The 141,913-nt window shown below is 53.2% G+C and overlaps 3 protein-coding genes across 3 annotated transcripts; all 3 read left to right on the forward strand.

Annotated features, from left to right (window-relative positions):
• Positions 1-2,148: 2,148 nt before the first annotated feature.
• On the forward strand, positions 2,149-44,552 carry LOC137561460 (uncharacterized HIT-like protein Synpcc7942_1390). Its single transcript, XM_068272757.1, has 6 exons — positions 2,149-2,395; positions 33,785-33,915; positions 34,720-34,848; positions 34,926-35,030; positions 43,014-43,086; positions 44,391-44,552. Coding segments are annotated over exons 1-6 (531 nt in total). The 5' UTR covers positions 2,149-2,394; the 3' UTR covers positions 44,483-44,552.
• Positions 44,553-44,985: 433 nt separating this feature from the next.
• Positions 44,986-58,364, forward strand: LOC137544672 (uncharacterized HIT-like protein Synpcc7942_1390). Its single transcript, XM_068265772.1, has 6 exons — positions 44,986-45,006; positions 47,548-47,727; positions 48,532-48,660; positions 48,738-48,842; positions 56,826-56,898; positions 58,203-58,364. The coding sequence occupies exons 1-6, from the start codon at positions 44,986-44,988 to the stop codon at positions 58,292-58,294; spliced, it is 600 nt and encodes a 199-aa protein (XP_068121873.1). The 3' UTR covers positions 58,295-58,364.
• Positions 58,365-70,982: 12,618 nt separating this feature from the next.
• On the forward strand, positions 70,983-108,350 carry LOC137532643 (long-chain-fatty-acid--CoA ligase ACSBG2-like). Its single transcript, XM_068253390.1, has 13 exons — positions 70,983-71,006; positions 79,709-79,754; positions 85,862-87,045; positions 87,636-87,904; positions 88,717-88,805; positions 97,613-97,733; positions 98,130-98,210; positions 102,064-102,207; positions 102,304-102,468; positions 103,298-103,461; positions 105,204-105,437; positions 106,942-107,162; positions 108,199-108,350. Exons 2-13 carry the CDS (start codon positions 79,714-79,716, stop codon positions 108,264-108,266), a joined length of 2,781 nt encoding a protein of 926 aa, XP_068109491.1. The 5' UTR covers positions 70,983-71,006; positions 79,709-79,713; the 3' UTR covers positions 108,267-108,350.
• Positions 108,351-141,913: the final 33,563 nt, after the last annotated feature.

The following is a 141,913-nucleotide window of genomic DNA, read 5'->3' on the forward strand; positions in this document are numbered from 1 at the left end:
GAGGCGTGGTTATGGGTGTGACAGGGCGGGGTTATGATGCTGGAGAGCAGCAGTGTGATCTTCATCACTGGTTAGGGGTGTGGCGGAGGCGGGGTTAGGGGTGTGACGGGGCGGGGTTATGATACTGGAGAGCAGCAGTGTGATCTTCATCACTGGTGAGGGGGTGTGACGGAGGCGGGGTTAGGGGTGGGGCGGGGTTATGATGCTGGAGAGCAGCAGTGTGATCTTCATCACTGGTGAGGGGGTGTGGCGGAGGCGTGGTTAGGGGTGTGACAGGGCGGGCTCATGATGCTGGAGAGCAGCAGTGTGATCTTCATCACTGGTGAGGGGGTGTGGCGGAGGCGTGGTTAGGGGTGTGACGGGGCGGGGTTATGATGCTGGAGAGCAGCAGTGTGATCTTCATCACTGGTGAGGGGGTGTGGCGGAGGCGTGGTTAGGGGTGTGACAGGGCGGGGTTATGATGCTGGAGAGCAGCAGTGTGATCTTCATCACTGGTGAGGGGGTGTGACGGGGCGGGGTTAGGGGTGTGACGGGGCGGGCTCATGATGCTGGAGAGCAGCAGTGTGATCTTCACTGGGGAGGGGGTGTGGCGGAGGCGTGGTTAGGGGTGTGACAGGGCGGGGTTATGATGCTGGAGAGCAGCAGTGTGATCTTCATCACTGGTTAGGGGTGTGGCGGAGGCGGGGTTAGGGGTGTGACGGGGCGGGGTTATGATACTGGAGAGCAGCAGTGTGATCTTCATCACTGGTGAGGGGGTGTGGCGGGGTTAGGGGTGGGGCGGGGTTATGATGCTGGAGAGCAGCAGTGTGATCTTCATCACTGGTGAGGGGGTGTGGCGGAGGCGTGGTTAGGGGTGTGACGGGGCGGGGTTATGATGCTGGAGAGCAGCAGTGTGATCTTCATCACTGGTGAGGGGGTGTGGCGGAGGCGTGGTTAGGGGTGTGACAGGGCGGGGTTATGATGCTGGAGAGCAGCAGTGTGATCTTCATCACTGGTGAGGGGGTGTGGCGGAGGCGTGGTTAGGGGTGTGACGGGGCGGGGTTATGATACTGGAGAGCAGCAGTGTGATCTTCATCACTGGTAAGGGGGTGTGGCGGAGGCGGGGTTAGGGGTGGGGCGGGGTTATGATGCTGGAGAGCAGCAGTGTGATCTTCATCACTGGTGAGGGGGTGTGGCGGAGGCGTGGTTAGGGGTGTGACGGGGCGGGGTTATGATACTGGAGAGCAGCAGTGTGATCTTCATCACTGGTGAGGGGGTGTGGCGGAGGCGGGGTTAGGGGTGGGGCGGGGTTATGATGCTGGAGAGCAGCAGTGTGATCTTCATCACTGGTGAGGGGGTGTGGCGGAGGCGTGGTTAGGGGTGTGACGGGGCGGGGTTATGATGCTGGAGAGCAGCAGTGTGATCTTCATCACTGGTGAGGGGGTGTGGTGGAGACGGGGTTAGGGGTGTGACAGGGCGGGGTTATGATGCTGGAGAGCAGCAGTGTGATCTTCATCACTGGTGAGGGGGTGTGGCGGAGGCGTGGTTAGGGGTGTGACAGGGCGGGGTTATGATGCTGGAGAGCAGCAGTGTGATCTTCTTCACTGGTGAGGGGGTGTGGGGGAGGCGGGGTTAGGGGTGTGACGGGGCGGGCTCATGATGCTGGAGAGCAGCAGTGTGATCTTCACTGGTGAGGGGGTGTGGCGGAGGCGGGGTTAGGGGTGGAGCGGGGTTATGATGCTGGAGAGCAGCAGTGTGATCTTCATCACTGGTGAGGGGGTGTGGCGGAGGCGGGGTTAGGGGTGTGACGGGGCGGGGTTATGATGCTGGAGAGCAGCAGTGTGATCTTCACTGGTGAGGGGGTGTGGCGGAGGCGTGGTTAGGGGTGTGACGGGGCGGGGTCATGATGCTGGAGAGCAGCAGTGTGATCTTCATCACTGGGGAGGGGGTGTGGCGGAGGCGGGGTTAGGGGTGTGGCGGGGTTATGATGCTGGAGAGCAGCTGCTGAGGGGTGTGGCGGAGGCGGGGTCACACTACGGTTGCATCAACCGCCAGATCTGCACTACAGCATCTCATGTACATAATGATATGCAATCCCCGCCCCTGGCTGTGTGCCCCTATATGGTAATAGCTGCGCCGCCATTTATACTGACACGCCCGCACGTCACGTGATCCCGCGCGTCACACACAAGGCTCCGCTCTGTACGCAGCTCGGCTGGGGGTGTGTCCCGACTGACAGCACCGCCTCACCAGCGGGGGCGGAGTCACGTCCTCTCCTCCGCTGTGTTCCCGGAAGTGCCGGCGCCGCCATGTTGGATGAGGGCAGAGCTGCTGCGGTTACTGGGGAGAGCAGTCTGCGTGTCTGGCACTGTGACGTAGGCAGGAGGCGGGCCCGGAAGTGCTGAAGTCTGTCTCAGTAAGTTTGTATATCATGACATTCTGCTCTTCTATCTGTGACATCACTAGCCTCTTCTGATGAGGTCACTGTCCAAACCCCACATCCTCTTACATCACTTCCTCCTGCCATGACCAGGCAGCATATGTCAGGGGGCTGTGCAAGCGTCATATGTCAGTGATCACTGCATGCGTCATATGTCAGGGGGCTGTGCAAGCGTCATATGTCAGTGATCAGTGCATGCGTCATATGTCAGGGGGCGGTGCAAGCGTCATATGTCAGTGATCACTGCATGCACCATATGTCAGGGGGCGGTGCAAGCGTCATATGTCAGTGATCACTGCATGCGTCATATGTCAGGGGGCGGTGCAAGCGTCATATGTCAGTGATCACTGCATGCGTCATATGTCAGGGGGCTGTGCAAGCGTCATATGTCAGTGATCACTGCATGCACCATATGTCAGGGGGCGGTGCAAGCGTCATATGTCAGTGATCAGTGCATGCACCATATGTCAGGGGGCGGTGCAAGCGTCATATGTCAGTGATCACTGCATGCACCATATGTCAGGGGGCTGTGCAAGCGTCATATGTCAGTGATCAGTGCATGCACCATATGTCAGGGGGCGGTGCAAGCGTCATATGTCAGTGATCAGTGCATGCACCATATGTCAGGGGGCGGTGCAAGCGTCATATGTCAGTGATCAGTGCATGCACCATATGTCAGGGGGCGGTGCAAGCGTCATATGTCAGTGATCAGTGCATGCACCATATGTCAGGGGGCTGTGCAAGCGTCATATGTCAGTGATCAGTGCATGCACCATATGTCAGGGGGCGGTGCAAGCGTCATATGTCAGTGATCAGTGCATGCACCATATGTCAGGGGGCGGTGCAAGCGTCATATGTCAGTGATCACTGCATGCACCATATGTCAGGGGGCTGTGCAAGCGTCATATGTCAGTGATCAGTGCATGCACCATATGTCAGGGGGCGGTGCAAGCGTCATATGTCAGTGATCAGTGCATGCACCATATGTCAGGGGGCGGTGCAAGCGTCATATGTCAGTGATCAGTGCATGCACCATATGTCAGGGGGCGGTGCAAGCGTCATATGTCAGTGATCACTGCATGCACCATATGTCAGGGGGCTGTGCAAGCGTAATATGTCAGTGATCACTGCATGCACCATATGTCAGGGGGCTGTGCAAGCGTCATATGTCAGTGATCACTGCATGCGTCATATGTCAGGGGGCGGTGCAAGCGTCATATGTCAGTGATCAGTGCATGCACCATATGTCAGGGGGCGGTGCAAGCGTCATATGTCAGTGATCACTGCATGCACCATATGTCAGGGGGCTGTGCAAGCGTAATATGTCAGTGATCAGTGCATGCACCATATGTCAGGGGGCGGTGCAAGCGTCATATGTCAGTGATCACTGCATGCACCATATGTCAGGGGGCGGTGCAAGCGTCATATGTCAGTGATCACTGCATGCACCATATGTCAGGGGGCTGTGCAAGCGTCATATGTCAGTGATCAGTGCATGCACCATATGTCAGGGGGCGGTGCAAGCGTCATATGTCAGTGATCAGTGCATGCACCATATGTCAGGGGGCGGTGCAAGCGTCATATGTCAGTGATCAGTGCATGCACCATATGTCAGGGGGCGGTGCAAGCGTCATATGTCAGTGATCAGTGCATGCACCATATGTCAGGGGGCTGTGCAAGCGTCATATGTCAGTGATCAGTGCATGCACCATATGTCAGGGGGCGGTGCAAGCGTCATATGTCAGTGATCAGTGCATGCACCATATGTCAGGGGGCGGTGCAAGCGTCATATGTCAGTGATCACTGCATGCACCATATGTCAGGGGGCTGTGCAAGCGTCATATGTCAGTGATCAGTGCATGCACCATATGTCAGGGGGCGGTGCAAGCGTCATATGTCAGTGATCAGTGCATGCACCATATGTCAGGGGGCGGTGCAAGCGTCATATGTCAGTGATCAGTGCATGCACCATATGTCAGGGGGCGGTGCAAGCGTCATATGTCAGTGATCACTGCATGCACCATATGTCAGGGGGCTGTGCAAGCGTAATATGTCAGTGATCACTGCATGCACCATATGTCAGGGGGCTGTGCAAGCGTCATATGTCAGTGATCACTGCATGCACCATATGTCAGGGGGCTGTGCAAGCGTCATATGTCAGTGATCAGTGCATGCACCATATGTCAGGGGGCGGTGCAAGCGTCATATGTCAGTGATCAGTGCATGCACCATATGTCAGGGGGCGGTGCAAGCGTCATATGTCAGTGATCACTGCATGCACCATATGTCAGGGGGCGGTGCAAGCGTCATATGTCAGTGATCACTGCATGCGTCATATGTCAGGGGGCTGTGCAAGCGTCATATGTCAGTGATCAGTGCATGCACCATATGTCAGGGGGCGGTGCAAGCGTCATATGTCAGTGATCACTGCATGCACCATATGTCAGGGGGCGGTGCAAGCGTCATATGTCAGTGATCACTGCATGCGTCATATGTCAGGGGGCTGTGCAAGCGTCATATGTCAGTGATCACTGCATGCGTCATATGTCAGGGGGCTGTGCAAGCGTCATATGTCAGTGATCACTGCATGCACCATATGTCAGGGGGCGGTGCAAGCGTCATATGTCAGTGATCACTGCATGCGTCATATGTCAGGGGGCTGTGCAAGCGTCATATGTCAGTGATCACTGCATGCAGCATATGTCAGGGGGCGGTGCAAGCGTCATATGTCAGTGATCACTGCATGCACCATATGTCAGGGGGCTGTGCAAGCGTCATATGTCAGTGATCACTGCATGCGTCATATGTCAGGGGGCTGTGCAAGCGTAATATGTCAGTGATCACTGCATGCACCATATGTCAGGGGGCGGTGCAAGCGTAATATGTCAGTGATCAGTGCATGCACCATATGTCAGGGGGCGGTGCAAGCGTCATATGTCAGTGATCACTGCATGCACCATATGTCAGGGGGCTGTGCAAGCGTCATATGTCAGTGATCAGTGCATGCACCATATGTCAGGGGGCGGTGCAAGCGTCATATGTCAGGGGGCTGTGCAAGCGTAATATGTCAGTGATCACTGCATGCACCATATGTCAGGGGGCGGTGCAAGCGTCATATGTCAGTGATCACTGCATGCGTCATATGTCAGGGGGCTGTGCAAGCGTAATATGTCAGTGATCACTGCATGCACCATATGTCAGGGGGCTGTGCAAGCGTAATATGTCAGTGATCACTGCATGCACCATATGTCAGGGGGCTGTGCAAGCGTAATATGTCAGTGATCAGTGCATGCACCATATGTCAGGGGGCGGTGCAAGCGTCATATGTCAGTGATCACTGCATGCACCATATGTCAGGGGGCTGTGCAAGCGTCATATGTCAGTGATCACTGCATGCGTCATATGTCAGGGGGCTGTGCAAGCGTAATATGTCAGTGATCAGTGCATGCACCATATGTCAGGGGGCGGTGCAAGCGTAATATGTCAGTGATCAGTGCATGCACCATATGTCAGGGGGCGGTGCAAGCATCATATGTCAGTGATCACTGCATGCAGCATATGTCAGGGGGCTGTGCAAGCGTCATATGTCAGTGATCACTGCATGCGTCATATGTCAGGGGGCGGTGCAAGCGTAATATGTCAGTGATCAGTGCATGCACCATATGTCAGGGGGCGGTGCAAGCGTCATATGTCAGTGATCACTGCATGCGTCATATGTCAGGGGGCTGTGCAAGCGTAATATGTCAGTGATCACTGCATGCACCATATGTCAGGGGGCTGTGCAAGCGTCATATGTCAGTGATCACTGCATGCACCATATGTCAGGGGGCTGTGCAAGCGTCATATGTCAGTGATCACTGCATGCGTCATATGTCAGGGGGCTGTGCAAGCGTAATATGTCAGTGATCAGTGCATGCACCATATGTCAGGGGGCGGTGCAAGCGTCATATGTCAGTGATCACTGCATGCACCATATGTCAGGGGGCTGTGCAAGCGTCATATGTCAGTGATCACTGCATGCGTCATATGTCAGGGGGCTGTGCAAGCGTAATATGTCAGTGATCAGTGCATGCACCATATGTCAGGGGGCGGTGCAAGCGTAATATGTCAGTGATCAGTGCATGCACCATATGTCAGGGGGCGGTGCAAGCATCATATGTCAGTGATCACTGCATGCAGCATATGTCAGGGGGCTGTGCAAGCGTCATATGTCAGTGATCACTGCATGCGTCATATGTCAGGGGGCGGTGCAAGCGTAATATGTCAGTGATCAGTGCATGCACCATATGTCAGGGGGCGGTGCAAGCGTCATATGTCAGTGATCACTGCATGCAGCATATGTCAGGGGGCGGTGCAAGCGTCATATGTCAGGGGGCGGTGCATGCGCCATATGTCAGGGGGCGGTGCAAGCATCATATGTCAGTGATCACTGCATGCAGCATATGTCAGGGGGCGGTGCAAGCGTCATATGTCAGTGATCAGTGCATGCACCATATGTCAGGGGGCGGTGCAAGCGTCATATGTCAGTGATCACTGCATGCAGCATATGTCAGGGGGCGGTGCAAGCGTCATATGTCAGTGATCACTGCATGCACCATATGTCAGGGGGCGGTGCAAGCATCATATGTCAGTGATCACTGCATGCAGCATATGTCAGGGGGCTGTGCAAGCGTCATATGTCAGTGATCACTGCATGCGTCATATGTCAGGGGGCAGTGCAAGCGTCATATGTCAGTGATCAGTGCATGCACCATATGTCAGGGGGCGGTGCAAGCGTCATATGTCAGTGATCACTGCATGCAGCATATGTCAGGGGGCGGTGCAAGCGTCATATGTCAGTGATCACTGCATGCACCATATGTCAGGGGGCGGTGCAAGCATCATATGTCAGTGATCACTGCATGCAGCATATGTCAGGGGGCGGTGCAAGCATCATATGTCAGTGATCACTGCATGCGTCATATGTCAGGGGGCGGTGCAAGCGTCATATGTCAGTGATCACTGCATGCAGCATATGTCAGGGGGCGGTGCAAGCGTCATATGTCAGTGATCAGTGCATGCACCATATGTCAGGGGGCGGTGCAAGCGTCATATGTCAGTGATCACTGCATGCAGCATATGTCAGGGGGCGGTGCAAGCATCATATGTCAGTGATCACTGCATGCGTCATATGTCAGGGGGCGGTGCAAGCGTAATATGTCAGTGATCAGTGCATGCACCATATGTCAGGGGGCGGTGCAAGCGTCATATGTCAGTGATCACTGCATGCAGCATATGTCAGGGGGCGGTGCAAGCATCATATGTCAGTGATCACTGCATGCGTCATATGTCAGGGGGCGGTGCAAGCGTCATATGTCAGTGATCACTGCATGCAGCATATGTCAGGGGGCGGTGCAAGCGTCATATGTCAGTGATCAGTGCATGCACCATATGTCAGGGGGCGGTGCAAGCGTCATATGTCAGTGATCACTGCATGCAGCATATGTCAGGGGGCGGTGCAAGCATCATATGTCAGTGATCACTGCATGCGTCATATGTCAGGGGGCGGTGCAAGCGTAATATGTCAGTGATCAGTGCATGCACCATATGTCAGGGGGCGGTGCAAGCGTCATATGTCAGTGATCACTGCATGCACCATATGTCAGGGGGCTGTGCAAGCATCATATGTCAGTGATCAGTGCATGCGTCATATGTCAGGGGGCGGTGCAAGCATCATATGTCAGTGATCACTGCATGCGTCATATGTCAGGGGGCGGTGCAAGCGTCATATGTCAGTGATCACTGCATGCGTCATATGTCAGGGGGCGGTGCAAGCGTAATATGTCAGTGATCACTGCATGCACCATATGTCAGGGGGCTGTGCAAGCGTCATATGTCAGTGATCACTGCATGCACCATATGTCAGGGGGCTGTGCAAGCGTCATATGTCAGTGATCACTGCATGCGTCATATGTCAGGGGGCGGTGCAAGCGTCATATGTCAGTGATCACTGCATGCACCATATGTCAGGGGGCTGTGCAAGCATCATATGTTAGTGATTACTGCATGCGTCATATGTCAGGGGGCGGTGCAAGCGTAATATGTCAGTGATCACTGCATGCACCATATGTCAGGGGGCGGTGCAAGCATCATATGTCAGTGATCACTGCATGCGTCATATGTCAGGGGGCTGTGCAAGCATCATATGTCAGTGATCACTGCATGCGTCATATGTCAGGGGGCGGTGCAAGCGTCATATGTCAGTGATCACTGCATGCGCCATATGTCAGGGGGCGGTGCAAGCGTCATATGTCAGTGATCACTGCATGCGTCATATGTCAGGGGGCGGTGCAAGCGTCATATGTCAGTGATCACTGCATGCACCATATGTCAGGGGGCGGTGCAAGCGTCATATGTCAGTGATCACTGCATGCACCATATGTCAGGGGGCGGTGCAAGCATCATATGTCAGTGATCACTGCATGCACCATATGTCAGGGGGCGGTGCAAGCGTCATATGTCAGTGATCACTGCATGCGTCATATGTCAGGGGGCGGTGCAAGCGTCATATGTCAGTGATCACTGCATGCACCATATGTCAGGGGGCGGTGCAAGCGTCATATGTCAGTGATCACTGCATGCACCATATGTCAGGGGGCGGTGCAAGCGTCATATGTCAGTGATCACTGCATGCGTCATATGTCAGGGGGCGGTGCAAGCATCATATGTCAGTGATCACTGCATGCACCATATGTCAGGGGGCGGTGCAAGCGTCATATGTCAGTGATCACTGCATGCGTCATATGTCAGGGGGCGGTGCAAGCATCATATGTCAGTGATCACTGCATGCGTCATATGTCAGGGGGCGGTGCAAGCGTAATATGTCAGTGATCAGTGCATGCACCATATGTCAGGGGGCGGTGCAAGCATCATATGTCAGTGATCACTGCATGCGTCATATGTCAGGGGGCTGTGCAAGCATCATATGTCAGTGATCACTGCATGCGTCATATGTCAGGGGGCGGTGCAAGCGTAATATGTCAGTGATCAGTGCATGTGCCATATGTCAGGGGGCGGTGCAAGCGTCATATGTCAGTGATCACTGCATGCGTCATATGTCAGGGGGCGGTGCAAGCGTCATATGTCAGTGATCACTGCATGCACCATATGTCGGGGGGCGGTGCAAGCATCATATGTCAGTGATCACTGCATGCACCATATGTCAGGGGGCGGTGCAAGCGTCATATGTCAGTGATCACTGCATGCGTCATATGTCAGGGGGCGGTGCAAGCGTCATATGTCAGTGATCACTGCATGCACCATATGTCAGGGGGCTGTGCAAGCGTAATATGTCAGTGATCACTGCATGCACCATATGTCAGGGGGCGGTGCAAGCGTCATATGTCAGGGGGCGGTGCAAGCGTCATATGTCAGTGATCACTGCATGCGTCATATGTCAGGGGGCGGTGCAAGCGTCATATGTCAGTGATCACTGCATGCACCATATGTCAGGGGGCTGTGCAAGCGTAATATGTCAGTGATCACTGCATGCACCATATGTCAGGGGGCGGTGCAAGCGTCATATGTCAGTGATCACTGCATGCACCATATGTCAGGGGGCTGTGCAAGCGTCATATGTCAGTGATCACTGCATGCACCATATGTCAGGGGGCGGTGCAAGCGTAATATGTCAGTGATCACTGCATGCACCATATGTCAGGGGGCGGTGCAAGCATCATATGTCAGTGATCACTGCATGCGTCATATGTCAGGGGGCTGTGCAAGCATCATATGTCAGTGATCACTGCATGCGTCATATGTCAGGGGGCTGTGCAAGCATCATATGTCAGTGATCACTGCATGCGTCATATGTCAAGGGGCGGTGCAAGCGTAATATGTCAGTGATCAGTGCATGTGCCATATGTCAGGGGGCGGTGCAAGCGTCATATGTCATTGATCACTGCATGCGTCATATGTCAGGGGGCGGTGCAAGCGTCATATGTCAGTGATCACTGCATGCACCATATGTCAGGGGGCGGTGCAAGCATCATATGTCAGTGATCACTGCATGCACCATATGTCAGGGGGCGGTGCAAGCGTCATATGTCAGTGATCACTGCATGCGTCATATGTCAGGGGGCGGTGCAAGCGTCATATGTCAGTGATCACTGCATGCACCATATGTCAGGGGGCTGTGCAAGCGTAATATGTCAGTGATCACTGCATGCACCATATGTCAGGGGGCGGTGCAAGCGTCATATGTCAGTGATCACTGCATGCACCATATGTCAGGGGGCTGTGCAAGCGTCATATGTCAGTGATCACTGCATGCACCATATGTCAGGGGGCGGTGCAAGCGTAATATGTCAGTGATCACTGCATGCACCATATGTCAGGGGGCTGTGCAAGCGTCATATGTCAGTGATCACTGCATGCACCATATGTCAGGGGGCGGTGCAAGCGTCATATGTCAGTGATCACTGCATGCGTCATATGTCAGGGGGCGGTGCAAGCGTCATATGTCAGTGATCACTGCGTGCACCATATGTCAGGGGGCGGTGCAAGCGTCATATGTCAGTGATCACTGCATGCACCATATGTCAGGGGGCGGTGCAAGCGTCATATGTCAGTGATCACTGCATGCACCATATGTCAGGGGGCGGTGCAAGCGTCATATGTCAGTGATCACTGCATGCACCATATGTCAGGGGGCGGTGCAAGCGTAATATGTCAGTGATCAGTGCATGCACCATATGTCAGGGGGCGGTGCAAGCGTCATATGTCAGTGATCACTGCATGCACCATATGTCAGGGGGCGGTGCAAGCGTCATATGTCAGTGATCACTGCATGCACCATATGTCAGGGGGCGGTGCAAGCGTAATATGTCAGTGATCACTGCATGCACCATATGTCAGGGGGCGGTGCAAGCATCATATGTCAGTGATCACTGCATGCACCATATGTCAGGGGGCGGTGCAAGCGTCATATGTCAGTGATCACTGCATGCGTCATATGTCAGGGGGCTGTGCAAGCGTCATATGTCAGTGATCACTGCATGCACCATATGTCAGGGGGCGGTGCAAGCGTAATATGTCAGTGATCAGTGCATGCACCATATGTCAGGGGGCGGTGCAAGCGTCATATGTCAGTGATCACTGCATGCACCATATGTCAGGGGGCGGTGCAAGCATCATATGTCAGTGATCACTGCATGCGTCATATGTCAGGGGGCGGTGCAAGCGTCATATGTCAGTGATCACTGCATGCACCATATGTCAGGGGGCGGTGCAAGCATCATATGTCAGTGATCACTGCATGCACCATATGTCAGGGGGCGGTGCAAGCGTCATATGTCAGTGATCACTGCATGCGTCATATGTCAGGGGGCTGTGCAAGCGTCATATGTCAGTGATCACTGCATGCACCATATGTCAGGGGGCGGTGCAAGCGTCATATGTCAGTGATCACTGCATGCGTCATATGTCAGGGGGCGGTGCAAGCGTCATATGTCAGTGATCACTGCATGCACCATATGTCAGGGGGCGGTGCAAGCGTCATATGTCAGTGATCACTGCATGCGTCATATGTCAGGGGGCGGTGCAAGCGTCATATGTCAGTGATCACTGCATGCACCATATGTCAGGGGGCTGTGCAAGCGTAATATGTCAGTGATCAGTGCATGCACCATATTTTAGGGGGCTGTGCAAGCGTCATATGTCAGTGATCACTGCATGCGTCATATGTCAGGGGGCTGTGCAAGCGTCATATGTCAGTGATCACTGCATGCACCATATGTCAGGGGGCGGTGCAAGCGTCATATGTCAGTGATCACTGCATGCACCATATGTCAGGGGGCTGTGCAAGCGTCATATGTCAGTGATCACTGCATGCACCATATGTCAGGGGGCGGTGCAAGCATCATATGTCAGTGATCACTGCATGCACCATATGTCAGGGGGCGGTGCAAGCGTCATATGTCAGTGATCACTGCATGCACCATATGTCAGGGGGCTGTGCAAGCGTCATATGTCAGTGATCACTGCATGCGTCATATGTCAGGGGGCTGTGCAAGCGTCATATGTCAGTGATCACTGCATGCACCATATGTCAGGGGGCGCTGCAAGCGTCATATGTCAGTGATCACTGCATGCGTCATATGTCAGGGGGCTGTGCAAGCGTAATATGTCAGTGATCAGTGCATGCACCATATGTCAGGGGGCGGTGCAAGCGTCATATGTCAGTGATCACTGCATGCACCATATGTCAGGGGGCGGTGCAAGCGTCATATGTCAGTGATCACTGCATGCGTCATATGTCAGGGGGCTGTGCAAGCGTCATATGTCAGTGATCACTGCATGCACCATATGTCAGGGGGCGGTGCAAGCATCATATGTCAGTGATCACTGCATGCACCATATGTCAGGGGGCTGTGCAAGCGTCATATGTCAGTGATCACTGCATGCACCATATGTCAGGGGGCTGTGCAAGCGTCATATGTCAGTGATCACTGCATGCGTCATATGTCAGGGGGCTGTGCAAGCGTCATATGTCAGTGATCAGTGCATGCACCATATGTCAGGGGGCGGTGCAAGCGTCATATGTCAGTGATCACTGCATGCACCATATGTCAGGGGGCGGTGCAAGCGTCATATGTCAGTGATCACTGCATGCGTCATATGTCAGGGGGCTGTGCAAGCGTAATATGTCAGTGATCAGTGCATGCACCATATGTCAGGGGGCGGTGCAAGCGTCATATGTCAGTGATCACTGCATGCACCATATGTCAGGGGGCTGTGCAAGCGTCATATGTCAGTGATCACTGCATGCGTCATATGTCAGGGGGCTGTGCAAGCGTAATATGTCAGTGATCAGTGCATGCACCATATGTCAGGGGGCTGTGCAAGCGTCATATGTCAGTGATCACTGCATGTGTCATATGTCAGGGGGCTGTGCAAGCGTCATATGTCAGTGATCACTGCATGCACCATATGTCAGGGGGCTGTGCAAGCGTCATATGTCAGTGATCACTGCATGCGTCATATGTCAGGGGGCTGTGCAAGCGTCATATGTCAGTGATCAGTGCATGCACCATATGTCAGGGGGCGGTGCAAGCGTCATATGTCAGTGATCACTGCATGCACCATATGTCAGGGGGCGGTGCAAGCGTCATATGTCAGTGATCACTGCATGCGTCATATGTCAGGGGGCTGTGCAAGCGTCATATGTCAGTGATCACTGCATGCACCATATGTCAGGGGGCGGTGCAAGCATCATATGTCAGTGATCACTGCATGCACCATATGTCAGGGGGCTGTGCAAGCGTCATATGTCAGTGATCACTGCATGCACCATATGTCAGGGGGCGGTGCAAGCGTCATATGTCAGTGATCACTGCATGCGTCATATGTCAGGGGGCTGTGCAAGCGTAATATGTCAGTGATCAGTGCATACACCATATGTCAGGGGGCGGTGCAAGCGTCATATGTCAGTGATCACTGCATGCACCATATGTCAGGGGGCGGTGCAAGCGTCATATGTCAGTGATCACTGCATGCGTCATATGTCAGGGGGCTGTGCAAGCGTCATATGTCAGTGATCACTGCATGCACCATATGTCAGGGGGCGGTGCAAGCGTCATATGTCAGTGATCACTGCATGCGTCATATGTCAGGGGGCTGTGCAAGCGTAATATGTCAGTGATCAGTGCATGCACCATATGTCAGGGGGCGGTGCAAGCGTCATATGTCAGTGATCACTGCATGCACCATATGTCAGGGGGCGGTGCAAGCGTCATATGTCAGTGATCACTGCATGCGTCATATGTCAGGGGGCTGTGCAAGCGTCATATGTCAGTGATCACTGCATGCACCATATGTCAGGGGGCGGTGCAAGCATCATATGTCAGTGATCACTGCATGCACCATATGTCAGGGGGCTGTGCAAGCGTCATATGTCAGTGATCACTGCATGCACCATATGTCAGGGGGCGGTGCAAGCGTCATATGTCAGTGATCACTGCATGCGTCATATGTCAGGGGGCTGTGCAAGCGTAATATGTCAGTGATCAGTGCATGCACCATATGTCAGGGGGCGGTGCAAGCGTCATATGTCAGTGATCACTGCATGCACCATATGTCAGGGGGCGGTGCAAGCGTCATATGTCAGTGATCACTGCATGCGTCATATGTCAGGGGGCTGTGCAAGCGTCATATGTCAGTGATCACTGCATGCGTCATATGTCAGGGGGCGGTGCAAGCGTCATATGTCAGTGATCACTGCATGCGTCATATGTCAGGGGGCTGTGCAAGCGTAATATGTCAGTGATCACTGCATGCACCATATGTCAGGGGCGGTGCAAGCGTCATATGTCAGTGATCACTGCATGCACCATATGTCAGGGGGCGGTGCAAGCATCATATGTCAGTGATCACTGCATGCACCATATGTCAGGGGGCGGTGCAAGCGTCATATGTCAGTGATCACTGCATGCGTCATATGTCAGGGGGCTGTGCAAGCGTAATATGTCAGTGATCAGTGCATGCACCATATGTCAGGGGGCGGTGCAAGCGTCATATGTCAGTGATCAGTGCATGCACCATATGTCAGGGGGCGGTGCAAGCGTCATATGTCAGTGATCACTGCATGTGTCATATGTCAGGGGGCAGTGCAAGCGTCATATGTCAGTGATCACTGCATGCGTCATATGTCAGGGGGCGGTGCAAGCGTCATATGTCAGTGATCACTGCATGCGTCATATGTCAGGGGGCTGTGCAAGCGTAATATGTCAGTGATCAGTGCATGCACCATATGTCAGGGGGCGGTGCAAGCGTCATATGTCAGTGATCACTGCATGCGTCATATGTCAGGGGGCTGTGCAAGCGTCATATGTCAGTGATCACTGCATGCGTCATATGTCAGGGGGCGGTGCAAGCGTCATATGTCAGTGATCACTGCATGCACCATATGTCAGGGGGCGGTGCAAGCATCATATGTCAGTGATCACTGCATGCGTCATATGTCAGGGGGCTGTGCAAGCGTAATATGTCAGTGATCAGTGCATGCGTCATATGTCAGGGGGCGGTGCAAGCGTCATATGTCAGTGATCACTGCATGCACCATATGTCAGGGGGCGGTGCAAGCATCATATGTCAGTGATCACTGCATGCACCATATGTCAGGGGGCTGTGCAAGCGTCATATGTCAGTGATCACTGCATGCACCATATGTCAGGGGGCGGTGCAAGCGTCATATGTCAGTGATCACTGCATGCGTCATATGTCAGGGGGCGGTGCAAGCATCATATGTCAGTGATCACTGCATGCGTCATATGTCAGGGGGCTGTGCAAGCGTAATATGTCAGTGATCAGTGCATGCACCATATGTCAGGGGGCGGTGCAAGCGTCATATGTCAGTGATCACTGCATGCACCATATGTCAGGGGGCGGTGCAAGCGTCATATGTCAGTGATCACTGCATGCGTCATATGTCAGGGGGCTGTGCAAGCGTCATATGTCAGTGATCACTGCATGCACCATATGTCAGGGGGCGGTGCAAGCATCATATGTCAGTGATCACTGCATGCACCATATGTCAGGGGGCGGTGCAAGCGTCATATGTCAGTGATCAGTGCATGCGTCATATGTCAGGGGGCGGTGCAAGCGTCATATGTCAGTGATCACTGCATGCGTCATATGTCAGGGGGCGGTGCAAGCGTCATATGTCAGTGATCAGTACATGTGCCATATGTCAGGGGGCGGTGCATGCACCATATGTCAGTGATCATATGTCAGTGATTGGTGCATGCATCATATGTCAGGGGGCGGTGCAAGCATCATATGTCAGTGATCAGTGCATGCACCATATGTCAGGGGGCGGTGCAGGCGTCATATGTCAGTGATTGGTGCATGCGTCATATGTCAGTGATCACTGCATGCGTCATATGTCAGGGGGCTGTGCAAGCGTAATATGTCAGTGATCAGTGCATGCACCATATGTCAGGGGGCTGTGCAAGCGTCATATGTCAGTGATCACTGCATGTGTCATATGTCAGGGGGCTGTGCAAGCGTCATATGTCAGTGATCACTGCATGCACCATATGTCAGGGGGCTGTGCAAGCGTCATATGTCAGTGATCACTGCATGCGTCATATGTCAGGGGGCTGTGCAAGCGTCATATGTCAGTGATCACTGCATGCACCATATGTCAGGGGGCGGTGCAAGCATCATATGTCAGTGATCACTGCATGCACCATATGTCAGGGGGCTGTGCAAGCGTCATATGTCAGTGATCACTGCATGCACCATATGTCAGGGGGCTGTGCAAGCGTCATATGTCAGTGATCACTGCATGCGTCATATGTCAGGGGGCTGTGCAAGCGTCATATGTCAGTGATCAGTGCATGCACCATATGTCAGGGGGCGGTGCAAGCGTCATATGTCAGTGATCACTGCATGCACCATATGTCAGGGGGCGGTGCAAGCGTCATATGTCAGTGATCACTGCATGCGTCATATGTCAGGGGGCTGTGCAAGCGTAATATGTCAGTGATCAGTGCATGCACCATATGTCAGGGGGCGGTGCAAGCGTCATATGTCAGTGATCACTGCATGCACCATATGTCAGGGGGCTGTGCAAGCGTCATATGTCAGTGATCACTGCATGCGTCATATGTCAGGGGGCTGTGCAAGCGTAATATGTCAGTGATCAGTGCATGCACCATATGTCAGGGGGCTGTGCAAGCGTCATATGTCAGTGATCACTGCATGTGTCATATGTCAGGGGGCTGTGCAAGCGTCATATGTCAGTGATCACTGCATGCACCATATGTCAGGGGGCTGTGCAAGCGTCATATGTCAGTGATCACTGCATGCGTCATATGTCAGGGGGCTGTGCAAGCGTCATATGTCAGTGATCAGTGCATGCACCATATGTCAGGGGGCGGTGCAAGCGTCATATGTCAGTGATCACTGCATGCACCATATGTCAGGGGGCGGTGCAAGCGTCATATGTCAGTGATCACTGCATGCGTCATATGTCAGGGGGCTGTGCAAGCGTCATATGTCAGTGATCACTGCATGCACCATATGTCAGGGGGCGGTGCAAGCATCATATGTCAGTGATCACTGCATGCACCATATGTCAGGGGGCTGTGCAAGCGTCATATGTCAGTGATCACTGCATGCACCATATGTCAGGGGGCGGTGCAAGCGTCATATGTCAGTGATCACTGCATGCGTCATATGTCAGGGGGCTGTGCAAGCGTAATATGTCAGTGATCAGTGCATACACCATATGTCAGGGGGCGGTGCAAGCGTCATATGTCAGTGATCACTGCATGCACCATATGTCAGGGGGCGGTGCAAGCGTCATATGTCAGTGATCACTGCATGCGTCATATGTCAGGGGGCTGTGCAAGCGTCATATGTCAGTGATCACTGCATGCACCATATGTCAGGGGGCGGTGCAAGCGTCATATGTCAGTGATCACTGCATGCGTCATATGTCAGGGGGCTGTGCAAGCGTAATATGTCAGTGATCAGTGCATGCACCATATGTCAGGGGGCGGTGCAAGCGTCATATGTCAGTGATCACTGCATGCACCATATGTCAGGGGGCGGTGCAAGCGTCATATGTCAGTGATCACTGCATGCGTCATATGTCAGGGGGCTGTGCAAGCGTCATATGTCAGTGATCACTGCATGCACCATATGTCAGGGGGCGGTGCAAGCATCATATGTCAGTGATCACTGCATGCACCATATGTCAGGGGGCTGTGCAAGCGTCATATGTCAGTGATCACTGCATGCACCATATGTCAGGGGGCGGTGCAAGCGTCATATGTCAGTGATCACTGCATGCGTCATATGTCAGGGGGCTGTGCAAGCGTAATATGTCAGTGATCAGTGCATGCACCATATGTCAGGGGGCGGTGCAAGCGTCATATGTCAGTGATCACTGCATGCACCATATGTCAGGGGGCGGTGCAAGCGTCATATGTCAGTGATCACTGCATGCGTCATATGTCAGGGGGCTGTGCAAGCGTCATATGTCAGTGATCACTGCATGCGTCATATGTCAGGGGGCGGTGCAAGCGTCATATGTCAGTGATCACTGCATGCGTCATATGTCAGGGGGCTGTGCAAGCGTAATATGTCAGTGATCACTGCATGCACCATATGTCAGGGGCGGTGCAAGCGTCATATGTCAGTGATCACTGCATGCACCATATGTCAGGGGGCGGTGCAAGCATCATATGTCAGTGATCACTGCATGCACCATATGTCAGGGGGCGGTGCAAGCGTCATATGTCAGTGATCACTGCATGCGTCATATGTCAGGGGGCTGTGCAAGCGTAATATGTCAGTGATCAGTGCATGCACCATATGTCAGGGGGCGGTGCAAGCGTCATATGTCAGTGATCAGTGCATGCACCATATGTCAGGGGGCGGTGCAAGCGTCATATGTCAGTGATCACTGCATGTGTCATATGTCAGGGGGCAGTGCAAGCGTCATATGTCAGTGATCACTGCATGCGTCATATGTCAGGGGGCGGTGCAAGCGTCATATGTCAGTGATCACTGCATGCGTCATATGTCAGGGGGCTGTGCAAGCGTAATATGTCAGTGATCAGTGCATGCACCATATGTCAGGGGGCGGTGCAAGCGTCATATGTCAGTGATCACTGCATGCGTCATATGTCAGGGGGCTGTGCAAGCGTCATATGTCAGTGATCACTGCATGCGTCATATGTCAGGGGGCGGTGCAAGCGTCATATGTCAGTGATCACTGCATGCACCATATGTCAGGGGGCGGTGCAAGCATCATATGTCAGTGATCACTGCATGCGTCATATGTCAGGGGGCTGTGCAAGCGTAATATGTCAGTGATCAGTGCATGCGTCATATGTCAGGGGGCGGTGCAAGCGTCATATGTCAGTGATCACTGCATGCACCATATGTCAGGGGGCGGTGCAAGCATCATATGTCAGTGATCACTGCATGCACCATATGTCAGGGGGCTGTGCAAGCGTCATATGTCAGTGATCACTGCATGCACCATATGTCAGGGGGCGGTGCAAGCGTCATATGTCAGTGATCACTGCATGCGTCATATGTCAGGGGGCGGTGCAAGCATCATATGTCAGTGATCACTGCATGCGTCATATGTCAGGGGGCTGTGCAAGCGTAATATGTCAGTGATCAGTGCATGCACCATATGTCAGGGGGCGGTGCAAGCGTCATATGTCAGTGATCACTGCATGCACCATATGTCAGGGGGCGGTGCAAGCGTCATATGTCAGTGATCACTGCATGCGTCATATGTCAGGGGGCTGTGCAAGCGTCATATGTCAGTGATCACTGCATGCACCATATGTCAGGGGGCGGTGCAAGCATCATATGTCAGTGATCACTGCATGCACCATATGTCAGGGGGCGGTGCAAGCGTCATATGTCAGTGATCAGTGCATGCGTCATATGTCAGGGGGCGGTGCAAGCGTCATATGTCAGTGATCACTGCATGCGTCATATGTCAGGGGGCGGTGCAAGCGTCATATGTCAGTGATCAGTACATGTGCCATATGTCAGGGGGCGGTGCATGCACCATATGTCAGTGATCATATGTCAGTGATTGGTGCATGCATCATATGTCAGGGGGCGGTGCAAGCATCATATGTCAGTGATCAGTGCATGCACCATATGTCAGGGGGCGGTGCAGGCGTCATATGTCAGTGATTGGTGCATGCGTCATATGTCAGTGATCACTGCATGCGTCATATGTCAGGGGGCTGTGCAAGCGTAATATGTCAGTGATCAGTGCATGCACCATATGTCAGGGGGCTGTGCAAGCGTCATATGTCAGTGATCACTGCATGTGTCATATGTCAGGGGGCTGTGCAAGCGTCATATGTCAGTGATCACTGCATGCACCATATGTCAGGGGGCTGTGCAAGCGTCATATGTCAGTGATCACTGCATGCGTCATATGTCAGGGGGCTGTGCAAGCGTCATATGTCAGTGATCAGTGCATGCACCATATGTCAGGGGGCGGTGCAAGCGTCATATGTCAGTGATCACTGCATGCACCATATGTCAGGGGGCGGTGCAAGCGTCATATGTCAGTGATCACTGCATGCGTCATATGTCAGGGGGCTGTGCAAGCGTCATATGTCAGTGATCACTGCATGCACCATATGTCAGGGGGCGGTGCAAGCATCATATGTCAGTGATCACTGCATGCACCATATGTCAGGGGGCTGTGCAAGCGTCATATGTCAGTGATCACTGCATGCACCATATGTCAGGGGGCGGTGCAAGCGTCATATGTCAGTGATCACTGCATGCGTCATATGTCAGGGGGCTGTGCAAGCGTAATATGTCAGTGATCAGTGCATACACCATATGTCAGGGGGCGGTGCAAGCGTCATATGTCAGTGATCACTGCATGCACCATATGTCAGGGGGCGGTGCAAGCGTCATATGTCAGTGATCACTGCATGCGTCATATGTCAGGGGGCTGTGCAAGCGTCATATGTCAGTGATCACTGCATGCACCATATGTCAGGGGGCGGTGCAAGCGTCATATGTCAGTGATCACTGCATGCGTCATATGTCAGGGGGCTGTGCAAGCATAATATGTCAGTGATCAGTGCATGCACCATATGTCAGGGGGCGGTGCAAGCGTCATATGTCAGTGATCACTGCATGCACCATATGTCAGGGGGCGGTGCAAGCGTCATATGTCAGTGATCACTGCATGCGTCATATGTCAGGGGGCTGTGCAAGCGTCATATGTCAGTGATCACTGCATGCACCATATGTCAGGGGGCGGTGCAAGCATCATATGTCAGTGATCACTGCATGCACCATATGTCAGGGGGCTGTGCAAGCGTCATATGTCAGTGATCACTGCATGCACCATATGTCAGGGGGCGGTGCAAGCGTCATATGTCAGTGATCACTGCATGCGTCATATGTCAGGGGGCTGTGCAAGCGTAATATGTCAGTGATCAGTGCATGCACCATATGTCAGGGGGCGGTGCAAGCGTCATATGTCAGTGATCACTGCATGCACCATATGTCAGGGGGCGGTGCAAGCGTCATATGTCAGTGATCACTGCATGCGTCATATGTCAGGGGGCTGTGCAAGCGTCATATGTCAGTGATCACTGCATGCGTCATATGTCAGGGGGCGGTGCAAGCGTCATATGTCAGTGATCACTGCATGCGTCATATGTCAGGGGGCTGTGCAAGCGTAATATGTCAGTGATCACTGCATGCACCATATGTCAGGGGCGGTGCAAGCGTCATATGTCAGTGATCACTGCATGCACCATATGTCAGGGGGCGGTGCAAGCATCATATGTCAGTGATCACTGCATGCACCATATGTCAGGGGGCGGTGCAAGCGTCATATGTCAGTGATCACTGCATGCGTCATATGTCAGGGGGCTGTGCAAGCGTAATATGTCAGTGATCAGTGCATGCACCATATGTCAGGGGGCGGTGCAAGCGTCATATGTCAGTGATCAGTGCATGCACCATATGTCAGGGGGCGGTGCAAGCGTCATATGTCAGTGATCACTGCATGTGTCATATGTCAGGGGGCAGTGCAAGCGTCATATGTCAGTGATCACTGCATGCGTCATATGTCAGGGGGCGGTGCAAGCGTCATATGTCAGTGATCACTGCATGCGTCATATGTCAGGGGGCTGTGCAAGCGTAATATGTCAGTGATCAGTGCATGCACCATATGTCAGGGGGCGGTGCAAGCGTCATATGTCAGTGATCACTGCATGCGTCATATGTCAGGGGGCTGTGCAAGCGTCATATGTCAGTGATCACTGCATGCGTCATATGTCAGGGGGCGGTGCAAGCGTCATATGTCAGTGATCACTGCATGCACCATATGTCAGGGGGCGGTGCAAGCATCATATGTCAGTGATCACTGCATGCGTCATATGTCAGGGGGCTGTGCAAGCGTAATATGTCAGTGATCAGTGCATGCACCATATGTCAGGGGGCGGTGCAAGCGTCATATGTCAGTGATCACTGCATGCACCATATGTCAGGGGGCGGTGCAAGCATCATATGTCAGTGATCACTGCATGCACCATATGTCAGGGGGCTGTGCAAGCGTCATATGTCAGTGATCACTGCATGCACCATATGTCAGGGGGCGGTGCAAGCGTCATATGTCAGTGATCACTGCATGCGTCATATGTCAGGGGGCTGTGCAAGCGTAATATGTCAGTGATCAGTGCATGCACCATATGTCAGGGGGCGGTGCAAGCGTCATATGTCAGTGATCACTGCATGCACCATATGTCAGGGGGCGGTGCAAGCGTCATATGTCAGTGATCACTGCATGCGTCATATGTCAGGGGGCGGTGCAAGCGTCATATGTCAGTGATCACTGCATGCGTCATATGTCAGGGGGCGGTGCAAGCGTCATATGTCAGTGATCACTGCATGCGTCATATGTCAGGGGGCGGTGCAAGCGTCATATGTCAGTGATCACTGCATGCGTCATATGTCAGGGGGCTGTGCAAGCGTAATATGTCAGTGATCAGTGCATGCACCATATGTCAGGGGGCGGTGCAAGCGTCATATGTCAGTGATCACTGCATGCGTCATATGTCAGGGGGCTGTGCAAGCGTCATATGTCAGTGATCACTGCATGCGTCATATGTCAGGGGGCGGTGCAAGCGTCATATGTCAGTGATCACTGCATGCACCATATGTCAGGGGGCGGTGCAAGCATCATATGTCAGTGATCACTGCATGCGTCATATGTCAGGGGGCTGTGCAAGCGTAATATGTCAGTGATCAGTGCATGCACCATATGTCAGGGGGCGGTGCAAGCGTCATATGTCAGTGATCACTGCATGCACCATATGTCAGGGGGCGGTGCAAGCGTCATATGTCAGTGATCACTGCATGCGTCATATGTCAGGGGGCTGTGCAAGCGTCATATGTCAGTGATCACTGCATGCACCATATGTCAGGGGGCGGTGCAAGCATCATATGTCAGTGATCACTGCATGCACCATATGTCAGGGGGCGGTGCAAGCGTCATATGTCAGTGATCAGTGCATGCGTCATATGTCAGGGGGCGGTGCAAGCGTCATATGTCAGTGATCACTGCATGCGTCATATGTCAGGGGGCGGTGCAAGCGTCATATGTCAGTGATCAGTACATGTGCCATATGTCAGGGGGCGGTGCATGCACCATATGTCAGTGATCATATGTCAGTGATTGGTGCATGCATCATATGTCAGGGGGCGGTGCAAGCATCATATGTCAGTGATCAGTGCATGCACCATATGTCAGGGGGCGGTGCAGGCGTCATATGTCAGTGATTGGTGCATGCGTCATATGTCAGTGATCGGTGCAAGCGTCATATGTCAGTGATCAGTGCATGCACCATATGTCAGGGGGCTGTGCAAGCGTAATATGTCAGTGATCACTGCATGCACCATATGTCAGGGGGCGGTGCAAGCATCATATGTCAGTGATCACTGCATGCACCATATGTCAGGGGGCGGTGCAAGCGTCATATGTCAGTGATCACTGCATGCGTCATATGTCAGGGGGCGGTGCAAGCGTCATATGTCAGTGATCACTGCATGCGTCATATGTCAGGGGGCGGTGCAAGCGTCATATGTCAGTGATCACTGCATGCGTCATATGTCAGGGGGCGGTGCAAGCGTCATATGTCAGTGATCACTGCATGCACCATATGTCAGGGGGCGGTGCAAGCATCATATGTCAGTGATCACTGCATGCACCATATGTCAGGGGGCGGTGCAAGCGTCATATGTCAGTGATCACTGCATGCGTCATATGTCAGGGAGCGGTGCAAGCGTCATATGTCAGTGATCACTGCATGCGTCATATGTCAGGGGGCTGTGCAAGCGTAATATGTCAGTGATCACTGCATGCACCATATGTCAGGGGGCGGTGCAAGCATCATATGTCAGTGATCACTGCATGCACCATATGTCAGGGGGCGGTGCAAGCGTCATATGTCAGTGATCACTGCATGCGTCATATGTCAGGGGGCGGTGCAAGCGTCATATGTCAGTGATCACTGCATGCGTCATATGTCAGGGGGCGGTGCAAGCGTCATATGTCAGTGATCACTGCATGCACCATATGTCAGGGGGCGGTGCATGTGCCATATGTCAGTGATTGGTGCATGCGTCATCAGTCGGGGCGGTGCAAGCGTCATATGTCAGTGATTGGTGCATGCGTCATATGTCAGGGGGCGGTGCATGCGCCATATGTCAGTGATCATATGTCAGTGATCATTTGTCAGTGATTGGTGCATGCATCATATGTCAGTGATCAGTGCATGCGCCATATGTCAGTGATCATATGTCAGTGATCGGTGCATGCGCCATATGTCAGGGGGCGGTGCAAGAGTCTTATATCAGTGATCAGTGCATGCACCATATTTCAGTGGGCGGTGCATGTGCCATATGTCAGGGGGCGGTGCAAGCGTCATATGTCAGGGGGCGGTGCATGCGCCATATGTCAGGGGGCGGTGCAAGCGTCATATGTCAGTGATCAGTGCATGCACCATATGTCAGGGGGCGGTGCAAGCGTCATATGTCAGGGGGCGGTGCATGCCCATATGTCAAGGGGCGGTGCAAGCGTCATATGTCAGTGCATGCGCCATATGTCAGTGATCATATGTCAGTGATTGGTGCATGCATCATATGTCAGTGATCAGTGCATGCACCATATTTCAGGGGGCGGTGCAAGCGTCATATGTCAGAGGGCGGTGCATGCGCCATATGTCAGTGATCAGTGCATGCGCCATATGTCAGGGGGCGGTGCATGCGCCATATGTCAGTGATCAGTGCATGCGCCATATGTCAGTGATCAGTGCATGCGCCATATGTCAGTGATCATATGTCAGTGATCAGTGCATGCGCCATATGTCAGGGGGCGGTGCATGCGCCATATGTCAGTGATCAGTGCATGCACCATATGTCAGGGGGCGGTGCAAGCGTCATATGTCAGTGATCAGTGCATGCGCCATATGTCAGGGGGCGGTGCAAGCGTCATATGTCAGGGGGCGGTGCAAGCGCCATATGTCAGTGATTGGTGCATGCGTCATATGTCAGGGGGCGGTGCAAGCGTCATATGTCAGTGATTGGTGCATGCGTCATATGTCAGGGGGCGGTGCATGCGCCATATGTCAGGGGGCGGTGAAAGTGTCATATGTCAGTGATTAGTGCATGCACCATATGTCAGGGGGCGGTGCAAGCGTCATATGTCAGTGGGCAGTGCATGCGTCATATGTCAGGGGGCGGTGCAAGCGTCATATGTCAGTGATCAGTGCATGCGTCATATGTCAGGGGGCGGTGCAAGCGCCATATGTCAGTGATCAGTGCATGCGCCATATGTCAGTGTGTGGTGTATGCGCCATATGTCAGTGATCAGTGCATGCGCCATATGTCAGTGGGCGGTGCATGTGCCATATGTCAGTGATCGGTGCAAGCGTCATATGTCACTGATCATATGTCAGTGATCAGTGCATGCGCCATATGTCAGGGGGCGGTGCATGCACCATATGTCAGGGGGGCGGTGCATGCGTCATATGTCAGTGATCAGTGCATGCGCCATATGTCAGGGGGAGGTGCAAGCGTCATATGTCAGTGAACAGTGCATGTGCCATATGTCAGTGATCAGTGCATGCACCATATGTCAGGGGGCGGTGCAAGCGTCACATGTCAGTGATCAGTGCATGCACCATATGTCAGTGATCAGTGCATGCACTATTTGTCACGGGGCAGTGCATGCGTCACATGTCAGTGATTATATGTCTGTGATCAGTGCATGCGCCATATGTCAGGGGGCGGTGCATGCGTCATATGTCAATGATCAGTGCATGCGCCATATGTCAGGGGGCGGTGCATGCGCCATATGTCAGTGATCAGTGCATGCGCCATTTGTCACGGGGCGGTGCATGCGTCATATGTCAGGGGGCGGTGCATGCGCCATATGTCAGTGATCGGTGCAAGCGTCATATGTCAGTGATCATGTCAGTGATCGGTGCATGCGCCATATGTCAGGGGTCGGTGCATGCGCCATATGTCAGGGGTCGGTGCATGCGCCATATGTCAGGGGTCGGTGCATGCGCCACATGTCAGTGATCATATGTCAGTGATCGGTGCATGCGCCATATGTCGGGGCGGTGCAAGCGTCACATGTGAGTGATCGGTGCATGCGTCATATGTCAGTGATCGGTGCATGCGCCATATGTCAGTGATCGGTGCATGCGCCATATGTCGGGGCGGTGCAAGCGTCATATGTCAGTGATCGGTGCATGCGTCATATGTCAGTGATCATGTCAGTGATCGGTGCATGCGCCATATGTCAGTGATCATGTCAGTGATCGGTGCATGCGCCATATGTCAGTGGTCAGTGCATGCGCCATATGTCAGGGGTCGGTGCATGCGCCATATGTCAGTGATCAGTGCATGCGTCATATGTCAGTGATCATGTCAGTGATCGGTGCATGCGCCATATGTCAGGGGTCGGTGCATGCGCCATATGTCAGTGATCGGTGCAAGCGTCATATGTCAGTGATCATGTCAGTGATCGGTGCATGCGCCATATGTCAGTGGTCAGTGCATGCGCCATATGTCAGGGGTCGGTGCATGCGCCATATGTCAGTGATCAGTGCATGCGTCATATGTCCGTGATCGGTGCATGCGCCATATGTCAGGGCAGTGCAAGCGTCATATGTCAGTGATCAGTGCATGCGTCATATGTCAGTGATCGGTGCATGCGCCATATGTCAGTGATTAGTGCATGCGTCATATGTCCGTGATCGGTGCATGCGCCATATGTCGGGGCAGTGCAAGCGTCATATGTCAGTGATCAGTGCATGCGTCATATGTCAGTGATCATGTCAGTGATCGGTGCATGCACCATATGTCAGGGGTCGGTGCATGCGCCATATGTCAGGGGTCGGTGCATGCACCATATGTCAGTGATCGGTGCAAGCGTCATATGTCAGTGATCATGTCAGTGATCGGTGCATGCGCCATATGTCAGTGGTCAGTGCATGCGCCATATGTCAGGGGGTCAGTGCATGCGCCATATGTCAGGGGTCAGTGCATGCGCCATATGTCAGGGGTCAGTGCATGCGCCATATGTCAGGGGTCGGTGCATGCGCCATATGTCAGTGATCATATGTCAGTGATCGGTGCATGCGCCATATGTCAGGGGGCGGTGCATGCGCCATATGTCAGGGGGCGGTGCATGCGTCATATGTCAGGGGGCGGTGCATGCGCCATATGTCAGTGATCATGTCAGTGATCGGTGCGTGCGCCATATGTCAGTGATCGGTGCAAGCGTCATATGTCAGTGATCATGTCAGTGATCGGTGCATGCGCCATATGTCAGGGGTCGGTGCATGCGCCATATGTCAGTGATCATGTGTCAGTGGTCAGTGCATGCGCCATATGTCAGGGGGCGGTGCATGCACCATATGTCAGGGGCCGTGCATGCATCATATGTCAGGGGGCGGTGCATGCGCCATATGTCAGTGATCGGTGCAAGCGTCATATGTCAGTGATCATGTCAGTGATCGGTGCATGCGCCATATGTCAGTGATCGGTGCATGCGTCATATGTCAGTGATCAGTGCATGCGCCATATGTCAGTGGTCAGTGCATGCGCCATATGTCAGTGATCAGTGCATGCGCCATATGTCAGTGATCGGTGCATGCGTCATATGTCAGTGATCAGTGCATGCGCCATATGTCAGTGATCGGTGCAAGCGTCATATGTCACTGATCATATGTCAGTGGTCGGTGCAAGCGTCATATGTCAGTGATCAGTGCATGTGCCATATGTCAGTGATCAGTGCATGTGCCATATGTCAGTGATCGTGCAAGCGCCATATGTCAGTGATCGTGCAAGCGCCATATGTCAGTGATCAGTGCATGCGTCCTATGTCAGTGGGCTGAGCATGTGTCTTATGTCAGTGGGATGAGCATGCGTCATATGTCAGTGGGCTTTGCAGGCGTCATATGTCAGTGATCGGTGCACGCGTCATATGTCAGTGGGCGGTGCACGCGTCATATGTCAGTGGGCGGTGCACGCGTCATATGTCAGTGGGCGGTGCACGCGTCATATGTCAGTGATCAGTGCACGGATCATATGTCAGTGGGCGGTGCATGCGTCATATGTCAGTGGGCGGAGCATGCGTCATATGGCAGTGGGCGGTACACGCGTCATATGTCAGTGGGCAGTGCGCGCGTCATGTCAGTGGGGGGAGCACGCGTCATATGTCAGTGGGTGGTGCATGCGTCATGTAAGTGGGTGGTGCACGCGTCATATGTCAGTGGGTGGAGCACGCGTCATATGTCATTGGGTGGAGCACGCGTCATATGTTAGTGGGCGGTGCATGCGCCATATGTCAGAGGGCAGTGCATGCGTCTTATGTCAGAGGGCGGTGCATGCGTCTTATGTCAGAGGGCGGTGCATGCGTCTTATGTCAGGGGGCGGTGCATACGTCTTATGTCAGGGGGCGGTGCATGCGTCATATGTCATGCGTCATATGATCTTCTAGTGATGCCTGAGCTGGGGGGTGTAGTAAGTGCTCTGTGCTCAGCATGTCATGTCTGATTTTCTCTCTTCTAGTGATGTCTGGGCTGGGGGTGTGGCGGGTGCTCTGCAGTAATGTCTGATTTTCTCTCTTCTAGTGATACCTGGGCTGGGAGTGTGGCAGGTGCTCTGTGCACGGCATGTAATGTCTGATTTTCTCTCTTCTAGTGATGCCTGGGCTGGGGGTGTGGCGGGTGCTCTGTGCTCGGCATGTAATGTCTGGTCTCTCTTCTAGTGATGCCTAGGCTGGAGGTGTGGCGGGTGCTCTGTGCTCGGCATGTCATGTCTGATTTTCTCTCTTCTAGTGATGCCTGAGCTGGGGGTGTGGCGGGTGCTCTGTGCTCAGCATGTAATGCCTGATTTTCTCTCTTCTAGTGATGCCTGGGGTGGGGGTGTGGTATGTGCTCTGTGCTCGGCATGTCATGTCTGATCTTCTCTCTTCTAGTGATGCCTGAGCTGGGGGAGTGGCGGGTGCCCTGTGCTCAGCATGTAATGCCTGATTTTCTCTCTTCTAGTGATGCCTGGGCTGGGGGTGTGGCGGATGCTCTGTGCTCGGCATGTAATGTCTGATCTCCTAGTGATGCCTGGGCTGGGGGTGTGGCTGGTGCTCTGTGCTCGGCATGTAACGTCTGATCTCTCTTCTAGTGATGCCTGGGCTGGGGGTGTGGCGGGTGCTCTGTACCTCTGCAGTAATGTCTGATCTCTCTTCTAGTGATGCCTGGGCTGGGACTGTGGCGGGTGCTCTGTGCTCGGCATGTAATGTCTGATTTTTTTCTCTTCTAGTGATGCCTGGGGGGTGTAGTAGGTGCTCTGTGCTCGGCATGTCATGTCTGATTTTCTCTCTTCTAGTGATGCCTGGGCTGGGGTGTGGCAGGTGCTCTGTGCTCGGCATGTCATGTCTGATCTTCTCTCTTCTAGTGATGCCTGGGTTGGGGGTGTGGCAGGTGCTCTGTGCTCGGCATGTCATGTCTGATCTTCTCTCTTCTAGTGATGCATGGGCTGGGGGTGTGGCTGATGCTCTGTGCTCGGCATGTAATGTCTGATCTCTCTTCTAGTGCTGCCTAGGCTGGGGGTGTGGCGGGTGCTCTGTGCTCTGCAGTAATGTCTGATCTCTCTTCTAGTGATGCCTGGGCTGGGTCTGTGGCGGGTGCTCTGTGCTCGGCATGTAATGTCTGATTTTCTCTCTTCTAGTGATGCCTGGGCTGGGGGTGTAGTAGGTGCTCTGTGCTCGGCATGTCATGTCTGATTTTCTCTCTTCTAGTGATGCCTGAGCTGGGGGTGTGGCGGGTGCTCTGTGCTCAGCATGTAATGTCTGATTTTCTCTCTTCTAGTGATGCCTGGGCTGGGGTTGTGGTATGTGCTCTGTGCTCGGCATGTCATGTCTGATCTTCTCTCTTCTAGTGATGCCTGGGCTGGGGGTGTGGCGGGTGCTCTGTGCTCGGCATGTAATTTTTGATCTCTCTTCTAGTGATGCCTGGGCTGGGGGTGTGGCGGGTGCTCTGTGTTCAGCATGTAATGCCTGATTTTCTCTCTTCTAGTGATGCCTGGGCTGGGGTTGTGGTATGTGCTCTGTGCTCGGCATGTCATGTCTGATCTTCTCTCTTCTAGTGATGCCTGGGCTGGGGTTGTGGTATGTGCTCTGTGCTCGGCATGTCATGTCTGATCTTCTCTCTTCTAGTGATGCCTGGGCTGTGGCTGTGGCGGATGCTCTGTGCTCGGCATGTCATGTCTGATCTTCTCTCTTCTAGTGATGCCTGTGCTGGGGGTGTGGCAGGTGCTCTGTGCTCGGCATGTAATGTCTGATCTCTCTTCTAGTGATGCCTGGGCTGGGGGTGTGGCGGGTGCTCTGTAGCAGTGATGCTCGAGTATACCCAAATTCGGATTCACCCGGTTTGAATGGACTCAAATTCAATTCATTCAGATCTGGGTCAGGGGAAAATTTGTCCGTGATTGCGAATTCAGGATTCAAAACCTGCCGAATTTAAGGGTTAATTGCAAAGCCCCTTTAAATGCCAGAATCACCAAATTTGCAGGTTATGTTAAGAAGAAAAGTGGGAGCAAGGGGAATTTTTTTTTTTCAAAAAGACCTTTTACTTTTTGAGAAAATCGATTTTAAAAGTTCAAATATACATTTAAATGCCGGTCAATGACAGATTGTGGGAAATATTTCCCAGCAGTTAATAGCAAAGGCCCCTTACATCCTAGCAACACCAAATTTGCAGAATATGTTAAAAAGATAGTGGGAAACAATATTTAAAAAAAAATTAAAAAAATTTATTTTGGGGGAATGTTCTGAGTGTGGGAAATCTGAAAAAAAAAATGACGTGGGGTCCCCCCTCCCGAGACCTCTGTAACCCCTTGTCCCCCATGTAGGCTGGGATAGCCAGAATGCGAAGCCCCGGTCGACTGGGGCTTCGCACCCTGAGCTATACCAGCCCGCATGTCCATGGTATGGGGGGGGGGGGGAGGGGCGGCCAAGGCGGTCTGTGCTCTTCAGGGGTGTGGAGGGAGGAGTCATGTCACAGGTGCTCTGCAGTAATGTCTGATTCTCTCTCTTCTAGGCGTGGCTGGGCTGGGGGTGTGGCGAATGCTCTGTGCTCGGCATGTAATGTCTGATCCTCTCTTCTAGTGATGCTTGGGCTGGGGGTGTGGCGGGTGCTCTGTGCTCTACATGTAATGTTTGATCTCTCTTCTAGTGATGCCTGGGCTGGGGGTGTGGCAGGTGCTCTGTGCTCGGCATGTAATGTTTGATCTCTCTTCTAGTGATGCCTGGGCTGGGGTTGTGGCGGGTGCTCTGTGCTCTGCATCTGATCTTCTATCTTCTAGTGATGCATGGGCTGGGGCTGTGGCGGTTGCTCTGTGCTCTGCATGTAATGTCTGATCCTCTCTCTTCTAGTGATACCTGGGCTGGGTGTGTGGCGGGTGCTCTGTGCTCTGCAGTAATGTCTGATCTCTCTTCTACTGATGCCTGGGCGGGGGTGTGGCAGGTGCTCTGTGCTCGGCATGTCATGTCTGATCTTCTCTCTTCTAGTGATGCCGTGGCTGTGGCGGGTGCTCTGTGCTCGGCATATAATGTCTGATCTTCTCTCTTCTAGTGATGCCTGGGCTAGGGGTGTGGCGGGTGCTCTGTGCTCAGCATGTAATGTCTGATTTTCTCTCTTCTAGTGATGCCTGGGCTGGGGGTGTGGCAGGTGCTCTGTGCTCGGCATTTAATGTCTGATTTTCTCTCTTCTAGTGATGCCTGGACTGGGGGTGTGGCGGTTGCACTGTGCTCGGCATGTCATGTCTGATTTTCTCTCTTCTAGTGATGCCTGGGCTGGGGATGTGGCGGGTGCTCTGTGCTCGGCATGTCATGTCTGATCTTCTCTCTTCTAATGATGCCTGGGCTGGGGGTGTGGCGGGTGCTTTGTGCTCTGCAGTAATGTCTGATCTTCTCTCTTCTAGTGATGCCTGGGCTGGGGGTGTGGCGGGTGCTCTGTGCTCGGCATGTAACGTCTGATTTTCTCTCTTCTAGTGATGCCTGGGCTGGGGGTGTGGCGGGTGCTCTGTGCTCGGCATGTAATGTCTGATCTTCTCTCTTCTAGTGATGCCTGGGCTGGGGGTGTAGCGGGTGCTCTGTGCTCGGCACGTCATGTCTAAACTTCTCTCTTCTAGTGATGCCTGGGCTGGGCTGTGGTGGGTGCTCTGTGCTCGGCACATCATGTGTAGACTTCTCTTTTCTAGTGATGCCTGGGCTGGGCTGTGGCGGGTGCTCTGTGCTCGGCACATCATGTGTAGACTTCTCTTTTCTAGTGATGCTGGGGCTGTGGCGGGTGCTCTGTGCTCGGCATGTAATGTCTGATCTTCTCTTTTCTAGTGATGCCTGGACTGGGGCTGTGGCGGGTGCTCTGTGCTCGGCATGTAATGTCTGATCTTCTCTCTTCTAGTGATGCCTGGGCTGGGAGTGTGGCAGGTGCTCTGTGTTTGGCATGTAATGTCTGATCTTCTCTCTTCTAGTGATGCCTGGGCTGGGGGTGTGGCGGGTGCTCTGTGCTCGGCATGTAATGTCTGATCTTCTCTCTTCTAGTGATGCCTGGGCTGGGGGTGTGGCGGGTGCTCTGTGCTCGGCGTGTAATGTCTGATCTTCTCTATTCTAGTGATGCCTGGGCTGGGAGTGTGGCAGGTGCTCTGTGCTCGGCATGTAATGTCTGATCTTCTCTCTTCTAGTGATGCCTGGGCTGGGGGTGTGGCGCGTGCTGTACGCCGGCATGTAATGTCTGATCTTCTCTCTTCTAGTGATGCCTGGGCTGGGGGTGTGGCGGGTGCTTTGTGCTCTGCAGTAATGTCTGATCTTCTCTCTTCTAGTGATGCCTGGGCTGGGGGTGTGGCGGGTGCTCTGTGCTCGGCACGTCATGTCTAGACTTCTCTCTTCTAGTGATGCCTGGGCTGGGGGTGTGGCGGGTGCTCTGTGCTCGGCACGTCATGTCTAGACTTCTCTCTTCTAGTGATGCTGGGGCTGTGGCGGGTGCTCTGTGCTCGGCATGTAATGTCTGATCTTCTCTCTTCTAGTGATGCCTGGGCTGGGGGTGTGGCGGGTGCTCTGTGCTCGGCGTGTAATGTCTGATCTTCTCTCTTCTAGTGATGCCTGGGCTGGGGGTGTGGTGGGTGCTCTGTGCTCGGCGTGTAATGTCTGATCTTCTCTCTTCTAGTGATGCCTGGGCTGGGGGTGTGGTGGGTGCTCTGTGCTCGGCGTGTAATGTCTGATCTTCTCTCTTCTAGTGATGCCTGGGCTGGGGGTGTGGCGGGTGCTGTACGCCGGCCTGGCCGTAAGATATGCTGGAACATTTCGCTCTTCTCTGGCACTTGCAGACACCTGGGGTCACCATCGGACGGGCCGTCAGCAGCCACAGGTGAGATCATCCATAGAGATCACTGAATACATGGAGGCCACACACTTCTCTCTACTATTCCCACCATTCTGTGGCCACACCCACTTCCCACTGATCGCCTGCTCAGGAAACACAGCTTAGCCAATCAGCAGCTTTGTGACTGCACTGCCATGCAGGTACACACTAAACTCAAGCCCTCCCCCATCAACCCCATAACCCCTCCCCATCAACTTCATAACCCCTCCCCATCAACCCCATTACCTCTCCCACATCAACCCCATAGCCCCTCCCCATCAACCCCATAGCCCCTCCCCATCAACCCCATAGCCCCTCCCCATCAACCCCATAACCCCCCCAATCAACCCCATAACCCCCCCCATCAACCCCATAACCCCTCCCACATAAACCCCATAACCCCTCCCCATCAACCTCATAACCCCTCGCCATCAACTCCATAACCCCTCCCACATCAACCCCATAACCCCTCCCACATCAACCCCATAACCCCTCCCCATCAACTTCATAGCCCCTCCCCATCAACCCCATTACCCCTCCCACATCAACCCCATAACCCCTCCCCATCAACCCTATTACCTCTCCCACATATACCCTATAATCCCTTCCAATCAACTTCATAACCCCTCCCCCATCAACCCCATAACCCCTCCCATTGCAACTGCACAATCCCTACCTCATCCAACCAATAACTCCTGAGACACACACATATACTGTATACATGATTTAGTCTAGGACTGGTGGTGAGGCACCACTTCTAGTGTGATACAGACTCACTGCCTCCTGATTGGCTGTCTTCTCTCTCCCCAGCGGCCATATTGTGCCAGTGATGAGGTCCAGAAAGCACAGCAGGCGGCTGCTCAGGGGACGTCTGACACCATTTTCTCCCGTATCCTAGACAAATCCCTCCCAGCTGACATCATCTATGAGGACAAGCAGGTAACAGAGAGGATCATGGGAGTCCCTCCCCCGCAGAACAGGTTCCACCGAGTAACCGCCTCTTGTCTCTCTTGCAGTGTATGGCTTTCCGAGATGTGTCCCCGCAGGCTCCCATCCATTTCCTGGTCATTCCTAAAATCCCAATTCCTAGAATAAGTCAGGTGTCAGCAGATGACACTCAGGTAAGTGTCCAGAATCCGCTGCTCATGTTTGCCGTTCAACTGAGGGCCTTCCATCTACGGAGAAAAGGGGCTGAGTGCTGGCTGGTGACTTCCCATACAATACAATCGTCTTCACGTTCCTGTAGATCTGCCAGGTCTGCTCATTTTTAAACGTTGCGATAAACTGGTTGTCATATTACTATTTATTGCTAGGCGTGGAGGGGAGGAGTCATGTCACAGGTGCTCTGCAGTAATGTCTGATCCTCTCTCTTCTAGGCGTGGCTGGGCTGGGGGTGTGGCAGGTGGTCTGTGCTCTGCAGGGGTGTGGAGGAGAGGAGTCATGTCACTGGTGCTCTGCAGTAATGTCTGATCCTCTCTCTTCTAGGCGTGGCTGGGCTGGGGGGGTGGCAGGCGGTCTGTGCTCTGCAGGGGTGGGGAGAGGAGGAGTCATGTCACAGGTGCTCTGCAGTAATGTATGATCCTCTCTCTTCTAGGCATTGCTGGGCTGGGGGTGTGGCAGGTGGTCTGTGCTCTGCAGGGGTGGGGAGAGGAGGAGTCATGTCACAGGTGCTCTGCAGTAATGTATGATCCTCTCTCTTCTAGGCATTGCTGGGCTGGGGGTGTGGCAGGTGGTCTGTGCTCTGCAGGGATGTGGAGGGCAGGAGTCATGTCACAGGTGCTCTGCAATAATGTCTGATCCTCTCTCTTCCAGGCATGGCTGAGCTGGGGGTGTGGCAGGTGGTCTGTGCTCTGCAGGGGTGTGGAGGAGAGGAGTCATGTCACAGGTGCTCTTCAGTAATGTCTGATCCTCTCTCTTCTAGGTATGGCTGGGCTGGGGGTGTGGCAGGTGGTCTGTGCTCTCCAGGGGTGTGGAGGAGAGGAGTCATGTCACAGGTGTTCTGCAGTAATGTCTGATTCTCTTTCTTCTAGGCGTGGCTGGGCTGGGGGTGTGGCAGGTGGTCTGTGCTCTGCAGGGGTGTGGAGGGGAGGAGTCATGTCACAGGTGCTCTGCAGTATTGTCTGATCCTCCCTCTTGTAGGTGTGGCTGGGCTGGGGGTGTGGCAGGTGGTCTGTGCTTTGCATGGGGTGGGGAGAGGAGGATTCATGTCACAGGAGCTCTGCAGTTATGTCTGATCCTCTCTCTTCTAGGCGTGGCTGGGCTGGGGGTGTGGCAGGTGGTCTGTACTCTGAAGGGGTGGGGAGAGGAGGAATCATGTCACAGGTGCTCTGCAGTAATGTCTGATCCTCTCTCTTGTAGGTGTGGCTGGGCTGGGGGGGGGGGGGGTGGCAGGTGGTCTGTGCTCTGCAGGGGTGGGGAGAGGCGGAGTCATGTCACAGGTACTCTGCAGTAATGTCTGATCCTCTCTCTTCTAGGCATGGCTGGGCTGGGGGTGTGGCAGGTGGTCTGTGCTCTGCAGGGGTGGGGAGAGGAGGAGTCATGTCACAGGTGCTCTGCAGTAATGTCTGATCCTCTCTCTTCTAGGCGTGGCTTGGCTGAGGGTGTGGCAGGTGGTCTGTGCTCTGCAGGGGTGTGGAGGGGAGGAGTCATGTCACATGTGCTCTGCAGTAATGTTTGATCCTCTCTCTTCTAGGCGTGGTTGGTCTGGGGGTGTGGCAGGTGGTCTGTGCTCTGCAGGGGTGTGGAGGGGAGGAGTCATGTCACAGGTGCTCTGCAGTAATGTCTGATCCTCTCTCTTCTAGGCGTGGCTTGGCTGAGGGTGTGACAGGTGGTCTGCTCTGCAGGGGTGTGGAGGGGAGGATTCATGTCATAGGTGCTCTGCAGTAATGTCTGATACTCTCTCTTCTAGGTGTGCAGGTGGTCTGTGCTCTGCAGGGGTGTGGAGAGGAGGAGTTATGTCACATGTGCTCTGCAGTAATGTCTGATCCTCTCTCTTCTAGGTGTGGCTGGGCTGGGGGTTTGGCTGGTGGTCTGTGCTCTGCATGGGGTGTGGAGGGGAGGAGTCATGTTGCAGGTGCTCTGCAGTAATGTCTGATCCTCTCTCTTCTAGGCGTGGCTGGGCTGGGGGTGTGGCAGGTGGTCTGTGCTCTGCAGGGGTGGGGAGAGGAGGAGTCATGTCACAGGTGCTCTGCAGTAATGTCTGATCCTTTCTCTTCTAGGCGTGGCTGGGCTGAGGGTGTGGCAGGTGGTCTGTGCTCTGCTGGGGTGGGGAGAGGAGGAGTCATGTCAAAGGTGCTCTGCAGTAATGTCTGATCCTCTCTTCTAGTTGTGGCTGAGCTGGGGGTGTGGCAGGTGGTCTGTGCTCTGCAGGGGTGTGGAGGGGTGGAGTCATGTCACAGGTGCTCTGCAGTAATGTCTGATCATCTCTCTTCTAGGCATGGCTGGGGGTGTGCCAGGTGGTCTGTATCTGCAGGGGTGTGGAGGGGAGGAGTCATGTCACATGTGCTCTGCAGTAATGTTTGATCCTCTCTCTTCTAGGCGTGGCTGGTCTGGGGGTGTGGCAGGTGGTCTGTGCTCTGCAGGGGTGTGGAGGGGAGGAGTCATGTCACAGGTGTTCTGCAGTAATGTGTGATCCTCTCTCTTCTAGGTGTGGCTTGGCTGAGGGTGTGGCAGGTAGTCTGTGCTCTGCAGGGGTGTGGAGAGGAGGAGTTATGTCACATGTGCTCTGCAGTAATGTCTGATCCTCTCTCTTCTAGGTGTGGCTGGGCTGGGGGTGTGGCTGGTGGTCTGTGCTCTGCATGGGGTGTGGAGGGGAGGAGTCATGTTGCAGGTGCTCTGCAGTAATGTCTGATCCCCTCTCTTCTAGGCGTGGCTGGGCTGGGGGTGTGGCAGGTGGTCTTTGCTCTGCAGCGTTGGGGAGAGGAGTAGTCGTGTCGCAGATGCCCTGCAGTAATGTCTGATCTTCTCTCTTCTAGGCATGGCTTTGCTGGGGGTGTGGCAGGTGGTCTGTGCTCTGCAGGGGTGGGGAGAGGAGGAGTCATGTCACAGGTTCTCTGCAGTAATGTCTGATCCTTTCTCTTCTAGGCGTGGCTTGGCTGAGGGTGTGGCAGGTAGTCTGTGCTCTGCTGGGGTGGGGAGAGGAGGAGTCATGTCACAGGTGCTCTGCAGTAATGTCTGATCCTCTCTTCTAGTTGTGGCTGAGCTGGGGGTGTGGCAGGTGGTCTGTGCTCTGCAGGGGTGGGGAGAGGAGGAGTCATGTCACAGGTTCTCTGCAGTAATGTCTGATCCTTTCTCTTCTAGGCGTGGCTTGGCTGAGGGTGTGGCAGGTGGTCTGTGCTCTGCACGGGTGTGGAGGGGAGGCGTCATGTCACAGGAGCTCTGCAGTAATATCTGATCCTCTCTCTTCTAGGCGTGGCTGGGGTGTTGCAGGTGGTCTGTGCTCTGCAGTTATGTCTGATCCTCTCTCTTCTAGGCGTGGCTGGGCTGGGGGTGTGGCAGGTGGTCTGTGCTCTGCAGGGGTGGGGAGAGGAGGAGTCATGTCACAGGTGCTCTGCAGTAATGTCTGATCCTCTCTCTTCTAGGCGTGGCTGGGGTGTGGCAGGTGGTCTGTGCTCTGCATGGGGTGGGGAGAGGAGGAGTCACGTCACAGGTGCTGTGCAGTAATGTCTGATCCTCTCTCTTCTAGGCATGGCTGGGGTGTGGCAGGTGGTCTGTGCTCTGCAGGGGTGTGGAGGGGAGAAGTCATGTCACAGGTGCTCTGCAGTAATGTCTGATCCTCTCTCTTCTAGGCGTGGCTTGGCTGAGGGTGTGACAGGTGGTCTGCTCTGCAGGGGTGTGGAGGGGAGGAGTCATGTCATAGGTGCTCTGCAGTAATGTCTGATCCTCTCTCTTCTAGGTGTGGCTTGGCTGAGGGTTTGGCAGGTGGTCTGTGCTCTGCAGGGGTGTGGAGAGGAGGAGTCATGTCACATGTGCTCTGCAGTAATGTCTGATCCTCTCTCTTCTAGGTGTGGTTGGGCTCTGGGGGTGTGGCTGGTGGTCTGTGCTCTCCATGGGGTGTGGAGGGGAGGAGTCATGTTGCAGGTGCTCTGCAGTAATGTCTGATCCTCTCTCTTCTAGGCGTGGCTGGGCTGGCGGTGTGGCAGGGGGTCTGTGCTCTGCAGGGGTGGGGAGAGGAGTCGTCGTGTCGCAGGTGTTATGCAGTAATGTCTGATCCTCTCTCTTCTAGGCATGGCTTGGCTGGGGGTGTGGCAGGTGGTCTGTGCTCTGCAGGGGTGGGGAGAGGAGGAGTCTGCAGTAATGTCTGATCCTCTCTCTTCTAGGTGTGGCTGGGCTGGGGGTGTGGCAGGTGGACTGTGCTCTGCAGGGGTGGGGAGAAGAGGAGTCATGTCACAGGTTCTCTGCACTAATGTCTGATCCTCTCTCTTCTAGGCGTGGCTGGGCTGGGGGTGTTGCAGGTGGTCTGTGCTCTGCTGGGGTGGGGAGAGGAGGAGTCATGTCACAGGTGCTCTGCAGTAATGTCTGATCCTCTCTTCTAGTTGTGGCTGTGCTGGGGGTGTGGCAGGTGGTCTGTGCTCTTCAGGGGTGTGGAGGGGAGGAGTCATGTCACAGGAGTTCTGCAGTAATGTCTGATCCTCTCTCTTTTAGGCGTGGCTGGGGTGTTGCAGGTGGTCTGTGCTCTGCAGTTATGTCTGATCCTCTCTCTTCTAGGCTTGGCTGGGCTGGGGGTGTTGCAGGTGGTCTGTGCTCTGCAGGGGTGTGGAGAGGAGGAGTCATGTCACAGGTGCTCTGCAGTAATGTCTTATCCTCTCTCTTCTAGGCGTGGCTGTAGTGTGGCAGGTGGTCTGTGCTCTGCATGGGGTGGGGAGAGGAGGAGTCATGTCACAGGTGCTCTGCAGTAATGTCTGATCCTCTCTCTTGTAGGCGTGTCTGGGCTGGGGGTGTGGCAGATGGTCTGTGCTCTGCAGGGGTGTGGAGGGGAGAAGTCATGTCACAGGTGCTCTGCAGTAATGTCTGATCCTCTCTCTTCTAGGTGTGGCTTGGCTGAGGGTTTGGCAGGTGGTCTGTGCTCTGCAGGGGTGTGGAGAGGAGGAGTCATGTCACATGTGCTCTGCAGTAATGTCTGATCCTCTCTCTTCTAGGTGTGGTTGGGCTCTGGGGGTGTGGCTGGTGGTCTGTGCTCTCCATGGGGTGTGGAGGGGAGGAGTCATGTTGCAGGTGCTCTGCAGTAATGTCTGATCCTCTCTCTTCTAGGCGTGGCTGGGCTGGCGGTGTGGCAGGGGGTCTGTGCTCTGCAGGGGTGGGGAGAGGAGTCGTCGTGTCGCAGGTGTTATGCAGTAATGTCTGATCCTCTCTCTTCTAGGCATGGCTTGGCTGGGGGTGTGGCAGGTGGTCTGTGCTCTGCAGGGGTGGGGAGAGGAGGAGTCTGCAGTAATGTCTGATCCTCTCTCTTCTAGGTGTGGCTGGGCTGGGGGTGTGGCAGGTGGACTGTGCTCTGCAGGGGTGGGGAGAAGAGGAGTCATGTCACAGGTTCTCTGCAGTAATGTCTGATCCTCTCTCTTCTAGGCGTGGCTGGGCTGGGGGTGTTGCAGGTGGTCTGTGCTCTGCTGGGGTGGGGAGAGGAGGAGTCATGTCACAGGTGCTCTGCAGTAATGTCTGATCCTCTCTTCTAGTTGTGGCTGTGCTGGGGGTGTGGCAGGTGGTCTGTGCTCTGCAGGGGTGTGGAGGGGAGGAGTCATGTCACAGGAGTTCTGCAGTAATGTCTGATCCTCTCTCTTTTAGGCGTGGCTGGGGTGTTGCAGGTGGTCTGTGCTCTGCAGTTATGTCTGATCCTCTCTCTTCTAGGCTTGGCTGGGCTGGGGGTGTTGCAGGTGGTCTGTGCTCTGCAGGGGTGTGGAGAGGAGGAGTCATGTCACAGGTGCTCTGCAGTAATGTCTTATCCTCTCTCTTCTAGGCGTGGCTGTAGTGTGGCAGGTGGTCTGTGCTCTGCATGGGGTGGGGAGAGGAGGAGTCATGTCACAGGTGCTCTGCAGTAATGTCTGATCCTCTCTCTTGTAGGCGTGTCTGGGCTGGGGGTGTGGCAGAGGGTCTGTGCTCTGCAGGGGTGTGGAGGGGAGGAGTCATGTCACAGGTGCTCTGCAGTAATGTCTGATCCTCTCTCTTCTAGGCGTAGCGGGGATGGGGGTGTGGCAGGTGGTCTGTGCTCTGCATGGGGTGTGGAGGGGAGGAGTCATGTTGCAGCTGCTCTGCTCTGTAGTAATGTCTAATCCTCTCTCTTCTAGGCGTGGCTGGGCTGGGGGTGTGGCATGTGGTCTGTGCTCTGCATGAGGTGTGGAGGGGAGGAGTCATGTCACAGGTGCTCTTCAGTAATGTCCGATCCTCTCTCTTCTAGGCGTGGCTGGGGGTGTGGCAGGTGCTCTGCAGGGGTGTGGAGGGGAGGAGTCGTGTCACCTGTGCTCTCCCCCTGCTAGGCATGCTCTGTGATTGCCCCTCCCCCCTTCCGCTGGGCACGCTCTGTGATTGACAGTGCATTGAGCAGCCTTTGAAGCTTCTAGCTGTTACAGTCTATATTAACAAGCAATTTTACAGAGACACATCGGTCCAATCACCGTTCACATACATTGCCATGATCACTCAAACGATTGCTCTCAATTGCCGTGGTTGCTGAAGATGCACCGGAAATGATCAGTCATCGCTGCAGATTCCCTGATTAGTTTCTGGGCTCAGGAAGGACTTTTGGTGTCATCTGACAGAAAACCCAAAATGCCCCTACACATCCAATCTCATGTTGGACTGCAATCGAAAATTGGAGTGTGATTACTTACGATTCTGCTGTGACATGTGGATGATAGGAGTAGTTGGCGTGGAGGATAGGAGTAGTTGGTGTGGAGGATAGGAGTCGTTAGTGCGAGGTGTGGAGGATGGGAGTAGTTGGTGTGGAGGAAGGAGTAGTTGGCGTGGAGGATAGGAGTAGTTGGCGTGGAGGATAGGAGTAGTTGGCGTGGAGGATGGGAGTAGTTGGCGTGGAGGATGGGAGTAGTTGGTGTGGAGGATAGGAGTCATTGGGGAGGGGAGGATGGGAGTAGTTGGTGTGGAGGATGGGAGTAGTTGGTGTGGAGGATAGGAGTAGTTGGTGTGGAGGATAGGAGTCATTGGGGAGGGGAGGATGGGAGTAGTTGGTGTGGAGGATGGGAGTAGTTGGCGTGGAGGATGGGAGTAGTTGGTGTGGAGGATAGGAGTCATTGGGGAGGGGAGGATGGGAGTAGTTGGTGTGGAGGATGGGAGTAGTTGGCGTGGAGGATAGGAGTAGTTGGCGTGGAGGATAGGAGTAGTTGGCGTGGAGGATGGGAGTAGTTGGCGTGGAGGATGGGAGTAGTTGGTGTGGAGGATGGGAGTAGTTGGTGTGGAGGATAGGAGTAGTTGGCGTGGAGGATAGGAGTAGTTGGCGTGGAGGATGGGAGTAGTTGGCGTGGAGGATGGGAGTAGTTGGTGTGGAGGATAGGAGTCATTGGGGAGGGGAGGATGGGAGTAGTTGGTGTGGAGGATGGGAGTAGTTGGTGTGGAGGATAGGAGTAGTTGGTGTAGAGGATAGGAGTAGTTGGCGTGGAGGATGGGAGTAGTTGGTGTGGAGGATAGGAGTAGTTGGCGTGGAGGATGGGAGTAGTTGGCGTGGAGGATAGGAGTAGTTGGTGTGGAGGATAGGAGTCATTGGGGAGGGGAGGATGGGAGTAGTTGGCATGGAGGACAGGAGTACTTGGTGTGGCGGATAGGAGTCATTGGGGAGGGGAGGATGGGAGTAGTTGGTGTGGAGGATAGGAGTCGTTGGTGCAGGGAGGGGAGGATTGGAGTAGTTGGTGTAGAGGATTGGAGTAGTTGGGGAGGGGAGGATGGGAGTAGTTGGTGTGGAGGATGGGAGTAGTTGGGGAGGGGAGGATGGGAGTAGTTGGTGTGGAGGATAGGAGTAGTTGGTGTGGAGGATGGGAGTAGTTGGTGTGGAGGATGGGAGTAGTTGGTGTGGAGGATAGGAGTAGTCGTTATGGAGGATGGGAGTAGTTGTTATGGAGTGTAGAGCAGAGTTGATAATCAGGATTCTCCTCTTGTCTGCTCAGCTCCTGGGTCACCTCCTGGTCACTGCGAGTATCCTGGCAAAGAAGGAGGGGCTAAAAGACGGCTACCGGATTGGTAAGTGCTATTAATTATATATACCTAAGATAATTTAATATCCCTCAACGCAGCAATAGCAACCCCGTTCCCCAACACCGTACAACATACAGAGGCACAGGGTATATGCAGTACCCCAACCTTCTACAGGTCTAATGGAACTCGCTGTGTGACCTGTATCTGACCACTGGGGGGCAGTACTCAGCTACATAATAATCATGACTGCTTGCCTATAATAGGAGTGCTGAGACAGGTGAGCGGCGATCGCTGCAGACGGAGCGCATCCACTAAGCGGTCACCATGTCCATCCGCTCAGGTGGGAACCGAACAGAAATGTACAGATTTATGTGTGAACCCAGCCACAGAAACACATGCAAAACTGACTGGACACCTTTCTATGTGTGAACCCAAATGTGGCCTCCCCCTCCCCAGATCACCAGTGCGAGGGTTACACCCACCTTTCCTCCAGGGCCCGCGGTGTGTCCATCCCTCCAGGGCCCGCGGTGTGTCCATCCCCTCCAGGGCCCGCGGTGTGTCCATCTCCTCCAGGGCCACTGGTCTGTCCATCCCTCCAGGGCCCGCGGTGTGTCCATCCCCTCCAGGGCCCGCGGTGTGTCCATCCCTCCAGTGCCTGCTGTGTGTCCATCCCCTCCAGGGCCCACGGTATATGTGTCCATCCCCCTCAGGGCCACTGGTCTGTCCATCCCTCCAGGGCCCGCGGTGTGTCCATCCCCTCCAGGGCCCGCGGTGTGTCCATCCCCTCCAGGGCCCGCGGTGTGTCCATCCCCTCCAGGGCCCGCGGTGTGTCCATCCCCTCCAGGGCCCGCGGTGTGTCCATCCGCTCCAGGGCCCGTGGTGTGTCCATCCCCTCCAGGGCCCGCGGTGTGTCCATCCCCTCCAGGGCCCGCGGTGTGTCCATCCGCTCCAGAGCCCGCACTCACCAACCTCCCCATGCCCACGAGTCCTTACATCTCCCACACCAGGGTCACTCCCCCCTCTTCCCCACCCCCCTCCTCTCCCCTCCCCCTAGGGCCATAGGACTGTGTATAGCCCTCATGTACAGTAGTTGGCTGATGGTGTAATGGTTAAGGGCTCTGCCTCTGACGCAGGAGACCAGGGTACGAATCTCGGCTCTGCCTGTTCAGTAAGCCAGCACCTATTCAGTAGGAGACCTTTGGCAAGTCTCCCTTACACTGCTACTGCCAATAGAGCTCCCCCTAGTGGCTGCAGCTCTGGTGCTTTGAGTCCGCAAGGAGAAAAGCGCAATATAAATGTTATTTGTCTTGTCTCATAGCACATTCCTCCTCTCTGCTTGTGTCTTGCAGTGATCAATGATGGCCGGTTGGGCTCACAGTCGGTGTATCACCTCCACATACACGTGATTGGTGGGCGGCAGATGGGCTGGCCTCCAGGATGACCTGAGAATCCCAAGGATGGAGATGTCAGAGACAAATGTGCCAACCAATAAACGTCTTATGGATCCCTCATCTGCCTGAGTGTCTGTGTATGTCCTGATGGGGGAGGGGACTCAATACCAGCCTGAGCGTTATCAGGAGCGTGCACACACACATACATGCTGAGGCCAGGACTGTATATGGAGGCTGCCACATCTATTTCCATCTAATACCAGCCTGAGCGTTATCAGGAGCTTCACACACACATACATGCTGAGGCCAGGACTGTATATGGAGGCCGCCACATCTATTCCCATCTAAGCAATACCAGTTGCCTGGCTATCCTGCCGATCCTCTGTCTCTAATACTATTAGCCATAGCCCCTGAACAAGCATGCAGCAGAACAGCTGTTTCTGGCATTATTGTCAGATCTGACAAGATTAGCTGCATGCTTGTTTCTGGTGTAATCCAGACGCATACATATGAAATCAGCGCGGGAGACTTGGGCGCAGTATACAGTCGGTATATGCTAAATGGAAATAAATTGGTATGACGTGTATATCCATTTATAAAAGAGAGATATTTTATTGATTGCAGAAAATGTCTAAATAACACAAACATTGGTTAAAAACGGGGGCAAGTTGTGGGGCTAAGAGTCGCATACCTGGGCGGTATTAGAGCTCACATACAGCTTCCCATACGCTCCACACGCACTGTACAGACATAAGAATATAGGAATGGGCGGTACCACCTGACTTGATTGCTATATTCATATCGCTTTATATCGCTGGATAGTGTACTGGTGAAAGGCTCTGCCTCTGACACGGGAGACCAGGGTTCGAATCTTGGCTCTGTCTGTTCAGTAAGCCAGCACCTATTCAGTAGGAGACCTTAGGCAAGTCTTTCTAACACTGCTACTGCCTATAGAGAGCCCCCTAGTGGCTGCAGCTCTGGCCTAACCCTGCTACTGCCTATAGAGCTCCCCCTAGTGGCTGCTGCTCTGGCCTAACACTACTACTGCCTATAGAGCGCCCCCTAGTGGCTACAGCACTGGCCTAACACTGCTACTGCCTATAGAGCACCCCCTAGTGGCTGCAGCTCTAGCCTAACACTGCTACTGCCTATAGAGCGCCCCCTAGTGGCTGCAGCTCTAGCCTAACACTGCTACTGCCTATAGAGCGCCCCCTAGTGGCTGCAGCTCTGGCCTAACACTGCTAATGCCTATAGAGCACCTCCTAGTGGCTGCAGCTCTGGCCTAACACTGCTACTGCGTATAGAGCGTCCCCTAGTGGCTGCAGCTCTGGCCTAACACTGCTACTGCCTATAGAGCACCCCCTAGTGGCTGCAGCTCTGGCCTAACACTGCTACTGCCTATAGAGCCCCCCCTAGTGGCTGCAGCTCTGGCCTAACACTGCTACTGCCTATAGAGCACCCCCTAGTGGCTGCAGCTCTGGCCTAACACTGCTACTGCCTATAGAGTGCCCCCTAGTGGCTGCAGCTCTGGCCTAACACTGCTACTGCCTATAGAGTGCCCCCTAGTGGCTGCAGCTCTGGCCTAACACTGCTACTACCTATAGAGCGTGCCCTAGTGGCTGCAGCTCTGGCCTAACACTGCTACTGCTTATAGAGTGCCCCCCAGTGGCTGCAGCTTTGGCCTAACACTGCTACTGCCTATAGAGTGCCCCCTAGTGGCTGCAGCTCTGGCCTAACGCTGCTACTGCCTATAGAGCGCCCCCTAGTGGCTGCAGCTCTGGCCTAACACTGCTACTGCCTATAGAGCGCCCCCTAGTGGCTGCAGCTCTGGCCTAACACTGCTACTGCCTATAGAGCGCCCCCTAGTGGCTGCAGCTCTGGCCTAACACTGCTACTGCCTATAGAGCGCCCCCTAGTGGCTGCAGCTCTGGCCCAGCATTGCTATGCCTATAGAGCACCCCCTAGTGGCTGCAGCTCTGGCCTAACACTGCTACTGCCTATAGAGTGCCCTCTAGTGGCTGCAGCTCTGGCCTAACACTGCTACTACCTATAGAGCCCCCCTAGTGGCTGCAGCTCTGGCCTAACACTGCTACTGCCTATAGAGCGCCCCCTAGTGGCTGCAGCTCTGGCCTAACACTGCTACTGCCTATAGAGCACCCCCTAGTGGCTGCAGCTCTGGCCTAACACTGCTACTGCCTATAGAGCGCCCCCTAGTGGCTGCAGCTCTGGCCTAACACTGCTACTGCCTATAGAGCGCCCCCTAGTGGCTGCAGCTCTGGCCTAACACTGCTACTGCCTATAGAGCACCCCCTAGTGGCTGCAGCTCTGGCCTAACACGGCTACTGCCTATAGAGCGCCCCCTAGTGGCTGCAGCTCTGGCCTAACACTGTTACTGCCTATAGAGAGCCCCCTAGTGGCTGCAGCTCTGGCCTAACACTGCTACTGCCTATAGAGTGCCCTCTAGTGGCTGCAGCTCTGGCCTAACACTACTACTGCCTATAGAGCGCCCCCTAGTGGCTGCAGCTCTGGCCTAACACTGCTACTGCCTATAGAGCGCCCTCTAGTGGCTGCAGCTCTTGCGCTTTGAGTCTGCCAGGAGAAAAGCGCGATATAAATGTTATTTGTCTTGTCTGTTAATTAAATCCCCCAGCCATTAATGAATGTACTGTCCACTTCATAAGCTTCATGGATTTTGCACGTAATATTATTGCACATATAGGTTAGTATTTGCTGATTTTGGCCATCATGCTGTAAGGCCCAGTGCACACCAAAACCCGCTAGCAGATCCGCAAAATTCTAGCAGATTTTGAAAAGATTTTTTTTTTATTTTTATGAGGCGTTTTGCTAGCGTTTGGCGGATTGCTGCTGCGGATTTCAGTGTAGCAGATGTAATATATTGTTACAGTAAAGCTGTTACTGATCAGCTTCTGTAACAAATCCGCCTGGCAAACCTCTCTGATCTGCCATTTTTCACAGCGGTTTGCGTTTTTCCTATACTTAACATTGAGGCAGAAATGCCTCCAATACAAAACAATGCCTCACCCCGGGAGTATGCGTTTCAGCAAAACGCCTCCCGCTCTGGTGTGAACCAGCTCATTGAGATACATTACTCTAGCGTATCCGCAGCAAAAACGCCAGAAAACCCGCTCGGTGTGCTCCAGCCCTTAGTTCTACTTTAAGGAATGCAAGCAGTTGTGGAAGCAAAAATGGAAGCAAAAATGCTGGAACATTTCGCTCTTCTCTGGCACTTGCAGACACCTGGGGTCACCATCGGACGGGCCGTCAGCAGCCACAGGTGAGATCATCCATAGAGATCACTGAATACATGGAGGCCACACACTTCTCTCTACTATTCCCACCATTCTGTGGCCACACCCACTTCCCACTGATCGCCTGCTCAGGAAACACAGCTTAGCCAATCAGCAGCTTTGTGACTGCACTGCCATGCAGGTACACACTAAACTCAAGCCCTCCCCCATCAACCCCATAACCCCTCCCCATCAACTTCATAACCCCTCCCCATCAACCCCATTACCTCTCCCACATCAACCCCATAGCCCCTCCCCATCAACCCCATAGCCCCTCCCCATCAACCCCATAGCCCCTCCCCATCAACCCCATAACCCCCCCAATCAACCCCATAACCCCCCCCATCAACCCCATAACCCCTCCCACATAAACCCCATAACCCCTCCCCATCAACCTCATAACCCCTCGCCATCAACTCCATAACCCCTCCCACATCAACCCCATAACCCCTCCCACATCAACCCCATAACCCCTCCCCATCAACTTCATAGCCCCTCCCCATCAACCCCATTACCCCTCCCACATCAACCCCATAACCCCTCCCCATCAACCCTATTACCTCTCCCACATATACCCTATAATCCCTTCCAATCAACTTCATAACCCCTCCCCCATCAACCCCATAACCCCTCCCATTGCAACTGCACAATCCCTACCTCATCCAACCAATAACTCCTGAGACACACACATATACTGTATACATGATTTAGTCTAGGACTGGTGGTGAGGCACCACTTCTAGTGTGATACAGACTCACTGCCTCCTGATTGGCTGTCTTCTCTCTCCCCAGCGGCCATATTGTGCCAGTGATGAGGTCCAGAAAGCACAGCAGGCGGCTGCTCAGGGGACGTCTGACACCATTTTCTCCCGTATCCTAGACAAATCCCTCCCAGCTGACATCATCTATGAGGACAAGCAGGTAACAGAGAGGATCATGGGAGTCCCTCCCCCGCAGAACAGGTTCCACCGAGTAACCGCCTCTTGTCTCTCTTGCAGTGTATGGCTTTCCGAGATGTGTCCCCGCAGGCTCCCATCCATTTCCTGGTCATTCCTAAAATCCCAATTCCTAGAATAAGTCAGGTGTCAGCAGATGACACTCAGGTAAGTGTCCAGAATCCGCTGCTCATGTTTGCCGTTCAACTGAGGGCCTTCCATCTACGGAGAAAAGGGGCTGAGTGCTGGCTGGTGACTTCCCATACAATACAATCGTCTTCACGTTCCTGTAGATCTGCCAGGTCTGCTCATTTTTAAACGTTGCGATAAACTGGTTGTCATATTACTATTTATTGCTAGGCGTGGAGGGGAGGAGTCATGTCACAGGTGCTCTGCAGTAATGTCTGATCCTCTCTCTTCTAGGCGTGGCTGGGCTGGGGGTGTGGCAGGTGGTCTGTGCTCTGCAGGGGTGTGGAGGAGAGGAGTCATGTCACTGGTGCTCTGCAGTAATGTCTGATCCTCTCTCTTCTAGGCGTGGCTGGGCTGGGGGGGTGGCAGGCGGTCTGTGCTCTGCAGGGGTGGGGAGAGGAGGAGTCATGTCACAGGTGCTCTGCAGTAATGTATGATCCTCTCTCTTCTAGGCATTGCTGGGCTGGGGGTGTGGCAGGTGGTCTGTGCTCTGCAGGGGTGGGGAGAGGAGGAGTCATGTCACAGGTGCTCTGCAGTAATGTATGATCCTCTCTCTTCTAGGCATTGCTGGGCTGGGGGTGTGGCAGGTGGTCTGTGCTCTGCAGGGATGTGGAGGGCAGGAGTCATGTCACAGGTGCTCTGCAATAATGTCTGATCCTCTCTCTTCCAGGCATGGCTGAGCTGGGGGTGTGGCAGGTGGTCTGTGCTCTGCAGGGGTGTGGAGGAGAGGAGTCATGTCACAGGTGCTCTTCAGTAATGTCTGATCCTCTCTCTTCTAGGTATGGCTGGGCTGGGGGTGTGGCAGGTGGTCTGTGCTCTCCAGGGGTGTGGAGGAGAGGAGTCATGTCACAGGTGTTCTGCAGTAATGTCTGATTCTCTTTCTTCTAGGCGTGGCTGGGCTGGGGGTGTGGCAGGTGGTCTGTGCTCTGCAGGGGTGTGGAGGGGAGGAGTCATGTCACAGGTGCTCTGCAGTATTGTCTGATCCTCCCTCTTGTAGGTGTGGCTGGGCTGGGGGTGTGGCAGGTGGTCTGTGCTTTGCATGGGGTGGGGAGAGGAGGATTCATGTCACAGGAGCTCTGCAGTTATGTCTGATCCTCTCTCTTCTAGGCGTGGCTGGGCTGGGGGTGTGGCAGGTGGTCTGTACTCTGAAGGGGTGGGGAGAGGAGGAATCATGTCACAGGTGCTCTGCAGTAATGTCTGATCCTCTCTCTTGTAGGTGTGGCTGGGCTGGGGGGGGGGGGGGTGGCAGGTGGTCTGTGCTCTGCAGGGGTGGGGAGAGGCGGAGTCATGTCACAGGTACTCTGCAGTAATGTCTGATCCTCTCTCTTCTAGGCATGGCTGGGCTGGGGGTGTGGCAGGTGGTCTGTGCTCTGCAGGGGTGGGGAGAGGAGGAGTCATGTCACAGGTGCTCTGCAGTAATGTCTGATCCTCTCTCTTCTAGGCGTGGCTTGGCTGAGGGTGTGGCAGGTGGTCTGTGCTCTGCAGGGGTGTGGAGGGGAGGAGTCATGTCACATGTGCTCTGCAGTAATGTTTGATCCTCTCTCTTCTAGGCGTGGTTGGTCTGGGGGTGTGGCAGGTGGTCTGTGCTCTGCAGGGGTGTGGAGGGGAGGAGTCATGTCACAGGTGCTCTGCAGTAATGTCTGATCCTCTCTCTTCTAGGCGTGGCTTGGCTGAGGGTGTGACAGGTGGTCTGCTCTGCAGGGGTGTGGAGGGGAGGATTCATGTCATAGGTGCTCTGCAGTAATGTCTGATACTCTCTCTTCTAGGTGTGCAGGTGGTCTGTGCTCTGCAGGGGTGTGGAGAGGAGGAGTTATGTCACATGTGCTCTGCAGTAATGTCTGATCCTCTCTCTTCTAGGTGTGGCTGGGCTGGGGGTTTGGCTGGTGGTCTGTGCTCTGCATGGGGTGTGGAGGGGAGGAGTCATGTTGCAGGTGCTCTGCAGTAATGTCTGATCCTCTCTCTTCTAGGCGTGGCTGGGCTGGGGGTGTGGCAGGTGGTCTGTGCTCTGCAGGGGTGGGGAGAGGAGGAGTCATGTCACAGGTGCTCTGCAGTAATGTCTGATCCTTTCTCTTCTAGGCGTGGCTGGGCTGAGGGTGTGGCAGGTGGTCTGTGCTCTGCTGGGGTGGGGAGAGGAGGAGTCATGTCAAAGGTGCTCTGCAGTAATGTCTGATCCTCTCTTCTAGTTGTGGCTGAGCTGGGGGTGTGGCAGGTGGTCTGTGCTCTGCAGGGGTGTGGAGGGGTGGAGTCATGTCACAGGTGCTCTGCAGTAATGTCTGATCATCTCTCTTCTAGGCATGGCTGGGGGTGTGCCAGGTGGTCTGTATCTGCAGGGGTGTGGAGGGGAGGAGTCATGTCACATGTGCTCTGCAGTAATGTTTGATCCTCTCTCTTCTAGGCGTGGCTGGTCTGGGGGTGTGGCAGGTGGTCTGTGCTCTGCAGGGGTGTGGAGGGGAGGAGTCATGTCACAGGTGTTCTGCAGTAATGTGTGATCCTCTCTCTTCTAGGTGTGGCTTGGCTGAGGGTGTGGCAGGTAGTCTGTGCTCTGCAGGGGTGTGGAGAGGAGGAGTTATGTCACATGTGCTCTGCAGTAATGTCTGATCCTCTCTCTTCTAGGTGTGGCTGGGCTGGGGGTGTGGCTGGTGGTCTGTGCTCTGCATGGGGTGTGGAGGGGAGGAGTCATGTTGCAGGTGCTCTGCAGTAATGTCTGATCCCCTCTCTTCTAGGCGTGGCTGGGCTGGGGGTGTGGCAGGTGGTCTTTGCTCTGCAGCGTTGGGGAGAGGAGTAGTCGTGTCGCAGATGCCCTGCAGTAATGTCTGATCTTCTCTCTTCTAGGCATGGCTTTGCTGGGGGTGTGGCAGGTGGTCTGTGCTCTGCAGGGGTGGGGAGAGGAGGAGTCATGTCACAGGTTCTCTGCAGTAATGTCTGATCCTTTCTCTTCTAGGCGTGGCTTGGCTGAGGGTGTGGCAGGTAGTCTGTGCTCTGCTGGGGTGGGGAGAGGAGGAGTCATGTCACAGGTGCTCTGCAGTAATGTCTGATCCTCTCTTCTAGTTGTGGCTGAGCTGGGGGTGTGGCAGGTGGTCTGTGCTCTGCAGGGGTGGGGAGAGGAGGAGTCATGTCACAGGTTCTCTGCAGTAATGTCTGATCCTTTCTCTTCTAGGCGTGGCTTGGCTGAGGGTGTGGCAGGTGGTCTGTGCTCTGCACGGGTGTGGAGGGGAGGCGTCATGTCACAGGAGCTCTGCAGTAATATCTGATCCTCTCTCTTCTAGGCGTGGCTGGGGTGTTGCAGGTGGTCTGTGCTCTGCAGTTATGTCTGATCCTCTCTCTTCTAGGCGTGGCTGGGCTGGGGGTGTGGCAGGTGGTCTGTGCTCTGCAGGGGTGGGGAGAGGAGGAGTCATGTCACAGGTGCTCTGCAGTAATGTCTGATCCTCTCTCTTCTAGGCGTGGCTGGGGTGTGGCAGGTGGTCTGTGCTCTGCATGGGGTGGGGAGAGGAGGAGTCACGTCACAGGTGCTGTGCAGTAATGTCTGATCCTCTCTCTTCTAGGCATGGCTGGGGTGTGGCAGGTGGTCTGTGCTCTGCAGGGGTGTGGAGGGGAGAAGTCATGTCACAGGTGCTCTGCAGTAATGTCTGATCCTCTCTCTTCTAGGCGTGGCTTGGCTGAGGGTGTGACAGGTGGTCTGCTCTGCAGGGGTGTGGAGGGGAGGAGTCATGTCATAGGTGCTCTGCAGTAATGTCTGATCCTCTCTCTTCTAGGTGTGGCTTGGCTGAGGGTTTGGCAGGTGGTCTGTGCTCTGCAGGGGTGTGGAGAGGAGGAGTCATGTCACATGTGCTCTGCAGTAATGTCTGATCCTCTCTCTTCTAGGTGTGGTTGGGCTCTGGGGGTGTGGCTGGTGGTCTGTGCTCTCCATGGGGTGTGGAGGGGAGGAGTCATGTTGCAGGTGCTCTGCAGTAATGTCTGATCCTCTCTCTTCTAGGCGTGGCTGGGCTGGCGGTGTGGCAGGGGGTCTGTGCTCTGCAGGGGTGGGGAGAGGAGTCGTCGTGTCGCAGGTGTTATGCAGTAATGTCTGATCCTCTCTCTTCTAGGCATGGCTTGGCTGGGGGTGTGGCAGGTGGTCTGTGCTCTGCAGGGGTGGGGAGAGGAGGAGTCTGCAGTAATGTCTGATCCTCTCTCTTCTAGGTGTGGCTGGGCTGGGGGTGTGGCAGGTGGACTGTGCTCTGCAGGGGTGGGGAGAAGAGGAGTCATGTCACAGGTTCTCTGCACTAATGTCTGATCCTCTCTCTTCTAGGCGTGGCTGGGCTGGGGGTGTTGCAGGTGGTCTGTGCTCTGCTGGGGTGGGGAGAGGAGGAGTCATGTCACAGGTGCTCTGCAGTAATGTCTGATCCTCTCTTCTAGTTGTGGCTGTGCTGGGGGTGTGGCAGGTGGTCTGTGCTCTTCAGGGGTGTGGAGGGGAGGAGTCATGTCACAGGAGTTCTGCAGTAATGTCTGATCCTCTCTCTTTTAGGCGTGGCTGGGGTGTTGCAGGTGGTCTGTGCTCTGCAGTTATGTCTGATCCTCTCTCTTCTAGGCTTGGCTGGGCTGGGGGTGTTGCAGGTGGTCTGTGCTCTGCAGGGGTGTGGAGAGGAGGAGTCATGTCACAGGTGCTCTGCAGTAATGTCTTATCCTCTCTCTTCTAGGCGTGGCTGTAGTGTGGCAGGTGGTCTGTGCTCTGCATGGGGTGGGGAGAGGAGGAGTCATGTCACAGGTGCTCTGCAGTAATGTCTGATCCTCTCTCTTGTAGGCGTGTCTGGGCTGGGGGTGTGGCAGATGGTCTGTGCTCTGCAGGGGTGTGGAGGGGAGAAGTCATGTCACAGGTGCTCTGCAGTAATGTCTGATCCTCTCTCTTCTAGGTGTGGCTTGGCTGAGGGTTTGGCAGGTGGTCTGTGCTCTGCAGGGGTGTGGAGAGGAGGAGTCATGTCACATGTGCTCTGCAGTAATGTCTGATCCTCTCTCTTCTAGGTGTGGTTGGGCTCTGGGGGTGTGGCTGGTGGTCTGTGCTCTCCATGGGGTGTGGAGGGGAGGAGTCATGTTGCAGGTGCTCTGCAGTAATGTCTGATCCTCTCTCTTCTAGGCGTGGCTGGGCTGGCGGTGTGGCAGGGGGTCTGTGCTCTGCAGGGGTGGGGAGAGGAGTCGTCGTGTCGCAGGTGTTATGCAGTAATGTCTGATCCTCTCTCTTCTAGGCATGGCTTGGCTGGGGGTGTGGCAGGTGGTCTGTGCTCTGCAGGGGTGGGGAGAGGAGGAGTCTGCAGTAATGTCTGATCCTCTCTCTTCTAGGTGTGGCTGGGCTGGGGGTGTGGCAGGTGGACTGTGCTCTGCAGGGGTGGGGAGAAGAGGAGTCATGTCACAGGTTCTCTGCAGTAATGTCTGATCCTCTCTCTTCTAGGCGTGGCTGGGCTGGGGGTGTTGCAGGTGGTCTGTGCTCTGCTGGGGTGGGGAGAGGAGGAGTCATGTCACAGGTGCTCTGCAGTAATGTCTGATCCTCTCTTCTAGTTGTGGCTGTGCTGGGGGTGTGGCAGGTGGTCTGTGCTCTGCAGGGGTGTGGAGGGGAGGAGTCATGTCACAGGAGTTCTGCAGTAATGTCTGATCCTCTCTCTTTTAGGCGTGGCTGGGGTGTTGCAGGTGGTCTGTGCTCTGCAGTTATGTCTGATCCTCTCTCTTCTAGGCTTGGCTGGGCTGGGGGTGTTGCAGGTGGTCTGTGCTCTGCAGGGGTGTGGAGAGGAGGAGTCATGTCACAGGTGCTCTGCAGTAATGTCTTATCCTCTCTCTTCTAGGCGTGGCTGTAGTGTGGCAGGTGGTCTGTGCTCTGCATGGGGTGGGGAGAGGAGGAGTCATGTCACAGGTGCTCTGCAGTAATGTCTGATCCTCTCTCTTGTAGGCGTGTCTGGGCTGGGGGTGTGGCAGAGGGTCTGTGCTCTGCAGGGGTGTGGAGGGGAGGAGTCATGTCACAGGTGCTCTGCAGTAATGTCTGATCCTCTCTCTTCTAGGCGTAGCGGGGATGGGGGTGTGGCAGGTGGTCTGTGCTCTGCATGGGGTGTGGAGGGGAGGAGTCATGTTGCAGCTGCTCTGCTCTGTAGTAATGTCTAATCCTCTCTCTTCTAGGCGTGGCTGGGCTGGGGGTGTGGCATGTGGTCTGTGCTCTGCATGAGGTGTGGAGGGGAGGAGTCATGTCACAGGTGCTCTTCAGTAATGTCCGATCCTCTCTCTTCTAGGCGTGGCTGGGGGTGTGGCAGGTGCTCTGCAGGGGTGTGGAGGGGAGGAGTCGTGTCACCTGTGCTCTCCCCCTGCTAGGCATGCTCTGTGATTGCCCCTCCCCCCTTCCGCTGGGCACGCTCTGTGATTGACAGTGCATTGAGCAGCCTTTGAAGCTTCTAGCTGTTACAGTCTATATTAACAAGCAATTTTACAGAGACACATCGGTCCAATCACCGTTCACATACATTGCCATGATCACTCAAACGATTGCTCTCAATTGCCGTGGTTGCTGAAGATGCACCGGAAATGATCAGTCATCGCTGCAGATTCCCTGATTAGTTTCTGGGCTCAGGAAGGACTTTTGGTGTCATCTGACAGAAAACCCAAAATGCCCCTACACATCCAATCTCATGTTGGACTGCAATCGAAAATTGGAGTGTGATTACTTACGATTCTGCTGTGACATGTGGATGATAGGAGTAGTTGGCGTGGAGGATAGGAGTAGTTGGTGTGGAGGATAGGAGTCGTTAGTGCGAGGTGTGGAGGATGGGAGTAGTTGGTGTGGAGGAAGGAGTAGTTGGCGTGGAGGATAGGAGTAGTTGGCGTGGAGGATAGGAGTAGTTGGCGTGGAGGATGGGAGTAGTTGGCGTGGAGGATGGGAGTAGTTGGTGTGGAGGATAGGAGTCATTGGGGAGGGGAGGATGGGAGTAGTTGGTGTGGAGGATGGGAGTAGTTGGTGTGGAGGATAGGAGTAGTTGGTGTGGAGGATAGGAGTCATTGGGGAGGGGAGGATGGGAGTAGTTGGTGTGGAGGATGGGAGTAGTTGGCGTGGAGGATGGGAGTAGTTGGTGTGGAGGATAGGAGTCATTGGGGAGGGGAGGATGGGAGTAGTTGGTGTGGAGGATGGGAGTAGTTGGCGTGGAGGATAGGAGTAGTTGGCGTGGAGGATAGGAGTAGTTGGCGTGGAGGATGGGAGTAGTTGGCGTGGAGGATGGGAGTAGTTGGTGTGGAGGATGGGAGTAGTTGGTGTGGAGGATAGGAGTAGTTGGCGTGGAGGATAGGAGTAGTTGGCGTGGAGGATGGGAGTAGTTGGCGTGGAGGATGGGAGTAGTTGGTGTGGAGGATAGGAGTCATTGGGGAGGGGAGGATGGGAGTAGTTGGTGTGGAGGATGGGAGTAGTTGGTGTGGAGGATAGGAGTAGTTGGTGTAGAGGATAGGAGTAGTTGGCGTGGAGGATGGGAGTAGTTGGTGTGGAGGATAGGAGTAGTTGGCGTGGAGGATGGGAGTAGTTGGCGTGGAGGATAGGAGTAGTTGGTGTGGAGGATAGGAGTCATTGGGGAGGGGAGGATGGGAGTAGTTGGCATGGAGGACAGGAGTACTTGGTGTGGCGGATAGGAGTCATTGGGGAGGGGAGGATGGGAGTAGTTGGTGTGGAGGATAGGAGTCGTTGGTGCAGGGAGGGGAGGATTGGAGTAGTTGGTGTAGAGGATTGGAGTAGTTGGGGAGGGGAGGATGGGAGTAGTTGGTGTGGAGGATGGGAGTAGTTGGGGAGGGGAGGATGGGAGTAGTTGGTGTGGAGGATAGGAGTAGTTGGTGTGGAGGATGGGAGTAGTTGGTGTGGAGGATGGGAGTAGTTGGTGTGGAGGATAGGAGTAGTCGTTATGGAGGATGGGAGTAGTTGTTATGGAGTGTAGAGCAGAGTTGATAATCAGGATTCTCCTCTTGTCTGCTCAGCTCCTGGGTCACCTCCTGGTCACTGCGAGTATCCTGGCAAAGAAGGAGGGGCTAAAAGACGGCTACCGGATTGGTAAGTGCTATTAATTATATATACCTAAGATAATTTAATATCCCTCAACGCAGCAATAGCAACCCCGTTCCCCAACACCGTACAACATACAGAGGCACAGGGTATATGCAGTACCCCAACCTTCTACAGGTCTAATGGAACTCGCTGTGTGACCTGTATCTGACCACTGGGGGGCAGTACTCAGCTACATAATAATCATGACTGCTTGCCTATAATAGGAGTGCTGAGACAGGTGAGCGGCGATCGCTGCAGACGGAGCGCATCCACTAAGCGGTCACCATGTCCATCCGCTCAGGTGGGAACCGAACAGAAATGTACAGATTTATGTGTGAACCCAGCCACAGAAACACATGCAAAACTGACTGGACACCTTTCTATGTGTGAACCCAAATGTGGCCTCCCCCTCCCCAGATCACCAGTGCGAGGGTTACACCCACCTTTCCTCCAGGGCCCGCGGTGTGTCCATCCCTCCAGGGCCCGCGGTGTGTCCATCCCCTCCAGGGCCCGCGGTGTGTCCATCTCCTCCAGGGCCACTGGTCTGTCCATCCCTCCAGGGCCCGCGGTGTGTCCATCCCCTCCAGGGCCCGCGGTGTGTCCATCCCTCCAGTGCCTGCTGTGTGTCCATCCCCTCCAGGGCCCACGGTATATGTGTCCATCCCCCTCAGGGCCACTGGTCTGTCCATCCCTCCAGGGCCCGCGGTGTGTCCATCCCCTCCAGGGCCCGCGGTGTGTCCATCCCCTCCAGGGCCCGCGGTGTGTCCATCCCCTCCAGGGCCCGCGGTGTGTCCATCCCCTCCAGGGCCCGCGGTGTGTCCATCCGCTCCAGGGCCCGTGGTGTGTCCATCCCCTCCAGGGCCCGCGGTGTGTCCATCCCCTCCAGGGCCCGCGGTGTGTCCATCCGCTCCAGAGCCCGCACTCACCAACCTCCCCATGCCCACGAGTCCTTACATCTCCCACACCAGGGTCACTCCCCCCTCTTCCCCACCCCCCTCCTCTCCCCTCCCCCTAGGGCCATAGGACTGTGTATAGCCCTCATGTACAGTAGTTGGCTGATGGTGTAATGGTTAAGGGCTCTGCCTCTGACGCAGGAGACCAGGGTACGAATCTCGGCTCTGCCTGTTCAGTAAGCCAGCACCTATTCAGTAGGAGACCTTTGGCAAGTCTCCCTTACACTGCTACTGCCAATAGAGCTCCCCCTAGTGGCTGCAGCTCTGGTGCTTTGAGTCCGCAAGGAGAAAAGCGCAATATAAATGTTATTTGTCTTGTCTCATAGCACATTCCTCCTCTCTGCTTGTGTCTTGCAGTGATCAATGATGGCCGGTTGGGCTCACAGTCGGTGTATCACCTCCACATACACGTGATTGGTGGGCGGCAGATGGGCTGGCCTCCAGGATGACCTGAGAATCCCAAGGATGGAGATGTCAGAGACAAATGTGCCAACCAATAAACGTCTTATGGATCCCTCATCTGCCTGAGTGTCTGTGTATGTCCTGATGGGGGAGGGGACTCAATACCAGCCTGAGCGTTATCAGGAGCGTGCACACACACATACATGCTGAGGCCAGGACTGTATATGGAGGCTGCCACATCTATTTCCATCTAATACCAGCCTGAGCGTTATCAGGAGCTTCACACACACATACATGCTGAGGCCAGGACTGTATATGGAGGCCGCCACATCTATTCCCATCTAAGCAATACCAGTTGCCTGGCTATCCTGCCGATCCTCTGTCTCTAATACTATTAGCCATAGCCCCTGAACAAGCATGCAGCAGAACAGCTGTTTCTGGCATTATTGTCAGATCTGACAAGATTAGCTGCATGCTTGTTTCTGGTGTAATCCAGACGCATACATATGAAATCAGCGCGGGAGACTTGGGCGCAGTATACAGTCGGTATATGCTAAATGGAAATAAATTGGTATGACGTGTATATCCATTTATAAAAGAGAGATATTTTATTGATTGCAGAAAATGTCTAAATAACACAAACATTGGTTAAAAACGGGGGCAAGTTGTGGGGCTAAGAGTCGCATACCTGGGCGGTATTAGAGCTCACATACAGCTTCCCATACGCTCCACACGCACTGTACAGACATAAGAATATAGGAATGGGCGGTACCACCTGACTTGATTGCTATATTCATATCGCTTTATATCGCTGGATAGTGTACTGGTGAAAGGCTCTGCCTCTGACACGGGAGACCAGGGTTCGAATCTTGGCTCTGTCTGTTCAGTAAGCCAGCACCTATTCAGTAGGAGACCTTAGGCAAGTCTTTCTAACACTGCTACTGCCTATAGAGAGCCCCCTAGTGGCTGCAGCTCTGGCCTAACCCTGCTACTGCCTATAGAGCTCCCCCTAGTGGCTGCTGCTCTGGCCTAACACTACTACTGCCTATAGAGCGCCCCCTAGTGGCTACAGCACTGGCCTAACACTGCTACTGCCTATAGAGCACCCCCTAGTGGCTGCAGCTCTAGCCTAACACTGCTACTGCCTATAGAGCGCCCCCTAGTGGCTGCAGCTCTAGCCTAACACTGCTACTGCCTATAGAGCGCCCCCTAGTGGCTGCAGCTCTGGCCTAACACTGCTAATGCCTATAGAGCACCTCCTAGTGGCTGCAGCTCTGGCCTAACACTGCTACTGCGTATAGAGCGTCCCCTAGTGGCTGCAGCTCTGGCCTAACACTGCTACTGCCTATAGAGCACCCCCTAGTGGCTGCAGCTCTGGCCTAACACTGCTACTGCCTATAGAGCCCCCCCTAGTGGCTGCAGCTCTGGCCTAACACTGCTACTGCCTATAGAGCACCCCCTAGTGGCTGCAGCTCTGGCCTAACACTGCTACTGCCTATAGAGTGCCCCCTAGTGGCTGCAGCTCTGGCCTAACACTGCTACTGCCTATAGAGTGCCCCCTAGTGGCTGCAGCTCTGGCCTAACACTGCTACTACCTATAGAGCGTGCCCTAGTGGCTGCAGCTCTGGCCTAACACTGCTACTGCTTATAGAGTGCCCCCCAGTGGCTGCAGCTTTGGCCTAACACTGCTACTGCCTATAGAGTGCCCCCTAGTGGCTGCAGCTCTGGCCTAACGCTGCTACTGCCTATAGAGCGCCCCCTAGTGGCTGCAGCTCTGGCCTAACACTGCTACTGCCTATAGAGCGCCCCCTAGTGGCTGCAGCTCTGGCCTAACACTGCTACTGCCTATAGAGCGCCCCCTAGTGGCTGCAGCTCTGGCCTAACACTGCTACTGCCTATAGAGCGCCCCCTAGTGGCTGCAGCTCTGGCCCAGCATTGCTATGCCTATAGAGCACCCCCTAGTGGCTGCAGCTCTGGCCTAACACTGCTACTGCCTATAGAGTGCCCTCTAGTGGCTGCAGCTCTGGCCTAACACTGCTACTACCTATAGAGCCCCCCTAGTGGCTGCAGCTCTGGCCTAACACTGCTACTGCCTATAGAGCGCCCCCTAGTGGCTGCAGCTCTGGCCTAACACTGCTACTGCCTATAGAGCACCCCCTAGTGGCTGCAGCTCTGGCCTAACACTGCTACTGCCTATAGAGCGCCCCCTAGTGGCTGCAGCTCTGGCCTAACACTGCTACTGCCTATAGAGCGCCCCCTAGTGGCTGCAGCTCTGGCCTAACACTGCTACTGCCTATAGAGCACCCCCTAGTGGCTGCAGCTCTGGCCTAACACGGCTACTGCCTATAGAGCGCCCCCTAGTGGCTGCAGCTCTGGCCTAACACTGTTACTGCCTATAGAGAGCCCCCTAGTGGCTGCAGCTCTGGCCTAACACTGCTACTGCCTATAGAGTGCCCTCTAGTGGCTGCAGCTCTGGCCTAACACTACTACTGCCTATAGAGCGCCCCCTAGTGGCTGCAGCTCTGGCCTAACACTGCTACTGCCTATAGAGCGCCCTCTAGTGGCTGCAGCTCTTGCGCTTTGAGTCTGCCAGGAGAAAAGCGCGATATAAATGTTATTTGTCTTGTCTGTTAATTAAATCCCCCAGCCATTAATGAATGTACTGTCCACTTCATAAGCTTCATGGATTTTGCACGTAATATTATTGCACATATAGGTTAGTATTTGCTGATTTTGGCCATCATGCTGTTAGTTCTACTTTAAGGAATGCAAGCAGTTGTGGAAGCAAAAAGCAAGAAAGGATTTGATCTCACCACTATCCCTTATCAGTCTATACATCGGCTGCTCCGGATTTTGCTGTTGTCACATAGGTGACTAAGTCCATAGTTGTTGCTGCGCAGTTTGGTAGGCTGTGCGGTTAGGGGGAGCTGGGTGGACCTGTTGCTGACTGGCGTCCCAGGCCTGCTTCTCGTGAGGTCTCCACGTCTTGGCGTCCCCTTGCACACTCCAGCATCTCCCTTGCCGGCAGTCTCAGGAAAGCAATCCGGAAGTGCGCGTGAGCGGTTTGGTTGCGTGCTTGCCCAGACGCGCTTACGCTCCGCCCACCAAAACACATCAATCCCTCATGAGGAGGGGCTCTGGGCAGTTGAATTCTTTCTGAGGGGTTTATTTCCTGAAGCAGAGGAGTTAAATCAGTTCATATACGATTCGGTGGAGATGATTTTGAATCTTAACTGTTTCATGTTTGATGGAGGATATTACAGGCAGATCAGGGGCACGTCGATGGGGGCTGCGTGTGCACCGGCCTATGCCTGTCTCCACCTGGGGCTTTGGGAGCAGCAGGCGGCGTGTGCACCGGCCTATGCCTGTCTCCACCTGGGGCTTTGGGAGCACCAGGCGGCGTGTGCACCGGCCTATGCCTGTCTCCACCTGGGGCTTTGGGAGCACCAGGTGGTGTACCGAGACGATGGCTACCGGGCACACGCCGCCCTCTGGCTTCGTTACATAGACGACGTGCTCCTGGTCTGGACTGGAACAGAACAAGAGCTAAAAGAGTTCAGGGAGAGACTGAATACATATAATAAAAACATAAGACTAACCTATACAGTAAATTCACATTCTTTGATCTTTTTGGATTTAAAATTAGAGGTTAGTGACGAGAAACTAGTCACTTCCACTTATCGTAAGCCTACTGCAGGTAATAGCCTGCTCCATGCATCCAGCCATCACCCATCGTCACTTATACGGGATACTGTATGGCCAATTCAAACGTCTACGCCGTAATTGCTCCACAGATCAAGCTTTTAGACAAGAAGCCAGAGAGATGTACGATAGATTTCGAAAAAGAGGTTACTCCCATCGAACTCTACGTAGGGCCTTGAAAAAGGCTTGGAATTTAAATAGACAGAGCTTATTGCAAAAAGATGATATTGAGAGACAGAGAAAAGAGGACAATCATCTGAGCTTAATTAGCAGATATGGAGGACATTGGGAGGACTTCCGTAAAATTTGGGAAAAAAATTGGGGTATCTTGACAGCATCACCAGAAATATTGGATATTGTAGGCCCTAGGCCCCTAATGACACCAAAGAGAGCACAAAACTTACGAGACAAATTGGTCCAAAGTGAGTACAAGAGGGATAATTCTACTTGGCTGAATAGACATGTCCCTGATGGCACCTATCAGTGTGCGAAGTGCAAATTATGTCCATATATTGACCGGTCAGAGAAGAAACATTTTAGTGAAGCACAGGGACAAAGCTGTATGACATTAGATCATGTATAAATTGTCAGACTACGAGGGTAGTCTATATGATTGGGTGACCTTGTGGTCTGAAATACATAGGCAAAACTAAGAGGATGATGAAGGATAGAGTCCTAGAGCATTTTAGGCTAACTGAAGAAGTGGACGAGGAGAAAAGTATCTTGCGGTGCATTATGCCGAGTTCCATCGGAGTGACCATGCGGGGACAAAAGTAAAGAGGATCTATAGATTCCATGTATCTAATAGAAGAGGTGACTAGGATGATCTATTATATTGCAGAGAGGCCATGTGGATCTACAAGTTAAACATGCTATATCCGCATGGCCTCAATAGAGAATTAGATCTGCTAATATATATAGAAACACCTCAAAGAATAGGAGCAGCGTCCAATGGGAAAAATACAAATACATATGAGTATTACCCAAAGAAAGAAACCGCATCACCATTGCCACATAGTTACCAGTCCCATTCGAAGATGTGTCCAGACAAATGGATATGGATGGTGTTGAGGAGAGGTAGCGCTGTCAGGAAAGCCTGACATGTTTCGCTGCAACTAGCGGCCTTTTCAAAGGCTGACAGGGCTGTCAGTGACCCCTGAGCCTAATAGGCAGCATTATGATCTGAGCAGATTGTGTAACTGGACTAACTTACGTTCTTTGAAGTCAATGCCATCACCCTATTGATCACTTTTACTGTGACGTTATGATATTCGATAGGACATTATGCAGGCTCTGACGTACCTACGGAGGAGGGACTTGGTCTCTGCATTAGTGAGCCGGAGAAGGGGGAGTGTTACACCGGAGCAGTGCTTTTTGGCGCTGCTAGATTTGGGCGGAGCCATAGACTGTAATGGGAATCAGTCTATAGCGGCGCTCAGTGAGAAACGTCGGCGCTGTCAGAAGGCGGAGCCGAGGTTGCTTAAAAATCACAATAATTCGGCCTCCAGCAATTGCTGGAAGCCAAATTATTTCATTCCCCCAGTATCCATGGCGGCCTGGAGGGGGAATAGTAATTAATACGGCCAGGACTTGTGCAGCAGCAGAATCAGCCATATACCGGCTGTATCCTGCGCCCAAGTCTCCTGGTGCCAATTTTAAATGTAGTCATGTTACGCACCCTGAGAAAATGCCCACGGCGTGAAACACGTATTTTTTGGTGGGCGGAGCTTAAGCGCGTCTGGGCGAGCACGCAACCAAACCGCTCACGCGCACTTCTGGATTACTTTCCTGAGACTGCCGACAAGGGAGACGCTGGAGTGTGCAAAGGGGACGCCAAGACGTGGAGACCTCACGAGAAGCAGGCCTGGGACGCCAGTCAGCAACAGGTCCACCCAGCTCCCCCTAACCGCACAGCCTACCAAACTGCGCAGCAACAACTATGGACTTAGTCACCTATGTGACAACAGCAAAATCCGGAGCAGCCGATGTATAGACTGATAAGGGATAGTGGTGAGATTAAATCCTTTCTTGCTTTTTGCTTCCACAACTGCTTGCATTCCTTAAAGTAGAACTAAGGGCTGGAGCACACCGAGCGGGTTTTCTGGCGTTTTTGCTGCGGATACGCTAGAGTAATGTATCTCAATGAGCTGGTTCACACCAGAGCGGGAGGCGTTTTGCTGAAACGCATACTCCCGGGGTGAGGCATTGTTTTGTATTGGAGGCATTTCTGCCTCAATGTTAAGTATAGGAAAAACGCAAACCGCTGTGAAAAATGGCAGATCAGAGAGGTTTGCCAGGCGGATTTGTTACAGAAGCTGATCAGTAACAGCTTTACTGTAACAATATATTACATCTGCTACACTGAAATCCGCAGCAGCAATCCGCCAAACGCTAGCAAAACGCCTCATAAAAATAAAAAAAAAATCTTTTCAAAATCTGCTAGAATTTTGCGGATCTGCTAGCGGGTTTTGGTGTGCACTGGGCCTTACAGCATGATGGCCAAATCAGCAAATACTAACCTATATGTGCAATAACATTACGTGCAAAATCTATGAAGCTTATGAAGTGGACAGAACATTCATTAATGGCTGGGGGATTTAATCAACAGGCAAATATATAAAGCGATATGAATATAGCAATCAAGTCAGGTGGTACCGCCCATTCCTATATTGTTATGTCTGTACAGTGCGTGTGGAGCGTATGGGAAGTGTGTATGTGAGCTCTAATACCGCCCAGGTATGCGACTCTTGGGCCCCACAACTTGCCCCCGTTTTTAACCAATGTTTGTGTTTTTTAGAAATTTTCTGCAATCAATAAAATATCTCTTTTTTATAAATGGATATACACGTCATACCAATTTATTTCCATTTAGTATTTGCAGTTTGAAAAACTGGTTGTGTATCTGGCTGCATTATTAAACACCTTCTATGAGATGATCAGCATGGTCCTGTACTACAGGTGAATATTTGTAGCTCTATAGATTCATAAAGGGTAGATACCCTATACTTTTTGTCTGTACAGCGGTATATGGCTGATCCTGCTGCTGCACAAGTTCCCGGCTGTGGTAATTACTATTCCCCCTCCAGGCTGACATGGATAGTGGGGGAATGAAATAATTCGGCTTCCAGCGATTGCTGGAGGCCGAATTATTATGTTTTTAAGCAACTTCGACCCGATCTTCTGACGGCGCCGACGTTACTCACAGAGCGCCGCTATAGATGTGATTCCCATTACAGTCTATGGTGGCGCCGGCTGCGCCCAAATATTGCAGCGCTAAAAAGTACTGCTCCGATCCGGACACCACTGCAGCCAAAGGGACCAGCAGACTGGTATTGCTAGGCCTCTTTTCCATGGACTGTTGATAGGCAGTGAAATGCCTTTCAAACTCTCACAAATACTTGCTGCTGCCTGGCAACTGCTCGCTGAGCACACAGTTCAACAGTCCGTGGAAAAGAGGCCTTAAAAGGAAATAAATATGGCAGCCTCCATATCTCTCTTCATTTGTCCTTTAAGGGCCTTTTTCCGCAGGCGGCTGAACTGCACGCTCAGCAAGCAGTTACCAGGCTGCAGAAGTGAGCAGTTCCCAGGCTGCGGCAGTGAGCAGTTCCCAGGCTGCGGCACTGAGCAGTTCCCAGGCTGCGGCACTGAGCAGTTCCCAGGCTGCGGCACTGAGCAGTTCCCAGGCTGCAGCGTGCAGTTGCCAGGCTGCAGCAGTGAGCAGTTACCAAGCAGCAAGCAGTTGTGAGAGTTCAACAATTTTTTTACTGCCTATCAACTGCTTTTGGAAAAGGGCCTTTAGTGATTTTGGTAACCGGATTTGCTATTTTTGATTTTCCCTTTAATTAATAAAATTAGGCCTCTTTTCCACGGACAGTTGATAGGCAGTGAAATGCCACTCAAACGCTCTCAACTGCTCACTGCTGCCTGGCAACTGCTTACCAGGCAGCAGTGAGCATTTGTGAGTTTGATAGGCATTTTTCTGCTCATCAATTGCCCATGGAAAAGAGGCCTAGTAGAGATCATGCAAATATTATGGTAATTATATGCAAATATATGCAGTGTAACGTGTGATTAATCTGTTTTTAAGATGCATAGATTTGCATGTCATTGATCACCTCTCGCACATGCAAAGACATGTAAATTATCCAGAGTTGATGCAGGTGTTTGCAACCTTTGTATGCTAATTTGTGCAGCCTGAACGTTAACCCATTGAATCCCAGGTAAAAAATGAATCGGTCTATTTTCAAGTGACATAGGACTCTATTCTCAAAGACTTCCCGCATGCGGTAAAGTGGCTGGATAGTGTACTGGTTAAGGGCTCTGCCTTTGACATGGGAGACCAGGGTTCGAATCCTGGCTAGGTCAAGTACCTATTCAGTAAGGAGTTCAAGGCAAGACTCCCTAACACTGCAGGGTGGCCTCTTGAGCGCGTCCCAGTGGCTGCAACTCTTGAGCGCTTTGAGTCCAACAGGAGAAAAGCGCTATATAAATGTTCGGATTATTATTATATATTAAAGTACATGCAGGAAGTTTGCGACCAAAATACCGTCAAGTTGAAATTCTCAAAATGTTCCGCATGTTTTTTCCGCATGCGGAAAAAGTGTGGTAAAAGTGCGGGATTCATGCGGAAAAGTTTCCGCAAAAGTTGGTATTTTCCGCAATTAAAAAATCAATTCTCAAAAATGTTCAGGCGCATCATTTCATCATTACCGATTTTTTATCACCTACAAGTAGTAGGTGATATATTCCACATCCCATTGACTTTAATGAAATGTGGAGGCTTAAGGGCTCGTTTCCACTATAGCGAATCCGCATGCGGGCACTGCATGCGGATTCGCATAGTCAATGTAAGTGGATGGCGCTGTTTCCACTTGTGCGGCGGCGGGAGCGTTTTTCGGTGCGGCAGAAATCTGCACAGCAGAGCCGTCAGATTTCACATGCGGGAGGAATGCGGGCGAATCACCGCTAATGCATTTAATAGGGAAATCGCATGCGGCTTTGTCATGCGGATTTCCCCGCGATTTCGCATGGTTTGCTATGGTGCTTTACTCAGGCAGTGACATGGTTAAATTCGCCTGGCTCCTTGCCATACGAAATCGCATGCGAAATCGCGGCTAAATCCGCAGGCGGAAACGCAGCCGCATGCGATTTCTTCTGCGGTGGAATCCAGGCGATTCCGCACCACAACAGTGGAAACGAGCCCTAAGGGCTGTGCTTGCTGGACTTTTTTTTTTTTTTAAACACTTTTTCATGCGACCTTTTTACCGCATGATTCCCGCATGAATAATGGCTGTTTCCGCATCTTTTTTCCCGCATGCGGAAAACATGCGGAAAATATTAGTGAATGTGGAAAAAATGCGGAGTTTACCGCTGGCGGGAATATAGTGGTAAAATTTTGCGGTGTTTTTGCCTGTTAGTGAATAGAGCCCAATGGGCTCTATTCATAAAACTTTCTCCGCAAGTTTACCGCACAAAACAGCGGACTTTCCCGACCATTTAGCAAAGTGGGCATTCATAAAAGCTGTTTCGGCATGAAAATCTACAATCCCCCAGCAGAGCGAGAAATCTCCACCTTGTGCAGTGATTTTCTAGATTTATCTAGAAAAAGTAACAAACTGTCCATTCATAGAGATTAGAGGAAGCGGTATGTGGACAGGAAATACCGCTTCCTCGGATGTAGCGAGAAGCCTGCGGATTACATACAAGTGAATGGGACAGACCTCCCAGAGAGAGCAGTGCACGGAGGGACTCTGCCGGCTTCAGTGTTTCCGCATGCCTTCCGACAGCTTACCGCCAGCCTTCAGCGGGAGATCTCCGCTCTGCTATCCCAGCTGCATGCGGATGGGAAATACCGCTTCCTCGGATGTAGCGAGAAGCCTGCGGATTACATACAAGTGAATGGGACAGACCTCCCAGAGAGAGCAGCGCACGGAGGGACTCTGCCGGCTGAAGTGTTTCCGCATGCCTTCCGACAGCTTACCGCCAGCTTTCAGCGGGAGATCTCCGCTCTGCTATCCCAGCTGCATGCGGACAGGAAATACCGCTTCCTCGGATGTAGCGAGAAGCCTGCAGATTACATACAAGTGAATGGGACAGACCTCCCAGAGAGAGCAGTGCACGGAGGGACTCTGCCGGCTGAAGTGTTTCCGCATGCCTTCCGACAGCTTACCGCCAGCTTTCAGCGGGAGATCTCCGCTCTGCTATCCCAGCTGCATGCGGACAGGAAATACCGCTTCCTCGGATGTAGCGAGAAGCCTGCAGATTACATACAAGTGAATGGGACAGACCTCATAGAGAGAGCAGCGCACGGAGGGACTCTGCCGGCTTCTCCTGTTTCCGCATGCCTTCCGCCAGCTTACCGCCAGCCTTCAGCGGGAGATCTCCGCTCTGCTATCCCAGCTGCATGCGGATGGGAAATACCGCTCCCTCGGATGTAGCGAGAAGCCTGCGGATTACATACAAGTGAATGGGACAGACCTCCCAGAGAGAGTAGCGCACGGAGGGACTCTGCCGGCTTCAGTGTTTCCGCATGCCTTCCAACAGCTTACCGCCAGCCTTCAGCGGGAGATCTCCGCTCTGCTATCCCAGCTGCATGCGGATGGGAAATACCGCTCCCTCGGATGTAGCGAGAAGCCTGCGGATTACATACAAGTGAATGGGACAGACCTCATAGAGAGAGCAGCGCATGGAGGGACTCTGCCGGCTTCTCCTGTTTCCGCATGCCTTCCGCCAGCTTACCGCCAGCCTTCAGCGGGAGATCTCCGCTCTGCGATCGCAGCTGCCAACATTTTTATGAATGCCCACCCAGAAGTCTAAAATACCGATGCAGTATTTTCCCTCCACGAGTTTTTTCACCGCAAATTTTTTATGAATAGAGCCCAATGGGCTCTATTCTCAATCACACATGTGGTAAGGCCTCCTTTCCACGAACTGTTGAGCTGTGTGCTCAGCAAGCAGTTGCCAGGCAGCAGTGAGCAGTTACCAGGCAGCAACGAGCATGTTCCCAGGCAGCAGTGAGCAGCAACGAGCAGTTACCAGGCAGCAGTGAGCAGTTCCCCGACAGCAACGAGCAGTTACCAAGCAGCAGTGAGCAGCAACAAGCAGTTCCCAGGCAGCAGTGAGCAGTTACCAGGCAGCAGTGAGCAGCAACGAGCAGTTACCAGGCAGCAGTGAGCAGTTACCAGGCAGCAACGAGCAGTTCCCAGGCAGCAGTGAGCAGCAACAAGCAGTTCCCAGGCAGCAGTGAGCAGTTCCCAGGCAGCAAAGAGCAATTCCCAGGCAGCAGTGAGCAGTTACCAGGCAGCAACGAGCAGTTCCCAGGCAGCAGTGAGCAGTTACCAGGCAGCAACGAGCAGTTCCCAGGCAGCAACGAGCAGTTCCCAGGCAGCAGTGAGCAGTTCCCAGGCAGCAGTGAGCAGTTCCCAGGCAGCAACGAGCAGTTCCCAGGCAGCAGTGAGCAGTTCCCAGGCAGCAACGAGCAGTTCCCAGGCAGCAACGAGCAGTTCCCAGGCAGCAACGAGCAGTTCCCAGGCAGCAACGAGCAGTTACCAAGCAGCAGTGAGCAGTTCCCAGGCAGCAACGAGCAGTTCCCAGGCAGCAGTGAGCAGTTCCCAGGCAGCAGTGAGCAGTTCCCAGGCAGCAACGAGCAGTTCCCAGGCAGCAACGAGCAGTTACCAGGCAGCAACGAGCAGTTACCAGGCAGCAACGAGCAGTTACCAGGCAGCAACGAGCAGTTACCAAGCAGCAACGAGCAGTTCCCAGGCAGCAACGAGCAGTTCCCAGGCAGCAACGAGCAGTTCCCAGGCAGCAGTGAGCAGCAACAAGCAGTTCCCAGGCAGCAGTGAGCAGTTCCCAGGCAGCAGTGAGCAGTTCCCAGGCAGCAGTGAGCAGTTCCCAGGCAGCAACGAGCAGTTCCCAGGCAGCAACGAGCAGTTACCAGGCAGCAGTGAGCAGTTCCCCGACAGCAACGAGCAGTTACCAGGCAGCAGTGAGCAGTTCCCCGACAGCAACGAGCAGGTCCCCGACAGCAACGAGCAGTTCCCAGACAGCAACGAGCAGTTCCCAGGCAGCAGTGAGCAGTTCCCAGGCAGCAGTGAGCAGTTCCCAGGCAGCAGTGAGCAGTTCCCAGGCAGCAGTGAGCAGTTCCCAGGCAGCAGTGAGCAGTTACCAGGCAGCAACGAGCAGTTACCAGGCAGCAACGAGCAGTTCCCAGGCAGCAACGAGCAGTTCCCAGGCAGCAGTGAGCAGTTACCAGGCAGCAGTGAGCAGTTACCAGGCAGCAGTGAGCAGTTACCAGGCAGCAGTGAGCAGTTACCAGGCAGCAGTGAGAGTTTGAGAGGCATTTCACTGCCTATCAACAGTTCATGGAAAAGAGACCTAAAAATGGTCCGCATGTTTCCCGCACGCGGGAACAATGCGTAAAAAAATTGGGAAACATGCGTAATTACATAGTAAACATGCGGAAACCATACGGGAAAAAAGTGGCATAAGAAAACTTGTCCAAAAAAATAAATGAAAGTCCAGCAACCAGCGCTGACGGCTCCAGACTCCATGTAAGTCAAGGGGAAGGGAAATATATCACCAAGTACTAGTAGGTGATAAAAGATCGGTAGTTACGTCAGAAATAAGGCGCCTCTTTTTTTTGTGAATTCTGATTTTTTTTTTGCGGGAACTACCGACTTTTGCGGAGTTTTACCGCAATTTTTGTGGGTAATGCAGGTTAATGCGTAAAATTTTACGTGTGCGGTACATAATCATGCGTGCAATTTTGTGAATGTCAAGATGGTCTCATTTCAGTCGGAAATTTACCGCAAGTGCATTTCCGCATGTGGAAAATGATTGTGAATAGAGCCCATTGATTTGCATCAACTTGGAATAATTTGCATGCCAATGACCAGCCCTACCAATCAAACCCTGGAGAAGCTGCAGCTGGTTCAGTTCACACCTCACTGATAATCCCACAGAGCTGGTGGGTGGAGACATACCTCTGTATAAGCCCTGCCCAGTGGGTGGAGCTAGCAGTGGGCAGAGGAGAGAAGCTGGGGAACTCACACACAGGTACTGGCTGTAATGTTATAGGGGAAGGGGCGCATGGCTTATGGATTGTCAGCTCCTGGGACTGGCTGACTAGCCTCGTGCAGCGTTCTGGTTCAGCCCCCACTAGTCAGCGGAATTGCAGGAGGTCTATGCATGTAAATCTAATGCAAATGATATGCAGCATGGCTCTGGGCCTTACAAACGTGCAGATTCAGGGTGATGGTTATCGTGTAGCGATGGTCTAGCTCTGCGCTGTGGAACGCTGCGTCTGCCGTCGTCACTGAAAGCTTATTGGCTGAGGAAGTGTGTTTCTCGGCTGGTGATAACGTTGCCTTGCATTGGCAGATATCTGGCTGTGTATGGCCACTGAGAGATTCCTGGAGATCAGGGCAGGGTACCTCCTGTTATAGCACTATCCTCCCTGCAGGGCTGTCCCCAGCATGGGCCTCTGCTGCCTCCACCTGTGTATGATGTGTCTGCGGAGGGGCGATGGTGAGTATTTTCCTGTCTGTCTCAGGGACCCCCCCCCTACACACAGGGCCAGCGCTACCATTAAGGCAAAGGAGGCAGCTGCCCTAGGGCCCCAGAGCTTGTAAGGGGGCCCCCAGTGGCTACAAGAGAAAAAAAAATTTGCAAATTGACCTTATAGTTCCTGAGAAAATCGATTTTAAAGTTTCAAAGGAAAAAAAATAGACATTTAAAAACCAGCCGACTTTAATGGTTAATAGCAAATCCACCTTAAATTCTAGAAACCCTAAATTTGCAGGATATATTAAGGAGATCATTGGGAATAAGAGGAAAAAACAATTTTTCAAAAAGACCTTATAGTTTTTGAGAAAATCGATTTTTAAAATTTCAAAGGAAAAAAGTATACTTTTAAATGCGGTAAATGTCACTTTTAGTAGCTAACCTAACGGTAGTGTAATTTTACATGTATCAAAAGAAAGAGCAATACATTTCCTGTCGGGGTTTCCAGGGGGTCTATACGCAGCCGCAGCGCTTTGGCCAGGGATCGCTATACAGCCGCAATATGGCTGTATGAAGATCCCTGGCATTTTTTCCTATTTTCCCAATTTTTTTATGTTTAGAGTGTGGGAATTTGTTTTTTTTTAATTATTTGGGGTCCCCCCTCCTGAAACTTTTTAACCCCTTGTCCCCCATGCAGGCTGGGGTAGCCAGAATGTGGAGCTCCGACCGACTGGGGCTTCAAACCCTGACTATACCAGCTGCAAAAAGGTCCCTTAATACCAATTTTTGCTCCGGGGTATCGGTTGGGGGGCCCAGGTTTATTTTTGCCCTGGGGCCCCATTGTTGCTTAAACCGGCCCTGCCTACACATCCGCAATCACAGCAGCAATGCTAACGCTTTAGCGGCCTCCCCTCTCAGCCAGGCATTCGGCTCTGTTCACAAAGGGCAGGACTGTAAATCATTTTGGTCAGTAAAATACTGCATTTGTTTTTTAATATATATATACCCTTACCAGCCATCTAGCAGGGCAGCAGACAGGGAACTGTGTGAGTTTAGGGTTTCTGCCCTGTCATCCCTGCTGCAGCCACCAGGGGGAGCTCTTCTGTGCTACAATACAAATATGCACATCTAAAGGGATGCAGACAAGCCTCAAAAAAGTTACCTTCCCTCTGCTCTGTTACAGTGACTGAGCCACTGGAATCCCTGTCACATCCAATCAGTGTGAGAAGCAGGCTGTGTGCCTCTCCCTAAGGCCTCGTTCACATTACACAATAACATTTCTATAGCCCTTTTCTCCCAAAGGACTCAGTGTTGCTGTCCGTATTTCGGGAACGCGCGGGAGGCAGACACGCAAGAACATCAGAAGTGCATAGACTGCCCTGTCTGATGATCACACTGCATGCGTTCCGGACCAGTGCGGTGCGCAAACACGCTGCACACATCTTTTGGCAAAGCGTGCAGCTGACCCATTCATTACCGTGAACAGGAATCCGCCACACAACACATACAAACACGTTGCGTTCCGATCACATGGCCTGGTAAATAATGATGTAAATGAGGCCAGAAGGCTGACTGTCAAATCTACCACACAGAGACAGCATGGAGGATTATCGCTGCCGTGGGCTGGAGAAAAATGCCCAATGCTTTTTCCCAAATGCGGCAATCTTTTGTGAATTGCAATTTCTTGACGTTCCCTGAGGCAGTTACTGCACAAGTCAGTCATTTATCTCACTAGTCGGTGATCTTTTCTCTGCTGTAACAGGTTTAGTGAATTGGCATTTGGCAAGGTGATAAAATCAGCAGTACTGAATGCAGCAATGCTTTGTGAATAGAGCCCAATGTATGGAGTCCTCCTGCTGATCCAACGTGGAGCGTGTAACCAGGGCTGTGGAGCCGGCAGGGAAACCCTCCGCCTCTTGTAATATGTCATCTGATGACCTGTTTCTAAAGGCCAACCCAAAGATGTGATGTCACAGATAGATGTAATAGTGTGAAATCCTCTGTGCTAGTTTCCTCCCATCACTATATGGTAACTGGGAACGGCATACATATGAAATTGGCGCCGGGAGACCTGGGTGCGGGATAGAGCCAGTATACGGCTGATCCTGCTTCTGCACAGGTCCCGCCAGCGGTAATTACTATTCCCCCTCCAGGCCGCCATGAATAGTGGGGGAATGATGTAATTCGGCTTCCAGCGATTGCTGGCGGCCGAATTATTGTTTTTAAGCCACTTCAGCTCTGTCTTCTGACGGCGCCGACGTTACTCACTAAGCGCCGCTATAGATGAGATTCCCATTATAGTCTATGGTGGCGCCAGCTGTGCCCAAATCTAGCTGCGCTGAAAAGCACTGCTCTGCTGGGAACAGCCCCACTTCAATCAGACGGGGAGTCCATCTGGCAAAATGCTTAAAATTCCTCTGTGTGCAAATAAAAGCTACTATGTACAAAATATTGTTCAGATGATGTATAACCCCTGCGTCCCGTTCCCGTGTGTATCCGGGTTCCTCCAGGCGTTGTTGGCAGGAATAGGGGGACACTGGGGCATAGTTTTGGTACTGGGTACGTATCTATATCTATATCCCTATTGAACAGATTCAAAAACCTATATCCCAAGCACTAGACATAGGAATACCCTTGGACCTTATATTTATGTTGTTAGGTAAGGCCTCTTTTCCACAAGCAGTTGAGGGGTAGTGAAATTCCTCTCTCAACTGCTGCCTGGTAACTGCTGCCCGGTAACAGCTCGCTGCTGCCTAGTAACTGCTGCCCGGTAACGGCTCGCTGCTGCCTAGTAACTGCTGCCCGGTAACGGCTCGCTGCTGCCTAGCAACTGCTGCCCGGTAACTGCTCGCTGCTGCCTAGCAACTGCTGCCCGGTAACTGCTCGCTGCTGCCTAGCAACTGCTGCCCGGTAACTGCTCGCTGCTGCCTAGCAACTGCTGCCCGGTAACTGCTCGCTGCTGCCTAGCAACTGCTGCCCGGTAACTGCTCGCTGCTGCCTAGCAACTGCTGCCCGGTAACTGCTCGCTGCTGCCTAGCAACTGCTGCCCGGTAACTGCTCGCTGAGCACACGGTTTAACTGTGTGGAAAAGAGGCGTAAGATGGTCCCTCATGCCCGTAAGTTTGATAGAACTGTAATTAAGACCACTATCGTGAAAATCGTTACATTTGAAATACATGTAAACATATACAGATATGAAGTACATTTTTTTTTCTGGAGTAAAATGAGCCATAAATGACTTTTCTCCTATGTTGCTGCCACTTACAGGAAGTAGAAATCTGACATTGCCGACAGGCTTTGGTCTAGTCTATCTCCTCTTGGGGGATTCTCAGGGTTTTGTTTATTTTCAAAAGCACTTAGTGAATGGCAGGTGAACCATCCAACTGGCAGAGTATGCAGGGAGGGGGCCCTACTACAGTTGTTTTAAATGTATTTTATTATGTGTATTTGTACAATATGCTGGAGTCCACCCCCCCCCCCCCTTCCACCAGGGGTATTCCCCTTTAAATATGTTAGTCACCTGTAGGTGTGGTGGATAGGGGGTGTGGCCTCTAGGTATTTACAACCACCTGTTAAGCTACGAGGAAGGTCCTGGTAGGGTCAGAAACGCGTGAGCTTGCATGCTGTTCTATTTTTGCTATTTTTCTACGATGATTAGAAGACAGGAGCAGAGAAGTGATTGGCGGTTCGGCGCAGCGCCCCCCGCCTGATTGGTGGATGGCTTCAGAAAGCCTCCAGCGTGCAGATACCTCCACCAACTGCTGGTATGATCTGCCTGTGTAGTACTCCAGGCCGGGGCAGAGGAGGTACATTGGAGGACAAAACTGGACATGGGGGAGACCAGGAGGACCACTGGGGACACTGCTGGACATGGGGGGCAGAGGACATACATTGGGGGACAAAACTGGACAGAGGGGGATGGCTCTCTGGGCGCTGCTGCTTCAAAACGCAAGTTTGCATTTAAATGTTAAAACCTTTAATAGCGTTTTACACACTAGCGGCGGCTCCATGCGCCATTTATTCCTGCTGCGATCGCACCCATAGCATTACATTAGCAAGAGCTTCTCAAATCACAACCGCTCAGAAATGGCTAACTGACTGCTAGTGGGTTCCAGGCTGCATTCTCACCAATACAGCCTGGGCCCACTAACGCTGTTTCTGCTTTTCAGCATCTGTAACATTGATGTGTAACTGAAGAGTGGACACAACTATGTCGGTGGGCTCAGGGCCAGAATAACAGGCCTTTCTTGTACCCCCAGTAAGGGCTGTCATAGCATTTCCCTCTCAGAAGTGGTGCTGAAGTCTTTGTTTCCGATGTCGTTGCTGAGCTGCTTGGGACTTGTATGAACCATCTTGGGCCTGGAACCCCCTAGAAAGTGCAAAGCGTTATCGCGATCACTAGCGATTTGTGGCAGCGTTTTGCAGGTGATTTGGGGAGCGATTCCCTGATCCCCAAACAATTCATGAGTGGAAACGCTCCCAAAATGCTGCACGTCCTGCGATTTCCTTCATTGCAGTCGCTCCAGTGGAATCTGTCCCATCCATTTACATTGGTAGAACGTTTAGGGAAACCGCTAGCGATTGAAAGCAATCCCTAAACGCTACAAATAAGCAGTGGCTTTCAGGCCTCACACTGATAGGCATTTGTATTACAACTGTGTGATATTCTGTTTACTGGTCTCATCCAGCATTGCCCAGGTCAGAATGTGTCTATAATGACTGATGCTAATAGTGTTACAGATCATAAACCCGTCCGGCTGTTGTGCAGGGACATTCCGTGACCTGCCCATTACTTCAGCTGTGTGCAGAATTGTGCACAGTTTATACACCTTTAACACAGACCAATCATATCCTTTCGTGGCAGAGTTGGATTGCTCTAATTTCGATATATTTGCATAATTCTGCATTAACTCAAAGTAGTTTGCGTCTCACAGACCATCCTCCTCCTCCGTATTCAAAGGACAACTGAAGTGTGCGGGATATGGAGGCGGCCATATGTATTGCCTGTTACACAATACCAGTTACCTGGCAGCCCTGCTGAACTTTGGCTGCAGTAGTGTCTGAATCTTCTCAGATCTGACAATCAGCGCTGCGTAATATGTTGGCGCTTTATAAATAAATAAAATGTCACACCTGACCTGCCGCATGCTTGTTCAGGGTCAGCAGGATAACCAGGCAACCTGCATTTTTAAAAAAAATGAAATAAATATGGCAGCCTCCTCATACCTCTGGTTACAGTTTGTCCTTTAAAATGCACCCGAAGTGACAGGTATATGAAGGCTGGCATATTTATTTCCTTTTCAGCAATACCAGTTACCTAGCAGTCCTGCTGGGCCTCTGCCTCTAATATACGCTGACCATACGTCCCGACCTTCGGGGGGCGCTGTCCCAGGCTGCATGAGGTCCCGGGAAACGTCCCACTTTTAGCCTCGGGACTCTGGCCACAGTACTGAATGAACTGGCTGCAGCGTCTGATAGACGCCGAGCCAGTTCATTGCCCGCAGCCCCGCTCCAGCAGCCTGCATAGTGTTCAGCAGGCACAGGCAGAGCAGGGCTACGGGAAGATGGCTGACGAAGCCCTGTACTGGAGACTATTTGTGTCTCCAGTACAGGGCTTCAGGCGCCATCTTGCCGTAGCCCTGCTCTGCCTGTCAGCACGGGAGACTGCAGGAGGAGCAAGATGGTCACAGGAGCAGCGCGCCAGAGGCCGGCCAGGAGGGAGAGGAGACTTCTGTCAGGTGAGTAAATGCGCTTTTTTTTTTTTTTTTTTTTTTTCCAGGTGAAATGTGCCAACAATGCGTTTATTTTGTGCTGACATGTTGCCCACAATGCGTGTATTTTGTGCTGACGTTTCTCACATTGCATTTATTTTGTGCTGACATGTTGCCCACAATGCGTGTATTTTGTGCTGACATGTTGCCCATTGCGTGTATTTTGTGCTGACATGTTGCCCACAATGCGTGTATTTTGTGCTGACATGTTGCCCACAATGCGTGTATTTTGTGCTGACATGTTGCCCACAATGCGTGTATTTTGTGCTGACATGTTGCCCCCATTGCGTGTATTTTGTGCTGACATGTTGCCCCCATTGCGTGTATTTTGTGCTGACATGTTGCCCCCATTGCGTGTATTTTGTGCTGACATGTTGCCCCCATTGCGTGTATTTTGTGCTGACATGTTGCCCCCATTGCGTTTATTTTGTTGTCTGGGGTAACTGTTGCTGCATTTATTTAATGGTCATAGTTGGCTGTGTTTGCTGCTTTGGGATTATGGCATACTATTAAATAGCATCATACAGTTTCTGCACACCCATGATGTGAATCCTCGTCTGACCACATCACGGCGTAAACACTGCTTTCTTATGCCTCGCTGTTACATCATTATGTTAGCTCCGCCCATCCTAGGTTAAACTAGGGTGACCATATTTTGATTTCCAAAAAAAGAGGACGATCACAACAGTATGTGGGCGTGGTCATGGGTGGGGCCAAATATACAAGACCTTAGCAGTGTGCAGTACAACTTCGTGGGCATGGAGGGGCGTTTTTTTTTTTATTTTTTCCCCAGACCACATGGTGGTGGAGGACCGGCCGACCACAAAATCAGATTCGCAGAAGATTTCCCCACAAAATGCAATAAAATCACACAGGCAGGTGACAAATGACAATCATGGTGAGAACTCCAGAGAAGACTGTAAAAACAATGCTATGTAAGCACAATGATTTAGTATTCTGGCTGAACTGGATGGCTGTATGTCTTCTGTTCAACCTAAAACTGTAACTGCTGAGAAAAGACAAGTTAAACATGCTGTACTGAACGTTTTGCCATTCATTTGCCCATACTGAAAGCTGGATCTCTCAGTGATTTAACTGAACACTTTGGGGTTAATTTAAGCTAACAAAGGCGTTTATGATGAAGTGCAGGAAAACAGGAGGCTCTGCCAGTCTCTCACACAAGTCAGAAAGCAGCCCTCCTGGAGTCTAGGGACTGTCACAAACTTTTCAACTGTTAACACCTTATCCACACATGCAGTCATTATAGCAATGGGGAGAGACTAAACAGATATTTGCCCACGGACCCTCCAGGTAAGCTCTGCATCATGCTGTGTATATTTACAAGCTTGCCTGCCCTCTATTTGCACTTTTATCAGCTAGCCTAGTGTTTCACATTGCCTTACAACAACAAACCTGAATACACCAGACCTGCCCTAAATCACTGAATGAAAGGTGCCTGGGGGGACATTGCCCCCCTTCCCCCCTGGCCAGTCTGCTCCTGACTCCCACACTGAACAAACCAGCTCTTCTGCAGCTGGGCTCACTCTGTGTTCAGCTCTCTTCACCCGGACATTTCCAAAAACCCGGGAGGACGGCCCGGACAGGTCGTAGAAAGTGGACCTGTCCGGGCAAAAGAGGACGCCTGGTCAGCCTAGGTTAAACGGACAAAAATCTGGTCACTCTAATACTAATAGCTATAGCCCCTGAACAAGCATGCAGCAGATGAGATGTTTGACATTATCAGATCAGACCAGATTAGCTGCATGCTTGTTTCTGGTGATTCAGACACTACTGCCGCCAAATAGATCAGCAGGGCTGCCAGGCAACTGGTATTGTTTAACAGGAAGTAAATATGGCAGCCTCCGTATTCCCCCTCACTTCAGGTGTGCTGTAAAATGTACATCGGGGAAGCTCAGGTTACAGAAGATGCACCTGCCTAGGAGGGAGGTCTGGATGCTATAGAATCCTTACACCTCATCCTCCGGCCCCCCATTGCTGAGTGTGGACCCCATAAGTGGCTCAGTGCTACTGCGCAAGTGCCTGGAGAGGAGTGTGGCCTAAATGTTCTGGTGGGCGGCAGCAAGGAAGACATGGGGCTGTTCTGAAGCATTAAGACTATTCCATTGTTTTCAGTGTGTGTCCCTCACAGAGTTTGGTTCTCTTCCCCCCCCCCCCCCTCCCATTCCCGCGCCAGAGGCTGGTGGCGCCCGCTCCTTGCCCGCGCCAGAGGCTGGTGGCGCCCGCTCCTTGCCCGCGCCAGAGGCTGGTGGCGCCCGCTCCCTGCCCCCCCTTCCCTTCCTAGGTGCAGAGAACTTGTCCCCAGGACGCTCTGTTTATGTACTTGTCCCTGCAGACTTTGTCCCATCACAGGTGACGTGTCTCTATTTGCCATGATTGCTGACAGTGATTCTCACATTAGGAAGTTGTGTGAAATGTCCGGATTATTTTATCTCCTCATTTAACTCCAATAATATTCTTGTGCAGGAAAGATGTCCTCCCAGGAGTCCCCTGAGGGAGATTCAACCGAGAGGTGAGTGCTTGTCCCCTGTACACCGTCCCCTGTGCGGGACACATACACTGCTGCATCCTGTGTGTGACCCTTCCTGTGACAGTGCCTGTCCCCTATACACCGTCCCCTGTGTGGGACACATACACTGCTGCATCCTGTGTGTGACCCTTCCTGTGACAGTGCCTGTCCTCTATACACCGTCCCCTGTGCGGGACACATACACTGCTGCATCCTGTGTGTGACGTCTGACCTGTGACAGTGCCTGTCCCCTATACACCGTCCCCTGTGCGGGACACACCGCTGCATCCTGTGTGTGACAGTGCCTGTCCCCTGTGCGGGACACATACACCGCTGCATCCTGTGTGACCCTTCCTGTGACAGTGCCTGTCCCCTATACACCATCCCCTGTGCGGGACACATACACCGCTGCATCCTGTGTGTGACCCTTCATGTGACAGTGCCTGTCCTCTATACACCGTCCCCTGTGTGGGACACATGCACTGCTGCATCCTGTGTGACGTCTGACCTGTGACAGTGCCTGTCCCCTATACACCGTCCCCTGCGCGGGACACATACACCGCTGCATCCTGTGTGTGTGACGTCTGACCTGTGACAGTGCCTGTCCCCTGTACACCGTCCCCTGTGTGGGACACATACACTGCTGCATCCTGTATGTGTGACCCTTCCTGTGACAGTGCCTGCCCCCTATACACCGTCCCCTGTGCGGGACACATACACTGCTGCATCCTGTGTGTGACCCTTCCTGTGACAGTGCCTGTCCTCTATACACCGTCCCCTGTGCGGGACACATACACTGCTGCATCCTGTGTGTGTGACGTCTGACCTGTGACAGTGCCTGTCCCCTGTACACCGTCCCCTGTGTGGGACACATACACTGCTGCATCCTGTGTGTGTGACGTCTGACCTGTGACAGTGCCTGTCCCCTATACACTGTCCCCTGTGCGGGACACACCGATGCATCCTGTGTGACCCTTCCTGTGACAGTGCCTGTCCCCTATAGACCGTCCCCTGTGTGGGACACATACACTGCTGCTTCCTGTGTGACCCTTCCTGTGATGGTGTCTGTCCCCTATACACCGTCCCCTGTGCGGGACGCCTACACTGCTGCATCCTGTGTGTGACGTCTGACCTGTGACAGTGCCTGTCCCCTATACACCGTCCCCTGTGTGGGACACATACACCGCTGCATCCTGTGTGTGACCCTTCCTGTGACAGTGCCTGTCCCCTATACACCGTCCCCTGTGTGGGACACATGCACTGCTGCATCCTGTGTGTGACCCTTCCTGTAGCAGTGCCTGTCCTCTATACACCGTCCCCTGTGCGGGACACATACACTGCTGCATCCTGTGTGTGACCCTTCCTGTGACAGTGCCTGCCCCCTATACACCGTCCCCTGTGTGGGACACATACACTGCTGCATTCTGTGTGTAACCCTTCCTGTGACAGTGCCTGTCCCCTATACACCGTCCCCTGTGTAGGACACATGCACCGCTGCATCCTGTGTGTGACCCTTCCTGTGACAGTGCCTGTCCCTATAGCCTGTCCCCTGTGTGGGACACATACACTGCTGCATCATGTGTGTGACCCTTCCTGTGACAGTGCCTGTCCCCTATACACCGTCCCCTGTGTGGGACACATACACTGCTGCATCCTGTGTGTGACTCTTCCTGTGACAGTGCCTGTCCCTATAGCCTGTCCCCTGTGTGGGACACATACACTGCTGCATCCTGTGTGTGACCTGTGACCGTGCCTGTCCCCTATACACCGTCCCCTGTGCAGGACACATACACCGCTGCATCCTGTGTGACGTCTCACCTGTGACAGTGCCTGTCCCTTATACACCGTCCCCTGTGTGGGACACATATACCGCTGCATCATGTATGTGACCTTTCCTGTGACAGTGCCTGTCCCCTATACACCGTCCCCTGTGCGGGACACATACACTGCTGCATCCTGTGTGTGACCCTTCCTGTGACAGTGCCTGTCCCCTATACACTGTCCCCTTTGCGGGACACATACACTGCTGCATCCTGTGTGTGACCCTTCCTGTGACAGTGCCTGCCCCCTATACACCGTCCCCTGTGCGGGACACATACACTGCTGCATCCTGTGTGTGACCTTTCCTGTGACAGTGCCTGTCCCCTGTACACTGTCCCGTGTGGGACACATACACTGCTGCATCCTGTGTGTGACGTCTGACCTGTGACAGTGTCTGTCCCCTGTACACCGTCCCCTGTGTGGGACACACACTGCTGCATCCTGTGTGTGACCCTTCCTGTGACAGTGCCTGTCCCCTATAGACCGTCCCCTGTGTGGGACACATACACCGCTGCATCCTGTGTGTGACCCTTCCTGTGACAGTGCCTGTCCCCTATAGACCGTCCCCTGTGTGGGACACATACACCGCTGCATCCTGTGTGTGACCCTTCCTGTGACAGTGCCTGTCCCCTATACACCGTCCCCTGTGTGGGACACACACTGCTGCATCCTGTGTGAGACCCTTCCTGTGACAGTGCCTGTCCCCTATACACCGTCCACTGTGCGGGACACATACACTGCTGCATCCTGTGTGTGACGTCTGACCTGTGACAGTGCCTGTCCCCTATTCACCATCCCCTGTGTGGGACACATACACTGCTGCATCCTGTGTGTGACCCTTCCTGTGACAGTGCCTGTCCCCTATACACCGTCCCCTGTGTGGGACACACACTGCTGCATCCTGTGTGAGACCCTTCCTGTGACAGTGCCTGTCCCCTGTGCGGGACACATACACTGCTGCATCCTGTGTGTGACGTCTGACCTGTGACAGTGCCTGTCCCCTATTCACCATCCCCTGTGTGGGACACATACACTGCTGCATCCTGTGTGTGACCCTTCCTGTGACAGTGCCTGTCCCCTATACACCATCCCCTGTGTGGGACACACACTGCTGCATCCTGTGGGTGTGACGTCTGACCTGTGACAATGCCTGTCCCCTATACACTGTCCCCTGTGTGGGACACATACACTGCTGCATTCTGTGTGTGACGTCTGACCTGTGACAGTGCCTGTCCCCTATACACCATTGCCTGTGTGGGACATACACCGCTGCATCCTGTGTGTGACCCTTCCTGTAACAGTGCCTGTCCCCTATACACCGTCCCCTGTGCGGGACACACACCGATGCATCCTGTGTGTGACCCTTCCTGTAACAGTGCCTGTCCTCTATACACCGTCCCCTGTGTGGGACACATACACTGCTGCATCCTGTGTGTGACCCTTCCTGTGACAGTGCCTGTCCCCTATACACCGTCCCCTGTGCGGGACACATACACTGCTGCATCCTGTGTGTGTGACCCTTCCTGTGACAGTGCCTGTCCCCTATACACCGTCCCCTGTGTGGGACACACACTGCTGCATCCTGTGTGGGTGTGACGTCTGACCTGTGACAATGCCTGCCCCCTATACACTGTCCCCTGTGTGGGACACATACACTGCTGCATCCTGTGTGTGACCCTTCCTGTGACAGTGCCTGTCCCCTGTACACCGTTCCCTGTGTGGGACACATACACTGCTGCATCCTGTGTGTGTGACCCTTCCTGTGACAGTGCCTGTCCCCTATACACCGTCCCCTGTGCGGGACACATACACTGCTGCATCCTGTGTGTGACCCTTCCTGTGACAGTGCCTGTCCCCTATACACCGTCCCCTGTGTGGGACACATGCACCGCTGCATCCTGTGTGTGACCCTTCCTGTGACAGTGCCTGTCCTCTATACACCGTCCCCTGTGCGGGACACATACACTGCTGCATCCTGTGTGTGACCCTTCCTGTGACAGTGCCTGTCCCCTATACACCGTCCCGTGTGGAACACGTACACTGCTGCATCTTCTGTGTGACCCTTCCTGTGACAGTGCTGGTCCCCTATACACCGTCCCCTGTGTGGGACATACACCGCTGCATCCTGTGTGTGACCCTTCCTGTGACAGTGCCTGTACCCTATACCCCGTCCCCTGTGTGGGACACATACACTGCTGCATCCTGTGTGTGTGACCCTTCCTGTGACAGTGCCTGTCCCCTATACACCGTCCCCTGTGTGGGACACATACACTGCTGCATCCTGTGTGTGACGTCTGACCTGTGACAGTGCCTGTCCCCTATACACTGTTGCCTGTGTGGGACATACACCGCTGCATCCTGTGTGTGACCCTTCCTGTGACAGTGCCTGTCCCCTATACACCGTCCCCTGTGCGGGACACATACACTGCTGCATCCTGTGTGTGACCCTTCCTGTGACAGTGCCTGTCCCCTATACACCGTCCCCTGTGCGGGACACATACACTGCTGCATCCTGTGTGTGACCCTTCCTGTGACAGTGCCTGTCCCCTATACACCGTCCCCTGTGTGGGACACATGCACCGCTGCATCCTGTGTGTGACCCTTCCTGTGACAGTGCCTGTCCTCTATACACCGTCCCCTGTGCGGGACACATACACTGCTGCATCCTGTGTGACGTCTGACCTGTGACGGTGCCTGTCCCCTATACACCGTCCCGTGTGGAACACGTACACTGCTGCATCTTCTGTGTGACCCTTCCTGTGACAGTGCTGGTCCCCTATACACCGTCCCCTGTGTGGGACATACACCGCTGCATCCTGTGTGTGACCCTTCCTGTGACAGTGCCTGTACCCTATACCCCGTCCCCTGTGCAGGACACACACCGCTGCATCCTGTGTGTGTTATACAGTATGTGTGTGTCGTCTGTGTACCTTCCTCCCGCTTCCTGGAAGTTTAGTGCTCTGTGCATGGAGTTATAGATTAGAGGCAGAGGATCAGCAGCACAGCCAGGCAATCTGCATTGTTCAAAAGGAAATAAACATGTCAGCCTCTATATTCCTTTCACTCCAGGTTATCTTAGGGTTCCCCTCCTAAATTGGCCCTAGACTGATGCATACACTACACGATACATACATAGACCTATCACTATAAACAGTCAGTGACATGACTATGTACTCTGTAATGTGCTGCAGATGATGTCAGTGCTATATAAATACATAATAATAATATGGTAGGACATTAGACTATGGCTATGGTAGGATTAGATTGTGAGCTCCTCTGAGGACAGTCAGTGACACGACTATGTACTCTGTAATGTGCTGCAGGAGATGTCACTGCTATATAAATACATAATAATAATAATAATATGGTAGGACATTAGACTATGACTATGGTAGGATTAGAGTGTGAGCTCCTCTGAGGACAGTCAGTGACATGACTATGTACTCTGTAATGTGCTGCAGGAGATGTCACTGCTATATAAATACATAATAATAATAATAATAATATGGTAGGACATTAGACTATGACTATGGTAGGATTAGAGTGTGAGCTCCTCTGAGGACAGTCAGTGACATGACTATGTACTCTGTAATGTGCTGCAGGAGATGTCAGTGCTATATAAATACATAATAATAATATGGTAGGACATTAGGCTATGACTATGGTAGGATTAGAGTGTGAGCTCCTCTGAGGACAGTCAGTGACATGACTATGTACTCTGTAAAGTGCTGCAGAAGATGTTGCCACTATATGAATACTAAATAATACATTACTTCTGCACTTGTGCAATGCATGCTCAGTACCACCTTCTCGATGCTTGTCAACTTGGCATACAGAGAAGTGCACACAAGGGGTTGCTCCCCGGGGGAGGTGGGTATTAGTTGCCCACCAGTGGAAGATTGTGTGAGAGTAGAGGGTGAGGTCACATTACCAATGTTTTACTGTATGAATGAAGTGGTAGAATATCGGTAAATCTGATTCTTCTACAGCTATCCTACAAGCCGTGTATGGTGCACTGATGGGTATGTTAGCCTGTTGGTTTACAGGTATGCTGCTTTGTCCTTGTATGCTGGTGTGTTGGAACAGGAGCAGAATGTCCCCTTTTCCAGGTCTGTGTGGGGTCTGGACAGGTCAGAGGGGGACTGGCAGTCATTATCCATGGTTAGATTGCTATATTTCATACCTTGTGACCTTGTCCAAATGCAGGTTCTGTCCCGGGGCCATGGCCTGCCCAGGCAGTGATTTAGGGAATGTTATGCCACGTTACCTTACACTTTGTGTCATTTCAGCTTTGTGGACATCCAAGAATGGGAAAATGGAAAAGAACAGACCACGGAGTCCAGACAGGAGGAAAAGCCCCCCGAGGAGGCCCATGGGGAAGACCTTTCCCAAGCTAGAGGTGACCATGAAGAGCAGGAATCCTGGGAGACCGTACCAGAAAGTGAGAAGGACTACTTGCAGGAAAATGAAGGTTCTCGAGATAACTGGGTGCAATCACCTGGATATGCAGAACATGGCCAAGCCACTGATGATGGAAGAGCAGTCCTCCCTGGAAACCCGGCTAGGAGCCCAGCAAAGGAAGGTCCCCACAGTAACCCGTATGAGGCTACCAGCGAGAAGGGCTCATCTGTGAGTCAACATCCACACTGTCAAGAGGGGGAAACCCAGACCCTCAAGAATGAGTCAAATGATCATGAAAAAACAGGAGAAACCAAGTCAGCCACAGCTGGATCAGAACTAGAGGAAAACGAGAGGAACCAAGAGACCAAAGGTGGACCAGAAATGGACAAACCAGAAAAGAGAAACCAGAAGTCCACAGATAAACCAGAGCATGATGTGCAAGAGGAGAATGAGGGAACCAAGGGGACGACACACGGGTCAGAAGAGAATGAGAGGACGACACACGGGTCAGAAGAGAATGAGAGGACGACACACGGGTCAGAAGAGAATGAGAGGACGACACACGGGTCAGAAGAGAATGAGAGGACGACACACGGGTCAGAAGAGAATGAGAGGACGACACACGGGTCAGAAGAGAATGAGAGGACGACACACGGGTCAGAAGAGAATGAGAGGACGACACACGGGTCAGAAGAGAATGAGAGGACGACACACGGGTCAGAAGAGAATGAGAGGACGACACACGGGTCAGAAGAGAATGAGAGGACGACACACGGGTCAGAAGAGAATGAGAGGACGACACACGGGTCAGAAGAGAATGAGAGGACGACACACGGGTCAGAAGAGAATGAGGGGACCACACACGGGTCAGAACCTAATACACAAGGAAAGTGTGAAAGGACTCCAGATACCATGGATGTAAATGAGGAACAGGACAAGAAGTGTGAAGAACAAGATTATGGGAAGGCTGAGACTCAAAGTCTGCTCCAAACAGATGGGAAAAACCTGAAATCTTGCAAAAAAGTACATCCCAAAGAACATCAAGAGATCCAAGAAAATAGTGCACAACCAGGTGAGTCAAAGCTGGTTATGTGCCAGTCTGAGGGGTTGGAACATGGAGCAAGGGAAGGACTGGGGCCCCCTGCACAGGAAATGCATAGTGTTTCATTGCATTGTAGTATTAACCTAAATCGGTTCAGTGATTGACATGACTATGTACTCTGTAATGTGCTGCAGGAGATGTCAGTGCTATATAAATACATAATAATAATATGGTAGGACATTAGACTATGACTATGGTAGGATTAGAGTGTGAACTCCTCTGAGGACAGTCAGTGACATGACTATGTACTCTGTAATGTGCTGCAGAAGATGTCAGTGCTATATAACTACATAATAATAATAATAATAATATGGTAGGACATTAGACTATGACTATGGTAGGATTAGATTGTGAGCTCCTCTGAGGACAGTCAGTGACATGACTATGTACTCTGTAATGTGCTGCAGGAGATGTCAGTGCTATATAAATACATAATAATAATATGGTAGGACATATGGTATTGGTGAGCTCCTCTGAATATTGTTATACAGCAGTGGAGTCTTGCGGGGACTCTCCTGAGTCTGTAGTCCTCTTATGTCATGCATGTTCCTGTCTTGCAGGGTTGAGGCTGGACTCTGCGTATAGCGGGTGTGTGGCCCCTGCGGACTCTCTGTGGACTGTGCGGAGAGACGGTGCCGTCACACTGAAAATGGAGCGATCCAGTCCTGCTTCCATCCCGCCAGTGACTGTGCCGGAGTTCTTCTCTCGGGCAGTGAGCCGGCATGGTGAGAAGACTGCGCTGTACAGCTGGACCGGTGATGGCTGGACGGGAACCACCTACCTGGAGTACTATAAGCTGTGTGGCATGGTGGCTAGAGGACTCCTCAGGGTGAGACACTCCCTGCTCTCCTTCTCCTCCCTGCTCCCTCTTCACTCCCTGCTCTCTTTCTCCTCCCTGCTCCCTCTTCACTCCCTGCTCTCTTTCTCCTCCCTGCTCCCTCTTCACTCCCTGCTCTCCTTCTCCTCCCTGCTCCCTCTTCACGCCCTGCTCTCCTTCTCCTCCCTGCTCCCTCTTCACGCCCTGCTCTCCTTCTCCTCCCTGCTCCCTCTTCACGCCCTGCTCTCCTTCTCCTCCCTGCTCCCTCTTCACGCCCTGCTGTCCTTCTCCTCCCTGCTCCCTCTTCACGCCCTGCTCTCCTTCTCCTCCCTGCTCCCTCTTCACGCCCTGCTCTCCTTCTCCTCCCTGCTCCCTCTTCACGCCCTGCTGTCCTTCTCCTCCCTGCTCCCTCTTCACGCCCTGCTGTCCTTCTCCTCCCTGCTCCCTCTTCACGCCCTGCTGTCCTTCTCCTCCCTGCTCCCTCTTCACGCCCTGCTGTCCTTCTCCTCCCTGCTCCCTCACCAGGACAGTAAATGTCAATTCTGCTGGAATTTTAAACAAATTATCCAAAGGCCCTTAGAAAAATTCTGCACTTGGGAAATAATGCCATATGCTGAAGTGCTCTTGTCTTGTGTGTTTCCTCCACTGTTTCTAGGACACCCCCCCCCCCCCCCCCCAATGGTATACAGATGTTTATGGGATCGGCAGTGGCAGTGTGGAGATCTGGTGGAAGGCTATGCTGGGCTGCCTGCTCTAGGCCATCTGCTCCTGTCTGACACCTAGGCTTGCTGTATGTGAAGGTGACATTGTGTTCTATATTGCAGTTGGGTCTGGAGCGCTTTGGAGGGGTCCTGATCCTGGGACAGAATTCTCTGGAATGGTTCGTTGCTCTCCTTGGAGCCATTATGGCCGGGTAAGACTCTTCACCACTCATCGGGCCACCTGGTTGGCAATGGGGCAGCTCTTGTCACAAGTGGTCACTCAGCACAAAGTTCCCTTCAGCACAAAACACATTCAGAGTAAAGGGAACTGGGGAAGATGATCCAATGTACAGGAATGTTGTGTAGATAAGAGGCAGATTGCAATGAGGTGGAGACCTCAGACTGCTATTCCTAATGCTGGGAACACACCATACGGGTTTTTGTGGTCAATTCTCCGCCGTCCATTTACCATTCAATTCTCTTATCTTCTGCTCGTTTATCTTACCTTTTTTTTTTTTTTTCCATTCACTTGTATGAGAAATCGAGCGGAAAACAATCGAGCGGAGAATCGGGCATGTCGGAATTTATCTATCGAAGGAATCCATCGCAACGAGTCTACCGCAAAAACAAAACGTGTGTTCCCAGCATGAGACTGTTGTTTGCCAACTGACTAGCCAAATACAATGTATAAAGATCAGACAATGCGGTAGTGTCTCTTCTGAGGACAGAGAGGTCTAGCAGAGATCAGACAATGCGGTAGTGTCTCTTCTGAGGACAGAGAGCTCTAGCATGGATCAGAGATCAGACAATGCGGTAGTGTGTCTCTTCTGAGGACAGAGAGCTCCAGCATGGATCAGAGATCAGACAATGCGGTAGTGTGTCTCTTCTGAGGACAGAGAGCTCTAGCATGGATCAGAGATCAGACAATGCGGTAGTGTCTCTTCTGAGGACAGAGAGCTCTAGCATGGATCAGAGATCAGACAATGCGGTAGTGTCTCTTCTGAGGACAGAGAGCTCTAGCATGGATCAGAGATCAGACAATGCGGTAGTGTGTCTCTTCTGAGGACAGAGAGCTCTAGCATGGATCAGAGATCAGACAATGCGGTAGTGTCTCTCCTGAGGACAGAGAGCTCTAGCATGGATCAGAGATCAGACAATGCGGTAGTGTGTCTCTTCTGAGGACAGAGAGGTCTAGCATGGATCAGAGATCAGACAATGCGGTAGTGTGTCTCTCCTGAGGACAGAGAGGTCTAGGATGGATCAGAGATCGGACAATGCGGTAGTGTGTCTCTTCTGAGGACAGAGAGCTCTAGCATGGATCAGAGATCAGACAATGCGGTAGTGTCTCTTCTGAGGACAGAGAGATCTAGCATGGATCAGAGATCAGACAATGCGGTAGTGTCTCTTCTGAGGACAGAGTTCTAGCATGGATCAGAGATCAGACAATGCGGTAGTGTCTCTTCTGAGGACAGAGAGGTCTAGCATGGATCAGAGATCAGACAATGTGGTAGTCTGTCTTCTGAGGACAGAGAGTTCTAGCATGGATCAGAGATCAGACAATGCGGGAGTGTGTCTCCTCTGAGGACAGAGAGCTCTAGCATGGATCAGAGATCAGACCATGCGGTAGTGTGTCTCTTCTGAGGACAGAGAGTTCTAGCATGGATCAGAGATCAGACAATGCGGTAGTGTGTCTCTTCTGAGGACAGAGAGCTCTAGCATGGATCAGAGATCAGACAATGCGGTAGTGTGTCTCTTCTGAGGACAGAGAGTTCTAGCATGGATCAGAGATCAGACAATGCGGTAGTGTGTCTCTTCTGAGGACAGAGAGCTCTAGCATGGATCAGAGATCAGACAATGCGGTAGTGTGTCTCTTCTGAGGACAGAGAGTCAGACCCGTTTCTAGTGGCCCGTACTCACGGGCTGCAAATGTTGCCTGTCGCCAGCACACGTGAGCGTGTGGGCGACAGGCCGGCGACAGCTTCTCGCCAGGTCCCTCCGCGTACACACGCGGAAGAGGGACCAGCGGCGAGGCGGAAGCTGTCGCCGACGTTCCTCCTCCCCCCGCCGGAAGCTCCATTTGATACAATGGAGGTTGCTGTCGCTAGTCCGCGTACTCACGCGGACTAGCGACAGTTGCGGGGGAGGTGCGGCGGCGACTGTCGCCATGCAATTGAAACTTTCAATCGCATGGCGACATGAGCGGCGGGCGACAGTTCGGGGTGCGCGCGCGTGCGACGGCCCATACTCACGCCGCGTGTTGAGGCGACAAAAGTCCCTCATGAGTATGGGCCATAGGGGCCGTGCAGCCGTGCGGCAGCCCTGAGCGCAGACAGCCAAAGGGCGCTGTGAACTCTCCCTCCCTCTCCCCAGGGGACTGCAAAGTAATTAGTTCAGGGAAGCACTGTATGCAGCTACACTGACTGGCCAGGGGGGAAGGGGGGCAATCTCCCCCCAGGCCGCCTTCCATTCAGTGATTTAGGGCAGGTCTGGTGTCTGGTGTATTTTGGGTTTGTTGTAAGGCAATCAGAGGACAGGCAAGCTGGTAAATATACACAGCATGATGCAGAGCTTTCCTGGAGGGTCCGTGGGCAAACATGTGTCTGGTCTCTCCCCATTGTTATTATGACTGCATGTGTGGATAAGGTGTTATACAAGTTGAAAAGTTTTTGACAGTCCCTAGACTCCAGGAGGGCTGCTTTCTGACTTGTGTGAGGGACTGTCAGGGACAGGAGTCCTATGATAGGCAAGTAGTCTCTGTGTGATGTGCAATACAGATAAGCTCTCTGCTCCATCTCAGGCTATTCTCAATTTCTCTCCACTCCTCTGGGCTAGTGCACGCAAAAATCGCAATAGCAATCGCTAGCAATTTGTGAGTGATTTTTTTTGAAGCGATTTTCAGAGCTATTTTTAATGAATTGCTCCAAAAAATGCTACACACTGCATGTAGCATTTTTTGGAGCAATTCATTAAAAAAAAACGCTCTGAAAATTGCTAGCGATTGCTATTGCGATTTTGGCGTGCACTAGCCCAGAGAGAGGAGGAGTGGAGAGAAATTGAGAATAGCCTGAGATGGAGCAGAGAGCTTATCTGTATTGCACATCACACAGAGGCTACTTGCCTGTAATAGGACTCCTGTCCCTGCCAGTCTCTCACACAAGTCGGAAAGTAGCCCTCCTGGATTCTAGGGACTGTCAAAAACTTTAGCTTGTATAACACCTTATCCACACATGCAGTCATAATAACAATGGGGAGAGACCAGACAGATGTTTGCACATGGACCCTCCAGGCAAGCTCTGCATCATGCTGTGTATATTTACCAGCTTGCCTGTCCTCTGATTGCACTTTTATCAGCTAGCATTGCCTTACAACAAACCCCAATACACCAAACCTACCCTAAATCACTGAATGAAAGGTGGACTGGGGGGAGATTGCCCCCCTGCCCCCCTGGCCAGTCCGCCCCTGAACTATACTGGATACCTATACTGGAGGCACCTACCTGGCTAATCTATACTCGGGGCAATTATACTGGGGCACCTATGCCTGGCTACCTATATTGGGGGGGACCTATAGCCCACTACCTATACTGAGTGCAACTAGACCTAGCTAACCTATACTGCAGCACCTATACCTGGCTCCGGCACGGGGGGGGGGGGCGCAATTTTTACACTCTCACACTGGGTGCATTTTAGCCTAGAAACTGCCCTGCAGAGAGTTCTAGCATGGATCAGAGATCAGACAATGCGGTAGTGTCTCTCCTGAGGACAGAGAGCTCTAGCATGGATCAGAGATCAGATAATGTGGTAGTGTGTCTCTTCTGAGGACAGAGGTCTAGCATGGATCAGAGATCAGACAATGCGGTAGTGTGTCTCTTCTGAGGACAGAGAGGTCTAGCATGGATCAGAGATCAGACAATGCGGTAGTGTGTCTCTTCTGAGGACAGAGAGGTCTAGCATGGATCAGAGATCAGACAATGCGGTAGTGTCTCTTCTGAGGACAGAGAGTTCTAGCATGGATCAGAGATCAGACAATGCGGTAGTGTGTCTCTTCTGAGGACAGAGAGCTCTAGCTTGGATCAGAGATCAGACAATGTGGTAGGGCGTCTCTTCTGAGGACAGAGAGCTCTAGCATGGATCAGAGATCAGACAATGCGGTAGTGTGTCTCTTCTGAGGACAGAGAGCTCTAGCATGGATCAGAGATCAGACAATGCGGTAGGGTGTCTCTTCTGAGGACAGAGAGCTCTAGCATGGATCAGACAAGGCGGTAGTGTGTCTCTTCTGAGGACAGAGAGCTCTAGCATGGATCAGAGATCAGACAAGGCGGTAGTGTGTCTCTTCTGAGGACAGAGAGCTCTAGCATGGATCAGAGATCAGACAAGGCGGTAGGGTGTCTCTTCTGAGGACAGAGAGCTCTAGCATGGATCAGACAAGGCGGTAGTGTGTCTCTTCTGAGGACAGAGATCTCTAGCATGGATCAGAGATCAGACAATGCAGTAGTGTGTCTCTTCTGAGGACAGAGAGCTCTAGCATGGATCAGAGATCAGACAAGGCGGTAGTGTGTCTCTTCTGAGGACAGAGAGCTCTAGCATCTATCAGACAATGCGGTAGTGTGTCTCTTCTGAGGACAGAGAGCTCTAGCATGGATCAGAGATCAGACAATGCGGTAGGGTGTCTCTTCTGAGGACAGAGAGCTCTAGCATGGATCAGACAAGGCGGTAGTGTCTCTTCTGAGGACAGAGATCTCTAGCATGGATCAGAGATCAGACAATGCGGTAGTGTGTCTCTTCTGAGGACAGAGAGCTCTAGCATGGATCAGACAAGGCGGTAGTGTGTCTCTTCTGAGGACAGAGAGGTCTAGCATGGATCAGAGATCAGACAATGCGGTAGTGTCTCTTCTGAGGACAGAGAGCTCTAGCATGGATCAGACAATGCGGTAGTGTCTCTCCTGAGCACAGAGAGCTCTAGCATGGATCAGAATAATCCGGGAACAAGGGCAAAACTGGAACAATTACATTTTTGATTGTATGAACTATACAAAAAATATACATTTAGTACTGCCCAAAAAAATAGATTTAGCAGCTGAACAGATTGGTTGGATACAAATAAAGAAAAGCGAGACTGAAGAATGTCTGAACAGTTCAGAGTACTGGGTTTGGCTGAGTCCAGTAAGTGGTAAAGTCTTTGTGCTGAATAATACAAAGTATTGCGTTTTACAATAATGAGACATTGCCCTGTCCTCCTTTCTATGTTGCTGCTTTATAGACTCCAGCGAGTCTATTTATTGAAGTATTATGTTGCCCCATTGTTCACCCTTCTATGCCTAGACCGCACCCTGTGTTACCAGATAAAATGTGGGCCTCACTAATGGCCTCATTACATATATTTTATAATCTACCACCCCTCCCCCATTTATTATTTCCCCACCCCCTCTTGTTCTTCACTTAACCCTTTCTATTCCTTATTAGGTTAGGTAGCATCTCCCCTCATTTCTCCAGCCGTTGCAGCATCCCGGGTTACTACACCACAAGTGCTCCTGAGATCACCTCTCCAAGAGGCTCCAGGAATCGCACACACAGAAAACGCACACTCCTCTTGTGTTTCTTTGCAGTTGTTGGTTTTGCACTTTGCTTTTTTTGATGATGTATTTTTGTTTTTTGCTTTTTGCTTTTGAGTTAAGATGGTGGCTGCCTGAAGTTGATGCAGCAGTCAGGAATGTTCAGCGGAGGGTGAGGCTTGGCTATGAGGTAGAATGTTGTGGGTGCAATATATACAGAGCCGTTGGTTACTCTTGACGTGAGTCCCTCAGCGTCCTGCTACAGAGATCAGGATTTTAATTCAATCTAACAAATTCCACTTTTTTTTTTTTTTTTTTTTCTCCAAAGATCTGGTTGTTCATCTTAAAGCAGGGCGATGTTGCATTTTCATGGCTCCACCCGCTCTGTGGCCGCGTCTTCCGTGCCCTCGCCCGCTCTGTGGCCGCGTCTTCCGTGCCCTCGCCCGCTCTGTGGCCGCGTCTTCCGTGCCCTCGCCCGCTCTGTGGCCGCGGTTTTTTCGTTGCTCCACCCGCTCTGTGGTTGCTGCTGGCTGATGAATGGAAAATATCAAACATTTGATTTTTAAAACCTCTAGGATCTGGCCTTGAGGCATAAAATCTATTCTACACCATGAATTCTGGGCAATATCTATAATGTGTAGCCAGGGCCGCCATCAGAAATTTTGGGGCCCCTCACACATAATCAGACCTGGGCTCCGCTCCCTGAGCCCACCCACTGGTTGCTGTGCCCGCTCACTAACCACCCCACCCCCATGTAAGTGCGCTGCTGCGAAAAGTGTGCATGGCCCCGACACTGAAGAAAGCGGCATGCACAGTGTGATGCGGCAAAAAGTGGGCATGACCATGGCATGGGTTGTGGGTGGAGCTAAATACTAGCAAAATACAGGTAGACCCCGGTTAACAAATGAGATAGGGACTTGTAAGTCGGTTCTTATCCTTTATCCGTTCTCTTTTCTCCCCCTCTTCTCTTCCTGTGCCTCTTTTGTCCATAGGTGGTGGCCCAGTATAGGTAGCTAGGTATAGGTGGTGCCCCAGTATAGGTAGCCAGGTATAGGTGGTGCCCCAGTATAGGTAGCCAGGTATAGGTGGTGGCCCAGTATAGGTAGCCAGGTATAGGTGGTGGCCCAGTATAGGTAGCCAGGTATAGGTGGTGGCCCAGTATAGGTAGCCAGGTATAGGTGGTGGCCCAGTATAGGTAGCCAGGTATAGGTGGTGGCCCAGTATAGGTAGCCAGGTATAGGTGGTGCCCCAGTATAGGTAGCCAGGTATAGGTGGTGCCCCAGTATAGGTAGCCAGGTATAGGTGGTGCCCCAGTATAGGTAGCCAGGTATAGGTGGTGCCCCAGTATAGGTAGCCAGGTATAGGTGGTGCCCCATTATAGGTAGCCAGGTATAGGTGGTGCCCCAGTATAGGTAGCCAGGTGTAGGTGGTGCCCCAGTATAGGTAGCCAGGTGTAGGTGGTGCCCCAGTATAGGTAGCTAGGTATAGGTGGTGCCCCAGTATAGGTAACCAGGTATAGGTGGTGCCCCAGTATAGGTAGCCAGGTGTAGGTGGTGCCTCAGTATAGGTAGCCAGGTATAGGTGGTGCCCCAGTATAGGTAGCCAGGTGTAGGTGGTGCCCCAGTATAGGTAGCCAGGTGTAGGTGGTGCCCCAGTATAGGTAGCCAGGTATAGGTGGTGCCTCAGTATAGGTAGCTAGGTATAGGTGGTGACCCAGTATAGGTGCCCCCAGTATAGGTAGCCAGGTATAGGTGCCCCTAGTATAGGTAGCCAGGTATAGGTGGTGCCCCAGTATAGGTAGCTAGGTACAGGTGGTTCCCCAGTATAGGTAGCCAGGTGTAGGTGGTGCCCCAGTATAGGTAGCCAGGTGTAGGTGGTGCCCCAGTATAGGTAGCCAGGTGTAGGTGGTGCCCCAGTATAGGTAGACAGGTGTAGGTGGTGCCCCAGTATAGGTAGCCAGGTGTAGGTGGTGCCCCAGTATAGGTAGCCAGGTGTAGGTGGTGCCCCAGTATAGGTAGCCAGGTGTAGGTGGTGCCCCAGTATAGGTAGCCAGGTGTAGGTGGTGCCCCAGTATAGGTAGCCAGGTACAGGTGGTGCCCCAGTATAGGTAGCCAGGTACAGGTGGTGCCCCAGTATAGGTAGCCAGGTACAGGTGGTGCCCCAGTATAGGTAGCCAGGTACAGGTGGTGCCCCAGTATAGGTAGCCAGGTACAGGTGGTGCCCCAGTATAGGTAGCCAGGTACAGGTGGTGCCCCAGTATAGGTAGCCAGGTACAGGTGGTGCCCCAGTATAGGTAGCCAGGTACAGGTGGTGCCCCAGTATAGGTAGCCAGGTACAGGTGGTGCCCCAGTATAGGTAGCCAGGTACAGGTGGTGCCCCAGTATAGGTAGCCAGGTACAGGTGGTGCCCCAGTATAGGTAGCCTGTAGCCGGCTCAATCATCTGCTCTGCACATTCAAGCGCTGATATTACTCTTCTCTCAGTGCTGGAACGCGGTGTGCTGGTTAGTGAGCCACAGGCCCGCAGCCAACACATGCGGTTCTTCCAGCGCTTGGGGGGGGGGGGGGGGGTGCAAAGCCCCAAGAAGCCCTGGGCCCCTCACTGCAGTGTCAGTTGTGCGCCCCCCCCCCCCCCCCCGATGGCTGCCTTGTGTGTAGCTGTGTCAGTACACCAGTATCTGACCATGAATAATGGTGTTAGTGCCGTCTGCTCTTCTCTAGCCCTGCAAAGGAATGGCTCCACCTACTATACCTCCCAACTTTTTGACATAGGAAAGAGGGATACTTAGGCTGTGCCCCTGGCCACGCCCCCGCCACACCCCTAGTCACGCATACCATAAAGATTTCATATGAAAACGTTTTATAATTCATACCACACTGGTCCTCTCTATCCTGGTGCATTCTCCTTCATATGTTTCAGTAGCTAAAAGACATATAGTTACACAGATCTGTAAATCAGTCCTGAAAGGGGGACAAATGAGGGGAGGGGGACTGTCTCTCCAAAAGAGGGACAGTTGGGAGCTATGGCTCAATTACAGACAACAAAAAATCTCAATTCTCTCCCTTCACTCGAGGAAAATCTGATATGGCTCGAGTTCCCCTTTTAAAGGGAACCAGAGGTGAGCGGGATATGGAAGCTGACAAATTTCCTTTTAAACAATACCAGTTGCCTGGCAGTCCTGATCCTATTCTTTTAGCCATAGACCTTGAACAAGCATGCAGCAAATCAGGTACTGACTCAACTGACTTCTGTTTTACTGGATTAGCTGTATGCTTGTTGCAGGGTTTCGACACGACTGATTTCGGAAGATCAACAGGGCTGCCAGGCAGCTGGCATTGTTTACAAGGAAATATGGCAGCCTCCATATACCTCTCACCTGGGGTCCCTTTTTAATAAATCTGCCAGAGATGTTGAAGGGGTATCCTGGCGAGTGGTGTGATGGTGGCCTCTCATGGTCTCTCTCTTCCAGAGGCCTGGCTGTTGGTGTAGACCCATCATGCACTGCGTCGTGGTGCCTTGGTGTGGCGGAGGACTCCCAGACTCAGATAATCCTGGTACAGAATGACCACCAGCTGCAGAAGATCCTGGAGGTGAGAGAGAGGTCCACGTATAATGGGGAGGGGGAAGGTGGGATGTGTAATCAACCTGATGTAATCAACACAGTCCTCATGGCATACAGCATAGGAAGGGGAGGGGCATACAGCATAGGAAGGGGAGGGGCATACAGCATAGGAAGGGGAGTTCCTGATAATGGTGTGGCAGGCACTATCCTAATCTGTGAAGAAGTTTGTGGCTACTGTGCAGAGCAGGGAATTTGGGGATAATAAAGATCTTCTCTCCAGAGTCTCCAAGAAACAGAAATGGGTTACATGGTTTAGATTGCTTACCACCATATATTAAATTAGTTCTCAGTGGGTTGCACCCATCTGAGCTTGTCTCCATAAGGAACATTTTCCAGTGAAGTGACCATTCTTTTTGTTTTCCAGATACGAGAGAAACTGCCCAGGCTGAAGGCGATAGTACAATGGAGAGGACAGATTAAGGAGCCACTTTCTCTGCTCTATTCTGTAAGATCCTCCTAGTTCCTGATCTTCCCAGCCCACAACCCCATGGTCCAGCAGATTACTGTAACCCATATCTCTGATCTTCCCAGCCAATAACCCATGGTCCAGCAGATTACTGTAACCCATATCTCTGATCTTCCCATCCCACAACCCCATGGTCCAGCAGATTACTGTAACCCATATCTCTGATCTTCCCATCCCACAACCCTATAGGCCAGCAGATTACTGTAACCCATATCTCTGATCTTCCCATCCCACAACCCCATAGGCCAGCAGATTACTGTAACCCATATCTCTGATCTTCCCAGCCAATAACCCATGGTCCAGCAGATTACTGTAACCCATATCTCTGATCTTCTCATCCTAAGAGTACGACCTGTGGTCCAGCAGATTACTGTAACCCATATCTCTGATCTTACCATCCCACGACCCCATGGTCCAGCAGATTACTGTAACCCATATCTCTGATTTTTCCAGCCCACGACCCATAGTCCAGCAGATTACTGTAACCCATATCTCTGATCTTACCATCTCACGACCCCATGGTCCAGCAGATTACTGTAACCCATATCTGATCTTCTCATCCCACAACCCCATGGTCCAGCAGATTACTGTAACCCATATCTCTGATCTTCCCAGCCCACGACCCATGGTCCAGCAGATTACTGTAACCCATATCTCTGATCTTCCCATCCCACAACCCCATAGGCCAGCAGATTACTGTAACCCATATCTCTGATCTTCCCATCCCACAACCCCATAGGCCAGCAGATTACTGTAACCCATATCTCTGATCTTCTCATCCTACGACCCATGGTCCAGCAGATTACTGTAACCCATATCTCTGATCTTCCCAGCCAATAACCCATGGTCCAGAAGATTACTGTAACCCATATCTCTGATCTTCTCATCCTACAATCCGTGGTCCAGCAGATTACTGTAACCCATATCTCTGCTCTTCCCAGCCAATAACCCATAGGTCAGCAGATTACTGTAACCCATATCTCTGATCTTCCCAGACCACAACCCTATGGTCCAGCAGATTACTGTAACCCATATCTCTGATCTTCTCATCCTACAACCCGTGGTCCAGCAGATTACTGTAACCCATATCTCTGATCTTCTCATCCTACAATCCGTGGTCCAGCAGATTACTGTAACCCATATCTCTGCTCTTCCCAGCCAATAACCCATAGGTCAGCAGATTACTGTAACCCATATCTCTGATCTTCCCAGACCACAACCCTATGGTCCAGCAGATTACTGTAACCCATATCTCTGATCTTCTCATCCTACAACCCGTGGTCCAGCAGATTACTGTAACCCATATCTCTGATCTTCTCATCCTACGAGTACGACCCGTGGTCCAGCAGATTACTGTAACCCATATCTCTGATCTTCCCATCCTATAACCCGTGGTCCAGCAGATTACTGTAACCCATATCTCTGATCTTCCCAGCTCACGACCCATGGTCCAGCAGATTACTGTAACCCATATCTGATCTTCTCATCCCACAACCCCATGGTCCAGCAGATTAATGTAACCCATATCTCTGATCTTCCCAGACAATAACCCATGGTCCAGCAGATTACTGTAACCCATATCTCTGATCTTCTCATCCTACGAGTACGACCCGTGGTCCAGCAGATCACTGTAACCCATATCTCTGATCTTCTCATCCTATAACCCGTGGTCCAGCAGATTACTGTAACCCATATCTCTGATCTTCTCATCCTACGAGTACGACCCGTGGTCCAGCAGATTACTGTAACCCATATCTCTGATCTTCCCATCCTATAACCCGTGGTCCAGCAGATTACTGTAACCCATATCTCTGATCTTCTCATCCTACAACCCGTGGTCCAGCAGATTACTGTAACCCATATCTCTGATCTTCTCATCCTACGAGTACGACCCGTGGTCCAGCAGATTACTGTAACCCATATCTCTGATCTTACCATCCCACGACCCCATGGTCCAGCAGATTACTGTAACCCATATCTCTGATCTTCCCAGCTCACGACCCATGGTCCAGCAGATTACTGTAACCCATATCTGATCTTCTCATCCCACAACCCCATGGTCCAGCAGATTACTGTAACCCGTATCTCTGATCTTCCCAGCCCATGACCCATGGTCCAGCAGATTACTGTAAACCATATCTTTGATCTTCCCATCCCACAAACCCATGGTCCAGCAGATTACTGTAACCCATATCTGATCTCATCCCACAACCCCATGGTCCAGCAGATTACTGTAACCCATATCTCTGATCTTCCTTCGGATACCTTCAAACGATTTACACACAACTGATGTTGAGGCTCATCTCTACAGGCAGTTGAACTGTGAGCTCAACATGCAGTTGAGTCCTAGTGGCGTTTCACTGCCTATCAACTTCTCATGGAAAAGAGGCCTTAAAGGGGCACTATGGTGAAAAAATTGTAAAGTGTAAAATATGTGGAAACATAGAAAAGTCGTTTTTTTTTTTTTTTGTTTTTCCCCAGAGTAAAATGAGCCATAAATGACTTTTCTCCTATGTTGCTGTCACTTACAGGAAGTAGTAGAAATCTAGAGTAAACAGAAGCACAGATCATACCATAAGTTAAATAGCGTTCTAGGAAATTATAAAGATATTCCCTAAAAAGGATTTAAACAATGATGCTGGCCAGCCTCCCTCTCACTACAGTTTTTTTGGCAGTTGGACAGAGCAACTGCCATTCACTAAGTGCTTTTGAAAATAAAAAAATCCCTGAGAATCCCCTATGAAGAGATGGACTAGTCCAAAACCTGTCACTTCTGGCAATGTCTACTGCCTACTGTAAGTGACAGCAACATAGGAGAGAAATAATTTATGGCTCATTTTACATATTTGTATATGTTTGCACATATTTAAAATTGTACAATTTTTCGCCATAATGCCCCTTTAAGCTTCCAGGTCTATAGTTTCCTAGCTCCGATTCCCTCCCCCCCCCCCCCCCCCCCCCACCCCTTCTTGAATAAGGGGGAAACATCAGCTGTACACCAGTCATAAGGAACTGATCTACTTGAAAGAGTAACAGAAATAAGATAAAGTGGCTTATCGATAACTGAATCCAACTCCTTTAATACCCGGGGGTGGATGCCATCTGGGCCAGGTGCCTTGTCTATCTTAATCTTATGTAATCGTCCTGCACACCTTCCTGTGTTAGGTAATACATGCTGAAGATTGGGAACAACCCAGGGCCATATTATGAGCTAAAGCAATTGATCCGCCTGGCTGATTGCTGGTCGAGGCATCGTGGGCCGCTGTACACATGCTAGATGCTTGGCAGAGCCGGATGTTATTGGCGCGTGTACAAAGTTTAATTATGCACAGTCTGAAGGTTTGGAGCAGGTGAGGGCATCATTTGGACCAAGCTGAAAGCAAAGGGTAGACTCCTGCTACACTGGTCTGTTCAGTGTAGTGCACATGCAGCCCCGGACATCTAAGGGCATCACAGACCTGTTAGTGCTCAATCGGGTGTGGCTGTACGGTCGTGTAACGGATTAGCATGGCTGAGACAATCTCAGCCACACAGACTCCCCCAAACACCCCCCCCCCCCCCCCCCTGATTGGGATGAAGTTCAGTCCTTGATTACCGTTCCTCTCTGATCCAGATTCCAGCACACTCCATTCCCCATCTCTGCCTGGTACTGGGACCTCCTCTGTTGTCTATTGATCTGTAGCCCAGGGTCTGGCACACCTAATAACGCACATCTTTGCCCAGTACTGTGACCTCCTGTATGCTCTGTCCTCACAATGGCCATTGGGTCTGACCAGCCACGGGATGTCAGGGCCTGGGCCAGGGTTTCTCTCTAAATTGCCTCTTGTTTCAGTGGCAGCAGTTGATGGATCTGGGATCCGAGTTGGATGAATCCGATCTGTGTGAGGTGATCCAGACACAGAGAGCCAATCAGTGCTGCATGGTGATGTATGAGGAAAGGGCGGAGCCCAGAGGCGTGATGCTCAGCCATGATAATGTAAGTGGTAGGGTTAGGGTTATGGCGCTCTCCATAGCTGACTCTCGTACTCTGAAGACACCTCAGTGGTATGACTGGTTCCATCTCTCTGCACAGGTCACCTGGACGTGCGGTGGCATTGCAGAGATGTTGGCTCTGAGCTCACAGGAAGTCCTCCTCAGTCACCTTCCCCTCAATCACATGGCTGTGCAGATGTTTGACCTCTGGCTGCCCCTCTGCTGTGGAGGCACAACCTACTTTGCTGAGGCCGGCCCATGGAAGGTGAGGCTCCGGGAGAGGGAGGGTGCTAACCAGGGGGCTCCACCCACTCATCTGACCCTATGAGCCTCCCACAACTACTCCCACATACAAGGGTGGCCAGTGTAACCCAGTACCCCCCACATGCAAGGGTGGCCAGTGTAACCCAGTACCCCCCACATACAAGGGTGGCCAGTGTAACCCAGTACCCCCCACATGCAAGGGTGGCCAGTGTAACCCAGTACCCCCCACATGCAAGGGTGGCCAGTGTAACCCAGTACCCCCCACATGCAAGGGTGGCCAGTGTAACCCAGTACCCCCCACATGCAAGGGTGGCCAGTGTAACCCAGTACCCCCCACATGCAAGGGTGGCCAGTGTAACCCAGTACCCCCCACATGCAAGGGTGGCCAGTGTAACCCAGTACCCCCCACATGCAAGGGTGGCCAGTGTAACCCAGTACCCCCCACATGCAAGGGTGGCCAGTGTAACCCAGTACCCCCCACATGCAAGGGTGGCCAGTGTAACCCAGTACCCCCCACATGCAAGGGTGGCCAGTGTAACCCAGTACCCCCCACATGCAAGGGTGGCCAGTGTAACCCAGCACCCCCCACATGCAAGGGTGGCCAGTGTAACCCAGTACCCCCCACATGCAAGGGTGGCCAGTGTAACCCAGTACCCCCCACATGCAAGGGTGGCCAGAATGCACATAAATGCCTCCTCTGTAACCCTGCATACAAACCAGTGGGCATTGTGCTCCCTTCCCCGACCCTGAAGCATGGTGAGTATAAACCTCTCCCCCGCGACTTTCTCCAGTAGTACTGTTGTAGTGAATGACCAGCTGTCTCTTCTCAGGGGTCTCTCCTCTCCACCCTGAAGGATGTGCGCCCCACCTATTTCTTGGGGTTTCCTGAGCTCTGGGACAAGGTGATGAGGAAGTGGCTGATTCTGGAGGAGGAAAGTCTACAAAAGAAGGTTCTCTGCTGGGCGAGAGGAACAGCCCTACAGGCCTGCAAAATGTTAGTATGCAGGTGTGGAGGAAACTGTCAGTGGCCTCTGCACGACATCCAGCTGTGTGTGCGCTGCGTCCGGCGGTGTGCCTGTGCGCTGCGTCCGGCGGTGTGTCTGTGCACTGCGTCCGGCGGTGTGTCTGTGCGCGCTGCGTCCGGCGGCGTGCCTGTGCGCTGCGTCCGGCGGCGTGCCTGTGCGCTGCGTCCGGCGGCGTGCCTGTGCGCTGCGTCCGGCGGCGTGCCTGTGCGCTGCGTCCGGCGGCGTGCCTGTGCGCTGCCTCCGGCGGCGTGCCTGTGCGCTGCCTCCGGCGGCGTGCCTGTGCGCTGCCTCCGGTGGCGGTGCGCTGCGTCCGGCGGTGCGCTGCGTCCGGCGGTGCGCCTGTGCGCTGCGTCCGGCGGTGCGCCTGTGCGCTGCCTCCGGCGGTGCGTCTGTGCGCTGCCTCCGGCGGTGTCTGTGCCCCCTTGTTGGTGCTCCTGGCATCAGATCTTGCCCTGTTTATTTGGCTGCTTGCCGACACTCTGTTCATCCTCCAGTCATTGCAGCTGCAGATGTCACCTGAGCAGAGCTGTGTGACGGAGATCTGCCAGGAGACAATGACCTGATGGGCAGAGAGATGGTGACTGCAGAAAGGCCACAGATAGTGTCTGTGCGCTGCGTCCGGCGGCGTGCCTGTGCGCTGCGTCCGGCGGCGTGCCTGTGCGCTGCCTCCGGCGGCGTGCCTGTGCGCTGCCTCCGGCGGTGTCTGTGCCCCCTTGTTGGTGCTCCTGGCATCAGATCTTGCCCTGTTTATTTGGCTGCTTGCCGACACTCTGTTCATCCTCCAGTCATTGCAGCTGCAGATGTCACCTGAGCAGAGCTGTGTGACGGAGATCTGCCAGGAGACAATGACCTGATGACCAGAGAGATGGTGACTGCAGGAAGGCCACAGATAGTGGGTTGGGGCGCCACTTAGTAGGCCTGAACGATTTTAGGAAAAGATTGAATTGCACGATTTCTGTCAAATTTCGATTCAATTCACGATTTTCTAAAAATCAAGCTTTGCTTTGGCCAGTTATGAAGTCTAGCCTGTCCTGCAACCACAATTATGGCATGGGGCCCGTTTCCACTAGGAGCGGCGCGATGCAGCTACATAGCCGCGGGTGTCCTGAAACGCATGCACGGCAATGGAAGAGTTTCCACTGTGTGCATGCTGTGCAGAGCGCTGCGAGAATCTGCAATCCCGAAACAGTTTATCGTTCAGGCCTACCACTTAGGGCCTTACCCACTGAGGGGCCACCATGGTGCCAGGACCGCCCTGTCTGTGACATCAGCAGATAATGTGAATGGGAGAGCGGCGCAGTGACCATGCAGTATACTTCAGATGGTGGAAGTGAGGTCATTGGCCACTTCCTGCATTTACTGTGAGCTGCTCTCCATTGCTGATCTGCAGGTCAGTGGTGATATGTACCTTACTGCTGCCTCCCCAATACTCACTAACCCTAATGACCTATATGGGGGGGGGGGGGCACCTTGGTTACCTATACTGAGAGCAGGACTTCCTAACACTGCCCTCAAGTATCGCCAACAAAACCGCACCTGCGAATGTTGGTGGTTTCATGCAAAAGCTGCACTGTTGGTGGTACTGGAGGACGTGGTTGGGAAACCCTGCTCTGCAGGACACCTTGGCTACCTATACTGATGGGAGACCTGACCTTAGGGCGCCCGCCTTGTCCGCCTCTACATGACTGACCCTTCTCCATTCTCCCCACAGGCCAGGCTCTCTACCCTGGGGCTACTCCATAGCGGAGTGGCTGGTCTTCTTGCGTGCTCGGCGGGCACTGGGACTTGATAACTGTGTATTCTGCTTTGCCGGCATCAGGCCTGTATGCCAGACGGTGGTGGAGTACTTCCGCAGTGTGGGGGTGGAGCTACTGGACCTGTATGGCAGCAATGAGAGCAGCGGCATGCACCGTATGGCTCTACCAGTGTACCCAAAGAGCCGCAGGTGAGTGATTGGCTGACCCCCTCCATGTGGGGCTCCGCCTACTGCTGTCTGTGCCAATCGATGAGCAGTGACACTGGGGCTTCAGTAAAATATACAGCCATTTATCCAACTGTACCTCCAGATCTGCTGGTTTATAGCACAGATACAGCCATTTATCCAACTGTACCTCCAGATCTGCTGGTTTATAGCACAGATGCAGCCTAAATATACAGCCATTTATCCAACTGTACCTCCAGATCTGCTGGTTTATAGCACAGATACAGCCTAAATATACAGCCATTTATCCAACTGTACCTCCAGATCTGCTGGTTTATAGCACAGATGCAGCCTAAATATACAGCCATTTATCCAACTGTACCTCCAGATCTGCTGGTTTATAGCACAGATGCAGCCTAAATATACAGCCATTTATCCAACTGTACCTCCAGATCTGCTGGTTTATAGCACAGATACAGCCTAAATATACAGCCATTTATCCAACTGTACCTCCAGAGCTGCTGGTTTATAGCACAGATACAGCCTAAATATACAGCCATTTATCCAACTGTACCTCCAGAGCTGCTGGTTTATAGCACAGATACAGCCTAAATATACAGCCATTTATCCAACTGTACCTCCACAGCCATTTATCCAACTGTACCTCCAGATCTGCTGGTTTATAGCACAGACACAGCCTAAATATACAGCCATTTATCCAACTGTACCTCCAGATCTGCTGGTTTGTAGCACAGATGCAGCCTAAATATACAGCCATTTATCCAACTGTACCTCCAGATCTGCTGGTTTATAGCACAGATATAGCCTAAATATACAGCCATTTATCCAACTGTACCTCCAGAGCTGCTGGTTTATAGCACAGATACAGCCTAAATATACAGCCATTTATCCAACTGTACCTCCAGATCTGCTGGTTTGTAGCAGATACAGCCTAAATATACAGCCATTTATCCAACTGTACCTCCAGAGCTGCTGGTTTATAGCACAGATATAGCCTAAATATACAGCCATTTATCCAACTGTACCTCCAGAGCTGCTGGTTTATAGCACAGATACAGCCTAAATATACAGCCATTTATCCAACTGTACATCCAGATCTGCTGGTTTATAGCATGGATAAATGGCTGTATATTTAGGCTATATCTGTGCTATAAACCAGCAGATCTGGAGGTACAGTTGGATAAATGGCTGTATATTTAGGCTGTATCTAACTGTACCTCCAGATCTGCTGGTTTATAGCACAGATACAGCCTAAATATACAGCCATTTATCCAACTGTACCTCCAGATCTGCTGGTTTATAGCACAGATACAGCCTAAATATACAGCCATTTATCCAACTGTACCTCCAGATCTGCTGGTTTATAGCACAGAGGGGAGAGGGGGCTGCAGGCACACTGTGTGGAGAGTCAGCAGAGCTATGCAAAGTGCCACTTGTTGTGATAATTCTATTCTGATTGCGGTCTTGGTGTGGTTTGATGATGGAATGCTCTGTGCGCCCCCTGCAGGTGTCTGATGGATGTCCCGGGGTGTACAGTCCGTGTGTCCTATACGCAGAATGGCCAGGGGCTTCGCCTGTGGGGGCGTCACATATTCATGGGGTATCTGCAGAAGCCAGAGGACACAAGGCAGACGCTGGATGACCATGGCTGGCTACTCACCAATGACCTGCAGAGAAGAGCCCAGGAGGCAGGAAGAAGTGACTCTGTCCACGAAAATATCCCCAGAGGTGAGTGTCCAATTCTGTACAGCGCTGCGGTGTAAGTCAGCTACATACATGTGACTGTGGTGAGGACATTCGAGTGTAAGCTCCTCTGGTCCAGATGGGAATGCATCAGTGATCTCTGTACAGCGCTGTGGTATATGTCAGAGCTATATAAATGTATAATAATAATAGTGTGTGACTGTGGTGAGGACATTAGAGTGTAAGCTCCTCTGGTGCAGAGACTGATGGGAATGGATCAGTGATCTCTGTACAGCGCTGTGGTATATGTCAGAGCTATATAAATGTATAATAATAAGTGTGTGACTGTGGTGAGGACATTAGAGTGTAAGCTCCTCTGGTGCAGAGACTGATGGGAATGGATCAGTGATCTCTGTACAGCGCTATGGTATATGTCAGAGCTATATAAATGTATAATAATAATAGTGTGTGACTGTGGTGAGGACATTAGAGTGTAAGCTCCTCTGGTCCAGATGGGAATGCATCAGTGATCTCTGTACAGCGCTGTGGTATATGTCAGAGCTATATAAATGTATAATAATGAGTGTGTGACTGTGGTGAGGACATTAGTGTAAGCTCCTCTGGTGCAGAGACTGATGGGAATGGATCAGTGATCTCTGTACAGCGCTGTGGTATATGTCAGAGCTATATAAATGTATAATAATAGTGTGTGACTGTGGTGAGGACATTAGAGTGTAAGCTCCTCTGGTGCAGAGACTGATGGGAATGCATCAGTGATCTCTGTACAGCGCTGTGGTATATGTCAGAGCTATATAAATGTATAATAATAATAGTGTGTGGCTGTGGTGAGGACATTAGAGTGTAAGCTCCTCTGGTACAGAGACTGATGGGAATGGATCAGTGATCTCTGTACAGCGCTGTGGTATATGTCAGAGCTATATAAATGTATAATAATAATAGTGTGTGGCTGTGGTGAGGACATTAGAGTGTAAGCTCCTCTGGTGTAATGGATGGATCCGTGGGTATGCTAGTTATACATACAGATGTGGTAGTTGTATAACAGATATTTTGGTGTCTGCAGGTTCTGCCATTGGAGGCTGTGAGAAGCGGAGGGGGTTGGAGGACCATGACCTCTACATGGAGCTGTGATGTTGGAGCTGTGATGTTGGAGCTGGATACTGATATGTACAGAGTGCAAGTTTGTGAAATGAGAAATAAATGGTTTTGTAGTGACTGGTCTCCTCATTGCGCTTCTTGCTGCCGGTGGGTCATGTGACATTTTCAGGGGGGAGGAGTTGTCAGTTGTGGGTGGGGTTCCTCAGTAGTCGAGATCATCCCATTGCCTGAATTACATACATGAAATCATCTGATAGGTTGTGCTGCATCAGACATGACTATCCATATTTATATATTCAGCTGCAGGAATCTGCACAGAGGATGGGGGGAGTCAGTTACCGCCTCTCTAGCTGCGTGTGCCACGCCCTGCGCCCCGGGAGCCACGCCCATGAGCATGCAATCATTGCAGTCAGTCACACCACACACAGTGCGTGATCCACATGCTCACATAAAGTAGGCTGACCAGGCGTCCTCTTTTGCCCGGACAGGTCCACTTTTTACGACCTGTCCGGGCTGTCCTCCCGGGTTTTTGGAAATGTCCGGGGGAAGGGTGAAGAGAGCTGAACACAGAGCAGAGCGAGTTCAGCTGCAGAAGAGCTGCTTTGTTCAGTGTGGGAGTCAGGAGCAGACTGGCCAGGGGGGAAGGGGGGCAATCTCCCCCCCCCCCCCCCCCAGGCAGCCTTTCATTCAGTGATTTAGGGCAGGTCTGGTGTATTCAGGTTTGTTGTTGTAAGGCAATGTGAAACACTAGGCTAGCTGATAAAGGTGCAATTAGAGGACAGGCAAGCTGGTAAATATACACAGCATGATGCAGAGCTTGCCTGGAGGGTCCGTGGGCAAATATCTGTCTGGTCTCTCCCCATTGCTATAATGACTGCATGTGTGGATGAGGTGTTAAACAAGCTGAAAGGTTTTTGACAGTCCCTAGAGTCCAGGAGGGCTGCTTTCTGACTTGTTTAAGAGACTGGCAGGGCCTCCTGTGGGTCTACATGAAAAGGGCGCCGGTAAAAAAGGGCGCCTGGTGGAGCCCATATATACCAACTTCGGCTACAAAAAAGGCGCCTGGTGTAGCCCATATAAACTTCGGCTACAAAAAAGGCGCCTGGTGTAGCCCATATAAACTTCGGCTACAAAAAAGGCGCCTGGTGTAGCCCATATAAAAACTTCGGCTACAAAAAAACTCCGGGATGTGTAAATGACTATTCCCCCTCCAGGCCGCCATGGATAGTGGGGGAATGAAATAATTCGGCTTCCAGCACTTGTAGCCCATATAAAAATATAGGCTACAAAAAAAAGGCAATAATATGGGCTACAAAGGGGCACCTTACTGTAGCCGAAAAATATGGGCTACAAAGGGGAGCCCGCTTGTAGCCTATATCAAAACTCGGGCGCCCTTTTCTACATCTTGTAGCCCATATTTCCAGAAATAACATTGATGTCTATGGCGGCGCCCTTTTCATACAGGCAGCTCGGGCGCCCTTTTCAACCGATCCCGCTCCTGTTTTTCTGCACTTGATCATAAACACCTTTGTTAGCTTAAATTAACCCCAAAGTGTTCAGTTAAATCACTGAGATATCCAGCTTTCAGTATAGGCAAATGAATGGCAAAACGTTCAGTACAGCATGTATAACTTGTCTTTTCTCAGCAGTTACAGTTTTAGGTTGAACAGAAGACCTACAGCCATCCAGTTCAGCCAGAATACTAAATCATTGTGCTTAACTAGCATGTTTTTTACAGTCTTCTCTGGAGTTCTCACCATGATTGTCATTTGTCACCTGCCTGTGTGATTTTATTGCATTTTGTGGGGAAATCTTCTGCGAATCTGATTGCATTTTGTGGTCGGCCGGTCCTCCACCACCATGTGGTCTGGGGAAAAAAAACGCCCCTCCATGCCCGCGAAGTTGGACAGCACACAGCTAAGGTCTTGTATATTTGGCCACACCTATGACCACGCCCACATGCTGTTGTGATCGTCCTCTTTTTGGAAATCCAAAATATGGTCATCCTAACAAAGTCCATTAACTTATCAGAGTGCAGGGAGGCGTTACCGCGTTGTACATGAGGGAACGCATCTGTGTGCCTGGGTCTATCGCGGACTGCAGAGATGTGTGGCCTGCTTATTGCATCTGATCCCGCGGATCCCACGCAGCGTGACAAGTGTGACCGCCTCCTATTTATAAAATAGTTCACTGTGGAAAGGAGGAAAAAATTGTCCATTCCTCCACTCAAGTGGGAACAGAGCCTCCAGCATCCCGGAACATTTGTGCCGACACACACGTGATTCCTGTCAGGTTCTATAGCATCGCATCCACCAACGTCCGCAGTATAACGCACATTATGTGCTGCATTGGGAAATTGCATTCGTGCACGTGCTATATTGTGTGAGCGGGACCTCTGTAGTACATATGTTCTACTGTGTGAGCGGGGCCATTGTAGTACATGTTATACTGTGTGAGCGGGGCCTCTGTAGTACATGTTATACTGTGTGAGCGGGGCCATTGTAGTACATGTTATACTGTGTGAGCGGGACCTCTGTAGTACATGTTATACTGTGTGAGCGGGGCCTCTGTAGTACATGTTATACTGTGAGCGGGGCCTCTGTAGTACATGTTATACTGTGTGAGCGGGACCTCTGTAGTACATGTTATACTGTGTGAGCGGGGCCATTGTAGTACATGTTATACTGTGTGAGCGGGGCCATTGTAGTACATGTTATACTGTGTGAGCGGGGCCATTGTAGTACATGTTATACTGTGTGAGCGGGACCTCTGTAGTACATGTTATGTTGTGTGAGCGGGACCTCTGTAGTACATGTTGTGTGAGCGGGACCTCTGTAGTACATGTTGTGTGAGCAGGGCCTCTGTAGTACGTGTTATGCTGTGTGAGCGGGGCCTCTGTAGTATGTGTTATGCTGTGTGAGCGGGGCCTCTGTAGTACGTGTTATGCTGTGTGAGCGGGGCCTCTGTAGTACGTGTTATGCTGTGTGAGCGGGACCTCTGTAGTCCAACTCTCAGGAAGATAGTGTCATATTGCAACAGGATCTGGATAGGATGGCTATATGGGCACATACATGGCAGATGAAATTCAATGTTGACAAATGTAAAGTCATGCATTTTGGTCGTACCAATGGTCTAGCACCATACAAAATAAATGGGATACAGTTGGGAACATCAAACTTGGAGAAGGACTTAGGAGTACTCATCGACAACAAGTTAAATAATCGTACTCAATGCCAAGCCGCTGCAGCTAAAGCGAACAAAATTTTGGGATGCATTAAAAGGGAAATAAAAACTCGAGATGCTAGCATAATATTGCCCCTGTTTAACTCTCTAGTAAGGCCACATCTGGAATATGGAATTCAGTTCTGGGCACCACATTACAAAAAAGATATTGCAGTTTTAGAGCAGGTGCAGAGACGAGCTACAAAATTGATACGTGGGATGGAAGGTCTCGCTTACCAAGAAAGGTTAGATAAACTGGGTTTATTTAGTCTAGAGAAAAGACGCCTTAGAGGAGATCTAATTAACATGTATAAATACATTAGAGGGCAATATAATAGCTTGGCGGATGAGCTTTTTGTCCCTAGGCCTTCTCAAAGGACTAGAGGACATGAGCTGCGCATGGAGGAAAAACGTTTTAGCCATTTATTTAGGAAAGGGTTCTTTACAGTAAGAGTGGTTAAGATGTGGAATGCATTGCCACAGGAAGTCGTTATGGCAAACTCTATACCTGCATTTAAAGGGGGCTTAGATGCTTTCCTTGCGTTGAAAGACATCCATGGCTACAATTACTAGGTTATGCCTAATGATGTTGATCCAGGGATTTTATCTGATTGCCATCTGGAGTCGGGAAGGAATTTTTCCCATTTGGGGCTAATTGGACCATGCCTGGTGGGGTTTTTTTCGCCTTCCTCTGGATCAACAGGGGTATGTGGGGGACGGGCTGGAGTTGTACTTTGTACTGGTTGAACTCGATGGACGTATGTCTTTTTTCAGCCAAAATAACTATGTAACTATGTAACTATGTAACTGTGTTATGCTGTGTGAGCGGGACCTCTGTAGTACGTGTTATGCTGTGTGAGCGGGACCTCTGTAGTACGTGTTATGCTGTGTGAGCGGGGCCTCTGTAGTACATGTTGTGTGAGCGGGGCCTCTGTAATACGTGTTATGCTGTGTGAGCGGGACCTCTGTAGTACGTGTTATGCTGTGTGAGCGGGACCTCTGTAGTACGTGTTATGCTGTGTGAGCGGGGCCTCTGTAGTACATGTTGTGTGAGCGGGGCCTCTGTAGTACGTGTTATGCTGTGTGAGCGGGACCTCTGTAGTACGTGTTATACTGTGTGAGCGGGGCTTCTGTAGTACGTGTTATACTGTTTGAGCGGGGCCTCTGTAGTACGTGTTGTTATACTGTGTGAGCGGGGCTTCTGTAGTACGTGTTATACTGTGTGAGCGGGGCTTCTGTAGTACATGTGTTGTTGTGAGTGGAGCTTTTGTAGTATGTGTGTTACATTGTGTAAATGTTTGTAACAGGGTTGCCAACCTAATTTCTAATTTTTGACGGACAAAAGTCCTAAAAAAGCAAGACACCCAAAATTTTGGACGGACAGGGGGTGGGGTTGGGGGCGGAGTCAAAAGCGCACTTTTAAAGTACACCTAAACTGAAAGGGATATGGAGGTTTCCTTTTAAACAATACCAGCTGCTTGGCAGTCGTACTGATCTCTTCGGCTGCAGTAGTAGCTGAATCACACCTGAGACAAGCATGCAGCTTATCCAGTCTGACTTCAGTCAGAGGACCTGATTAAAAAAGTCTGAAGCGAGAATAAATCTCGCTTCAGACCTCATAGATAGCAGGAGCATGTGTGCCCCTGCTAAAACGCAGCTATCCCGCGGCTTAATGGAGGTCCCTGATCCCCCAAATCTCCTCCGTACAGCCGGGAAGCGCTTCCTGGTTGAGGCAGGGCTAACCGCCGCAGCCCTGCCCCACGCGCGTCTGTCAGCGCGTATCTCCGCCTCTCCCCCGCCCCTCTCAGTCTTCCTTCACTGAGAGGGGCGGGAAGAGGCGGCGATGCGCCGCTGATAGACGCGACTGGAGGCAGGGCTGCAGCCGTTAGCCCTGCCTCCAGGAGCGACCAAGCCTGCGACCAAGTGTTGCAGTGGGGGGTTTGGGGGTGAAGGGACCCCTGTTTAGCAGCGCGATAGCGGCGGTTTAGCAGGGGCACACATGTCCCTGGTAACTATGAGCTCTGAAGCTAGATTTATTCTCGCTTCAGAGTCTCTTTAAGGGGCTGTGGCCAAAAGTATTTGAGACACAAGACCAGCGGGAGAGTCAGGCAACTGTCTGGTGTTTTAAAAGGAAAAAATCTATATCCTACTAAGTTTAGGTTCACTTCAAGTAGAGTTGTGAGTGGCGCTAAGCTCTGGGCATCATTATTGGTATTAATATGATATGCCACGGCATTTTACATAGTCAGGTCACTCACTGTCCTCAGAGGAGCTCACAATGTAATCCATACCATAGTCATAATGCAGTGCCTGCTGTATTATTATGTAGTTATATACCACTGACCTCTTCTGCAGCACTAGCTCACAATCTGTAGACTGCAGCTTCTATAGCAAAGGGTAAAGCTGCCTGTCTGCCTGATCAGAGCAGCTCACAACAAGCCATTATATAAAGTGACACCATACATTTCCCCTTCAGAGCAGGATTCTAGTGATTTTCTCTTTATAAAGCTCTGCTCTGATTTCAGCTGTAAATCGCCCTGTCTCTTCCTTGTCAATGTAAATAACCCCCCAGTGCCCTGCCTATAGACCGGCTTCCCTGCTCCCATCCCTCCTGTGACCCCCCATCTAGGTTTCTGAGGAATGCTGCCCAGCAGATAACAGTGCAGAGTAGTGTTGGGCGAACAGTGTTCGCCACTGTTCGGGTTCTGCAGAACATCACCCTGTGCGGGTGATGTTCGAGTTCGGCCGAACACCTGACGGTGCTCGGCCAAACCGTTCGGCCACATGGCCGAACTAAGAGCGCATGGCCGAACGTTCCCCGAACGTTCGGCTAGCGCTGTGATTGGCCGAACGGGTCACGTGGTTCGGACCCGTACGCGCTCTGATTGGCCGAACGGTCACGTGGTTCGGGTAAATAAATACCCGAACCACGTCATATCTCCGCCATTTGTCTGTGGGTTTAGCTTTGGGTAGGCAGGCAGGGTAGTTCGCTCTCCAGCCACGCTAGCCAGGGTCCCCCCCAGTCATTGTGTGTCGCTGCTGGGAACAGTAGTACACCGCTCGCTCAGCCACACTATATATAGCATTGTTTACTGCCACTGTGTACCTCGCTCAGCCACGCTATATATATATATATATATATATATATATATATATATATATATATATATATATATAGCATTGTGTTTTCTGACACTCTGTGTACACGGCTTAGGCTAGCCTGACTAATATAGCATTGTGTGTACTGCCACTGTGCACCTCGCTCAGCCACGCTATATATAGCATTGTGTGTACTGCCACTGTGCACCTCGCTCAGCCACGCTATATATAGCATTGTGTGTACTGCCACTGTGCACCTCGCTCAGCCACGCTATATATAGCATTGTGTGTACTGCCACTGTGCACCTCGCTCAGCCACGCTATATATAGCATTGTGTGTACTGCCACTGTGCACCTCGCTCAGCCACACTATATATAGCATTGTGTGTACTGCCACTGTGCACCTCGCTCAGCCACGCTATATATAGCATTGTGTGTACTGCCACTGTGCACCTCGCTCAGCCACGCTATATATATAGCATTGTGTTTTCTGACACTCTGTGTACACGGCTTAGGCTAGCCTGACTAATATAGCATTGTGTGTACTGCCACTGTGCACCTCGCTCAGCCACGCTATATATAGCATTGTGTGTACTGCCACTGTGCACCTCGCTCAGCCACGCTATATATAGCATTGTGTGTACTGCCACTGTGCACCTCGCTCAGCCACGCTATATATATAGCATTGTTTTCTGACACTCTGTGTACACGGCTTAGCCTGACTAATATAGCATTGTGTGTACTGCCACTGTGCACCTCGCTCAGCTACGCTATATATAGCATTGTGTGTACTGCCACTGTGCACCTTGCTCAGCCACGCTATATATAGCATTGTGTGTACTGCCACTGTGCACCTCGCTCAGCCACGCTATATATAGCATTGTGTGTACTGCCACTGTGCACCTCGCTCAGCCACGCTATATATAGCATTGTGTGTACTGCCACTGTGCACCTCGCTCAGCCACGCTATATATAGCATTGTGTGTACTGCCACTGTGCACCTCGCTCAGCCACGCTATATATAGCATTGTGTTTTCTGACACTCTGTGTACACGGCTTAGCCTGACTAATATAGCATTGTGTGTACTGCCACTGTGCACCTCGCTCAGCCACGCTATATATAGCATTGTGTGTACTGCCACTGTGCACCTCGCTCAGCCACGCTATATATAGCATTGTGTGTACTGCCACTGTGCACCTCGCTCAGCCACGCTATATATAGCATTGTGTGTACTGCCACTGTGCACCTCGCTCAGCCACGCTATATATATAGCATTGTGTTTTCTGACACTCTGTGTACACGGCTTAGCCTGACTAATATAGCATTGTGTGTACTGCCACTGTGCACCTCGCTCAGCCACACTATATATATATTATTGTGTTTACTGCCACTCTGTGTAAACCGCTCAGCCAGACTATATACCGTTGTTTACTGACACTCTGTGTACACGGCTCAGCCTGACTATAAAGCATTGTGTGTACTGCCACTGTGCACCTCGCTCAGCCACGCTATATATAGCATTGTGTTTAATGACACTCTGTGTACACGGCTTAGCCAGACTATATAGCATTGTGTGTACTGCCACTCTGTGTACACCGCTCAGCCAGACTATATAGCATTGTGTTTACTTCCACTCTGTGTCTGCTGGGCCTGGGAACAGTAGTACACCGCTCACCCGCCACTGTATAGCATTGTGCTCTGTGTCGCTGCTGGGAATAGTGGTACTGTATAGCATTTCTGTACTGCCACTGTACTGCTGCCAGTCAGCGTGTACTGTAAGGATAAGTGAAATGAGGAAGAAATCCGGTGAAAGAGGAAGGGGCAAGGGAAGAGGTGTTTCCCCTGACGGTTCACGTACAGGCCACAGGGGAGCACCCAAGAAAACCCACTCAATACCGCCCATGTTGTCCAGGACAACAACCCTCACAAATCCAAAAGAACAGGACCAGATAATTACTTGGATGACCTCTCAAGCGTCCAGCAGTGGGTTAAGCAGCACCAGCACATCACGCACGAGGTCCGAGTCCTCAGCCAGTTACAAGGAGCCAGTGGGCACAAAGCTGACACAACCGGCAGCGACACCACGCACACAACTGCCAGATAACCAGTCCTATGAATTACCTCAGGACACAATGGGGTATTCGCAGGAGCTATTCCCAGCCCAACAAACTTCCACCTTTCAAAGGTCAATGGAGGAACAGCCAGAAATGTTGTGCCCGGATTCACAACCATTAACTGTGGGAAATGCACCGCGCACTGAAATACAAGGCGAGTCCGAGGAGGACTCGGAAACCCAAATCCCAAAGCAAGTTGGGCAGGAGGGGTTGCAATTGCAGGAGGTCGGCCGACAAGATCTGGAAGACGACGTTGGAGTGAGCTGCGCAGAGGTTGTTCTGGGGAGCTCTACTCCACGGCGGCGGCCCCCCACAATGACATATGACGAGTTTGAGGAGATGGAAGAGGAGGGTATGGACAATGTGGACAGAGACCCAGATTTTATTTGTGAACGAGAACATCGCCGTCGTAGCAGCAGCACAGATGAGTCTGTTGAAGAACCCACTGCTGCACGAGTTCGCCTTGTGCCACAAGGTAGGCGGCGCGCAATTTCAGGCACCACAAGCGTGGAAGTTAGAGTGAGAGGCAAAAGAGGAGGAAACAGAAATCGCCAGCAAGGAGGCAGGTGCTCCAAAGTCTGGGCTTTCTTTGAAGACTGCACTGAGGATGTTACCATGGCGATTTGCAAGGTGTGCAAGACTCGCCTGAGCAGGGGGAAAAGTATTAACAACCTCTCCACCACCAGCATGAGCCGCCACATGCTATCCAAACATCCCACTCTGTGGGCAAACGCGGCAGGACAGGGTACCAGCAACACTGCCTCCCTTGGGTTCACCAGACTCACCACCAGACCCGCCTCAGCAGCAGCAGTAGCCCAGCCATTGCGTGGTTCACAACATTCACAAACATCAGACGACGCTGACACTGTCACTTTCCGGAGTAGTGCTCTTGAGGTCTCCCAGTGTTCATCAAACACAACAACCAACAGCCCTTCCGTGTGCAGCGCTACGGTTCAGTTGTCTGTGTCGGAGATGTTTGAGCGCAAGAGGAAATTGCCAGCAAATGACCCCCGGGCCGTGGCAGTAACAGCCAGCATAGCCAAGCTTCTGGCCTGCGAAATGCTGCCATATCGAGTGGTGGAGACAAACCGCTTCAAGGGCATGATGTCAGTGGCCATCCCACGTTACGTGGTTCCCAGCCGCTACCACTTTGCGCGCTCTGCAGTGCCTGAGTTGCATGAGCACGTGGTCAGCAAAATAACCCGAAGCTTGAAGAATGCCGTTGCCTGCAAGGTTCACCTCACCACTGACACTTGGACGAGTGCGTTCGGCCAGGGTCGATACATCTCCCTTACCGCGCACTGGGTGAACCTTGTGGAGCCTGGCAGCGATTCCTCACCTGCTACGGCGCGGGTGTTGCCCACGCCGCAAACAGCTGCACCGCCATCCCTCCCACTGGATAACAACAGCAGCACCTACCTCTCTGACTCCTTCTCCTCCAACGCATCTCAAAGCTGTACCTCATCCGGAAACGCTAACCCAGCAGCAGTAGGATCGTGGAAGCAGTGCAGCACAGCTGTTGGCATGCGTCAGCAAGCGTTGCTGAAGCTGATCTGCCTTGGGGATAAGCAGCACACAGGGGAGGAAATTTGGAAGGGAATAAAGGAACAGACGGATTTGTGGCTGGCACCGCTGGACTTGAAACCGGGCATGGTTGTGTGTGATAATGGGAGTAATCTCATTCGCGCTTTAAGGTTGGCTAAGCTGACACACATCCCTTGCCTGGCGCACGTGATGAACCTAGTAGTTCAGCGGTTCCTGAGGACATACCCAGGCGTGGCCGATCTTCTGTTGAAGGTGCGTCGAGTGGCCAAACATTGTAGAAATTCCAGTACTGCTTCGGGGGCACTCGCCAAGATGCAGGAGCGCTTCAATCTCCCCCACCATCGCTTGCTGTGTGATGTCCCTACGCGCTGGAATTCTACGCTGCACATGCTAGCACGCTTTTGTGAGCAGAAGAGTGCAGTGGTCCAGTACATGACGGCGCAGTACCGAGGCGCATCCGGACAGCTGCCAAGCTTCTGTGGATCCGATTGGGCCAACATGTTGGACCTCTGCCAAGTCCTCCAAAATTTTGAGCAATCCACGTTGCTTGTGAGCAGTGACAACTCTTCAGTCAGCATTACCATACCACTGCTGTGTTTACTGAAGAGGTCAATGTTGAAAATCAAGGAAACAGCTGTCATGATGCAACTGGGGGAATCTGAAGGAGAAAACGATCAGCGTGATGGTACCAACATCAGGCCATCCGCCTCAGGGAACGCTGGCCCCAGCAGCTATGACGAAGAAGAGGAGGAGGAACAGCTGGAGTTGGAGCAGGAATTTCATGCCACCACTGACGAGGGCCAGAGCGGTGCACGTTGGACTTCCACAATTCAGCGCGAATGGTCAGCAGAAGCAGACCAGGAGGAAGGTGACGACTATGATGCATCACAACAACTATCACAACGCTCACAAGAGGATGATGAGGATTCTGGTAGGACTCTTGCACACATGGCTCAATTCATGCTAGACTGCATTGAACGCGACCCACGCATTGTGCGCATTCTGGACAACACCAATTACTGGGTTTATACCCTTCTGGATCCACGGTACAAACACAATGTTCCAAAACTGCTTGAAGAAAGCGTCAGGTCAAAATGGAAGAATACCAGCAGGCCCTTGTGGAGACTTTAGAGAGGAGATTGACATCCTCCCCCTCCTCTAGCCAGTTGTACGCCGACAGACTGACTTCCGCAAACCCAGGACGACCAGGAGGGCAGCAAACAACGCAAGCCGCAGCTAGTGCCCAAAAGGGAACGGTATCGGCAGTGTCCTTGGAGTGGGAAAATTTTCTGACACCCATGCAGCAGCAGCCCACTGAACAGGAAGCGTGCAGATCCACCTCCAACACCGATCGCCTGGAGAAGATGGTCAAGGACTACATGTCAGATGACGTAGCTGTGTCGAACAATCCATCTGCACCCTTCAACTATTGGGTATCGAAGCTAGACACCTGGCACGAACTGGCAATGTACGCAATAGAGGTGCTGGCTTGCCCGGCAGCCAGCGTTATGTCGGAACGCTGTTTCAGTGCTGCCGGAGGCATCGTCACAGATCGGCGTATCCGCCTCTCCACAGAAAATGCAGACCGTCTGACTCAAATTAAAATGAATCAATCCTGGATTGGAAACGACTACGCAACACTCCAGGACCCCAACCAAGTAACATGACCAATGAACATCTGGGATGGTGTAGCGTTACCGGTCCCTGTTTATTGAACCTCTCATCTGTATTACATTTATGACTGCATGGCGGCAAAAAGCATTGCTGCTATATCCGCACGCTTTTTGTCCTCATGCAAGGCCTGGGTTGTTGTGTCTCACAAAGCGTGGCCTTCTCCTCCTGCGCCTGCTCCTGTTCCATCACGTGTGCTGCTGCTGCTGCTGGGTTAGCGTTGCCGGTCCCTGTTTATTGAACCACTTATCTTTATTACATTTATGACTGCATGGCGGTACCTCATGCAAGGCCTGGGTTGTTGTGTCTCACAAAGCGTGGCCTTCTCCTCCTGCGCCTCCTCCTGTTCCATCACGTCTGCTGCTGCTGGGTTAGCGTTGCCGCGTGGTCCCTGTTTATTGAACCACTTATCTTTATTAAATTTATGACTGCATGGCGGTACAAAGCATGCTATCCGCACGCTTCTTGTCCTCATGCAAGGCCTGGGTTGTTGTGTCTCACAAAGCGTGGCCTTCTTCTCCTGCGCCTCCTCCTGTTCCATCACGTCTGCTGCTGCTGGGTTAGAGTTGCCGCGTGGTCCCTGTTTATTGAACCACTTATCTTTATTACATTTATGACTGCATGGCGGTACCTCATGCAAGGCCTGGGTTGTTGTGTCTCACAAAGCGTGGCCTTCTCCTCCTGCGCCTCCTCCTGTTCCATCACGTCTGCTGCTGCTGGGTTAGCGTTGCCGCGTGGTCCCTGTTTATTGAACCACTTATCTTTATTACATTTATGACTGCATGGCGGTACAAAGCATGCTATCCGCACGCTTCTTGTCCTCATGCAAGGCCTGGGTTGTTGTGTCTCACAAAGCGTGGCCTTCTCCTCCTGCGCCACCCTCCTCCTGTTCCATCACGTGTGCTGCTGCTGGGTTAGCGTTACTGGTCCTTTTTCCTGGAACCTCTTATATGTATTACATTTATGACTGCATGCCGACAAAAAGCATGTTACCTGTGCAAAGAAAACAGACATTTCCCGCATTTAAAAGACAGTTTTCCCTTTGAAACTTTAAAATCGATTTTCTCAAAAACTATAACCTCTTTTTGCTAAAAAATTTTTTCCTCTTGTACCCACTCCCAAGGTGCACATACCCTGTAAATTTGGGGTATGTAGCATGTAAGGAGGCTTTACAAAGCACAAAAGTTCGGGTCCCCATTGACTTCCATTATGTTCGGAGTTCGGGTCGAACACCCGAACATCGCGGCCATGTTCGGCCTGTTCGGCCCGAACCCGAACATCTAGATGTTCGCCCAACACTAGTGCAGAGCACAGAGGATTTCTCCAGCTGAAGTGCAGCTTCCTGTCACAATGATCAGCTACCTCGTGACTTGCAGGAGAGCTGAATTAATGCTGACAGGCTGTGAGCAGCAAAGATAAGGCAGATTGCAGGGCAGTGATACCTGGAGAAGGACTTCAGGGATAACAGTGTTGTCCGGATCATGAACAATTCGGATCTTTGATCTGAATCTGTTTTGTGAGTCGAATCATCAAAATGAGTGATTTGGATCGCAAAAGGGGTGGGGCCAGGAGCGACACGCCCCCCTCGCAGCGGGGTCCTGGAAGCAGAGCTGAGATGGATGGCTCTGTTGGAGGGGAGCCAGCCTTGCAGGGACAGGTAGATGAGAGAGGAGACATGGGTGCCACTGCCAGATATGTGTAGAGCACATATACTGGCTGCAATGTGCTGCCCATTATAGGCTGGCTGTTCCATAGTTGTGCACAGTGATCACATTGGAAGCTTTTGGCTCAGCTCAGTAACGTTACAGACAGCATGCTGGGCTAGGACAGGGAAGGCACTGTAATTGCTGTGCAATATGATCCTCCTGCACTGCTCTAAACAGCTGCACTTCACTTCTGGGAATGCTTTGGGGAATGGGAGTTGGGAGTATACAGATGAACATATAGGTGACATATATGTAAAGCATATGATTGCAGCATGTGGGTATTGTGTGCAAACATTTCTGCTCTCTGCTCGTCCCTCCTCCCATCTCTGTCCACTCCCTGCCCTCTGTCCATCTTCTCCCCTTCTCTGTGTGTCCACCCCCCTCCCCTTCTCCTGTCCTGCTAGTCATTTCACCCCCGAATGCTTCGGTAGTAAAATGATCCGAGATTCGGATCAAAGATCCGGATCTTTTCAATGATCCGATTCAAATCATCCGGATCATTGAAAAGATCCGAACTTCCCATCTCTAATAACAGTTACCTCTGCATGGCGGAGACCAGGACGCCGGGGTTGTGGGGGCGTGGCAAGCTTGGCTGTCTCTCTCACTTCTATTGGCTGGAGAGAGCTGACAGCCAGAAAAGAAAGCTTCTGATTGGAGGGCGGGAGGAGGAGGCGGCAGCAGACTTCTATCCCTGCTGTAACTGTTCAGGCTTGCTGAAGCACACGGTTATAGTGGGAGCTGTGCTGGCTCTCTAATAGAGATGGGAAGTTCGGATCTTTTCAATGATCCGGATGATTCGAATCGGATCATTGAAAAGATCCGGATCTTTGATCCGAATCTCGGATCATTTTACTACGGAAGCATTCAGGGGTGAAATGACTAGCAGGACAGGAGAAGGGGAGGGGGGAGGAGACACACAGAAGGGGAGAAGATGGACAGAGGGCAGGGAGTGGACAGAGAAGGGGAGGGGGGTGGACACACAGAGAAGGGGAGAAGATGGACAGAGATGGGCAGGGAGTGGGCAGAGAAGGGGAGGTGGGTGGACACACAGAGGAGGGGAGAAGATGGACAGAGGGCAGGGAGTGGACAGAGAAGGGAGGAGGGACGAGCAGAGAGCAGAAATGTTTGCACGTAATACTCACATGCTGCAATCATATGCTTTACATACATTTCACCTATATGTTCATCTGTACTCTGAATGTAAAGTAGCACAGTGAAAGAAAGCATTCCCCAAAGATAAGTGCAGCTGTTTAGAGCAGTGCAGGAGGATCATATTGCGCTGCAATCACAGTGTCTGCAAAGTTACTGAGCTGTGCTGAGCCAAAAGCTTCCCATGTGTTCACTGTGCAGCACTACGGAACAGCCAGCCTATAATCAGCAGCACATTTCAGCCAGTATGTGTGCTCTATACACATCTGGCAGTGGCACCCATGTCCCCTCTCTCTCATCTACCTGTCCCCCCTCCAACAGAGAGATCCATCTCTGCTCTGCTTCCAGGACCCCGCTGAGGGGGCGTGTCGCTCCTGGCCCCGCCCCTTTTGCAATCCGAATCACTCATTTTGATGATTCGGATGATTCGACTCACAAAAGAGATTCAAATCAAAGATCCGAATCGTTCATGATCCGGACAACACTACTCTCTAAGCAATGCACCGAGAATGGTGAAATACATTTTTATGACGGACAGGGACCTTCAAAATACGGACATGCTTAATTTCAAGTGATTTGTACGGACTGCCCGTCTGGTTGGCAACCCTGGTTTGTAGCTTCCTGATAGACTGACCACTGCTCATCGTGTTTGTATGTTTGACCACTAGGTGGCAGCAGTGTACTTCCATCAGCGTCTGCATGTTCTCTTGCTGCATATATTGGATTAGGAGCAGTCCTCTTGTTGTTACTCTTATATACACAGTAGAGTGCTAACATACTATGCAGTGCTGTACAATAGATGGTGAGACAGTACATTGATGATGATGCACAATATATTGCTGTAACCATGGAGCACATATTCCAATGTAGGGATAATTCTAGCAGACTAGTTACTGAGTCCATATTGTGGTGGTGAAGAGCACTCAGGAGGAAGACCATGCCAAATAGGCTTACAATCTGGAAGGGGTTACATGTGGGGCGTGTATGTCCAAGGGAAGGGGTGGAGCTATGAAGATGGCAGGTAAGCAATGCTGAACAGATGGGAACCTGAAGGGAGAATTATTTGGAGGCGTCCATATTTATTTCCTATTGAACAATGCCAGTTGCCTTCCTATCCTGCTGATCTTCTGCCTCTATTTTTATCCATAAACCCTGAACAAGCATGCAGCATATCAGGTGTTTCTGACATTGTCAGATCTGATAAGATTAGCTGCATGCTTGTTTCTGGTGTGATTCAGACTCTACTGCAGCAAAATAGACCAGCAGGACTGCCAGGCAACTTGAATCGTTTAAAAGGAAATAAATATGGCAGCCTCCATATACCTTTCACAGCTGATTCGTTTTAAAGGGAAACTGAAGTGAAAATAAACTTTGATATAATGCATTGTATGTGTACTACAACTAAGAAATAGAACATTACCAGCAAAGAACAGAGATGAGGACGGCCCTAGTAGACAGAATTGCAAGTGAAGGCCAGAGTGAGGTTAGATGAGCGGCGGAGGGAATGGAGTCTGGGGAGAGGGGAGAGGAGCAGTAGGCGGTGGAGGGAATGGAGTCTGGGGTGAGGGTAGAGGAGCAGTAGGTGGTGGAGGGAATGGAGTCTGGGGAGAGGGTAGAGGAGCAGTAGGTGGTGGAGGGAATGGAGTCTGGGGTGAGGGTAGAGGAGCAGTAGGTGGTGGAGGGAATGGAGTCTGGGGAGAGGGTAGAGGAGCAGTAGGTGGTGGAGGGAATGGAGTCTGGGGAGAGGGTAGAGGAGTAGTAGGCGGTGGAGGGAATGGAGTCTGGGGTGAGGGGAGAGGAGCAATAGGTGGTGGAGGGAATGGAGTCTGGGGTGAGGGGAGAGGAGCAGTTGGTGGAGGGAATGGAGTCTGGGGTGTGGGTAGAGGAGCAGTTGGCGGTGGAGGGAATGGAGTCTGGGGTGTGGGGAGAGGAGCAGTAGGCAGTGGAGGGAATGGAGTCTGGGGTGAGGGTAGAGGAGCAGTAGGTGGTGGAGGGAATGGAGTCTGGGGTGAGGGTAGAGGAGCAGTAGGTGGTGGAGGGAATGGAGTCTGGGGAGAGGGTAGAGGAGCAGTAGGTGGTGGAGGGAATGGAGTCTGGGGAGAGGGTAGAGGAGCAGTAGGTGGAGGGAATGGAGTCTGGGGTGAGGGTAGAGGAGCAGTAGGTGGAGGGAATGGAGTCTGGGGTGAGGGGAGAGGAGCAGTAGGCGGTGGAGGGAATGGAGTCTGGGGTGAGGGTAGAGGAGCAGTAGGTGGAGGGAATGGAGTCTGGGGTGAGGGTAGAGGAGCAGTAGGTGGTGGAGGGAATGGAGTCTGGGGTGAGGGTAGAGGAGCAGTAGGTGGAGGGAATGGAGTCTGGGGTGAGGGTAGAGGAGCAGTAGGTGGTGGAGGGAATGGAGTCTGGGGAGAGGGTAGAGGAGCAGTAGGTGGTGGAGGGAATGGAGTCTGGGGTGAGGGGAGAGGAGCAGTAGGTGGTGGAGGGAATGGAGTCTGGGGAGAGGGTAGAGGAGCAGTAGGTGGAGGGAATGGAGTCTGGGGTGAGGGTAGAGGAGCAGTAGGTGGAGGGAATGGAGTCTGGGGTGAGGGTAGAGGAGCAGTAGGTGGTGGAGGGAATGGAGTCTGGGGTGAGGGTAGAGGAGCAGTAGGTGGTGGAGGGAATGGAGTCTGGGATGAGAGGACGGAGCAGTAGGTGGTGGAGGTATTGGAGTCTGGGGGGAGGGTAGAGGAGCAGTCGGTGGAGGGAATGGAGTCTGGGGTGAGGGTAGAGGAGCAGTAGGTGGTGGAGGGAATGGAGTCTGGGGTGAGGGGAGAGGAGCAGTAGGTGGTGGAGGGAATGGAGTCTGGGGAGAGGGTAGAGGAGCAGTAGGTGGAGGGAATGGAGTCTGGGGTGAGGGTAGAGGAGCAGTAGGTGGAGGGAATGGAGTCTGGGGAGAGGGTAGAGGAGCAGTAGGTGGTGGAGGGAATGGAGTCTGGGGAGAGGGTAGAGGAGCAGTAGGTGGTGGAGGGAATGGAGTCTGGGGAGAGGGTAGAGGAGCAGTAGGTGGAGGGAATGGAGTCTGGGGTGAGGGTAGAGGAGCAGTAGGTGGTGGAGGGAATGGAGTCTGGGGTGAGGGTAGAGGAGCAGTAGGTGGAGGGAATGGAGTCTGGGGTGAGGGTAGAGGAGCAGTAGGTGGTGGAGGGAATGGAGTCTGGGGAGAGGGTAGAGGAGCAGTAGGTGGTGGAGGGAATGGAGTCTGGGGTGAGGGGAGAGGAGCAGTAGGTGGTGGAGGGAATGGAGTCTGGGGAGAGGGTAGAGGAGCAGTAGGTGGAGGGAATGGAGTCTGGGGTGAGGGTAGAGGAGCAGTAGGTGGAGGGAATGGAGTCTGGGGTGAGGGTAGAGGAGCAGTAGGTGGTGGAGGGAATGGAGTCTGGGGTGAGGGTAGAGGAGCAGTAGGTGGTGGAGGGAATGGAGTCTGGGATGAGAGGACGGAGCAGTAGGTGGTGGAGGTATTGGAGTCTGGGGGGAGGGTAGAGGAGCAGTCGGTGGAGGGAATGGAGTCTGGGGTGAGGGTAGAGGAGCAGTAGGTGGTGGAGGGAATGGAGTCTGGGGTGAGGGGAGAGGAGCAGTAGGTGGTGGAGGGAATGGAGTCTGGGGTGAGGGGAGAGGAGCAGTAGGTGGTGGAGGGAATGGAGTCTGGGGTGAGGGTAGAGGAGCAGTAGGTGGAGGGAATGGAGTCTGGGGAGAGGGTAGAGGAGCAGTAGGTGGTGGAGAGAATGGAGTCTGGGGTGAGGGTAGAGGAGCAGTAGGTGGTGGAGGGAATGGAGTCTGGGGTGAGGGTAGAGGAGCAGTAGTAGGTGGTGGAGGGAATGGAGTCTGGGGAGAGGGTAGAGGAGCAGTAGGTGGTGGAGAGAATGGAGTCTGGGGAGAGGGTAGAGGAGCAGTAGGTGGTGGAGGGAATGGAGTCTGGGGTGTGGGTAGAGGAGCAGTAGGTGGTGGAGGGAATGGAGTCTGGGGAGAGGGTAGAGGAGCAGTAGGTGGTGGAGGGAATGGAGTCTGGGGTGAGGGTAGAGGAGCAGTAGGTGGTGGAGGGAATGGAGTCTGGGGTGAGGGGAGAGGAGCAGTAGGTGGTGGAGGGAATGGAGTCTGGGGAGAGGGTAGAGGAGCAGTAGGTGGAGGGAATGGAGTCTGGGGTGAGGGTAGAGGAGCAGTAGGTGGAGGGAATGGAGTCTGGGGTGAGGGGAGAGGAGCAGTAGGCTGTGGAGGGAATGGAGTCTGGGGTGAGGGTAGAGGAGCAGTAGGTGGAGGGAATGGAGTCTGGGGTGAGGGTAGAGGAGCAGTAGGTGGAGGGAATGGAGTCTGGGGTGAGGGTAGAGGAGCAGTAGTAGGTGGAGGGAATGGAGTCTGGGGTGAGGGTAGAGGAGCAGTAGGTGGTGGAGGGAATGGAGTCTGGGGTGAGGGTAGAGGAGCAGTAGGTGGTGGAGGGAATGGAGTCTGGGGTGAGGGGAGAGGAGCAGTAGGTGGTGGAGGGAATGGAGTCTGGGGAGAGGGTAGAGGAGCAGTAGGTGGAGGGAATGGAGTCTGGGGTGAGGGTAGAGGAGCAGTAGGTGGAGGGAATGGAGTCTGGGGTGAGGGGAGAGGAGCAGTAGGCTGTGGAGGGAATGGAGTCTGGGGAGAGGGTAGAGGAGCAGTAGGTGGAGGGAATGGAGTCTGGGGTGAGGGTAGAGGAGCAGTAGGTGGAGGGAATGGAGTCTGGGGTGAGGGTAGAGGAGCAGTAGTAGGTGGAGGGAATGGAGTCTGGGGTGAGGGTAGAGGAGCAGTAGGTGGTGGAGGGAATGGAGTCTGGGGTGAGGGTAGAGGAGCAGTAGGTGGTGGAGGGAATGGAGTCTGGGGTGAGGGGAGAGGAGCAGTAGGTGGTGGAGGGAATGGAGTCTGGGGAGAGGGTAGAGGAGCAGTAGGTGGAGGGAATGGAGTCTGGGGTGAGGGTAGAGGAGCAGTAGGTGGAGGGAATGGAGTCTGGGGTGAGGGGAGAGGAGCAGTAGGCTGTGGAGGGAATGGAGTCTGGGGTGAGGGTAGAGGAGCAGTAGGTGGTGGAGGGAATGGAGTCTGGGGTGAGGGTAGAGGAGCAGTAGGTGGTGGAGGGAATGGAGTCTGGGGTGAGGGTAGAGGAGCAGTAGGTGGTGGAGGGAATGGAGTCTGGGGTGAGGGTAGAGGAGCAGTAGGCGGTGGAGGGAATGGAGTCTGGGGTGAGGGTAGAGGAGCAGTAGGTGGTGGAGGGAATGGAGTCTGGGGTGAGGGTAGAGGAGCAGTAGGCGGTGGGGGGAATGGAGTCTGGGGTGAGGGTAGAGGAGCAGTAGGTGGTGGAGGGAATGGAGTCTGGGGAGAGGGTAGAGGAGCAGTAGGTGGTGGAGGGAATGGAGTCTGGGGTGAGGGTAGAGGAGCAGTAGGTGGTGGAGGGAATGGAGTCTGGGGTGAGGGGAGAGGAGCAGTAGGTGGTGGAGGGAATGGAGTCTGGGGAAAGGGTAGAGGAGCAGTAGGTGGTGGAGGGAATGGAGTCTGGGGAGAGGGCAGAGGAGCAGTAGGTGGTGGAGGGGATGGAGTCTGGGGAGAGGGTAGAGGAGCAGTAGGTGGTGGAGGGAATGGAGTCTGGGGAGAGGGTAGAGGAGCAGTAGGTGGTGGAGGGAATGGAGTCTGGGGAGAGGGTAGAGGAGCAGTAGGTGGTGGAGGGAATGGAGTCTGGGGTGAGGGTAGAGGAGCAGTAGGTGGTGGAGGGAATGGAGTCTGGGGTGAGGGTAGAGGAGCAGTAGGTGGTGGAGGGGATGGAGTCTGGGGTGAGGGTAGAGGGGCAGTAGGTGGTGGAGGGAATGGAGTCTGGGGTGAGGGTAGAGGAGCAGTAGGTGGTGGAAGGAATGGAGTCTGGGGTGAGGGGAGAGGAGCAGTAGTAGGTGGTGGAGGGGATGGAGTCTGGGGTAAGGGTAGAGGAGCAGTAGGTGGTGAAGGGGATGGAGTCTGGGGAGAGGGTAGAGGAGCAGTAGGTGGTGAAGGGGATGGAGTCTGGGGAGAGGGTAGAGGAGCAGTAGGTGGTGGAGGGAATGGAGTCTGGGGTGAGGGTAGAGGGGCAGTAGGTGGTGGAAGGAATGGAGTCTGGGGTGAGGGGAGAGGAGCAGTAGTAGGTGGTGGAGGGGATGGAGTCTGGGGTAAGGGTAGAGGAGCAGTAGGTGGTGGAGGGAATGGAGTCTGGGGTGAGGGTAGAGGGGCAGTAGGTGGTGGAAGGAATGGAGTCTGGGGTGAGGGTAGAGGAGCAGTAGGTGGTGGAGGGAATGGAGTCTGGGGTGAGGGCAGAGGAGCAGTAGGTGGTGGAGGGAATGGAGTCTGGGGTGAGGGTAGAGGAGCAGTAGGTGGTGGAGGGAATGGAGTCTGGGGAGAGGGTAGAGGAGAAGTAGGTGGTGGAGGGAATGGAGTCTGGGGAGAGGGTAGAGGAGCAGTAGGTGGTGGAGGGAATGGAGTCTGGGGTGAGGGTAGAGGAGCAGTAGGTGGTGGAGGGAGTGGAGTCTGGGGTGAGGGTAGAGGAGCAGTAGGTGGTGGAGGGAATGGAGTCTGGGGTGAGGGTAGAGGAGCAGTAGGCGGTGGAGGGAATGGAGTCTGGGGTGAGGGTAGAGGAGCAGTAGGCGGCGGAGGGAATGGAGTCTGGGGTGAGGGTAGAGGAGCAGTAGGTGGAGGGAATGGAGTCTGGTGTGAGGGTAGAGGAGCAGTAGGTGGTGGAGGGAATGGAGTCTGGGGAGAGGGTAGAGGAGCAGTAGTCGGCGGTGGAGGGAATGGAGTCTGGGGTGAGGGTAGAGGAGCAGTAGGTGGTGGAGGGAATGGAGTCTAGGGAGATGGTAGAGGAGCAGTAGGTGGAGGGAATGGAGTCTGGGGTGAGGGGAGAGGAGCATTAGGTGGAGGGAATGGAGTCTGGGGTGAGGGTAGAGGAGCAGTAGGTGGTGGAGGGAATGGAGTTTGGGGTGAGGGTAGAGGAGCAGTAGGTGGTGGAGGGAATGGAGTCTGGGGAGAGGGTAGAGGAGCAGTAGGTGGTGGAGGGAATGGAGTCTGGGGTGAGGGGAGAGGAGCATTAGGTGGAGGGGATGGAGTCTGGGGAGAGGGTAGAGGAGCAGTAGGTGGTGGAGGGAATGGAGTCTGGGGAGAGGGTAGAGGAGCAGTAGGTGGTGGAGGGAATGGAGTCTGGGGAGAGGGTAGAGGAGCAGTAGGTGGTGGAGGGAATGGAGTCTGGGGTGAGGGTAGAGGAGCAGTAGGTGGTGGAGGGAATGGAGTCTGGGGTGAGGGTAGAGGAGCAGTAGGTGGTGGAGGGGATGGAGTCTGGGGTGAGGGTAGAGGGGCAGTAGGTGGTGGAGGGAATGGAGTCTGGGGTGAGGGTAGAGGAGCAGTAGGTGGTGGAGGGAATGGAGTCTGGGGAGAGGGTAGAGGAGAAGTAGGTGGTGGAGGGAATGGAGTCTGGGGAGAGGGTAGAGGAGCAGTAGGTGGTGGAGGGAATGGAGTCTGGGGTGAGGGTAGAGGAGCAGTAGGTGGTGGAGGGAGTGGAGTCTGGGGTGAGGGTAGAGGAGCAGTAGGTGGTGGAGGGAATGGAGTCTGGGGTGAGGGTAGAGGAGCAGTAGGCGGTGGAGGGAATGGAGTCTGGGGTGAGGGTAGAGGAGCAGTAGGCGGCGGAGGGAATGGAGTCTGGGGTGAGGGTAGAGGAGCAGTAGGTGGAGGGAATGGAGTCTGGTGTGAGGGTAGAGGAGCAGTAGGTGGTGGAGGGAATGGAGTCTGGGGAGAGGGTAGAGGAGCAGTAGTCGGCGGTGGAGGGAATGGAGTCTGGGGTGAGGGTAGAGGAGCAGTAGGTGGTGGAGGGAATGGAGTCTAGGGAGATGGTAGAGGAGCAGTAGGTGGAGGGAATGGAGTCTGGGGTGAGGGGAGAGGAGCATTAGGTGGAGGGAATGGAGTCTGGGGTGAGGGTAGAGGAGCAGTAGGTGGTGGAGGGAATGGAGTTTGGGGTGAGGGTAGAGGAGCAGTAGGTGGTGGAGGGAATGGAGTCTGGGGAGAGGGTAGAGGAGCAGTAGGTGGAGGGAATGGAGTCTGGGGTGAGGGGAGAGGAGTAGTAGGTGGAGGGAATGGAGTCTGGGGTGAGAGGAGCAGTAGGTGGTGGAGGGAATGGAGTCTAGGGAGATGGTAGAGGAGCAGTAGGTGGAGGGAATGGAGTCTGGGGTGAGGGGAGAGGAGCAGTAGGTGAAGGGAATGGAGTCTGGGGTGAGGGTAGAGGAGCAGTAGGTAGTGGAGGGAATGGAGTCTGGGGAGAGGGTAGAGGAGCAGTAGGTGGTGGAGGGAATGGAGTCTGGAGAGAGGGTAGAGGAGCAGTAGGTGGTGGAGGGAATGGAGTCTGGGGAGAGGGTAGAGGAGCAGTAGGTGGTGGAGGGAATGGAGTCTGGGGAGAGGGTAGAGGAGCAGTAGGTGGTGGAGGGAATGGAGTCTGGGGAGAGGGTAGAGGAGCAGTAGGTGGAGGGAATGGAGTCTGGGGTGAGGGTAGAGGAGCAGTAGGTGGTGGAGGGAATGGAGTCTGGGGAGAGGGGAGAGGAGCAGTAGGTGGTGGAGGGAATGGAGTCTGGGGAGAGGGTAGAGGAGCAGTAGGTGGTGGAGGGAATGGAGTCTGGGGAGAGGGTAGAGGAGCAGTAGGTGGAGGGAATGGAGTCTGGGGTGAGGGTAGAGGAGCAGTAGGTGGAGGGAATGGAGTCTGGGGTGAGGGTAGAGGAGCAGTAGGTGGAGGGAATGGAGTCTGGGGTGAGGGTAGAGGAGCAGTCGGTGGAGGGGATGGAGTCTGGGGAGAGGGTAGAGGAGCAGTAGGTGGAGGGAATGGAGTCTGGGGTGAGGGTAGAGGAGCAGTAGTTGGAGGGAATGGAGTCTGGGGAGAGGGTAGAGGAGCAGTAGGTGGAGGGAATGGAGTCTGGGGAGAGGGTAGAGGAGCAGTAGGTGGAGGGAATGGAGTCAGGGGAGAGGGTAGAGGAGCAGTAGGTGGTGGAGGGAATGGAGTCAGGGGAGAGGGTAGAGGAGCAGTAGGTGGTGGAGGGAATGGAGTCTGGGGAGAGGGTAGAGGAGCAGTAGGTGGTGGAGGGAATGGAGTCTGGGGAGAGGGTAGAGGAGCAGTAGGTGGAGGGAATGGAGTCTGGGGTGAGGGTAGAGGAACAGTAGGTGGTGGAGGGAATGGAGTCTGGGGTGAGGGTAGAGGAGCAGTAGGTGGTGGAGGGAATGGAGTCTGGGGAGAGGGTAGAGGAGCAGTAGGTGGTGGAGGGAATGGAGTTTGGGGTGAGGGTAGAGGAGCAGTAGGTGGTGGAGGGAATGGAGTTTGGGGTGAGGGTAGAGGAGCAGTAGGTGGTGGAGGGAATGGAGTCTAGGGAGATGGTAGAGGAGCAGTAGGTGGAGGGAATGGAGTCTGGGGTGAGGGGAGAGGAGCATTAGGTGGAGGGAATGGAGTCTGGGGTGAGGGTAGAGGAGCAGTAGGTGGTGGAGGGAATGGAGTTTGGGGTGAGGGTAGAGGAGCAGTAGGTGGTGGAGGGAATGGAGTCTGGGGTGAGGGTAGAGGAGCAGTAGTAGGTGGTGGAGGTAATGGAGTCTGGGGAGAGGGTAGAGGAGCAGTAGGTGGTGGAGGGAATGGAGTCTGGGGAGAGGGGAGAGGAGCAGTAGTTGGAGGGAATGGAGTCTGGGGTGAGGGGAGAGGAGTAGTAGGTGGAGGAAATGGAGTCTGGGGTGAGGGTAGAGAAGCAGTAGGTGGTGGAGGGAATGGAGTCTAGGGAGATGGTAGAGGAGCAGTAAGTGGAGGGAATGGAGTCTGGGGTGAGGGTAGAGGAGCAGTAGGTGGAGGGAATGGAGTCTGGGGTGAGGGTAGAGGAGCAGTAGGTGGAGGGAATGGAGTCTGGGGTGAGGGTAGAGCAGCAGTAGGTGGTGGAGGGAATGGAGTCTGGGGTGAGGGTAGAGGAGCAGTAGGTGGTGGAGGGAATGGAGTCTGGGGAGAGGGGAGAGGAGCAGTAGGTGAAGGGAATGGAGTCTGGGGTGAGGGTAGAGGAGCAGTAGGTAGTGGAGGGAATGGAGTCTGGGGAGAGGGTAGAGGAGCAGTAGGTGGTGGAGGGAATGGAGTCTGGAGAGAGGGTAGAGGAGCAGTAGGTGGTGGAGGGAATGGAGTCTGGGGAGAGGGTAGAGGGGCAGTTGGCGGTGGAGGGAATGGAGTCTGGGGTGAGGGTAGAGGGGCAGTTGGCGGTGGAGGGAATGGAGTCTGGGGTGAGGGGAGAGGAGCAGTAGGCGGTGGAGGGAATGGAGTCTGGGGTGAGGGTAGAGGAGCAGTAGGTGGTGGAGGGAATGGAGTCTGGGGAGAGGGTAGAGGAGCAGTAGGTGGTGGAGGGAATGGAGTCTGGGGAGAGGGTAGAGGGGCAGTTGGCGGTGGAGGGAATGGAGTCTGGGGTGAGGGGAGAGGAGCAGTAGGCGGTGGAGGGAATGGAGTCTGGGGTGAGGGTAGAGGAGCAGTAGGTGGTGGAGGGAATGGAGTCTGGGGAGAGGGTAGAGGAGCAGTAGGTGGTGGAGGGAATGGAGTCTGGGGAGAGGGTAGAGGAGCAGTAGGTGGAGGGAATGGAGTCTGGGGTGAGGGTAGAGGAGCAGTAGGTGGTGGAGGGAATGGAGTCTGGGGAGAGGGTAGAGGAGCAGTAGGTGGTGGAGGGAATGGAGTCTGGGGAGAGGGTAGAGGAGCAGTAGGTGGTGGAGGGAATGGAGTCTGGGGAGAGGGTAGAGGAGCAGTAGGTGGAGGGAATGGAGTCTGGGGTGAGGGTAGAGGAGCAGTAGGTGGAGGGAATGGAGTCTGGGGTGAGGGTAGAGGAGCAGTAGGTGGAGGATATGGAGTCTGGGGAGAGGGTAGAGGAGCAGTAGGTGGAGGGAATGGAGTCTGGGGAGAGGGTAGAGGAGCAGTAGGTGGAGGGAATGGAGTCTGGGGTGAGGGTAGAGGAGCAGTCGGTGGAGGGGATGGAGTCTGGGGAGAGGGTAGAGGAGCAGTAGGTGGTGGAGGGAATGGAGTCTGGGGAGAGGGTAGAGGAGCAGTAGGTGGAGGGAATGGAGTCTGGGGTGAGGGTAGAGGAGCAGTAGTTGGAGGGAATGGAGTCTGGGGAGAGGGTAGAGGAGCAGTAGGTGGAGGGAATGGAGTCAGGGGAGATGGTAGAGGAGCAGTAGGTGGTGGAGGGAATGGAGTCAGGGGAGAGGGTAGAGGAGCAGTAGGTGGTGGAGGGAATGGAGTCTGGGGAGAGGGTAGAGGAGCAGTAGGTGGAGGGAATGGAGTCTGGGGTGAGGGTAGAGGAGCAGTCGGTGGAGGGGATGGAGTCTGGGGAGAGGGTAGAGGAGCAGTAGGTGGTGGAGGGAATGGAGTCTGGGGAGAGGGTAGAGGAGCAGTAGGTGGAGGGAATGGAGTCTGGGGTGAGGGTAGAGGAGCAGTAGTTGGAGGGAATGGAGTCTGGGGAGAGGGTAGAGGAGCAGTAGGTGGAGGGAATGGAGTCAGGGGAGATGGTAGAGGAGCAGTAGGTGGTGGAGGGAATGGAGTCAGGGGAGAGGGTAGAGGAGCAGTAGGTGGTGGAGGGAATGGAGTCTGGGGAGAGGGTAGAGGAGCAGTAGGTGGAGGGAATGGAGTCTGGGGTGAGGGTAGAGGAGCAGTAGGTGGAGGATATGGAGTCTGGGGAGAGGGTAGAGGAGCAGTAGGTGGAGGGAATGGAGTCTGGGGAGAGGGTAGAGGAGCAGTAGGTGGAGGGAATGGAGTCTGGGGTGAGGGTAGAGGAGCAGTCGGTGGAGGGGATGGAGTCTGGGGAGAGGGTAGAGGAGCAGTAGGTGGTGGAGGGAATGGAGTCTGGGGAGAGGGTAGAGGAGCAGTAGGTGGAGGGAATGGAGTCTGGGGTGAGAGGAGCAGTAGGTGGTGGAGGGAATGGAGTCTGGGGAGAGGGTAGAGGAGCAGTAGGTGGTGGAGGGAATGGAGTCTGGGGTGAGGGTAGAGGAGCAGTAGGTGGAGGGAATGGAGTCTGGGGTGAGGGTAGAGGAGCAGTAGGTGGAGGATATGGAGTCTGGGGAGAGGGTAGAGGAGCAGTAGGTGGAGGGAATGGAGTCTGGGGAGAGGGTAGAGGAGCAGTAGGTGGAGGGAATGGAGTCTGGGGTGAGGGTAGAGGAGCAGTCGGTGGAGGGGATGGAGTCTGGGGAGAGGGTAGAGGAGCAGTAGGTGGTGGAGGGAATGGAGTCTGGGGAGAGGGTAGAGGAGCAGTAGGTGGAGGGAATGGAGTCTGGGGTGAGGGTAGAGGAGCAGTAGTTGGAGGGAATGGAGTCTGGGGAGAGGGTAGAGGAGCAGTAGGTGGAGGGAATGGAGTCAGGGGAGATGGTAGAGGAGCAGTAGGTGGTGGAGGGAATGGAGTCAGGGGAGAGGGGAGAGGAGCAGTAGGCGGTGGAGGGAATGGAGTCTGGGGTGAGGGTAGAAGAGCAGTAGGCGGTGGAGGGAATGGAGTCTGGGGTGAGGGTAGAGCAGCAGTTGGCGGTGGAGGGAATGGAGTCTGGGGTGAGGGTAGAGGAGCAGTAGGTGGTGGAGGGAATGGAGTCTGGGGAGAGGGTAGAGGAGCAGTAGGTGGTGGAGGGAATGGAGTCTGGGGAGAGGGTAGAGGAGCAGTAGGTGGAGGGAATGGAGTCTGGGGTGAGGGTAGAGGAACAGTAGGTGGTGGAGGGAATGGAGTCTGGGGTGAGGGTAGAGGAGCAGTAGGTGGTGGAGGGAATGGAGTCTGGGGAGAGGGTAGAGGAGCAGTAGGTGGTGGAGGTAATGGAGTCTGGGGAGAGGGTAGAGGAGCAGTAGGTGGAGGGAATGGAGTCTGGGGTGAGGGTAGAGGAGCAGTAGGTGGTGGAGGGAATGGAGTCTGGGGTGAGGGGAGAGGAGCAGTAGGCGGTGGAGGGAATGGAGTCTGGGGTGAGGGGAGAGGAGCAGTAGGCGGTGGAGGGAATGGAGTCTGGGGTGAGGGTAAAGGGGCGGTAGGCGGTGGAGGGAATGGAGTCTGGGGAGAGGGTAGAGGAGCAGTAGGTGGTGGAGGGAATGGAGTCTGGGGTGAGGGTAGAGGAGCAGTAGGCGGTGGAGGGAATGGAGTCTGGGGAGAGGGTAGAGGAGCAGTAAGTGGTGGAGGGAATGGAGTCTGGGGTGAGGGGAGAGGAGCAGTAAGCGGTGGAGGGAATGGAGTCTGGGGTGAGGGTAGAGGAGCAGTAGGTGGAGGGAATGGAGTCTGGGGTGAGGGTAGAGGAGCAGTAGGTGGTGGAGGGAATGGAGTCTGGGGTGAGGGGAGAGGAGCAGTAGGTGGTGGAGGGAATGGAGTCTGGGGTGAGGGGAGAGGAGCAGTAGGTGGTGGAGGGAATGGAGTCTGGGGTGAGGGTAGAGGAGCAGTAGGTGGTGGAGGGAATGGAGTCTGGGGTGAGGGGAGAGGAGCAGTAGGTGGTGGAGGGAATGGAGTCTGGGTAGAGGGTAGAGGAGCAGTAGGTGGTGGAGAGAATGGAGTCTGGAGAGAGGGTAGAGGAGCAGTAGGTGGAGGGAATGGAGTCTGGGGAGAGGGTAGAAGAGCAGTAGGTGGTGGAGGGAATGGAGTCTGGGGAGAGGGTAGAGGAGCAGTAGGCGGTGGAGGGAATGGAGTTTGGGGAGAGGGTAGAGGAGCAGTAGGTGGTGGAGGGAATGGAGTTTGGGGTGAGGGTAGAGGAGCAGTAGGTGGTGGAGGGAATGGAGTCTAGGGAGATGGTAGAGGAGCAGTAGGTGGAGGGAATGGAGTCTGGGGAGAGGGTAGAGGAGCAGTAGGTGGAGGGAATGGAGTCTGGGGTGAGGGGAGAGGAGCATTAGGTGGAGGGAATGGAGTCTGGGGTGAGGGTAGAGGAGCAGTAGGTGGTGGAGGGAATGGAGTTTGGGGTGAGGGTAGAGGAGCAGTAGGTGGTGGAGGGAATGGAGTCTGGGGAGAGGGTAGAGGAGCAGTAGGTGGTGGAGGGAATGGAGTCTGGGGAGAGGGGAGAGGAGCAGTAGTTGGAGGGAATGGAGTCTGGGGTGAGGGGAGAGGAGTAGTAGGTGGAGGGAATGGAGTCTGGGGTGAGGGTAGAGAAGCAGTAGGTATTGGAGGGAATGGAGTCTAGGGAGATGGTAGAGGAGCAGTAGGTGGAGGGAATGGAGTCTGGGGTGAGGGGAGAGGAGCAGTAGGTGAAGGGAATGGAGTCTGGGGTGAGGGTAGAGGAGCAGTAGGTAGTGGAGGGAATGGAGTCTGGGGAGAGGGTAGAGGAGCAGTAGGTGGTGGAGGGAATGGAGTCTGGGGAAAGGGTAGAGGAGCAGTAGGTGGTGGAGGGAATGGAGTCTGGGGTGAGGGTAGAGGAGCAGTAGGTGGTGGAGGGAATGGAGTCTGGAGAGAGGGTAGAGGAGCAGTAGGTGGTGGAGGGAATGGAGTCTGGGGAGAGGGTAGAGGAGCAGTAGGTGGTGGAGGGAATGGAGTCTGGGGAGAGGGTAGAGGAGCAGTAGGTGGTGGAGGGAATGGAGTCTGGGGAGAGGGTAGAGGAGCAGTAGGTGGAGGGAATGGAGTCTGGGGTGAGGGTAGAGGAGCAGTAGGTGGTGGAGGGAATGGAGTCTGGGGAGAGGGTAGAGGAGCAGTAGGTGGTGGAGGGAATGGAGTCTGGGGAGAGGGTAGAGGAGCAGTAGGTGGTGGAGGGAATGGAGTCTGGGGAGAGGGTAGAGGAGCAGTAGGTGGAGGGAATGGAGTCTGGGGTGAGGGTAGAGGAGCAGTAGGTGGAGGGAATGGAGTCTGGGGTGAGGGTAGAGGAGCAGTAGGTGGAGGGAATGGAGTCTGGGGAGAGGGTAGAGGAGCAGTAGGTGGAGGGAATGGAGTCTGGGGAGAGGGTAGAGGAGCAGTAGGTGGAGGGAATGGAGTCTGGGGTGAGGGTAGAGGAGCAGTCGGTGGAGAGGATGGAGTCTGGGGAGAGGGTAGAGGAGCAGTAGGTGGTGGAGGGAATGGAGTCTGGGGAGAGGGTAGAGGAGCAGTAGGTGGAGGGAATGGAGTCTGGGGAGAGGGTAGAGGAGCAGTAGGTGGAGGGAATGGAGTCTGGGGTGAGGGTAGAGGAGCAGTAGTTGGAGGGAATGGAGTCTGGGGAGAGGGTAGAGGAGCAGTAGGTGGAGGGAATGGAGTCAGGGGAGAGGGTAGAGGAGCAGTAGGTGGTGGAGGGAATGGAGTCAGGGGAGAGGGTAGAGGAGCAGTAGGTGGTGGAGGGAATGGAGTCTGGGGAGAGGGTAGAGGAGCAGTAGGTGGTGGAGGGAATGGAGTCTGGGGAGAGGGTAGAGGAGCAGTAGGTGGAGGGAATGGAGTCTGGGGTGAGGGTAGAGGAACAGTAGGTGGTGGAGGGAATGGAGTCTGGGGTGAGGGTAGAGGAGCAGTAGGTGGTGGAGGGAATGGAGTCTGCGGTGAGGGTAGAGGAGCAGTAGGTGGTGGAGGGAATGGAGTCTGGGGAGAGGGTAGAGGAGCAGTAGGTGGAGGGAATGGAGTCTGGGGTGAGGGTAGAGGAGCAGTAGGTGGTGGAGGGAATGGAGTCTGGGGTGAGGGTAGAGGAGCAGTAGGTGGTGGAGGGAATGGAGTCTGGGGTGAGGGGGTAGAGGAGCAGTAGGCGGTGGAGGGGATGGAGTCTGGGGAGAGGGTAGAGGAGCAGTAGGTGGTGGAGGGAATGTAGTCTGGGGAGAGGGTAGAGGAGCAGTAGGTGGTGGAGGGAATGGAGTCTGGGGTGAGGGTAGAGGAGCAGTAGGTGGTGGAGGGAATGGAGTCTGGGGTGTGGGTAGAGGAGCAGTAGGTGGAGGGAATGGAGTCTGGGGAGAGGGTAGAGGAGCAGTAGAAGGTGTAGGGAATGGAGTCTGGGGAGAGGGTAGAGGAGCAGTAGGTGGAGGGAATGGAGTCTGGGGTGAGGGTAGAGGAGCAGTAGGTGGAGGGAATGGAGTCTGGGGTGAGGGTAGAGGAGCAGTAGTTGGAGGGAATGGAGTCTGGGGAGAGGGTAGAGGAGCAGTAGGTGGAGGGAATGGAGTCAGGGGAGAGGGTAGAGGAGCAGTAGGTGGTGGAGGGAATGGAGTCAGGGGAGAGGGTAGAGGAGCAGTAGGTGGTGGAGGGAATGGAGTCTGGGGAGAGGGTAGAGGAGCAGTAGGTGGTGGAGGGAATGGAGTCTGGGGAGAGGGTAGAGGAGCAGTAGGTGGAGGGAATGGAGTCTGGGGTGAGGGTAGAGGAACAGTAGGTGGTGGAGGGAATGGAGTCTGGGGTGAGGGTAGAGGAGCAGTAGGTGGTGGAGGGAATGGAGTCTGGGGTGAGGGTAGAGGAGCAGTAGGTGGTGGAGGGAATGGAGTCTGGGGAGAGGGTAGAGGAGCAGTAGGTGGAGGGAATGGAGTCTGGGGTGAGGGTAGAGGAGCAGTAGGTGGTGGAGGGAATGGAGTCTGGGGTGAGGGGAGAGGAGCAGTAGGCGGTGGAGGGAATGGAGTCTGGGGTGAGGGGAGAGGAGCAGTAGGCGGTGGAGGGAATGGAGTCTGGGGTGAGGGTAAAGGGGCGGTAGGCGGTGGAGGGAATGGAGTCTGGGGAGAGGGTAGAGGAGCAGTAGGTGGTGGAGGGAATGGAGTCTGGGGTGAGGGTAGAGGAGCAGTAGGCGGTGGAGGGAATGGAGTCTGGGGAGAGGGTAGAGGAGCAGTAGGTGGTGGAGGGAATGGAGTCTGGGGTGAGGGTAGAGAAGCAGTAGGCGGTGGAGGGAATGGAGTCTGGGGAGAGGGTAGAGGAGCAGTAGGTGGAGGGAATGGAGTCTGGGGTGAGGGTAGAGGAGCAGTAAGCGGTGGAGGGAATGGAGTCTGGGGTGAGGGTAGAGGAGCAGTAGGTGGAGGGAATGGAGTCTGGGGTGAGGGTAGAGGAGCAGTAGGTGGTGGAGGGAATGGAGTCTGGGGTGAGGGGAGAGGAGCAGTAGGTGGTGGAGGGAATGGAGTCTGGGGTGAGGGGAGAGGAGCAGTAGGTGGTGGAGGGAATGGAGTCTGGGGTGAGGGTAGAGGAGCAGTAGGTGGTGGAGGGAATGGAGTCTGGGGTGAGGGGAGAGGAGCAGTAGGTGGTGGAGGGAATGGAGTCTGGGGAGAGGGTAGAGGAGCAGTAGGTGGTGGAGAGAATGGAGTCTGGAGAGAGGGTAGAGGAGCAGTAGGTGGAGGGAATGGAGTCTGGGGAGAGGGTAGAAGAGCAGTAGGTGGTGGAGGGAATGGAGTCTGGGGAGAGGGTAGAGGAGCAGTAGGCGGTGGAGGGAATGGAGTCTGGGGTGAGGGTAGAGGAGCAGTAGGCGGTGGAGGGAATGGAGTCTGGGGAGAGGGTAGAGGAGCAGTAGGCGGTGGAGGGAATGGAGTCTGGGAAGAGGAGCAGTAGGTGGTGGAGGGAATGGAGTCTGGGGTGAGGGTAGAGAAGCAGTAGGCGGTGGAGGGAATGGAGTCTGGGGAGAGGGTAGAGGAGCAGTAGTTGGAGGGAATGGAGTCTGGGGTGAGGGTAGAGGAGCAGTCGGTGGAGGGGATGGAGTCTGGGGAGAGGGTAGAGGAGCAGTAGGTGGTGGAGGGAATGGAGTCTGGAGAGAGGGTAGAGGAGCAGTAGGTGGGGGGGATGGAGTCTGGGGAGAGGGTAGAGGAGCAGTAGGTGGTGGAGGGAATGGAGTCTGGGGAGAGGGTAGAGGAGCAGTAGGTGGGGGGGAATGGAGTCTGGGGAGAGGGTAGAGGAGCAGTAGGTGGTGGAGGGAATGGAGTCTTGGGAGAGGGTAGAGGAGCAGTAGGTGGAGGGAATGGAGGCTTGGGTGAGGGTAGTGGAGCAGTAGGTGGAGGGAATGGAGTCTGGGGTGAGGGTAGAGGAGCAGTAGGTGGAGGGAATGGGGTCTGGGGTGAGGGTAGAGGAGCAGTAGGTGGTGGAGGGAATGGAGTCTGGGGAGAGGGTAGAGGAGCAAGTAGGTGGAGGGAATGGAGTCTGGGGAGAGGGTAGAGGAGCAGTAGGTGGTGGAGGGAATGGAGTATGGGGTGAGGGTAGAGGAGCAGTAGGTGGAGGGAATGGAGTCTGGGGTGAGGGTAGAGGAGCAGTAGGTGGTGGAGGGAATGGAGTCTGGGGTGAGGGTAGAGGAGCAGTAGGTGGTGGAGGGAATGGAGTCTGGGGTGAGGGGAGAGGAGCAGTAGGCGGTGGAGGGAATGGAGTCTGGGGTGAGGGTAGAGGAACAGTAGGAGGTGGAGGGAATGGAGTCTGGTGTGAGGGGAGAGGAGCAGTAGGCGGTGGAGGGAATGGAGTCTGGGGTGAGGGTAGAGGAGCAAAAGGTGGTGGAGGGAATGGAGTCTGGGGAGAGGGTAGAGGAGCAGTAGGTGGAGGGAATGGAGTCTGGGGTGAGGGTAGAGGAGCAGTAGGTGGTGGAGGGAATGGAGTCTGGGGTGAGGGTAGAGGAGCAGTAGGTGGAGGGAATGGAGTCTGGGGTGAGGGTAGAGGAGCAGTAGGCGGTGGAGGGAATGGAGTCTGGGGTGAGGGTAGAGGAGCAGTAGGTGGTGGAGGGAATGGAGTCTGGGGTGAGGGTAAAGGGGCAGTAGGCGGTGGAGGGAATGGAGTCTGGTGTGAGGGGAGAGGAGCAGTAGGCGGTGGAGGGAATGGAGTCTGGGGTGAGGGTAGAGGAGCAGTAGGTGGTGGAGGAATGGAGTCTGGGGAGAGGGTAGAGGAGCAAAAGGTGGTGGAGGGAATGGAGTCTGGGGAGAGGGTAGAGGAGCAGTAGGTGGAGGGAATGGAGTCTGGGGTGAGGGTAGAGGAGCAGTAGGTGGTGGAGGGAATGGAGTCTGGGGTGAGGGTAGAGGAGCAGTAGGTGGAGGGAATGGAGTCTGGGGTGAGGGTAGAGGAGCAGTAGGCGGTGGAGGGAATGGAGTCTGGGGTGAGGGTAGAGGAGCAAAAGGTGGTGGAGGGAATGGAGTCTGGGGAGAGGGTAGAGGAGCAGTAGGTGGAGGGAATGGAGTCTGGGGTGAGGGTAGAGGAGCAGTAGGTGGTGGAGGGAATGGAGTCTGGGGTGAGGGTAGAGGAGCAGTAGGTGGAGGGAATGGAGTCTGGGGTGAGGGTAGAGGAGCAAAAGGTGGTGGAGGGAATGGAGTCTGGGGAGAGGGTA

The sequence above is a fragment of the Hyperolius riggenbachi genome, chromosome 1 (genome assembly GCF_040937935.1).
Source record: "Hyperolius riggenbachi isolate aHypRig1 chromosome 1, aHypRig1.pri, whole genome shotgun sequence".
NCBI lineage: Eukaryota > Metazoa > Chordata > Amphibia > Anura > Hyperoliidae > Hyperolius > Hyperolius riggenbachi.

Bases quoted from the DNA above. Each gene is read 5' to 3' on its own strand.
- LOC137561460 (XM_068272757.1), top strand. The intron at 34,849-34,925 runs GTAACAGAGAGG...TCTCTCTTGCAG, and splicing joins TCATCTATGAGGACAAGCAG to TGTATGGCTTTCCGAGATGT. The intron at 35,031-43,013 runs GTAAGTGTCCAG...TTGTCTGCTCAG, and splicing joins TGTCAGCAGATGACACTCAG to CTCCTGGGTCACCTCCTGGT.
- LOC137532643 (XM_068253390.1), top strand. From the start codon at position 79,714: ATGTCCTCCCAGGAGTCCCCTGAGGGAGATTCAACCGAGAG. The intron at 79,755-85,861 runs GTGAGTGCTTGT...GTGTCATTTCAG, and splicing joins GAGGGAGATTCAACCGAGAG to CTTTGTGGACATCCAAGAAT. The intron at 97,734-98,129 runs GTGAGAGAGAGG...TTTGTTTTCCAG, and splicing joins AGCTGCAGAAGATCCTGGAG to ATACGAGAGAAACTGCCCAG.
- LOC137544672 (XM_068265772.1), top strand. From the start codon at position 44,986: ATGCTAAATGGAAATAAATTG. The intron at 45,007-47,547 runs GTATGACGTGTA...ACATTACTCTAG, and splicing joins TGCTAAATGGAAATAAATTG to CGTATCCGCAGCAAAAACGC. The intron at 56,899-58,202 runs GTAAGTGCTATT...TGTGTCTTGCAG, and splicing joins AAAAGACGGCTACCGGATTG to TGATCAATGATGGCCGGTTG.